General features: G+C 38.0%; 4 protein-coding genes across 13 annotated transcripts; 2 read left to right on the forward strand and 2 right to left on the reverse strand.

The window, feature by feature from the left end:
* Positions 1-6603: 6603 nt before the first annotated feature.
* On the reverse strand, positions 6604-19448 carry cyp19a1a (cytochrome P450, family 19, subfamily A, polypeptide 1a; the record flags this gene model as incomplete). Of its 4 annotated transcripts, none has more annotated exons than XM_079874649.1 (10): positions 6604-7649; positions 8496-8737; positions 9020-9182; positions 9283-9394; positions 9615-9729; positions 10824-11000; positions 11177-11331; positions 12272-12422; positions 13330-13527; positions 19377-19448. In XM_079874649.1, the coding sequence occupies 9 exons, from the start codon at positions 13502-13504 to the stop codon at positions 7416-7418; spliced, it is 1524 nt and encodes a 507-aa protein (XP_079730775.1). In that variant the 3' UTR covers positions 6604-7415. The 4 variants fall into 4 exon arrangements, with proteins under 4 accessions (XP_079730775.1, XP_079730774.1, XP_079730773.1 ...); XM_079874648.1 differs by having other exon boundaries at positions 11162-11331; XM_079874647.1 differs by lacking the exon at positions 19377-19448 and having other exon boundaries at positions 13330-13534.
* Positions 19449-23418: 3970 nt separating this feature from the next.
* On the forward strand, positions 23419-29400 carry gldn (gliomedin). The gene is made up of 10 exons (XM_079874942.1): positions 23419-24163; positions 24783-24834; positions 24941-24967; positions 25683-25781; positions 26518-26628; positions 26817-26945; positions 27702-27767; positions 27861-27986; positions 28230-28380; positions 28661-29400. The coding sequence occupies exons 1-10, from the start codon at positions 23711-23713 to the stop codon at positions 29124-29126; spliced, it is 1680 nt and encodes a 559-aa protein (XP_079731068.1). The 5' UTR covers positions 23419-23710; the 3' UTR covers positions 29127-29400.
* A 2831-nt stretch (positions 29401-32231) lies between these two features.
* On the reverse strand, positions 32232-103266 carry dmxl2 (Dmx-like 2). Of its 7 annotated transcripts, XM_079874935.1 has the most exons (46): positions 102846-103266; positions 89939-90064; positions 86209-86280; positions 85856-85934; positions 85318-85465; positions 84338-84404; positions 82762-82934; positions 81932-82109; positions 80596-80770; positions 79118-79321; positions 78719-78981; positions 76506-77205; positions 75597-75718; positions 75389-75478; positions 75161-75272; positions 74968-75087; positions 74363-74593; positions 72210-73877; positions 69280-69390; positions 68035-68204; positions 66473-66570; positions 66180-66345; positions 64665-64929; positions 62877-63637; positions 60064-60354; positions 59764-59955; positions 57490-57566; positions 57193-57323; positions 56141-56389; positions 54163-54213; positions 46876-47069; positions 46618-46751; positions 46249-46334; positions 45948-46149; positions 45723-45840; positions 43035-43100; positions 42503-42589; positions 41092-41213; positions 40870-41008; positions 37298-37358; positions 37092-37219; positions 36380-36457; positions 35970-36061; positions 35805-35857; positions 33619-33836; positions 32232-32511 (listed from the first exon to the last, which is right to left on the reverse strand). In XM_079874935.1, the coding sequence occupies exons 1-46, from the start codon at positions 102930-102932 to the stop codon at positions 32302-32304; spliced, it is 9165 nt and encodes a 3054-aa protein (XP_079731061.1). In that variant the 5' UTR covers positions 102933-103266; the 3' UTR covers positions 32232-32301. The 7 variants fall into 7 exon arrangements, with proteins under 7 accessions (XP_079731061.1, XP_079731064.1, XP_079731063.1 ...); XM_079874938.1 differs by lacking the exon at positions 54163-54213 and having other exon boundaries at positions 46876-47066; positions 57193-57320; XM_079874937.1 differs by lacking the exon at positions 54163-54213 and having other exon boundaries at positions 46876-47066.
* Positions 103267-127050: 23784 nt separating this feature from the next.
* LOC307160816 (uncharacterized protein) lies at positions 127051-131823 on the forward strand. Its single transcript, XM_079875076.1, has 7 exons — positions 127051-127117; positions 127199-127314; positions 129742-129809; positions 129894-130051; positions 130300-130359; positions 130441-130489; positions 131055-131823. Exons 2-7 carry the CDS (start codon positions 127292-127294, stop codon positions 131288-131290), a joined length of 594 nt encoding a protein of 197 aa, XP_079731202.1. The 5' UTR covers positions 127051-127117; positions 127199-127291; the 3' UTR covers positions 131291-131823.
* The last annotated feature ends 12356 nt before the right edge of the window (positions 131824-144179 follow it).

Genomic DNA, 144179 nt, shown 5'->3' on the forward strand with positions numbered 1-144179 from the left:
CCAAAGCCAGATCTGAAGTGAAATGTAACTTTGATGTGATCTCAGAGCTGGAAAAATGCCCACGATGAATGAAAGAGCTAATGGTTTTCTATTTCCTTCTGTCTCTCTGTGCCAGTAATTTTAATAAGAGGAAAAGATTTTGCTTTGATTAATGCAAAGCAAATGTCCTTGTTTGTCTTTGCCACAGAAGACAAATATATTAGGCTATAACGTTACTTTACTAAATGAAAATACTTTTATGGTGCTTTTTTTGGAGCTACGCATCCTTCGTTCCCCTTGTTATGAACAAGAGCAGCCTGGATATTTAATAAATTCTCCTTTTGTGTTCCACAAATGAAAGAACAAAATTAGGTTTTTTTTTGGGGGGGGGGGGGGGGGGGGGGTTGAACTATTTCTGCAGTCCAAACTTCTGTTTTACAAGAAACACTTGTAATGCTCAGAAAAGTTTTGGTGATACAGGAATCATCCTGCTTTCATTTCTCAGTTTTCATAATGAAACAGAGAGACAGAGATATTTCAGAAGACTCAAGGACTTGTGATATTCACCGATGCTGATGATCTCCATGGTAACCAGCGCTAATATTTCAGCATCAGCATGCTTCATCATCAGTACAGCACTATATTAAAGGGATAGTTCACTTTCAAATTAAATTTTGGTATGTTTTAGCTTACCTCAAGGCCATCCAAGATGTAGGTGTCTTTTTTTCCGCAGTAGTTTAAATTTTGATATTTTTAGGTCAAACCGTTCTTGTCTGTCACGGTCTCAAAGAGCATGCACAGAGTCCAAATTAAAACAATTCCCCATCGTCCAAATTAAACAATTCCCCATCGTACACATTGATGGCCTAAGACACAAAATGAGCGGTTTAACTCTTGTACACAGCCACGTCCAAGTGATCTGAGGGCGCGCGCGCATCCTGCTGTGTGACGTGTACGCAGACTGGTGCATAGACATATATACACTAGAATAGATGTCGCCTTGCCTACGGCATTCGTTCCAATGAACTGCCGTAGCCAAGGCGGAATCTAGTGTATATATGTCTATGCACCAGTCTGCGTACACGTCACACACCAGGATGCGCGCGCGCCCTCAGATCACTTGGACGTGGCTGTGTACAAGAGTTAAAAACGATATATATAAATACTGTTCGTTTTCTCACACAAACCGCTCGTTTCGTGTCTTAGGCCATCAATGTGTATGGAATTGTTTAATTTGGACGATGGGGAATTGTTTTAATTTGGACTCTGTGCATGCTCTTTGAGACAGTGACCACAGACCTGCATTATAGGACTGACAGACAAGAACGGTTTGACCTAAAAAATATCAAAATTGAAACTACTGCGGAAAAAAAGACACCTACATCTTGGATGCCCTTGAGGTAAGCTAAAACATACCAAAATTTCATTTCAAAGTGAACTATCCCTTTAATACAAAGAAGAGTCAATGGAGGGCTCTGCAAAAATGCATCTAAGTGCAGTGTGTGCTCGAATATATGTGTGTTATAAAATACTGTCTCTCTGTGTAATTCTGATACCTGAGGGCTTTTCTTCACACTCTCGGCACGTTACATCGCCTGCCACACATCACATTATGAAAACATCAATTACTGTCAGTACAAATGAAGATGTTTTCTCTTCCACAACAACTGCAACATTTCATGAAATGTTATTGTGTAAAGCAGTGTTTCCAAACCCTTTTCCTGGAGCCACACAAACATTATTTTAAAAATTGTCCTATTAAACACAGCAGCTAATCAACTCGTTAGTAGAGACTACAAGACCTAAAATGAATGACAAGGGAGTCATGATCAGACATCTAAAAAATGTGCACTGCAGGAACAGGTTTGGGCACCGAGCATCTTTGCCTCTTTCCATTAAAACAAATACACCAACAAACAACAAAAATACATACGGTCAGGGGCTTTTCAAGCCTTTCATCAGTACTGGCACAGGCCCCCATTAAAAACATGCCCCCATATTTTAATACTTTTTTGATCCTGTTATGGTTATATATGGATAAAAATTGTCTTTATGAGTCATTCACAAGCTACACGCACAAACATCTGCTTAATCACTAACACAAGAAGACATTTCCATGTTTTGTATCCTAAATCAGGCACTAAAATGTTCAAATGTTGACTTGTATCTTACGCAATTTTATATAGTTTATACGCTTTATGTACATAAATGAACCGTGATGATATTTAGACAGGGTTCTGAACCATGTTTTGTTTTTAGGCAGTTGAATATAACTTTTTTTTTTTTTTTTTTTTTGCTGCCTTAAATTTTTAAGTTCAATCAATTTGGATGTTTAAGTTATTTCAACTTAAATTATATTAAACTGACTTAAAAAATGAGTTGAAACTTGGGTCCCACTTTATATTAAGTGGCGTTAAGTACTATGTACTTACATAAAAAAATAAGTACAATGTACTTATTGTGTTCATGTTGTATTGTAAAACACTTTTGCTGCTATTGAGGTGTTATACGGGTAAGGTTGGGGACAGGTGTGGTGGATTGGGTAGGTTTAAGGTGTAAGGGAAGGGTCAACTGTGTAATTACAAATGTAATTACATAAATTAATTACAGCTGTAATTACATGCAGGAATTTTTAAAATGTAAGTACAATGTAAAAACATGTAGTTACACAATAAGTACATTGTATCAAATGATTAATTTCAATGTAAGTACATGTAAGTACATAGTACTTAAAGCCACTTAATATAAAGTGGGACCGAAACTTGTATAAATTGTGACTTATTTTGATGAGTTGTGTTGTCAAAACTTATTGATTACATCATTTTTTACAGTGTGCCACTCGTCAACAGGGGCTGTCACAGTTGCTAAGCGACAAGAACAGTCCTGTTTAACAAAGCTCAGTCCGATCTTCGCGACCTTGCCTTTAAAGTCTGAGTCCTTTGAAACATGCAGCCTTTAAATTGGGACACATCCTATGTATTTTATATTTCTATGGAGCGGAACAATTCTTTCTACGCACACCCCAGATAGCAACATAGTGTCGGCCCAGATCCGGGCCCCATCTGGTACATGTGGATTCAACACATGGTACATTAGGATGCAGTCTGAGGTCGTTCAACCTCTAATTACTGTCAACGTGTCATATTTTGTTGAAGAGTGGATGGCAGCAATGTTTCCTTGTGCTTTGTAAGGCAGAAGTTATTTTTTTTTAGTGCAGTCAGTTTTAGTTTTTCTGCTTATCTTATCGGAAAGTTTCTTCCTGTTAAACCAGATAATTCTGTTTTTCTTCTACTTAATTGTGATTGGTGTATGAGTGTGAAACTGATCTGGTCTGGTATATCAGAGATAGCAGGACATTTGTGGATTTTATCTCATCGTGGGATTTACTGCATTTTTAAATAGCCTAGACTTTTCAAGACATTATCTCTCTTATCATTTAATTTACCTTGAATTGGCAAAAGAAAACATCCTTTTGATATTTGACATGCTGGTCAACAAAAAGTTAGAGTGTCCCAGATAATGAAAAGGAAAATCTAGATGTAGGAATTCTTTGAAAGGTTCTCTTTGAATGCTAGTTTCATATGGTTTTGAAAAACCTTTACACCAAGTTTAAATTACTCTGAATGTAATAAAGTTATAACCTTATACTCTGACTACATGAGAGAGTACAAATCCTAATCATTATTTTCAAGTAAATACATATTTTTTAAAAACCTTAAAACACAAAAGCATAATGATTTTGGTGGTTGTAACGTATTCAATTTTACAACCTGAACCAACCTTTTCTTGCATAAAAAGGTCAAATTATCCGACATTTTAAGAAACTCTGGCCTTTTACAGACGATCATTAGAGTCCTCTTTTTATGTTTTTTTTCTCGCATGTTTCTGCATGTTGGTCGCACCACATGACTTAGATTTGGTGTTAAGTTTTTCAGTATAAACAGTGATTAATAACTCATTTTAATAATAAAAGATCCTTTAAATAGAACTTATCAGCTAATATAAATGCTGTGCGCATCAAAACTGCATACCATGACCTGGAAGTGCCATATTTGAATGTACACAAACGCAAATGAGATTTGCAAGCTGAGACAGAGGGGAAAATATGTTTTTTAGACTACAGAGCACTTGGAACACAGCAAATAAGCCATATATACTGCTTTTATGCTGCTTTTATGTGTTATGTTTACCATTTTGTGGAGTACTGCAGCAACCATTCCCACCCAGACAGCAACATAGTGTCGGCCCAGATCCGGGACAGATCTAGTACATGTGGATTCAACGCGCACCAGATCTGGGCCGACACTATGTTGCTGTCTGGGCATTCACTTTTATTGTATGGAAAAGAGCAGTGTGAGCATTCTAAGAATACCTGTTAATAATTACAGAACTGTTATGAAAATTTTCAAATTTTACTTAAAATAATGAGAAGAGGTAAACAGACCTGAGCTCTCTCTTTCTCTTTATTCATGTCTAGCTTTTGTGCAGCTCTAGAGGCATGAATATCTCAATGTGTCTGGTGATAAACGTCTTCCTGTTTCCTGGTTAGAGAGCATTGACATGGAGATCTCTGGATCAGACAGGTGTGTGTTTTGTTTGAGTGTAACAATGTGTATTTGTCTACAGTATCGTCTGGTTGCCACGAACACAGCTGTGCAGGTTACCACGGCAATACCGAGACATGCGTCATATTCATTTCCGTGTTCATCTAAGGGTCGGCCAGTGATTCTCACAGAAAACAATAAGCAGTGCAGATCCGGTCTTTCTGTATGAATGCTGTGCCTTAAGCAGCCTGATTATGATAATCAAAACAACCAATGTGAAATAATTCAATATGCATACCAAGTACTCCAAGGTAATTTTACATCTGCTCATGACATATTAAGCAGTGGTGTGTGTATGTGTATGTGTGTGTGTGTGTGTGTGGTGTCCATGCTCTCTATGTGTTGGCTGACGGCTTTATGGGCTCCATATGGAAGAAATGGCCCCTAAAAGCTAATGGACCCTGAGACCCTTATGCTGCCTGCCAGCTAAACACAGGAGCTGAATGGGGTCTGTTGAACATCTGTTTTGAGTTTAACTAGTTTTGAGTTCATTGAACTCATTTAAAACTCGACAGCTCTGAATTCATCTAATCATCTAAATCAAACAGTTGTGAAGTTCATGGATGATTTATTTACAGTACTACATGCAGCGCTCACAGTGTCTATGGTGTGACAATGCCCTCTGCTGGTGAGAATTACATTATGACCGCATACACAAAATACAGAGATTGGCTGAGGTGTTTTAGCACACAGGCTAATTAAACACATGCAGCACAATAATGCACCTTGATAATTTATCAAGTTATGAAAAACTCCCCTCCTAGTCCTAAGGCAACACAAATGTCTGTTTTGTACAATTTATCTACACACATAAATGTTATATTTTATTAAATATACAACATGTACTTCTTAAAATACTAATTTAAGTCTTCCTATATTCTCTACTAACTAACTATTAAGTGGTTAAAATGAAAAATGAAATCGATCTACATAATGAAAACGATTGCATAAAAAAATCTTGAGCTCAAACTTGACTTTTGTCCTCTATTTTAAAGTTACTGTACTCTGCCTTTGTATTGTCAGCAAAAAGTGAGAAGTCATGCCAAGGCAAAAGGCAGTAACTTCCACATTACCAATATTTGGTTGCTGATCACCATTTACAAAATCATAACACGTGTATAAAATCTAGTGATCATGGCATTTATTTTGTATGATTTAAACTTACTTATATAGCCATCTACTTATTGCTATCCTGTGCTTTGGTTGCATTCTTGATAGCATTATTAATACAGTAGACACGACAAAATACCTCCATAGCGGTAAAGATCGAGTATCTTCAGTTGGTACCGAGTAAGTTTGTTTTGAAATGCGTTTATCTTGTACAAAATGCCACAAAGCCACACTTGTGGTGTTCCCAGGCAAAAATAACTGGCCTAAAGCATATAAATCTCTCGGTATGCTGTATTATCACCAAAAATGGGATTCAATCTTTTTGTCAACTTGTTTTCTTTCAATTATCTTTTTACTGATTGTAGGCCTCATTTTTGACCGGGAACACCACAAGTGTGACTTTGTTCCATTTTGTACAAAATAAAAGCATTTCAAATCAAACTTCCTGGTTAAACATTAAAGCACACTATTAGTCTGGCTATCACCAGACCAAGCTCAATCAAATCGCCGGCAGATTAGGCCGGGTTTACCCAGTCTACACAGTGCAAATTCTTTCCATATTTTGTTGAATATTGACACAAGTAATGCTTTTTTTCCACTCAAAAGCTGAGGTGCATACAGGCTCAGTGGCCCACCATCAATCAGTTCCAGAAAGAAATACAAAACCTTTAATAATTGAAAGAAAACAAAAAGATGACAAAAAGACTGAATCCAATATTTGGTGATAATATTTTACAAGCTATTTTTAAAAGGCTGGTCATTTTTAACAAGGAGCACTATGTGTTACAGGGTTTTCAACACAGCAGAAGGTTTAAACGTTTTGCACTACCTTTCTTTAAACACAGTAATATTACATAAACTCTTTATAAAACAATTAATTACAATAACACCACTTGATAATACTTTTATTACACTTTATTAACAGTAAAAAAAAACCACAGTCTGAACCAGTAATTCACAGGATGAGACAATATCATACATTATTACGGAACGGGACATGGTGAAGGAAAAATGTGTGATAGGAAGAAATATTTGCCTATATGTCAATGCTTTTACGTTCTACCACAAATGTTTTGCATTCCCCCGAGAAACTGCGTTCGCTCGCAAAACTTTTGAGTTCATTGCGAGAACACAAAGTTACTCGGGTGAACGCAAAACTTTTGCGAGAGAACGCAAACGCGTTTAGCCTAACTACATTTCCTCCCATCTCATACTTTTTCTAGTGCCATGTCCCTTCAGGGTCTCCGTACATTATAACAATAATTACATTTACACCGCATACAAATTTAAACACAAGTATCTTAAAGACTGACAGCTAAAAGCAGTCGATAAATACATGGCACACTCTTCTTTAAAAATAAAGGATCTATTGGCATCTATTGTTCCATGAGGAACTTTTAACATTCATTGAATTTTTCCAATATACATTAGGTTGTTTATAATTAAAACCAAGACAGCAATATAGTGTCGGCCCAGATCCGGCCCACATCTGGTATGCGTGGAATCCACATGTACCAGATGTGGCCCGGATCTGGGCCAGCACTACGTTGCTGTCTGGGAAGGTTCTTTAGATTTTTTTTAAATGTTCTTCAAACTAAGAAAAAAAAAAAGTTTTTTTAAAGAACTGTTCACTGAAAGGTTCATTTGGGGAACCAAAAGTGGTACTTCCATGCCATTGCCTATTTTGTAAGAGTGTTTTAGAGCACATATGACGGAGGTGAATCAGAGAGTGTTTCTCAGGATGAGCTGCACGCTGAGGCTTGACGGCTCCTCCACCGGCTGCTGAGACAGGTTGTTGGTTTGCGGGATGCTTTCTACAGTACAGTCCTTCACAGGGCACACGGAGAAACGAGACAACAGCGTCACAAGAACGGACTTCATCATCACCATAGCGATGTGCTTTCCCACACACGACCGCGGGCCTGATCCGAACGGCTGAAAGAAACGACTCGGCACCTTTAGAGAGAGACAGAGAAAGGTATTACTTTGTTGGTGTTGACATGCTCACAACACATTATTTCGACTTTTTATATATCTTAATGTGCAACATAATAAATTAAATTTATTAAGAAAATGTATATAATGGCTACTAATAATATATATATATATATATAATTAGTAGGCATGTTTTATGCAATAAAATAAAAGCTTATTGTGTTATAAATTATTGTAAAAAGTCCTTACACCTTTTAGAAAAAAAAAATGGTAGCATCTATATTAAAGTTTTTTTTTAAATATATTTATATACTAAAATATTATTAATTATATTAACCTACAGTATACTTAGGTTACTACTTTTTACAGTGTATTAGTAATACTAGTCCAAATAATTTCCCTTAATTTATTATAATTTTAAAATAGTAACAATAGCTTTTATATTTATGGTATTTTAGTAAAAAAAAAAAAAAAAAACCTATAGCCTAATTACCATTTTTGTAAGGTTGTAAGAGAGATAAACATTGAATTTGTAGATTTTATACAACTGCTGTATAAAATGATGTTAATGAAACAATGCATTCGTTTTTAAAGTAGTAAACATTGATTGTTACAATTTACTACATATTTTATGAATTTTATATTAAGAAATCAAAGTTAAATAGCATTTAAATACTAGTGTTTGAATCATAAAGAAAAAATATTTAGAAAATAATACAATTAACATGGGATCTCCATTGAACAGTCTCAGAATCATTCTTATTTATTTATTTATTTATTTGAATGATGGCTAATAGTTTAGCATGAAAAATGTTTGTGAGAAATATTACAAGACAAGAAAGAGATTTTATAATAATAAAGACTCACGTTCTTCTGGAAGTTGTCGAGACTGAACTCATTCGGTTTAGGGAAGAAATCGGATCGGTGCATTCGACCCACGTTTAATATGATGTTTGTTCCTTTCTTCACTCTGTAGCCCTCGATGATATCATCGTCCAGCGCCCGGCGCATGGTGAAGTCCACGACCGGGTGGAACCGGAGAGACTCGTTAATAAAACTCTCCAGAATGTTTAACCTGGACAGATGTGAGTGCTGCAGGCTCCTACCAGCTACAAAACACAGTCACAACATCAGTTTGAAACAAACATTGACTACACAATCAAACGTGAAGAATTCATCCAAAACGGAACATTCTGTCATTTATTTACTTATTTTCATGTCATTCCAAACTCTGATAATCCCTACTTTCATGATACTTTAATGTTGTCTTTACTCAAGTCTGCATATTCTTATATGTACTAATTAGTACTGTTTTTTTTAAAGTATGCTAGAGTGTGCTTTTCACATGGGATGAAAGACAAAATGACTGTCTCTTGTGTGTGCGCTCAGACCTAAAACAGTTTCCATTTCCTGCAGGATCTTCAACTCGACGTCCGGATTCTGTTTGAGTAACAGCAACATGAAGAACAGACTGATAGAGAGAGTATCTGGAGCCGCGATCAACATCTCCAACACACACTGCCTGACGTTCTCAGTGCTCAGCTCTCCGTGGCTCTAAACACACATACACACACACACAGGTCAGTCATTCTTATATATGCTTCAGAGGTGTGTGTGTGTGTGTGTGTGTGTGATACTGGCATGTCAAATTCACCTGAGCGAATATTAACTCTGCTGTGAAGTCGAGCTGGTCGAGTTTTTCTGCATGTGTCAGCTGAACTTTCTTCTGCTCGATCAGAGCCGTGATGGCGTCCTGTAACTCCTGACTGAAATACACACAAACACACTATAAATAAATAAAAATTCACTTTACAATTCAGTCCTAAAAGAAGGAACTTCAAAACTGGATGCAGCATTTATGACAGTGTTCCTTACAAAAAAAGCACTGTGGTCGTACCAATATCATGGCTATCATATTCATATAGCATGGTATTTACATGCATTTACACACTTCTCCAAAACAAAATGGCACTATCATGAACTCACGCTTCTCTCTTGTGCTTCTTGTGCAGCCAGTCCAGTCTGAAGTACACATCAGGTTTGATTAATACTGTCTGCCAGGTGTCAAAATATTTCTGAATCTTCTGAAGCAGATCACGCTCTACAACACAGCAGCAAGACTCAAGCAGTTAAGCATGTTATTTAGTGAATCTTCAATGTATATCAGGTATTAAAAGCAATATTATGATCACAAACAATGCTCGTGCTTATACATGATCCTAGACAGCAACATAGTGTCGGCCCAGATCCGGGCCGCATCTGGTACATGTGGATTCAACGCGTACCAGATGTGGGCCGAATCTGGGCCGACACCATGTTTGCTGTCTGGGATTATGCCAATATACGCTGAACGTGATTTGGATTAACACATTTGTTCATTCAACATTCCAATCAACCAGTCAGATTTGAGGGACAAGTTTACAGTTTATGTCAAGTTTAGGCTTACAACCAGGGTTAGGTGCTTCTACATCAGTGTTATTCACTATCATTTCTCTCTGATTTTAGGGATAAGGGTTGGGTTTAGGGATATGGTTAGGACAACATTTTCAGACAAGAATGTTGCTCCAGGAACATGTCTTTCTACGCAAAATCACGGTGCCCGCCAAGATACATAGCATATAAAACCCAGACAGCAACATAGTGTCGGCCCAGATCCGGCCCACATCTGGTAGGCATGGAATCCACATGTACCAGATGTGGCCCGGATCTGGGCCGACACTATGTTGCTGTCTGGGAAGCGTTTCACTTTATTTTGATGGTCCACTTTAGACATTCTACTAACTATAAGTAACTTGTCATCTAACTCTCATTAGAGTATTAGTAGACTGTAGTAGAATAAGTTGATATGTAGTTGGAAAGTTACTTATAATTAGTACAATGCCTATAGTGGATCGTCTAAATAAAGTGTAACCTATAAAAGAAATACACTGTCATTCAAAACATTGGAGTAAGATTTCATTGTATGGACAAAAAAAACTTTGAGAAATTTTGTGTTCTGAAGCAGATTAAATGTCATAGAGGTTTGGAACTACATGAGTGAGTAAATGATGACAGATTATTTTTTTTATTTTTTTTGGGTGAACTATATCATTCTAAGTCAGACTTACAAATGGCATGGCATCATATAACAAAAGGTTTAAGTTCCTATACCTTTTTGAGCTGTTGTATGTTAGTGCAAGTGTTCTCAGGACTGACCATTGAGAGGGACTCCTAGAAACAGTCTGTTGGAAATGTCCACCACAATGCACCGCAGCAAGTTGAGAATGTCCACCTGTCCCCGAGCATCCGTCAGGTGAGACAGATCATCCAGGTGTGTGGTTGTGGAAGTGGTGCAAATCTCTAAAGTTCTCTGAAGCCCTGGACCTGTTAGAGCTGATACACACACATACACATGCTTAGCAAACACTGCTAAAATCCAGTGGAATGAAATTAGATATCTAAATTAATTGCAAAAGAGAAAATATTCAAGTATATCTGTGACACAGAGATGTCAAATTTGATCATGCAATTTAAAAAAATGTATGCACATTTACCAAAAGCATGCCCACCTTTAGCATAAAAGGTGCGGATTTTTTTCCAGAGCACCACATTTGAGTTGAATATGATGCCCTGTTCATGCATCCCAATACACTGCAGACCTAGTTTGCTCCCAAAGCGTGAGGTGTACAGAGATCTCCTCAACACATGACACACAGCAGATGACCTGTGACGCACACAGCATCAGAATAATACATTTATGCCACATTTGGGTTCATTTATCCTGGAATATTGTGTGATTGGTGCTGGTATGATCTGTCCTTTGTGAAAGAGACATTTCATTGTTTTGAATGTGCAATTGTGTACTTCAAAACTTAAAAGTATGTTTAAAAAACTGTACCTGCAAATATTAAAATATTAATGAAATACAAGGTGACTTAAGTACACTTAAAGAGAGTACACTTTGGTGACTATGTAATAATGTAAATTAAAAGTTTAACTTTAAAGTACATTTCAATCATTATGTTTTAATATTTGTTGTCATACTTTAAAATTGACTTATTATTATGTGTTGACTATCATGCTAAAGCACATGCAAAGTTCTTGATTATAATTTTATATATATTGTATTGGCATATTGTATATTTATATATATTGTATTGGCATGGTTTTATTTCAGTTAGCCTAATAGCTGGTTTGATTTGCATTGAGAGATGATCTTATGGAAAGTACCCCATGCCAATCTCTAGGTATGTTGAAGGCTATGTGATGATGTGGGGCTATTTTAATTCCAGAGGCCAAGGGAACTTTATCAGGATGCATAGTATCCTGGATCCATGAAGTAACTGGCCTTTAAAAATAAAAATCTGCCTGCCTCTATGGGAATTTAACATAGGGGTGTCCAAACTTATGCACCCTGTATTTTAAGGAAGAACATTTATTTATTTACGATACATTATTCATTCACAAAGAAAATTGGTGTCCTTAAAGGTTGGATTTTTCCTAATTTTTTTAATTAAGGCATTAAGTTCAATTTCCAAAAGATGATTTTTTATTCCTTTTTTTAGTCAACTTTAGCATGGGTGTCTAAACTTACAGTATGCATAGCACTGTATGCTAAAGTGTACTTCTTTTTCACAAGGGGTGATGTGTGTGTCAGGACTTACCTGCTCAAGATGAGAGTTTCCTCACCGTTGATCCAGACCCGCACAATGTCTCCATATTTGCTGTTGTAGTAGTTGCTGGCAGTCCCGATCCCAGACCAGATGAACCGACAGTAAGAGAGAAAAGGACCCAGACCCAGGAAGAAACAAGGACCTGAATAAAACACATTGCAGCAAACAAGTAATTAACATGATAACATGTGTCATGATATAATTCATCTAAATCAATGTCATGCAACAGAGTTTTTATGACCCCATTATAACATAACAATATGTGAAAAATACACCATTGTTCAATAAATAGTTAAATGTATTGCTAATGATTGTTTATAGTGGCATTTAGCAATTAGGTGCATTAATATTAAATGTGCTCACAGGTGTCTGTTTATAGTCATTTTACATTTGTGACCCTGGACCACATGGGTACATTTTTTGAAATTGAGTGTTATACATCATACGAAAGCTGAATAAATAAGCTTTCCATTGATGTATGGTTTGTTAGGACAATATTTGGCCGAGATACAACTATTTGTAAATCTGGAATCTGAGGGTGCAAAAAAAAACCCAACAAAACATTGAGAAAATCTCCTTTAAAGTTGTCCATTTATGTTCGCGATTGTGCAGCATTCTCTCACAAAAATAAATGTTTTATATATTTACCATAGGACATTTATAAAATATCTTCATGGAACATGATCTTTACTTAATATCCTAATGATTTTTGGCATAAAAGAAAAAGCGATAATTTTGACCCATACAATGTATTGTTGGCTATTGCCACAAATATACCCGTGCGACTTGTGACTGGTTTTGTGATCCAGGGTCACATTTATTATGAACATTTATTCAATCAGAATTTAGACCATCCGTTTTATAAATATACTTTACGTTACTACACTATTTACCCAAACCGTAAATAGCATAAATGATAAACACCACATGATAGGAGATGTAACCATTTAAAACGCCTCTTTCCCACAACCATCAGTTCAGAATGAAAATGAGTTCCAGAACATGCTGCAAAATAATAAAGGACAAAATTTCAAACAAACCCTACCGACCCGGCACATGAGATTTCTCTGGCCGATGGTGTCTGATGGCCAGCAGCAGGCAAAGTAACAGCAGCAGTAGTGTGGCCGTGGCTCCACGCACATTGTCTTGAGTCCCTTCAGTGCCATTATGGGCCCCTTCGACCAGAAAGTCAACCGCAGCCTCGCCAAGACGCACCGGCTTCATTCCACAGGGCTGGAGCAGTTCAGCTGCCATAAGAACAGATGGGAAATTACAGCCTCTTCAAGTCTAAAGCGCCACAACTGCAGACATACACTTTTATATCTGAGTGGTTGCATGGGATTGGATCAGGATAATTCAAAAGTCAAAATAAAAACTCAGCGTAACCTTGTGTGATCCTCGTGTCCTTGCGGTTTGAGTTTCCAAAACATTATCATGACACTCGAACCCTCAGCTGTGCCAAACTCATGTCTGAATTTTCATTAAGACATCAAAGACTTTAAGAGATATGAGACATCTGTGGCATGACCTTCAGTCATTCTACAGGCTACAAAAAGGGGCAAGCATACTTGGGGTTACTGACTCAAACAAACCCAATGCCCCTTTTCTTAGCAAACAAACGTACAATTGTCCAATGGTGGAAAATAAAACAGGATATCAATGGATGGGCACTTTTGTTCAGGAAGCAACCACTTCTACTGGTCATAACAAAAGAAGGACAAAAGATGTACGTTGAATGATCTTAACTTCATTGACTTAATCTTTTTTGTGATCAACTTTTTGTTGTCTTCAGACATAACAAAGTAACATCCATTCAAACAGACAGGGAAAAGGTGGAGCAACAGACATGGTATCAATAATTGAACAATCTGAAAGAAAAGGGGGGGAAAAGTTGATATGGTCATTCCTTTATATAATCCAATATGTTGGAAGAAAACCATTGCCATGCATCAATGGTACTAGGTTTAGCTTTGTTAATTTGTGCTGCTGTACATTCACAAGTCACTATTCCAAGGAGGCTATGAATCCAAAACATTTTTGCACACGTTCATTAGCTTAATATTAACACCTATTAACAGCCTATTTATTAATTCATTTATTCATTCACCTGGCTCTGGGCTGGTCATGGTATTTAAAAACACAATGTAAAGCCTTACCAACCATTCATATTTTTATCTTCAACAATCTCTTCATGTATTTCTTGTATTATGTCTTAAAGCATCACGATTATTTAGGAATTTTATGGCTTTCATTATTCAATTTAAAACAAAAACAAATTGTTACAGGGAACACAACAGCTATTTTGTGTCTTCAGTTTGCCCACTTTGTGTGTCTTTATCAGATTCAGAGACATTGTGAATTCACTGAACGCCCACTTTAATCGCTAAAGAATTTATGGAAATAAGCTGACATCTTAGTCAGAGCAGATGCACGCAGCATTCTGGCATTTTCTTTGTAAAGGGAGGGAAACTTTAATCAATCCCCCATAGTTCATGATTCCTTAATTTACTACTTCATTTTGCACATTCGTCCTCTCTTCTTCACACATTGAACTTCTCATCTACAGTCCCAAATACATGTTGATTTAACCCTGCCCCATCTGCTGTTTTTCCTCACTTGTTTTTTGATTCTTAGTTATGATGTAGAAGAATGCATGCAGGTCAATATTTCATGGCAGAAGCTTAATGGATGAACTTGATGTTGCTGGTTAAGGCCCAAAGAGGGGTATTTGTGAACCATTGTAGCCTTGAGCGAAAACTTCAGGTTACTCCAGAGGACTGAAGCTGTAATGTTGCTTTAAATGAGAAACCATTGGCTAAAAATCAATTAACTTACATTACAAGATTTTTATATTTTCTGAAGAAAATGTGAGTTCATCCATGCAAAACTTGTGTGTTGATTCTGTAAGAGCTCGCTAGAGTGTTCTGGGTGTAAGATATGCCCATGCTTAAGTTTCTATGGTCTTCTGGTCCCAAGATATAGCACTTTTCAAGTCTATGATTTTTTTCACCAAGTAATAGTAATATGTATCTCTTCTCATTGTTTTCATTATATATGATAGTTATTAGTTATATTTGTTTGTGTAGTGTATCAAATTATGTGACTACACGGAGGTGTACAGGGGGAATTTCTGTAGATGTCAGAATCTCAGGGTGGTCCTGGTAAAAACTCTGACCCTCTCATAAAGGAGGAGTCAACCCTTTTTGAACAGGCAACAACATCATACACTACGTATTTAGGGCTGGAATGTCTTTCTCGGAAAGAAACAAGAATTCTTTAATTCATTGGGGAACAAAGTGTCTGCACATTGAAAGCCACGTCACTTAAATATGTTGTCATTTCAATACAGCCTTTGTGGTCCTTGAGTTTCGCAGTTCTTCAAATAAGTTGTTTGTCCTCTGTGGCAAAACTGGGCAGGAAGCCAAAAGGAAAGGAATTGTGGGTACTGTCAACCATAAATGTATAGATCATTTATGTTGTTGGCTGGTGCTTTCTTACTAAGACATCCAAGAAACTGCTAATGATTGTGTTTGCGGAAACTGCATTTTGTGGTGAATATTAGTTACAACAGGTTAATTTTTCATGATTACGTCACACATGTCTGTAATGTCTTTCTTTATTGTCCATTCACTGAATTACTTCGGCAGCCCATCACCACACATGGCATCCTGAGGAGACTGTGTATTGATCTCTGGAAGGTTGTGTGTTCAGCTTAATGAAAGCAATGCTAGCCGCACGACTTCTGTGGGAGGATATTTGTTCGCTTTCTCATGAGGAGTGCCAAGTGACAGAGAATAACAGCAATGTTTGAGACACAACGCACAGCGAGAGAAGCCAAACCACTTCCCATTACTGAAGACAGTCTAGTGTCCACTCAACTGACCCCTTTTGAGGTCTGAGGGCCTGTTATATAAAAGTCTTGCATATATTGAAAGTATCTTTTTACAGTTTACATTGTTTAATAATTAATGTAAAAAAATCGTAATTTTAACGGTAAAAGACTGTAAAAATGCTACAGTGAAAAACTGTTAATTGGTTAACAGAAAGTTTCCGTACTATATACGGTAAATAACTGTGATAGATCTAATGGTACATTTAATGTAATTTTGCTGTAAAATACCGTTAAATTTACAGTTTTTGAAAGTGAAAAAGAACAAGTCATTGTATAATTTACAGTGAAAAACCGTAAATTGCCATTCCCACAATTCCCTGTGTGACACTTCACATTTCATGTATTTTTGTTGAAATAACTATGTTTCTTCATAGTTTTCTTCATTTTTTTCTAATCAGTTATGTACATTAGGGTTTTATGTTACATTTAATGTTGTTAAATTAATGTTTATTGCATTTTTAAAATTTCATGTGTTACCATGATGGTGTTTAATGTTTGTGTGAATGACACTATGCAGCTTCTATATATTAGTATTAATTTTCTTGTGGAAGAGCTGCTTGTGATGAGCATTGATTGATCATGTGACTCTCATCATTACTGTGATTGGTGGTTATCAGTGTGTTACAATGGTACAAATCAGATATTAATACTTCAATAGGATGGTAAATTCACATTATATCAGATAATAAAATACGGTTTATTACTGTAAATTTTAAGTTAAGTCCAATAACGTTGCTACCGTATTTTTGACGGAAAAGTTCTAGCAACCACAGCTGCCGGTTTTTTACCGTAAAAATCACGGTTGAATTTTTTACAGTGTGTACCAAAATTTGTACCAAATCCTTCAAAAAGTAAGCTGCTTTACTACAATCTGTGCCTAAATGGTACAACAAACCACATTAGACCACATGAGTACCAATACCACATCAGTAGAGCATGTCAAACAGTTGCACTAGATGTGATCACATCTAGATGCGCATGTCATGTTGAATTGGACATTTGAAAGCAATCTTGTCTCTAGTACAGCACAATTTAACTATATTGCCCTTAAGGAACATCCTCTCTATTCACGATGCTGTAAAGTCAGAAATAATATGTACCAATTATTTTAAAGACATAACTTGTAAAATATACAATTAGTTATAGGAGTCTCAAAATTATGTTTGAAAGATTTAGGGTACGTTTACAAGATAGCGATGTACTAAAAACGGAAAGGTTTTTCCTTTGCATTTTTCGCCGGACAGACGACAACGTTGTCAGAACGATCCCCGTTCACACGGATCCGCGAAAACTATTAAAAACGCTGTATTATGCATGCCAGGCCAGTTGTTGGCGATGTCACTTTGTAAAGAAACACGTCATGCGCGGCATGTCATGGTTTCCGAAATTCGCATTTTTGTAGTTTATACCAAAGCCCGTCTACGGAGAGCCTGCCCACTCCCTATTAAGCCCTATTGTACCGAATTTTGTTTGTAGTACCACCAGAGTTCCACTGGGGGCGATCGCCATGAGTGCAAAATGAATGGGAGTCAATGGGGCTAGACAGATAAATTTGTCTCTTTCACCCGATTGCCGTTGAGAAATCTCAGATCTGATTGTAGATTTTGCAAGTTCAACATGGGTTATAGGTCGAAAGTTGAATGAACGAGTACTTATGTCGTTTTGATTTCTTACAGGTTGAGTTGTTGCCCATAACACGCTAGCATTCTGCTAATGACATCAGCATTCAGACGTCATTGACATTTTGAAAGACTTTTTAAAGCAAATAAGTGACTCTAAAAAAATCTAACACCCAGCAATGTGTAATTTCTTTGCATCTCCTTTCGAATACAACATTCAAATTACTAGACAAAAAATTATATCCTGAGAAAAGTGGATTTTGAGGGGTATACCGCCATTGACCTCCATTCATTCTGCACTCGTCCTGTGAGCGCCCTCATATGGAATCAGAGTGGAACTGCAACCAGTTCAGAAGCCGGAAGTGTAGTGAGAGTGAAACTTCTCCCCATATTAGACATTCTCTGTTTATACGGAGACAATAAAATGGTTGCACTTTGAAACCCGTTTTCAAAAGTTTGTGTTTTCAGGCTCCAAAAACCAACACAGGCTCATTGGAATAATGTAGGCCTAGGCCTAACTGTGGCAACATTTTTGCAAAACACAAAAGACATACCAAGACGTGTAAGTATCCCGTAAAAGACGAGTCACGTTAAAAGAGCTAAAAGGTTAAAAAACAAGCTAAAATGCAATGATTATGAATGATTGCGTTTTTATGTCACATTTGCTTTTGTTAACACTATCGGGTAGGTCAGGGGCGCATCTACCCAGTGTCAGAGGGGGTAACGTTATGCAGCTACAATTTTATTTTTCGCTCCTCATCAGCATCACACTCTTTTTCTCTTTGTTTTTCTCTTACCCTGTCTCTTCCCCTCCTAAAGCTGAGCTTTGACTGATATAGGCTTTTCACGTTGGTCTGTCAGTGAAGAAAGTAAACATAGGGTCAACTGATAGGTTGATTTATGAATCATTTTCTCAGAAGCATTCATTTACTGAAAGCTACAAGGAAATCTAGGTAACTTAGTTTATTAAATTCATTCACAATATGTACACATTCATTATTGATCATATGCCTAATACAGGGCCGTAGACAGGGCTTTAATATCAAAGAGGTCCTAAATTTGAGGTTGTTAGGGAGTGACATTTTTTATTTCTCTGATATGTGCATTTCAAGATGTTTGAAGGGCAAATCAAGTATAAGAAATAGCTTTAAAACCATGTTAGCTGGCAGTAGATTATTTGCCCTCTCCTCATTTCCATCACTCTTTTTTATTTTCTCTCAGTCTCCTCATCTTGCCCCGTCTCTTCCCCTCCAAAAGCTGAGCTTTTTTTTATATATATAATTTACTGAAGGCTACAAATTGTATTATTAATTCTCAATATGTACACATTCATTATTAATCTTGTGCCTAACATGATGAAAACGGATTGTTAATTTTTCTTTACCTCACAATGACAGTAACGTTAACGTTACGTTAAACTAGCCTAACTATTACCACATGCGTCACGTTACATAGGCCTATTTTCAGTTCAAAATGGCGAAATTAGACAAAAGTTTATTAGTTTGCCTGATTATTTGTGTCATTCGTTTAACATTTATGACATAAAAAAACGGTCAAATATGAAATGTTTAGTTTAGCTACTTACATCTTATCTCGCACTTGACCGTAAACTGAAGCGTTGAAACGCTCTGCTAAAATCGCGCTCAGCAGGCAGCAGCTTCTGTGAATATAAAGCCCGCCTACTTTCATTTGATTGGTCATCTCAAATATTATGACATTGACGAGCATTGACAGACCAATGAGGCTCAGATAAACACACACACAAACCCATATTCTAGCCTGTTAAGTCTTCTAAAATGTTTTATAACATTGAGGAAAAACAGAAATGATTTAGAAACGCACAACAGCAGCTACATATAGAAAATACCAAATAGGCTATGGGTGTTTCTGCAACTACGGGCACTTTTAAGTCCCAGGAGTGAAATTTTTGATTTATGTTAAAATTTGTCATTTGATGTTTCATAAATATAAACGTAGTGTCAATACACACCTTGACATAAAAAATAATGAATAAATAATATGATTTAATGTAAAATTATGAAGCATTTATAGGTCCAAACACCATTTTTGCTCATGTCCCACACCCGTGGTTTCAATGTTGAGATACTTAAAATTAGCTAATTCTTTTACAATATGACATTATTTCAAATAGAATTGTTTAATATACAGATTAATTTACAGCATCTTAAAATTCTTTGTATTATTTACTGATCATTTTTATGATTTTTTTCTAAATGTGCCTGTCCCACACTTTTGAGTCCTTACCGCAACAATGAAAAAAAAAGATTTTTTTTATGAAATTTTATCGAACATAAACAAGTCTAGTTTCTATGGAAACAGAAATTATCACTTGAGCACATTGCTGACAGACTGGGCCACCACACTACCTCACTCACAAGATACCAAAAAATAAGGTAAACATCATCTTTTCTGCTCTAGTATTTATTGTGCGTCCTTACCATTCAGCTTAATAATTGTGTATTTTTGAACTACATTTTAAAAATAAATGTATATTACTGTTGAATTCATGTATATTAAGATGCTAAGAGTCAAAACTAATGTGGTAGGCCTTGCTAGCTGCCAATTAGCTAAAATATTAGCAAAAATGTCATTTCCGCAACATGTCTTTACCGCAGCAAATTTAGGTGTTTAAGACCTTGTGTTGTGGTAGAGACAAATTCAAGGTTTACTATATATTAAATTACAAATATTCAGTATGTTATTAGTACTTAAGTATATATTACTATATATATTAGTATATATATAAACATGCCCTTTTTTACATTAAAAAATGTCATTTTGTCCTTACCGACACAAGATGTCATTACCGCAGCACTGCTCTATTTTAATTTTTTTTTCACATTTTCATTTGCAAAAAAATATTTTTACACTTAAGTTGAGATGATTAACACATTGAAATGGCAACATCTGTCATAAAAAGTTAATTATGTTATCTTTTGTGTGTATGGAAACAATTGACATCTAAGCTTACTGTAAATTTTTTAGAAAAAAACATGAAATTCCCTATTTTGTATATATATTTTTTTATATCAGTATTTACAAAACTGCATCAAATTTGAAAAAGCTATTTAAATATATTAAATTTTTTATAAAGAAAAATGTATAAAATGAACGTTATTGTAACGTTGCGGTAAGGACACTTTTTAAGAAGATGACCAGAAAAACATAAAAAATAAACTTGTTCCAGATTAAAATCTTAATGACTACATTCTATTTTGTGTACATTTTTATATGTATTATAGACTGTGATGGTTAAAGTTGAAATTCATAGAGGTTGATTTTTTTTAAATTGGGATTGTCAAAAGTGCCCGTAGTTGCAGAAACACACACACACACATATATATATATATATATATATATATATATATATATATATATATATATATATATATATATATATATATATATATATATATATATTACCATCGCTTTGGCGCCCCCACCATGCCCCCACCCCTATGCGCCGCATATAGCGCAGTGCATACCCACTTTTTGCGCCACTGGGGTAGGTTAAGGGTTTAGTGCATAGACTGTAAAAAGGTTTAGTGTAGGTGTACGCTATTTTAAAATGGAGCATTAAGCTTTTAGCGCCACTCACCAGACAGTTCAATTCAGAACTGCAGTGATACATACAAACTCCAACATAAAAAAACACCATATTCACATTAATCTGTTCCGGAAAAAGACTAAACACGCTTTTAGCACCTCTTACATTTCACTTCGAAACTGTCACGAAACATGCACGACGCAACGTACATTTCCAAAACGTTGGAAACGTTTTACACAAGTTGTCGTGAAATGAACGACCAAAGCACATAAAAAGTTTTGGTTTCACTTTATTTTGATGTTCCCTTTAACACATTCTGTTGACTATAAGTAACATTGCACCTACATCTCTACTAACTCTCATTGGAGTCTTTGTAGAGTGTTAGTAGACTGATAGGGTTAGGATAAGTTGACATGTACATAGTTGCAAAGTTACTTACTGTATAGTCAGTAGAATGTCTGTTGGAGGAGCATCACAAGTTAGCAGACATTAAGCAGACAATCTACTAATACTCGAATGAGAGTTAGATGACATGTAGTTGCAAAGTTACTTAATCAACAAAATATTCAAAAGGGACAATCAAAATAAAGTGTTACCAAAGTTTTCTGTTTTTCGTTGATAACGGTGTTGTGTAAACGGCTCCTTATTTACACAAACTTCACAAACTTTCTTAAATCCAGAGATTAGTTACTCCTCATAAATGCTCAGTGTAGCAGCAACAACTTCATTCTGATTTATATAAAACTATGCACCATGACTGTCAAAAAATGTGAAGCAGCCAGCCAAAAAGACTATGTAATATGTACTTTTTTTAACATTTTTTTTAAAGTATTAAAACATATGCATTACCTTCAATTGCTGATAATAACTGCCTCATACTGTATATAAAACCTCTTTAAAGGGTTTGAATTATTTGAATGAGCAGTTGCCAATCAAAGAGTTGTTATAATTTCCAAATCATTGTGACTATTTGATGACCATATTTTAATAAGTGAAATATAACACTCTTGTAAAATAACTTGTCTGACCAAGATTAGCTAATAACATATATACGATTAAAGCCAATTATTCTCACAAGCCAGACTTCTGGCAACTTGCAGAGAAGTTTGTCTGAAGTTGTACCCAAGAAACTACTTAAAAGAATGACAGATAAACCTAACTGAACTGAAATGACCTCCACACTCCCTTCAGCGTAAGCACATGCTCAGCACAGTACAGACTCAACTCAGCACTGATACCTTGTTCCTGGCTTGCGTGATCACATAAAACCAACCGAGGAGCTTGTAGCCCAGCTTGTATGTTTTATTTGGCAATGACCTACAGCTGCAGGGCAGAGGACCACAAAACACAACAGACATCACGGCTTCATACAGCAGTGTACTGTATCAATGTTTATCAGAGGGAACTCTAATCTTTTAATGCACAAATCTTCTGGTTGTGCATAACAGGACTAGTGTACAACCAATACTGGCAATGCTTGCCATTTCCAATTATAGCAAGTGCGGATGTATTCCACATTCATTATATAACTACAGAAAGTGAAGACCGTCTCAGTGAGAGCGAGGTGCTAAGTGATATCAGATCAAAACTAGAGCTAAATCTACAGAAGTGGGTCATGCTGCGTGATATGGGCAATATAAGAATTGCACGCCAGACCTTAAACTCCAGAACCAGTCTGAGTTCCCTTAAGGGTCTCGGCTCCTTTAGCTTCTGACATTTACTCACTCTGACATGTTCATGAAATCACCTTGGAGCTGAATCACGTTTTTTTTTTTTTTGTCAGTAGTGTTTTGTCTATATTGTTCCATTGTCTCATATGGACATACTTTTTAGAGTTTGTCAGATAAAATGTTTAGTGCAATGTATAGGTTCTGGTGTTAAAAGTTTAGAAGCTTTGAATGGTTAAATAATAAAGCGTCCATAAAAACACTAAACATTTGGAGAGCATTTGGTCTTCATGGAATTTGAAATGTTTCAGGAAAGTGTTTACTGAAATCTTTCTGTGGCTCTCAGATTGTGTAGTTTTCTTCCACATCATTGGCTTTTGGTGTCGATTGTGGATTATGCTGGTCAGCCCACGGTCAGGCTGAAGAATGGACTCTACTGCATATAAATCAGGTGACTGCACAAGAGGGGGGTTCTTCTCCAGCGCATCAGGACGGCACAAAGCCCAGCAGCCCTCAGTCGCACATAGACTCGACTCGAAACAAGGACTCCGATTGTCTTATCGCATCCAAAGACTGCCTTTTTTTAGGGGAACATTCTGGACTTTCATAATTCAGCCTCATTTTTGAAAGTGCTTTGAAATTTTGCTTTGCAGGTTTTGAACACTTTTCGAATTTGAAGTCAGAATGCTGGATCCACTGGCAGAGCTGAGAAGAACCGGAGGCTTTAGGCAATGTGGAGGCCGGTTGTCCTGGCAGATACGTTGGGTCTTGTACAGCGTGTGCGTACTGACGGTGATGAACTGTGCCGGCCTGGTGTTTCTCCTGGTTCAGCAGAGAGAGTTGTGGGCTCATCTGACTGAGGTGGAGAAGCAGATGGTGGAGATCTCTCAGAGCTCGGTGGTGGAGTTCATGACACAGGTGAATGAAGACGAAGCAGAGTCTCAATACTCCAGAAACAAACGCAGCCGGCAGCATCGAGGGACACGACCCTTCGAGGAGCATGAGGGGAGTGTGGGAGAGGAAGTCTTGGGAGATTTCCAGTATAATTATCAGCAGCAGACGCATGGGCCGGTTTACCAGCGCAAAACAGAAGAGCAAGATGGAATGATGATGATGATGACATACTCCATGGTGCCAGTAAGAAGCTCATGCCGACATTATTTGTGTATATTATTTTCAAACATTTCTCCCACATTGCTTTCCATTTTTAAAGGGGTTCTTTAGGTTCTTTATTTCGCTACTTTAACTGTGTCTGGTTTAATTGTATTATGTCTGAATTCCCTGATATATGGAAATGTTTCTTATAACAAATAATAATGACAGTTATTATATATACATACATATTTAACATTTTATCATACACTATAACAAAAACATCCGTAGGAAAACAGAAAAGCCAGGACATTATCACAGTGCAACACAATGCAATTCATAATGCAAAATATGGGTAAAACACCTGTGAAAAATCAGTAGCCTACAGAAAATTCTCTCATATTAACACAGTACATTGTGCCCTATTCTTGCAGACTTTTCTTCGAGTTTAATGAAGAAATAATACATTATTTATCTGTTGTAGATAGCTTTTCGTTAATATATAAACAGCTTTGTCTTGTCTTCTATTCTATTCACAAATAAACTTGAGGTAAATGCTGTTTCGCTCCTTTAAATTGATGTTTTTAGATTCGCTTCAGTTGTTAGATGATTCTTCTAGATCATAAAGACTTGACTACAAATATAATATATATTTTTTAAACAGGTAAAGATTCTCCTGGACATTTGCAACAGTACTAAAGGAGTCTGTCTGACTGGTGAGCATTAGGATCTATTGCATAATTTTTATTTTCATTTATTTTTCTTATCTCCTGAATCTTTTGTCTTTAAGTTCACCGTTTGTTTTGTTTTTGGCTTCTACAGGGCCACCAGGACCACCAGGAATTCCAGGTAGGAAATGAACTTCTAATGTTATTTATATGCACTGTACAAAAAAAAAAAAAAAAAGTTATGACAACATATGCTTTTACATTGCTTTAACTCATCAAAATAAGATAAGCACTTTTCAGCAAAGTTATACAAGATTCAGCACATTTTTAAGCCAGTTTAATGTAATTTAAGTTGAAATAACTTAAAACGTCAAAGTTGATTGTACTTAAAAATTTAAGGCAGCAACTTTTTTTAATTTATTTTTTTACAGTGGTTATATTCTACCAGAAGGGGGGAAAAAATAGAAGAAAAAGAAATGCATATTACAACAAATATTGGATTTTGCATAAATTAAAGGCAGTACCATCTTTAAAATGTAATCTTTAAAATACAAATTTTGATCAATTTTGACTACATGTCAATTAAATCTCATTAGAGTATTAGTTTCTCATTAGACTGTTAGTTAAGGTTTAGGTGTTGGGGTCCGGGTTAGTAGAATAAGTTGACATCTAGTTGCAAATTTACTTATAGTCAGTAGAATGTCTGTTAGGGGAATAAAGTGTTAGCAGACAGTGTACTAATACTCTACTAATATTCTAATGGGAGTTAGTTAACATGTAGTTACAAAGTTACATGTTTCATAAGATTCATCTGGATACATCATTGAACCTACACATACGTATGTAGTATTCCAAATAATGTGTTCCTCAAATAATGTCATCTTTTGGAATTCTAGGCTTGCCGGGTGTGGATGGAATGTCGGGGTATAATGGAACAGATGGAATTCCAGGGTTGCCAGGAGAGCCTGGAGCACAGGGAAAACGAGGAAAACGAGGTCAGCTGTGCGCAAAAGAACATGGAAATCCATCATGCACATGAATGAATATAGTCTTCTAAAAAGGCCTTCTCAAAGAAAATGTCCTCCTTTCAAAGCTCTTTTCGAAAATTTGGCAGCTTTTATCATCCTCTCAGGAAGAGGACAGGGAAATTTATCCTGCTTCAGTCACACAGCAGGATTCAGAGATACTTAGATATCTCCCACTGAATAAAGCAGAGCTCATGATAACAGCTGACTGACTCCTCTGTTCAAGAGCACAACTGCCCACAGACTTTCTAGAAGTATCATTCAGCAAATCAATTACGAAGGAACTGAATGAAATTCTTTGTAACGTGTTGGAGAGAATACTGGAAAATATTTGAATACAGTTTAACGATGATTCCATGTGTTAAGTTTCACTTAGCAAGTAGCAAGTGATTGTTTATTGACAATTCATGCATCAGAATACAGTTCAACACACACAGAGATCAGCACTGCTTACCTGGGCTGCGTTTCCCAAAATCATCGTAAGCCTAAGTTGATCATAGAGACCATTGGTGGCAATTATTCTACGATCAACTTAAGCTTACGATGCTTTTGGGAAATCCAGCCCAGGCTAGTTGGATGTTACAAGCTGTTTGGAACCAACAACCACCCAGAACACCCTAGCAACCACCAAGAACACCACCTAGCAACCACTCACTTCAATTCATAAAATGTATCTTTTCTTTTGCTTCTTTGTACTTGTATGCAGGTCCTCCTGGTGAGAATGGGGAGCCTGGTGAGAAGGGAGAACAAGGATATCCTGGACCCCCAGGACCCCCTGGAGAACAGGGCGAACCTTCAAATGATGTCATTGTAGAGGGTAAAGACCAGTTTTATTTCTGTTTTTAAGCAATACGGTACAGTACAGCTAAAGACACAACGACATTTACAAAATGAACAGCACTTTGAGTGTAATTTTTCTATAAGAACTCCTGCCATCTATATAGATGTGCCTTTTTTGACACAACAATGTTGGTGTGATAAGTGAGCTTCTGCTTTAATTTGCAGGTCCACCTGGTCCAGTGGGGCCCCCTGGCCTCCCCGGTCCGCCCGGTCCTCCAGGTGCCCCCGGGCCTCAAGGGCCACCGAGACACAGGAGCCACAGGGCACATCTTCACACGGGGAAGGAGTCTGTGGGTGAGTGAAATGGGTCTGAAAATGACTAAACTGGTGAATTGTGCATATTCATATTTCTAAAAGAGGGCATTTCACCTTTCACCATTATTTTATTTTAAATTATGAAAAAGATATATTTAAATTGAAATACATTTGCAAACTACAATTGTAAATAGTATTTGTGCTCCATTATTTTTCTTAAATTCTTGGATTACAGTATTTAAAAAAAAACTGTAATACATTTTTTAAAAAGTATGGTAACACTTTAGATTAGGGAACACACATTCACTATTAACTAGCAGCTAATTAGCATAGCATATTACAAGCTTATTGGCTGTTTATTAGTACTAAAGAACATATTTAACACATTCTAGATCCCTTAATCCTACACAACCACTACAACAACTACCTTACTTACTATCAATGATTTATTGAGGGAAAACGTACATTTTCAATAATCAGTTTACTCATTTTCTTTATGCTTTATAAGTCTTTTTTCCTTTTTGATTTTGGGGTGAAACCAATAACCAACCATGACACCCTAGAAACCACCAAGAACGGCACCTAGCAACCAACCACCACTCACATTACTTCGGAAATTGTATCTTGACATTTATGTGATGTTTATTACATGACTTTAATGATACAATATATTTTGCCCTCTTGATTTTTGGGTGAAATTAGACCAAGGCATCCAAAATTGGATGACTCCCCCCACCCAACCATAAGATGCATGATAATATGTAATATTATATGTAATCTCTTTGTTTATTTTAGGTCACCTTAATTCAGTCCCAAATGATGATTCTATCAGCCAGAAAATGGCATCATGGAAGATAAACGGTACCAAATACAGCAAATTATTAGATGTTCTACGTTTTTACACTACTACGGCCTTTAATAAACTTTAGATCGGATTGTGTTTGTGTTCGGCAGACTGCGTTATAAAGTCGGTGCAGAACCCCAGACATCTGATGAAAATGAGTAGCACGTTTGGAGCGTGGATGATGGACACTGCCACTCACGATGATGAGAAGATTTGGGTAGCAGAACATTTCTCAGGTACTGAAGAAAGAACAAATACATAAACCCTGCATTTAAACTCTTGAAGAGCATGACCCCATTAACTTCCATGTGCAAGTTTTAACTGTTACCAGAATGTTTTAATCTCTGGAAAAAAAAAAAAGGACGAGAAAATGATCTGACATTGTGCACTAAATGCTGTCATACAGCATGCCTTGTATTGGACCTTGAACATTCCTTTGTTGCTCATTTCAAGTTCACGAATGCCATTTTTTTTTACAGGTCGTATCATAAAGCAGTACAACAGCATCGCAGCGTTCCAGAACAGCAGCAGTGAATCCATTGATGTCCGGAGGTTTTTCCAAGGTTGCGGCCACACTGTACATAACGGCTCCATATTCTACCACATCGCTGGAACTTACAATATTGCTAAGTATGTTTGAAGACAGCATGGGGAGATTTCCTTGATAATATCATAGTGAACAAGTGCTTTAATTGAGCTTTCTTTGGTTGCACAAACTTAGATGGAACACAAAATAAGAAAAATTGCAGAATGACCTAAGTGCTCTTTTCCATAATGAATCTTCCCCATCTGCCATAACTCTCAAACCTCAAAGCTTTGGAACAACATGAGACAGAAAGCATTTTCTTAAGTATATCTGTAATTTGCAATCCTCTTATAACTCATCCTGTCAATTCTCCAATAATTTTAGGTTTGACCTCCACACCAAGATCTTACACATGCTGAGCATTGACAACGCCCTCTATCACAATCGGTCCTACCTCCTTCAGAACTCAAAGACGTATTTCAAATTGGCAGCGGATGAGAACGGTATGTGGATCATATTCGCCTCCAGCATTGACGACAACATCATGGTGGCGCGACTGGATGAGAAGACGTTCTCCATCACCACTTACATCAACACCACCTATCCCAGGACCAAGGGCGGTAATGCGTTCATCGCCTGCGGGATCCTCTACGTCACGGATTCTAAAGACACAAAGGTGACGTACGCCTTTGACCTCCTGAAAGAGAAACCTGTTAGTGTCAGTTTGGATCTGAGGGCACCTGGAGGGGTTCTGTCCATGATCTCATACAATCCCAGAGACAAACATCTCTACATATGGGACAGCAGCTACGTCAAGTCATACCAAGTTCAGTTCTTCTCAGATGAGTAATCAAAACTGAGGGTGTGTTCACACTTGGCAGGTTTGGTTCGATTAGGACGAACTCGAATGGTGCGATTGCTTGGTTAATGCGGTTCATTTGAATGAGTGTGAACGCCATCCGAACCCTATTGAGCACCAAACAAGCAGACAAAGCCCCCTCAAAATTTTCGGTCCGCTTGCAAAGAACTCTGGTGCAGTTCGACTGAAATATGAACGCAACACAGACCAAAGACATCTAGACGAACCAAAAACATGATGTGATGTCACACAATGCATCCCTAAAACGGACGGAATGCTCAAGGTCATAGTCGCAATGTTGCCTACGGTTCGGGATAGGCGTCAGAACCGCCGTCTCCTTGCAGCAGATCTTCGTTTGTGTGTGATGGAGGAATTCCTCGTGCGGTTTTCAAGCTTTTGCACATTTCATAAGCAGTTCTCAGCTGGTAAAAATACCAAGATATGTACGCACATACAACTAGCGCATTTAGCCCATCATACAGTTTTGGATGTCCGGTACACAAAATATAAATCATAAAATAACTATGAGAACTCAACTACAAGTGTGAACACACCCGTAATTGCAATACTTTAGTGTTTTTTTTTTTTTTTTTATGTATATTTATAAGCAAATAATAATTAATGCTTCAGTTGGTACCCTTTTTTTTTTTTTTTTTTTTGAGTGGATAATAGATCAAGAATAAATGACTATTCTAGTGATACCTGTAAGATGTTCATGTATTTGGACACTTAAGCCATGCTTAAAACTTGGTCTCGTTGCATTAGAAATGTCAAACCAGCAAACAAACTTGTAAAGTGAGCTTGCGTCTCTTTCTTAAAAATAAATCACGCTTGGTTTGATAATTGTATCCTAATGTAATGATATTCAGGCATTTTAAAACGTGACTTGAGAATCCAAAAGCATTTTGGGGCTACTATATTTATAAAAAAATGTTGGTATAATTTTCACTTTTAAAAGTCACATTTTCCTTCTTTTTTGGCAAATATGCATTTTTAAGTGACTATTTATTAATTCATGCAACACAAGCAGAACTAATTTTTGTGCAAATTGTTTGCAAACCATAAATTGAAAGGTTTTACAAAAAGTTTACACAGAAATGAATTCTCCTCGTTTCATGAATGAGACCAAACGAGTGTAAATAATAAATGGAATTTTTATGTGCGTACTATGAATTTAGTAATTTCTCATATATAACCACTGCTGTGACATTTTATTTCAGAGCCTTACTTTCGGTAAGGATTTTCAAGTTGAAATCGTCAACATGATACAGTCTGTACTTATTTCTTCCTTAAAATGTCCTTTAAAAAAACAAAAAACACCAGCGGTAGCCAGTTTTTGAATGGGACATGGTCTGACGGTCAAATTCACCCTCCAAAACATCCTCACAAACCACCATTTTTACCATTATTTTGCTATTTTCTAGTGTTGCTTTATTATTATTTTTATTTGCTTTATAGCCATTCTGACGTCAGTTGGAATGTCATTTCAGTGGTGGAGTAGGTTTGGAGCAAGATTGCAAAAGACAAAAATGATATTTCTTTGGACATGCACTCATGAACCCTACATAAGATCAGGAACGTGCATTAAGTAAATAAGGTGTATTTTGATTTCATGTTGACTTCAAGTTGTGTTACACTGTTAGTATGTCTGAAACCAAATATATTTGCTAAATATTGTTTAACTTATATTGCATGCATATGTATCTACAAATGATTGGAAATCCTGAAATAAACCCTGAAACCTAAAGTGTTGAGTTGAAATAGTAAAAGTGAAATGGCTTAATTCAAATAAAAAGAATTTATTCAACTTACAAAGGTAAAACTTTGACCATGACAGAACTACCCGTTCCTTCGGAAATATCAACCAGTGTTTTTAGGGTTTGCATTTTTCACACACACACAGACAGATCAGGCTGTTCAATAAATACACATCAGACCATCGGTTGAACATTTAAAATACGTACAGTTGACATGGTGCCCAGCAAATCAGACAGAAACACAAATGTGATTTTAATAAACACCACATACATCAAACCAAATATACGACTATTCCAGCAGTTAAGATAAAATCAAAAAAAATAATAAACTAAAAGCATTATTGTGTTTGTACAAGCTATTGTTGTAGATCAATTTTATATTTATATATATTTATATATATATTAATTCATTTAAAACTATTTTCACTTTTTACTACTCGGCCACACACAGCCAGACATTCATTTGTAAATAACAGTTTCCTCTAATAGCGCTTTTACCACTTGTAACGCAAGATTGTTATTGTTTCCCCAGATCTGAGTGCAAATATTTAGAATAGATAAAACATGAAAAAATAAATACGTAAATAAATAAAACACAAGTGTGTTGCACTTTGTCCCAGACATCTAAAACAAACCTTACATTCCTAAAGTTAAATATAAATACAAGCATTTGTAAAAGAACAAACAAAACCAAAACCAAAAAAAGAGACATCAAGTAAAACAAAGCAAACAAACAAACAAATACGTTGTGCAAAAACGAAACGTTGTCTGTTAAAAGTGAGAATTTCAGGGCTTGAAAGATGAAGAGGTGAAACGCGTCATTTCCAGGAGCAAGCATCATCGTCGTCGTCGTCTCGCATGTAATGCTTAGCTGTTTGGCTGCTACGGAAACAAGCGTGTCAACAGCAGCATGTGTGCGCGTGGAAGGAGAGGGTGTGTGTGTCTCTGGGGCCGGGCCACCAGGGTACTGTGCCATTTTACACTCCGCAAATACATTAGCAGCCAAGGAGAAAACGTACAGTAAAAACTAAATCCAACAACTGGACTTACACTGATAGCAGAAGCACAGTGCTGGTATTTTAGATGCTAAAATGGCCACAAAATGAAGACACACACATACACACTTAAAAATGGAGCTTTGAGCACTTTCACGGAGCACGATCAATAACCTGGGAATGGAGTGCGATGACTCAAACGGCTCATGCATACGGCTTTCCTACAAACACATCATCCGGATCCGTCTCCGGGAATTACAGTACCTCGTGCGTGTTTTCCAGCGTCTTTCGTGAGGGGCGGGGGTGGTAAAGAGATTCTGCAGCGCGAAGATATTTGTTACCGGTTTACGATTCACAGCTAAGGAAACGAAGAGGTGCCGATGAAAGCGTTAGTGTTCTACGGCAGCTCCGGTGTTAGAGGATCTGGAAAATACTGGCCGGAATGTTGTAGCGGTCGGGGAGGACCCTCATCTTCAGGGTCCCGTCGGCTCCGCAGGTGAAGATCCGGTTACCCGGGCAGGTTTCGATCTTCATCACCCCAGCGCCGATGTTTCGGAATATGGACTGCTTAGCGTGCTCTGTGCTGAAGGAGTGCATGAGACCGTGACCCGCCAACTTCCAGACCTGAACCAGAACAGGAGGACGATTATTAGTAGTGATGTCACATAATACATGTTTCACTGAGATTTAAGTTTCCATGAGAATATACATTAAATAATAAAAACAACAGGTTAAGAAAAAATATAATGAATATGTAGTGCTTTAGCAACATGTCATTTATTTCTTGCCAACTAAAAAGTTTATGGATATTGAATGGCTTTCCTGAGGTGAATGTAACATTTCGTCACAGTGTTTACAAGCTGTTTTATTGACGTCTTTCAACGATTACCTGAAACATGATACATTTCGTTATGTTGTATGCATCTTTCAACATATCTTTTAATGTTCATTCATGTTTATTTTGTGCTATAACTAGTAGTAAAAAATAAGAGATGATCAGTTCAAGTGTGTTCCGTACCGCCGCTTTGCTTGAACTGAGGCAGCAATAGCATTCTGTCGTGGCACTTTAAATAGTGTCAAAACATTTATTGTTTAAAGTTCATTATAAACCTGACAGAATTTAAAGTTTAGACTTTGTTTCATATCAAAAGTAACAAAACACAAAGCTTATTGCGATTACTGGATGGAAGGCGCTACAAATAATGTCTAGTGAAGTTTTATTTACATGTGAACTGAAAACAGCATAGACTAAGAGATCTCAGTTCATCAAAATAAAGATATATTAAACAAATAAATCATATAGTCAACCCAGCCCTAGCATCCACACAGCTGACATGTTTACCCGTTGTAGCCTATCTGCTTTATCTGATTAAATGCCACCATTTCGGTCAATGGTTTCAGTCCTCCAAAACAATTCGATTGCATTGATACTGATACTGCATGATACGTTTGTCATTTGTATAGAGATAAAAGGTAGGCTATTGCTTGCTAGTTTGCGGTTTTCAGACACCCTACTGAAGATGACAGATGCTGAGGAGGAGGAGATCTCAGCACTGACTTGGGGAGAAACAAAACGGTCATTCAATTGGTCATTTGGCGATACTTTAAATTCAGTCTATTTTTTTGTTATCAATATAAAATGTGGCTGCTTTTTACGCTTTTAGCCTAAATATCCACATTGTGGCAACATGAGATGATTGAGGTAACGCGTGTCATTCTAGGAAAATATACCTTCATGTTCCCTTCAGCTGAGCCGGTGACGAAGAAGTCCTCAGTGGGATCCATGGCCAGTGCTTTGATGGCCGAATCATGTGCCTGGAATGTGTTGAGCAGCTGTCTCTGACGGATGTCAAAGATACAGACGAATCCCTTCCTGCCACCCGTGATGATCAGCTGCTGTTTAGGAGCATATTGAAGAACCGTTGCACCATTCTCATGGCACTGGAACGCTGGGTAGAAAAAAAAAATTGAATTGAATTTCTAAAATTGAAGACTATTTTTAAATTAGTACTGCATCTCAGATTCGTAAGCAAATAGGCTGCGGTACACGGTCAACTGCAAAAGAGGGTAACCACAAGAGTATATGTTGAATTAAGTTTAATTGTGTAACCAAAATACAAATAATATCCAGAATGTTTTTTTTTATGCACAATGATTCCAACTATATACAGTACTGTGCAAAAGTCTTAGGCATGTTAATATCCACACCCCAAAAATGTCCCCAAAAATGGTTTTAAGTCAGTTATTTATATCTTTTGCTGTAGTGTGTCAGTAGGAAATATCAGTTTACATTTCCAGACATTCTTTTTGCCATTAATTGTAATAATCCAGTGAGATTTGTGTATGCACAAGGAGTCTGACAGCAGCCAGGATGATCTGATCTCACCATCATCGAGTCCGTCTGTGATTACATGAAGAAACAGAAAAAACTGAGACAGACTAAATCCAGAAGAACTGCGAGAACGTCTCCGAGATGCTTGAAGAAACCTGCCTGTAAAGCTACCTGAAAAACTATGCCAAGTGTACCTGGACAAAAGCCATTTTAAACGCAAAGGGTCGTTACACCATATATTGATTTGGATTTGTTAATAGAAGTTAAATCATAAATAAATTCAATTTGTCATTTTATTTTTGAAAGCATTCTCACTTTACAGCATTTTAACACAAGTGCCAGTACTTTTCACAGTACTGTAGCTTTGCAGGAAGGATTTAGTCTGTCTCAGTTTTTTCTGTTTCTTCATGTAATCACAGACGGACTCGATGATGGTGAGATCAGATCATCCTGGCTGTTGTCAGACTCCTTGTGCATACACAAATCTCACTGGATTATTACAATTAATGGCAAAAAGAATGTTTGGAAATGTAAACTGATATTTCCTACTGACACACTACAGCAAAAGATATAAATAACTGACTTAAAGGAGAACTCCGGTCAATTTTAACATTGAGCTCATTTTTTTGTAAATTTGGAGTGCTGTCAGTACAGAGAACAACGACAAAAATCGGTGTTGCCTACACCGTGTTATCCTCTTTTTAAAATTTGCACCCTGTTGACTTCAATGGGGCAAGTTTTAAACCTGCTTTTAGCCTCTTAACATCCTTGATGTGTCATTACAAGTGCACAGGTCATTTGAGTGATTCCTTCGGGGTGAATGCGGGTTAATCTGACTGCAGTAGATGTGAAAGATATGAATAAAAATGATGTTTATTAAGCCAGCGCACATATCTGTATTTACATCCTGTTTTCGGTCGAAGGCCACAGTAGTCGATTGTCGAGTTCACGCGCGTGATCATAGGTACTAAACTTATGCGCGTGAACTCGACAATTGATTACTGTGGCCTTCGACCGAAAACAGGAAGAAAATACAGGTATGTGCGCTGGCTTAATAAACATAATTTTTATTCATATCTTTCACATCTACTGCAGTCAGATTCACCGTGTGTTCACTCTGAAGGAATCACTCACATGACCTGTGCACTTGTCAAGGATGTTAAGAGGCTAAAAGCAGGTTTAAAACTTGCCCCATTGAAGTCAACAGGGTGCAAATTTTAAAAAGAGGATAACACGGTGTAGGCAACACCGATTTTTGTCGTTGTTCTCTGTACTGACAGCACTCCACATTTACAAAAAAATGAGCTCAATGTTAAAATTGACCGGAGTTCTCCTTTAAAACCATTTTTGGGGACATTTTTGGGGTGGGGATATTAACATGCCTAAGACTTTTGCACAGTACTGTATATATATATATATATATATATATATATATATATATATATATATATATATAGAATAGAATACAATTAAACAGAATTGGAAAAAAAAAAACTTTCTTTTTCTTTCTTTCTGAGAACCACTTTCTCAATCTTATTCAACATTTTTTTTAAAACGTCTTTCCTAAAAAAATCTGTGAACTCACCGTGTATCATAGAGTTACTTGGAGAGATCAGAGTGTCCCATAAACAAACATTCCTGTGGAGAAAGGGAAACATTTCCTTAAAACGTAATATACAGTCTATTTATATATATTTCTATTATATACAGTCTCTTTCAGTATGACACTAAGATAAATCTTTTAACTGACCTGCCATCGTTGGACTGTCCCGCTGTGGCGATCAGACTGGAGGATGTAATGAAGGCAAAATCACAGCAGTTTTTACTGTGGCACTGCCAGCTCTGAGACAGACACACACAGATGATTATTACTTCACACATAAACTATCAAACCAATGACTACTTATTAGTAAAGTTAGTTTCGGGAAAAGTTCAGGTGACACATGCTTTGTTATTATACAGTATCTAATTCAAAGACTCTGTTAAGTGTGGTCTTAATGTCACAATATTTGCATGCCTCTGTATAAAATATAGCCATTTATAAAATAAACTGATTCTAGACATTTACAAGGTAATTATTTAACACGTTGAAGGCAGACTTTAGATGTTAGTGACCGTCGGTAATAGAAGGCGTGTGTGATACAAAGACAAGGCTCTTACCAAATACGGTTTGGGGTTTGCGGAGGTCTGATTGACTTGCCAGAGGCTCAAAAAGCCCTCACCATCTGCAACGCCACACTGCACAGACAGAAAGAATGGAGGCATTTAAGAGTGCAGACAGTATTTTAAGCTGCGTATTACATAATGATTCAAATGCAGTACAGAAGGAACAACAGGACGCCTTTTCCTCTCGTTACATAACACCGCACAGACATATTCATTCTATTCAATGAAAAAAACAGCACATAAATGAGCCTGGAAATTATTATACAATACATAAGTAACAGTTACCAGCGGTCAATATTTTTGCTATGCATTTTCAATAAATGCTGTGTAAAATACGCATTTAAATGTATTATTGGTTATCAATTAATTGTATCATAAGTTTATATATTTAAAATTCTTAACATGCAATACATTTTTTATTGTGTAATTATTTTTAAAAAGTACTTATAATTACATATGAAGTTTTATTAATAAGATTATTTAATAAGAAAAAAAAAAAGTAGAAGAATGGTTTTGGAATCGGATCGTGAGGTGCCTTAAGATTCCCACCTCTACTATACAATGTTTTATTGCTTGTCTTTGTTGAATAATACAGAAGATAAAGAGCTTAAAAAATAATCACATATTAAATCGCAGTATTGGTCAAAAAGATCGGAATTCAATTATTTTCCAAAATCGTTCAGCCCTATAATGGACGCTTCAATACCTTGTTGCCCTGTGAGTTGAAATAGAGGCGTGTGACCCGAGCGTTACCGGCCTGTCTGAAACAGATCAGCTGCTGTGGACGATTCCACTCAAACATCCTCACACTGCCGTCCTGAGCTCCCGTCATATCTGCAAACATCACAAAGAAGTCAACTGGAGTTTCATCAAAACCCTACAGTGTTTGTGTGTGAAATAAGAGACACTTACAGTACTGATAGATGGGATGAGACGTCATTCTCTTCACGTTATTCAGGTTCCTCTTCATGATCTGACAGAAATGACACACACAGTTAAACACAGCAGAGATTCTCTCAAACACACACACAAAACACAATTTATTCATATTTTACAGTACAATTCACAATACTATGTAGTCTGATTTAGCAAATGATTTGTTTGTATAGTTCATTTCAAATGAACCATAAATGAATGAATAAATAAATTCATAAATTACAGTGTCATTAGCATCTGACACCATCCCTGTTCCATATACCACCATGATAGTCTTTGTGCAAGGCATTCAAATGACTGTTTTTGTGTTAGATCTTTGTTAATAGTTTGTATGAATTACACATTCAAAATGATAACGCATTCAATTCCGATAACTGTTTGACTACTTGAATTGATCAGTAGCATGTAGGGCTTGCTACTACAGTTTGAAAGTAGTTTCCCCATGTTGATTGTGTCATCTTTATCAACTGTGAATGAGAACAGATTGGAGGCTGATGACGCAGGTCTGTACCTTGGGCCGCTCGGACTGTCTGCGGTTTACTCCACCACCTCCAAACGCTCTTATCAGCTCAATACAGACTCATCAAGAGCTCTGTTGAGACCACGACTCACTGTTTGTATCAGCAGAACTGCTGATAACAGCCAAAAGAAAACACTCAGTAGCCGCTCTTCATCTGTGGTTGGAGATCTGTGGGAATGTGACCGGCATGAACCTGCTTCAGTGTGCGCGTATGTACAGTGGGGCCCAAAATCTGAGACGACTAGTAAAAATACTTGTTTTTCTAATATAATACAAACTTTTACATTACAAATTATATTCTTTGCTTAAAGCGTAACTCTCGCCAAAATGCAACCTAGGGTCTTTTTGTGAATCTTAAACTTTAGTTTAAAAGCATAATTAGAATGGAAACGCCACTTTTAAGTTTGACCATATTTTAGTTTTCGGTCAAATTGCCTTTTGAATGGGAGTGCTAGGGGCACGATCAAAATCTCTATTTTTAAAACACTAAGAAGGCTCGACACAACATGAAACTTTGCTCGAAGTATCACCAGGGGATCTACACATGAACTCGAGCATTGAGAACATTGTGTACACAAAGTTTACTAAAAATAAAGATTTTGAACAACTCACTGTAGCTGTGTCCACCGGCATTTTGACAGTCAAAAACAGTTGATCTCCGAATGCAACGTAACAGGGAGGAAAGTACAGATGGAAAGCTCCTAAAGCTTATAAATTCACAGATAATTTGTTTTTTTGTCGTTAGTGAAAATCAATATTGACCTTGTATTTGAAATAGGATCCTCATATAAGAAACAATACAAAAATTCAGTTAGTTCATTCGCAGAGATCGACTATTTTTGACTGACAAAATGCCGGCGGATGGAAACAACAACAGCTACAGTGAGTTGTTCAAAATCTTTCTTTTTAGTAAACTTTGTGTACACAAACAATGCTCTCAATGCTGGAGTTCATGTGTAGAGCCCCTGGTGATACTTCGCGCAAAGTTTCATGTTGTGTCGAGCCTTTTTAGTGTTTTAAAAATAGCGATTTTTGATGCTAGCATAGTCGTGCCATTCAAAAGGCAATTTGACTGAAACCGAAAATACGGTCAAACATAAAAGTGGCGTTTCCATTCTAATTATGCTTTTAAATGAAAGTTTGCCTCGGGGAGATTAACAAAAAGACCCTAGGTTGCATTTTGGCGAGAGTTACGCTTTAACTACTTGAGTGAATAGTTAAATTGATAAAAAGAACATGAATTCATTTCAGTATTTGGTTTGCTTCATTTTGGTTTCCAGTACCGAAACCAGGGGATCATGTTCTCCAGCATGAATTAAGAACCTTTTGAAGAGCATCTTATGCTTCAGTACAAACAAGAAAATTTGACCTTCTGTACAAAAGATGTCCACAGATGTACAAATAAACTAAAATAGCCTAGAAATGTAATTTTTTCTTCATTTTATAAAATATAAATTTAAAATGTCTTTCGTTTTAAAGGGGCTAAGTAACCATTTTCATGTATTAATTGCTTTTTTATTGTCAATGTGTGAACAGCTTGTAACAAAACTCCCCCAGACCTTCCCCAACTCCCTAGGTTGCCAATGAAAGCCTGTAGACTGATTTTTATGTTAAGGACTCGGGCCGGTTTTGCCGGGAAAATCAAAAGGATGTGACGTTTACGTGCGCTCCCGAGAGCCTCTTTCCGTTCTGTGATGCATAAAACGAATGCTTAATACAATATTCAGGATAATGCCGAAAGAGCCATTCTGTACTATAATGTCAATGTGTCATGCAAAGAAAATGGATTAATTCTAGATCTGAAGTCCATAGTCTAAAATATACTGTAAAGTTACACTGTTATGAAAGTTTGATTGTAATGACCTCATCTGTTGACATGATGCTGGTGAATTGCAGAGCTCATGTACTGTATGTTGCTACAAAGGTAGTATATTGCTGAAATAGTAATAGTATATTAATATTAGTATATTGCTGCAAACTTCTTTTTACTTTACGAAGAACTCCTTGAATCGCGTTCAGTCTCTTGTAGGTTACGTGTGCACTGTGCACGAGTGTGAACACGAAAAAATAAGTTGCTGGCTGCAATTCACTTAACGGCCACCAGTGTCAGCAATGACAAGGGTTTCAGAATTCTACATACAGCCTCCTTAAATTTTTCTAAATCTTAAAATGCTCTTTATTTACAGATTTAGTAAAAATATCTAGCCTGGGTTTCCCCATGCTGCCTTGAGCGCAGCGCGATTTTATTCACGCTGCTAGGCAGCCTGGATACCATGGACCAGATTTTCCCCTCAAAAAGGGAACCAATCACAGAACGGGGAGGGAGCAGCAAGACGATGACGACGTCAATGCGACACACCGAAGCAGTTTGTTTATAGCTATGGATCCAACATGGAATCAGACGCGAAGTTACCTTTCGATGCAGCCTTAGATAGTGTTCTAAGTAGTTTAGAACGCAAGTTTATTTCGTCTTCTTCCTCGTCGAATTTCTGTCGCTCTACATACGTCATCTGGTATAATTGAAACGACTGGCTATGAGCTACGTACAGGCGCATTTGATAGACATTAGTAGCGGCCAATAAACGGCTCTGGGCATTCGTAAACCACGCCGAGAAAATGAACGTGGTTCCCAGACCACGTCTCAATGAGAAGGCTAAAAAATATCCTCAATGAGATCTGAAACTTAACATAATAATGTTCCAGTAAGTATTCAAATATTTTCTTTTTGTTTGTCAGAATTGTGTTTGTTTGTTAGCGTGTGCCAGCTTCCAAGGATATTTCATAGCAAAAATCAAGTTAAAATGTAATAGTTATTTTCATTACAAATCGATGTAAGATTTTTCTGGTTAGACAGGCCTGGGAAATAAAATTGGGTTTAAAGATTGATTTAGATAGTTTAGATAGGAAGAATGCCCTTGGAACATGCACGTTCTACATGTATATAATAAAGGATCTTCATTTTCCATTCTCCAATTTGTTAACTTTCTTTAATGCAGTTTATTTACAGACAGGAAACAGTCTAACATACCACACTGGCACCCATGCTGGTCTGCCCACTGCCCAACCAGGGCATGGAGGAGGACGCTGCCATCTGTTGGGGGGCAAAGGGACCGGCGCTGGCCTGGGCGATGTTGGTGTGAGATGAGCGGTAATCCACATCATCAGAGCTATAAAGAGAAAACAAGATGCTCATAGCAATCCTTTCAAAGCTGTCAGCTGAATGTTCCAAACACACAGACAGGTGACAAACCTGCGAGACTCCTTGTCAAATTCTTCTCCGATCCAGGTGTATGGCTGAGCTGCGAGCAGCGTGGACACGTCCACTTCCTGGACATCATGAGTGGACGCCAGCACTATTTCATTAGTGTTAGCCTGAGATAAGAACACAAACACAAGTTAAATGGGATGTTAAAACATGATTTTTATATTGATCTTTTGAAAGAGTTTGTTGTAGCATGCAGCAACACAAAAAAATGCATTGTTGAGAGAAGAGAAAAAAACAAGTCGCATCAGTTTATGTCGCATTTTATCACATTCAGAAATACAGTTCCTGTCAAAAGTTTGAAACATTAATTTTTTTTAATGTTTTCGAAAGAAGTCTCTTATGCTCACCAAGCCTTTATTTGATCAAAATCCAGTAAACATTAATATTGCAAAATATGACTACAAATTAGTAAAATAACTGTTTTCTATTTGAATATATTTTAAAATGTAATTTATTCCTATGATGGAAACGACTCTGCAAAAAAGACGGTCCCCCCTTCAGTCCCCCTTTGTACTTGCATTTAAATTAATCATTTGATATAATGCACTTATTGTGAATGTGTACGTACGTTTTTTACATTGTACTTGGATTTAAAAAAAATCTCTGCATGTAAGTACAGCTGTAATTTCTGTAATTACACCTTAACCCACCATTAAACCTAACCATACCACCAAACCTGCCCTAACCTTACACATTCCCCACCTTAACAGCAGCAAAATTGTTTTGCAATAAATTATGAACACAATAAGAACACCTAAAATAAAGTATGATCAAAGATTCAACGTGTAGTAGTCCACTGGAAAATATTGGAATATTATCATGGAAACCTAGTTGAGCAGCTCACAAAACAAAATACAAATCCGACATAAGACTTATTTATGGGCTCACATTCGGCACTCATTTATAGTGGAAACAAGGCTTTTTTACTTCACTAGTGCCCCAATATCCCCAATAAAAAAAATAGTTGAGCTACATGCACATGCATTTGGAGTCCTCCACATGCGGTTTGAGTAAATAATTATGAACTAATCAACAATGAAAACTGTTTTCACAACAGTTAGCTTATTAACATATGGCTGCCCACATTTACATATCAACATCTATTAAGTATTCAGCAACTTGGTCTGCTCCGATCAACAACTGCCAGTTAATAACAGTTGTGTTAAAGTTACATTAGCAAAAACAGTGTGATGACTTCTAAAAGTCTGAGAGAAAGCAGTCAAAGGTCACGAAAAAGTGAATTTCAACCTTTATTGTGTGGAAAATTAATATTAAAAGTGGACATTAAAAGTAAAAAAAAAAAAAAAGAAAAAAAAAACAAAAAAAAAAAAAAAAACTTCCAAATGTCTAGAACAGACTCTGTCTATAATAGAACTAGAGATCGAAATTTCCTAACCTTGTTAATGGCAAATGCCATGATGATGTCAGATTCTTTATGGATGATTTTGGCTTTGCCTCCAGGGTAACCCATATCAGCCTCCACCTGTAACATAGCACACACACATATATAAACACACACTCAAATTAGTCTGTTCTGCTGCTCTGCTGTTTTTCTAATATTTTCCCAATCACATCCACACACACACACACAGCAGCAGTAGCAGGAAGTTTGCTGACATGCAGATGAGACCATGTACACACCTCCACAGAAGGCAAAACATGAATTAATCGCTGTTATTGCTTGATCTTCAAAAAAGGTGTCTGGAGCAGAATCCGTCTGATAAACCACTTTCGGTGCCGTCGGTGGTTAGTGAGGAAGAGCAGTGCTGAGCCAGACGAGTTAGGGAACGTGAGGAAAGAGACGAACGTGTGTGTGTGTGTGTGTGTGTGTGTGTGAGAGTGAGGTCACAGAAGGTTAACAGAGGACAGAAGCTTAAAGCTTTAAGAGGGTTTCACAGAGAGACGAGTCCCATTCTGTGTCTCAGTACCTTGTTGGTTTTGCGAGCTCCAGTAATGCCGTTTTGTATGAGGTGGTCCACATGATCATCTAAAGACTACACAATACACACCACAACACACACAAACATTAACAAACACACACGGGGCACAGCACAAAAACACATGCACGAGTGATAGACAGATGGAGAAAAAACAAATGAAATAATAAAGAGCAAAATGAATCTCATTTGGAGCTTCGTCAGAGAGATGGTTTTGAGATAACATGCACATTCCCTCCAGTGTCTGTGTCAGTACTTACCCTCAACATATAAGATGGCTACTTTCTAAAGGTCTATATTTTTTTTATTATACCACATGATAAACATCTTGATTCAAAAAAAAAAAAAATCTCTTGAAGGTCCTCTATACCTTTAATGACAATTAAATCTTCTAATCTTCATACTTCTAAAGAAATATTGTCTTTTTAATGATTTTATGCAGGCCTCACCCTCTATATTACATAATTCTGGCAACAGCTGTATTTAAAGCTGTGTTTAACCCTCATTCTACAGGGTGATCTGCCACAGCCATATCACCCTGTAGCCCAAGACTGGTTTCCCACTGAAGCTAAGCAGGGCTGAGCCTGGTCAGTACCTGGATGGGAGACCTCCTGGGAAAACTAGGTTGCTGCTGGAAGAGGTGTTAGTGAGGCCAGTAGAGGTGCTCACCCTGTGGTCTGTGTGGGTCCTAACGCCCCAGTAAACGTGACGGGGACACTATACTGACAAAGCGCACCGTCCTTCGGATTGGACGTTAAACCGAGGTCCTGACTCTCTGTGGTCATTAAAAATCCCAGGATGTCCTTCGGAAAAAGAGTAGGAGGTTTAACCCCGGCATCCTGGCCAAACTTGCCCATTGGCCTCTATCCATTATGGCCTCCTAATCATCCCCATATACACTGATAGGCTTCAAGGTCTCCTCTCCACCAATAAGCTGGTGTGTGGTGGACTATCTGGCCCAATATGGCTGCCGTCGCATCATCCAGGTGGATGCTGCACATTGGTGGTGGTTGAGGAGATTCCCCCTTCCATATGTTCCAGAAAAGCGCTATATAAATGTAACAAATTATTCTGGCCCCATCCCTTTCATTACCCAACTCCTACATTGCCCCACCCCTGTTGCGGTTTGGCAGCACCTATTCAATTCCTTCACTCTGGTCCCACTTATTGCATTACATCTCATCTATCCCAGCACAATTTGTTGTCTAAAGGTGAAGGCACTGTTGTTCTACAAATTTTCACAGGAGAAATCCAGTAATTTCAATTGGAATTCAATTAGACCTTTTTGGTCACAAAATTTTGCTAATGTGACCACATCTTCAACCACTTTCATTGCATCACAATGGCTTCACTCCTCATCTTTACTCCTGCTTTATTCCCACCCTTTTGCTACCTAACTCTGGCCCACCTCACTCCACTCACCATTCTTCACCTGGTTCCACCCCTTTAACTACCTCACTTAAAGGGATAATCCCCTTAAAGGTGAAAATTAGCCCATGATTTACTCACCCTGAAGCCATTCTAGGGTATATGACATTCTTCTTTCAGACGAATACAATCAGAGTTATATAAAAAATGTCCGGGCTCTTCCAAGCTTCATAATGGCAGTAGATAGCTGCATGTCTTTGGAAGTCCATCAAAGCGCATCTTTTGATGATTAATGATCTATTGAGCTAGTTATTTTAGTCGATAATGTTTTAAATATGGATATTTTTCTTACACGATCGCATCGCTTCACTTCAGAAGCCCTTTATTAACCCCCGGGAGAGCCGTGTCGAGCACTTTAATAATGAATAGATGAGCTTTGGTGGACTTCCAAAGACATACAGCCACCCACTGCCATTATGAAGCTTGGAAGAGCCAGGACATTTTTTAATATAACTCCGATTGTATTCGTTTGAAAGAAGAATGTCATATACACCTAGGATGGCTTCAGGGTGAGTAAATCATGGGCTAATTAAAATTTTTGGGTGAACTATCCCTTTAAGGGCCTTTCGCACCGGGTAGTTCTAGAAACTTAGTTTTAGGAACTAGCCACCAGGGTGATTCCCCGAGAACTAATGGTTCCCTTAGGAACATTTTCCTGGTTGCATTCACACCGCCAGTAGGAACTCTGAAGTGACGACACACTTGTTGTTGTGACTTTTATTTTGACGGCATGGAGAACGCCAGCCAAAGCCTGAGCAAACAAACAGTGCTCGCATTCTCCATGTTCATTAGTTTACGATCTGTCTAAACAAAGTTGTGTTGGATTTTCTCCTCAGTGTAAAGGTTAAAAGTCCCATCTATCACTGTTTTCCATGTTCGTAGAGTTTCTGGAGTAAATATTTAAAAAAATGGCGGGTGCTGGTGTTTCGCATGCGTTCGGCCAATCAGCATACACTAACGTCCCTGGTAGTTCCTATAGTGCTGGTTTAGACCCTACTCTGAAGTAGGAGCTAAATTAGTTCCTCCAAAAGGAGTTCCTAGAACTAAAATCGTTCCTAGTTCCTGCGGTGCGAACACGCCAAATACGGTTACTTCCACTAGTAGTTTTAGGAACTATGAAAAAGTTCCTCTGTTGCTGAAGCCCCTTTAGTGTTTTGGTTTATATCTCACTCTATGACTGGCCCTGCCCCTTTAAATATCCACCCTATTTATTCATCAGTGTGTGGTCGCACCCCTGTGTTCTGTAGTTACCTCACTCTGCTTCCTTTTCTTAGTGAAGATGTATCGAATCAAAGTCTCCTGAAGCACCTCCTGTTTGACCAGGAAATGCCACAGGCGGCGAGCAGGGAAGGAGAGATGGTGCTTTGACCTGAAGAGAAAAAAAAAAAGCATGAACATTTGTTCACACATTTGCATAATTATTTAAATATTCTGTAATTCTTTGGTGTAATTGAGCGATTTGGCGCAAGCACTCACTTAAACGGTGTGTTCTCTGGCTCTAGCATGGCTTTGTGTCGAAGTATAGCTGGCCCGCCGCCTGCACTCAGGTCTGTCGGGTAGGTGTTGATGTAGTTTGGTGGAGGGCCGTCAAATTTGTTAATCTTATCCAGAAGAATCTGTTCCCAGTTTTCCAGTGTCTTCAGCACAGCATTGGCCAGAGGAGATGTCACTGGCAACTCTAAGACAACACAAGGGAGGTGCAGGAAATAGAAGGAATAGGAATAGGCTTTCTGCCAGTTTGCATGTTAGTAAGAGTACGTTTCTACTACTCCAGTACCTGTAAAGTCCAGTCCTGTCAGGGGCAGGAACGTCTTGACATTGTTAAGGGCAAGTTTGACCATCACTAAGCGGATCAGAGACCAACTGCAAAAACACAAACAAACAATCATCCTTCAGTCAACAAACTGACAGGATATACACATCCTGAGCAGTGTCTTTAGCAGTGCTAATTATTTTAATGAATGAATGCAATTAATTTTGTCATTAACACATATTGTCATATTTCATTCATTTCTTTATCCACTGTTTATCCGTGTGTTTTGTTCATTCATTTCAGTTTACAAAATGCATCACAGTGTTTAATTTAGTTCTACTTCTCCCTGTTACAGCCTTGCTTAACTCTCAGTTTGATGTGTTATAATCTCACCTGTAGGAGTTTGGATCGGAGTGTTCTGTCATCTGTGTGTCAGAGAGGAAGGCGTCATCATCATCCTCGTTGTCACTAGCACCGCTCTCATCTGAATCGTACAGCGCCCCGCTGTCAGAGAGAGGAAGGAAAGGCTGGAGGAAACACACAAAGAAAGCAATGAGACACTCTGACACATGCTTTCTAGATTCATAAACTGAAAAAATACTAAAAAAAGAGATTTGCATCAGTGTAAATAATTAGTTGTCGCGGTCTCACTTTGGCCACAAAGTAATCCCACATGCTGAGCTCAGGTGGGATGAACTTCTCCTTATAGGTGGGCCGCTCTACAGGGACGGGTGGAGGTGTGGCTGGAGTCTCTTTAACGGGACGTCCAGGAACAAGCATGCGCATGTTAAACCTGCGTCGCTGTCGGTCCACGTCCTCAGCAGGAGGGGTCGGTGGAGGGACTGCTGAAGGACAGAGAAAAACAGAGAGTGAGAGGCCCATTCACTACCTACAGTATATAGCAGGAAAAGGAGAAAGAGGTATGTTTGGAATGGCATACAACCTACTGCTTCAGAAAGAAAGTAGTATGCAGTATGTGTACTATTCACAGTATGTGCAATACAACAGTACACAGAGAACAGAATACTGAATCTCACAACGCATCAAATTTCTGTCATAATTTACTCTACCTCAAGTTGTTTCAAACCTGTATGAATTTCTTTCTTCTGCTTAACACAAAAGAAGATATTTTATAGAATGTCGGTTACCAAACAGTTGATGTACCCCACTGACTTCTACAATAGGAAATAAAAATACTGTGGAAGTCAATGGGGTACATCAACTGTTTGGTTACCAACATTCTTCAAAATATCTTCTTTTGTGTTCAGCAGAAAAAGAAAAATCATACAGGTTTGAAACCACTTGAGGTAGAGTAAATGATGACAGAATTTTTTTATTTTGAAGTGAACTATTCCTTTAATACAATGCACTCAAATTGACCAATTGAGCAATTTTAACCGCAATCTCTTTCTTGACAAAATTTGATTAAAAAATGCCAAATAATATCATTTTATTCCCAAAATGCCAGGGACTCACTGCTAGAGAGGTAAAAAAAAAAAGGGAAAAGTCAGGGTAATAGGCTAATGCACTCAATTTGAAATTGAAAACTGAAAGAGAAGACAGAGAAACTGAAGAATCCTATCTGAACACACACTGATTCTAAAATGAGAGCAGATGGTCATGATTAAGCACATCTACTGAACAGAGGTGGTTCATTACAGATGTTAGTCTTCACAGTAGGTCGTGCAGCTGGTTCATGGGTAATAAAGCTGAGAGGGTCCCTGTGATCTGACGGAGAGTACGAAGTGATATCAAACTGCTCACACACATACACACAACACAAACAACAATCAAGAAAACAAACCTTCCCTGTTATCCCGTTTCACTTCATCAGGTACAACTAAATATAACAAACACAATACTGCAGTATTTATTATAAATGAATAATCCAAGCACATCCTTTTTTTTAATTCTTTCAATCTTTAATCAAAATAACTTGAATTCAGGTGTTCCAATTACTTCCATGTACAAAGTTGTATAAAATCAAGCACCCAGGCATGCAGACTGCTTCTACAAACATTTGTGAAAGAATGGGTCGCTCTCAGGAGCTCAGTGAATTCAAACATGGTGCCGTGATAGGTTGCCAGCTGTGCAAGTCCATTCGTGAAATTTCCATCCAAGCCTTACATCACTAAGTGCAATGCAAAGCGTCGGATGCAGTGGTGTAAAGCACGCCACCACTGGACTCTAGATCAGTGGAGACGTGTTCTCTGGAGTGACGAATCACGCTCCTCTGTCTGGCAATCTGCTGACGAGTCTGGGTTTGGTGGTTGCCAGGAGAACGGTACTTGCCTGACTGCATTGTGCCAAGTGTAAAGTTTGGTGTAGGGGGGGATTATGGTGTTGGGATGCTTCAGCATACCAAGACATTTTGGACAATTTCATGCTCCCAACTTTGTGGGAACCGTTTGGGGATGGCCTCTTCCTGTTCCAACATTACTGCGCACCAGTGCACAAAGCAAGGTCCATAAAGACATGGATGAGCGAGTTTGGTGTGGAGGAAGTCGCCTGGCCTGCACAGAGTCCTGACCTCAACCCGATAGAACACCTTTGGGATGAATTAGAGCGGAGACTGCGAGCCAGGCCTTCTCGTCCAACATCAGTGCCTGACCTCACAAATGCACTTCTAGAAGAATGGTCAAAATTTCCCATAAACACACTCCTAAACCTTCTGGAAAGCCTTCCCAGAACAGTTGAAGCTGTTATAGCTGCAAAGGATGGGTCAACTCCATATTAAACACTACAGATTAAGAATGGGATGTCATTAAAGTTCATGTGCATGTAAAGGCAGACATTCCAAAACTTTTGGCAATATAGTGTATGTTTATGTTCAAAAATCTATTTGGTGGAACCGAACACATGATGAGAATAATTTGATTATTGTCAAAAAATGTGATTTTTAAAAGTGAAAAACTGAAAAAGAACCAGTTTAGTTCCTAATAGTGATTAAGATTGTGGTGTTTCAGATCACTTTGTATTATCATTGATGAGGTGGGGGATATAACAAACCAAACACAGAAACACACATAACTAAAAGCTTTCATTTTCAAACAGAGTTTTGAAATGCTGCTTACAGTATACATGAAGTCTAGTATCTCATCTCTTCAGGTGTCTGGTGTATAAAGACCCTCTCTATCTCTGTATTAATGCGTCTTCTTTTGAGCTGAAAGGCATTTCATTAGCATTTAAAGCACATTTTGATTCTGATAGTGTGGAATGTTCATCTCAAATGTAAAGGAGGACACATCTGAAGAGAAGAATCGCCTCATAACATCATCCTTCAAAAGTCGTGTTCAAAGAGAAATTCCTGCAGTAAGAGTCTGTGAGTGTGAGTGGGGGTTTATTTTGGAACAAAGAGCTGATATGAAAAAACAGACAGATTAAATTTACTGTGGTGTTGATCAAAGGATCTGCTCTTTGAGCACTGCCAGAGAACACCTTGACAAAATGCCACGAGCCGACAAGTATGAAAACAAAACCCTTAATCACTGTTTTTTTTTTGTTTTGTTTTTTTGTTTTATGAATGTGGTCCTTTACTGTCACACCTAAGGCACTTTCAAGTCAAGTTTAGAAAAGCTAGATTTTGGAAATAACGACAACTAAAGGGACCATTTTCATCACTTAATAACATTTTCCGTGAAATTTATTTAAAAGTTAGCCATTAAAATGTTAATTCCAGCAAAAAAATTAAATAATTTAGATATTCCTTGTTCTTACTTTCCGGCCATTAGAATTTTGAAGCCTTAAGAGCTCTACATGTAAATGACATCTATTATGATTGGCTAACCTCTTTGTATGTGAAATGACAACGCCCTCACCAAGTTGCTGAATAGCCATTGTATGTTAATGTGGACGATCCTACGTAAAAGAGCTCATGGTTGTGATGGTGTGTAAACCATGACGATTACCGAACAAACCATTTTTGCAGCTTAATTTCAGTAGTCTAGATGGACTGGGGGAAAGCTTACAGTTACAACAGCAATAACATGTCTACCAGTGTTGTTATTGTTAACTAAAAATAAATTTGATAAAAAATAGATGAAAAACAAAAAAAAAATAATATTTAAAAATTTAAATAAAAATGAATCAAAGCTATAGAAATAAATGAAATGACTACGTTCTTAAACTAAAACTAAAATGAAAATTGAAAATATAAAAATAAAAGTGAAGCACAAAAAAGGCATAATGAGTCATGCAAGCATGGCTAGGAATATTAGACCAACTGCCGCGTTTCCATTAAAGATTCGCGCAAAACTTTTGCGATTTTTTCTAAATATCGATAAAAAACTATTGCGAAATGACGGTGTTTCCATTAACTGATGTTGTGCGACTAAAACGTCATTTTTTCCTCTCGCGATAAGTCATTCCAAAAATCATGGCAACTGACGTTGGTAAGTGTATATATATATCACAGCCACCGCACTGGCCATTATTATTATTAAATGGAAGGAAACGTAGGCGTGTTATCCAAGCATTAATGGAAAGACCCTTATACTGTGTCTGTGAGCGGCACATATGAAGTGTTTCTGGGTTTTTCTCACTCATTTCTGCTCCGAGGTCTTGATTGTGGCATTTCTTTGAGGTTTAGAATCCAGTATTTCTGTCATTCTTTTGTCTTTTATGAATTCAATAAAGAACTCCGTCTCGTATTCTGTCCAAACACACACTGCGTCATCTACGTCAGGTGACCTGTAAATGCGCAAAAACCATTTCCATTGCAGTTTTGCAAAATATTTCTTTTTCGAATTGCCTGAAAAACCACCTCATGCGAGCGTAAAAACTTTTTTTACGAGTTTTTGCGAAATTGACGTGTTTCCATTGGACGAATTTTAAATTTTCAATTTCAATTTTCGCAATTTGAAGGGTAATGGAAACGCGGCTATCGAGTAATCAAAGACTCTTTTTTGATTAGGCAAAACGGCTTTAATTGCTTATCACTTTCAGCCAATGGGTGGGTTGTTACCAAAGTTCTGTTGTGTGGTCAGTGCGAGGCGACAATAGCCGCGTTTCCATTACCCTTCAAAGTGCGCAAATTGAAATTGCGAATTGAAAATACGCTCAATGGAAACACGTCAATTTCGCAAAAACTCCCATTTATCGCAAAAAAGAAAAACCCAGAAACACCTCATATGTGCCGCTCATAAGGGTCTTTCCTTGCCATTAATGCTTGGATAACACGCCTACGTTTCCTTCCATTAATAATAATAACGTCTAGTGCGGTACGTGGCTGTGATATATATATATATAAACTTACCAACGTCCGTTGCCATGATTTTTGGAATGACTTATCGCGAGAGGAAAAAATGACGTTTTAGTCGCATAACATCGGTTAATGGAAATGCCGTCATTTCGCAATAGTTTTTTGTCGATATTTAGAAAAAAAAAAATCGCAAAAGTTTTGCGCAAATCTTTAATGGAAATGCGCCTAATGACAAAGTTTGGTGTCAATATGTCAAAGCATTGCAAGGTTACAGCCTCAGAATCAGCTTGGCATTGTGCCATCAATTTAGTTAATTCAAGAACAGTTTGGTAAATCAAAAATCAGTTAATAATATTAATACATTTTTGTAGACATGGCCTCACAATGATCTGAGCTGATTTTTGTAAAAATCAGACCAATGGTCTAGCAGCAGTCTGAAAAAATAGATTTTTAAGAAAATTAAAAATGACTATGGCATAAATGGTATCATTGTTCTCAGTATGACTCAAGGAATCTATAAACTTCCTTGAGTCCTAAAGTTTCATTAAAGGTGCTGTATGTAACTTTTTCACTCTACTAAAGCATAAAAATACCACATGTTTGCAGATATTTAGGCTTGCTACGATAGTCGGTGTTGATGGTGTTCAGAAGCAACACCGGTCACATCACTTGCCCATCGAGGCACCACCCCCCACCGTCGATTTGCTTTTTTTTCTTCTTTTTTTATCATTTAGTTCAGTTAGAGAACAGACACTACAATTAAAAAACTTAACGTGTCTGCTTAATAAATCGTGAGCTGAACGAAAGTCGCAGCACAGTTCAGCAGCAGGAGTCAGATTTCATTTATCATGAGAGCGAGGAACTGACTGATAAGGAGGAGGAATATTTGGTTTCAAAGTGAAATGTAAAAGCGCCTATTTAAGCGAATTTGTCATTGTACTGTATTGTTGTTGTGTTTTTCATTAAGAATAATAGGCTAATGAACTCACCATTCAAGCAATTTGCCCCCGAATTGGCGCCAATTTGAAAGCGAAACTAAAATGCGCACGGCCACACAAGCATTCATAACGGTGTGTGTCCACAGATGCGGAGCGAGCAGAACAGAGCGAGCGTTTTCAGTTCATTCCTATACATAGGAATTAATTGAAAACGCTCACTCTGCTCCGCACCATTATGAATACCTGTGCGGAGGTGCGCATTTTAATTTCGCGTTCAAATTAGCGTTTTAAAATCCCCTGCTTATTACTGGTGTTGTCACACGTCGATTAACCGGTGGGAAAATATCCTCACCGTCACATGCCTACAGATATTTAGGAAACATGCTGAGTTAACATTATCATTTCTCTGAAAAACACTTCTACAGCCAGTTATTTTACTTGTTGGAATTTCTTTTCTTGTTTTGGTCTGTGTGATCTCGCCCACTGCCAGTTCACCCAATAGTATTTCGACACCCCGGGATGCCAACTGGCAGGAAACACAGCGTATTGCAGCCAGCAAACAAACTGGGTCAGAGATTGCAGATTCTACCCAACCTAAAAAGCCTCGGTATTCATCTAAAAATCTCTATGAACGAGAGCATATTAAAATGCGGATAAATCAACTCATCAACTTACTCGTGAGTCTCCTCGACTTTCATTGTCAATTGCGCTTGTTCCTGTTGCGTGTGCTCAAACTGGCAACCCGCGTGAGCATCGAGTCTGAGGAGGAGGGGGCGGGGAAACAACGATCTCCGATATTTAGAGTTTGGATTGCAGTACCTAATTCGGCCACTAACTGTAATTCTTACAGACTGCACCTTTGAAAAGCTATTAACATTTTTGTAAATGTAATTTTTGTAATTTTTCAATTGTCATTTTTGAAACTTAATCAAAACGTTTCGAGTACTTTTTTATGCTCAAACAGCAACATTACAGACTAACTAAAGTTGAAAAAGTGAAAAAGCATCAGAGACATCCATAAAACTCAAACTTATCACATTCGATGGCGCGTTCATCAGTCAAATCTTAATTAACCGACAGGAGCTTTTACACAGACAAGCATTTGAGTCATGCCCAGACCACACAATGTTCAGCTCTGATGGAAGACAAGAGACTGAATCTGAAACCTTCACATGACACCTCATTTCTCAATCTCTGTAAATTAACGAAACAACACATGAAAACACAGCACACACACACATACACACACACACACACACAAGACATGCTTGTGTGCAGCACAGAGCGGTTGTTTCGCATTGTATGACGTGAAAGACAACTAGCTGCCCAGTCCGGTTCACACAGCAGGGGTTTGTAGAGAATGCTTTTGTGAGTATGAGTTACAGGTATGAGTTCAGTGACAGAATGCGGTTGTCACTCCTGTAAATAACTAAACTGTGCGTGAATGCAACCATAAGGAGAACACTCAAATACAATACTCACAACCATATTCTATTGCTGTCTGAACATAGTATCTGTAAAAAGAATTATTTCAGTGCATTACTATTAGGAAGAGCACAGAAAATCCTGTTTTCCATGCGTAATCAATTTGGTTCCTCTATTAAGGTCTCATCAGTTCAGACTGGGAAAGAACAGAACAAACTCTTTGAATGTTGACCTCAGACAGCTGGTGTGCACCTGAGCCTGAGGCACTCACCATATCCCTACACACACACACACACACGTCCACATCTAGACTGGAGTTTAAAACAGGCTAAAAGGCTAAACAGTGAGACAGGTTGAGGGAGACAGTGTGTGTACCTGAATTATTGTCAGACTGGAGCTCTGCCTGCCTGTTTGACTCCACATTGGCTGTGATGGTCACACAAACATACACACACACACGAGATGATGAGATGAAAATGACACAAAAAAGCAGAATATGCACACAAACACAAAAAGGCTGGATGAAAGCACACACATAACAAACTAAAAATAATAAAGTAACAAACAATGAAATATAATATGAGAAAAAACAAACATCACCGCAATCACACATAGCACCTCTCCACACACTAACAGGCTGACACACATGTCAGGTTGGTACACATATTGGTAACATTTTAAAATAAGCTCCCATCAGTTAATGCATTAAAGGGTTAGTTCACCCTAAATGTGTTGTTCTAATGCAGTTTTTCCTTCTTTCTTTTTCGAACCACAAATAAAAATCCCACTTGTGCTCGTTCATATAAATGGCAGTTAATAATAACCAGCATCAAGTTTAAAAAAACAAACAAAAAAAAACATGCAAAAGTATTACAGAACGGTCCCATTCGACATCTGTCGTATATTCCACAGAGATATATTCCATATTGTTCTGGGGGTGAATGATAGGGTTTGATGAAAAAAAAAAACTTAAATTGAATGTATTATTTAACAAAAATCCTGATCTTAGCTGTTGGTCTTCTGTGCACGACTGCACGTTCATGTAATGAGACTATTAGAGCTGCAGTTCTTACCCAGAAAAAACACACAAGTTGTTGAGAAATCAAGACGAATAAAAACGCGACTGAAATACAATCCATGTACTACTATCTTCTCTGAGGTGAATACATCTGTCGTGTTTGTCGCAGCAAGAAGTAATCGTGTTCACAATTGTCATTCTGACTGTCATCTGACAACTGTTGTTCGAGTGAAGGAAGTACAGATCCTTTTGTGATTTCTAGGCATTGTATATTACGTCGCATTTTTATTAATCTATATTTGCAAGTTGGGCGTGAATTGTGGCACTAATAGAGTCTCATGAACGTGCACAGAAGACCAACGGCCAAGGTCAGGATTTTCGTTAAAAAAAATACGTAAAATTTCCCACCAAACACTTGGAATATATGACGTGTCACATGATACCATTCTGTGATAATTTGCCATCTTTTTTCCCCCTCCCATTATATGGACAACCGAGTGAACTATTCCTATTCCTATTTTACAGTGAATTATTCCTTTAACTTACAATAACTAACAATGGGCAATATATTTGTTACTGTATTTAGAAATCTTTCTTAACATTAGTTTATAAAAATACAACTGTTCATTGTTAGGTCATGTTAGTTCAGGTCCATTAAAAAATATTAACAGACAATATTAACTTTTGATTTTAATAATGTATAAGTAAATGTTCAAATTAACATGAACTAAGATAAATAAATGCTTTAGAAGTAGTTTTCATTGTTAGTTCATGTTAACTAATGTAGTTAACTAATGTTTACAAATGGAAACTTGTAGTAAAATGTTACCAATCAATTATTCACTGGATTTTCATGTGCCGATTTATAAAAACTGGAACTGCATCATTCATATCTCATTTCCTGTTCGTGTGTGGATGAAGTTCCTCTGAGCTCTTACTCACAGCTCTCTGGCTGTGCTGTTTCCACGGTGAAGTCACCGTGGTTACCAGCCTCAGTCTGAGGCGTAGTTTGGTGGACGGTCAGGGTAGGGGGATCAGAATCTGTGACCTTTACAACCTCTGACCCCTCGGACCCTGCTGCCTTGAGAGCAGCTGACAAGGGAGGAAATCTTATTATCAACTGGAGGACCCAGAGATAATTAAAAAAAAATACATGGAACCAAAAACAGTGCATGTCTGAACATACATTTTTTTAAAACTCTAACATAAAAATATTTCAAAATGCCACTAAACTTCTGACAAAAGTTGTATGTAAAATACCTATTGTGGACTTTTCTTACAGATGTGACGGGACACCACATCACCAAACACCTCTGGCAGGGGCAGAAAACTCACCTGGAGTGATTTCAGGTGGCCGCTTGGGTTTGACGATGAGTTTGGCTCCGCCCCCAAACACGGCAGCCCACATGCGGTTATTGAGGGGGTGAGCGGCCAGCCGGAAGAGCTCGTTTCCAGAGTGTGTGCCGAGACCATGAATCAGCAGACTGAGATACACGGCCACCACAGCCTCGCATAACATGACGTTCAGATGCACGTGATCATCACCCTGAGCACACGCCAACAGACTGATCAGAGACGACACACCTGGGAAAGAGAAAACATACGCATTGAGTGTCTATTCACCCATCCGTCTATATATATATGTGTGTGTGTGTGTGTGTGTGTGTGTGTGTGTATGTATGCATGAATGTATGTAACTTTAATTCCAAAATAAACAAATAACAAAACGAAAGTAAAGCGGCAGCCCCTCATGGACGACTGCTGCACAATCATAATCTATCTATCTATCTATCTATCTATCTATCTATCTATCTATCTATCTATCTATCTATCTATCTATCTATCTATCTATCTATCTATCTATCTATCTATCTATATATGTGTGTGTGTGTGTGTCATCTATCATCCATTCATTCATTAATTTGTCCCTCCATCTGTCTGTCTATCTATCTGCTTACCCATCTAATATCTCCATCTTACCATTCATTTATCCATCATGTATCTGACTATACATTTTTCCATCTATACACTTACTGTATTTATTATTATAATTTAACGTCCATAACGTGAAATAGGATATTTAGTGGTTCAAAATATCCTATCCTATAATAATAATAAAAAAAAAAACATTTTGATTTAATTAAAAGGTGGGCATCGTCTACCAACATAGAATCAGATCTGGATAACAGTTTGCATTGTGCCAATATTATTGGTTAATATTATTTTTACCACCAGTCTGAACTTTATTAAGGGACTTTATTAAGAAAGTAAATAGGGTAAGTATCTTTACAGATGTTACTTTCCTCTCCACACAGAATGACTCATTACTAGATAAGGATTCTATTTCTCCATATGTGTTCCATGCAGTGTGATCTGATGTTTGTTACCTGGCCACTGTGCAGGGGCAGAGGTGGGTGTTGCATGTTCCTCGATGCTCTCGGTGCGAAGTCTACGCCTGTCGCTCAGTAACAGCCCCTGATACACCATCCCAGTATACTGATTGGCCTCCGACTGGCTGCTGAATACACACACATCAGCAGAAGGGCATGAGTCAGTAACAGTGTGTGTAAGAGTTAACAGAATGGAACGCTGTTTATAGTAGTCAGACAATCAAAGCTGGTACAACATCTTCACAAGCGTTTAAAGGTGAACAACCAGTGAGTTTATCAGTAGTGTGCTTGTACCTGTAGCTGTGGCTGTCACACAGAGATTGGTAGATACAAGCCGATAGAGAAGCAGCGAGAGTGTGTAAAGCACTCACCTGAAATACACATGCACATATTAGTAGAAGCACACAGAGATTACGTCTACATTTTCCGGATACATTTGAAAAATGCGTTTTAGTTTCAAAACGCTCTCAGTCTACACTAGCATTTTTCCAAAAGTAGCTTGTCCACACTGAAACATCGGAAAACGTTTAAATCATCTTACTGTGCATGCGTAAAATGAAATAAAAGCTCGCTGAGATGATACAGAGAGACCATACGTAATAAGTAGGGATGTCCCGATCAGGTTTTTTTGCCCTCGACTCCGAGTCCGAGTCATTTGATTTTGAGTATCTACCGATACCGAGTCCCGATCCGATACTTCTATAATACATAAAAAAAGAATAAAGAAGAGCGAAAAAACAGATCCAGGATGTTCCTTATTTTTTTATTAATTCACCTTATTTTAACATTCAACAACTCTTACAAACAGAGCACTTCTGTGAGGTAGCTTGAACAAGCATTTATGTAATAAATAACATAAATTCTTCACTTTTGCAGGGCTTGAATTTCGGTGCGGGAATGCGGGGATTGTGCATAATTTAAACCATTCCCGCAAGGTTAGCTTTTATAGTGCAAGAAATTCCCGCACAAATATATTTGCTTCATCTCAGAGCAAATGATTAAAAAAAATGCACAGATGCGAGAAAAAATGTGTCAAACTGTCTTTTATTTTCGAATTGAATTCTCTGTCTTCCGCTGAGCCCTGGCTGTAGACAGATCATTTGTTTCACGCTATCAATCCAGTGGTCTGCGTTGCGCTGATCTTATTCACACTATCGAGTGTAGGTGCAGCATTTTATCATTTTGAGTCATACTGAGCTGTTTGTGAAGAAATTATCCACTTCCAAATTATGTAATTTTAATCTGAAACATTAAGAAACTGAAACATTAAAAACCATTTTGCTCTTTATGGTGTGCGAGTGATAGAGCACGGCAGCAACGAACCAACTGATCAGCTTACAGCGTAACAACATTGAATGTTCAGCCGAACAGCTGATCATAGCTGTACAGGGCTCCTTATTATTTTTCATCTCCATAAATATATCTAGTAGTAAAGCTAATACAAAGGCTAGAAATCTATTAATCTTTTGCTGATACTTCCTTGTCATCATGGGGAGCGCAGTTCATGGTTGCATAGCAACGACAGACGCCAAAGAGAGCAAGCGCTTGTGGAAAGAAGGAGACAGCGGCGCGCCCGCGCTTTCACTTGTTTTTCACTTGGTTTTACACATCATACGTCTCTGCAACAAAGTGATGTCATGCCGCACACGTTGCTGTTTCTGTGTGGAGTCAAAAGGGTCTAACTCTGTGCCACCGCATAACTATAGATGTGTTAAAAAAATAATGAGAATATATATACATATCCGAGTCCTGATCGGGAGGTAACGTCCGATTCCGATCGAGTCTGAAACCACGTGATCGGGCCCGATTTCTGATCACGTGATCGGATCTGGACATCCCTAGTAATAAGTTTCTCACGCTACTCAATATCCCAGAAGCCTATTTACTTGTGCGTCATAGTCACTCAACTGGTTTAAGCAAACGGCCAGTTTTTCCGCAGGACAGCAATTGCGAGGACATTTTCTGTCGTAATTATTTGTGCCACTGCTAAATTGGTATTGTTCACTTGTCCTTAATAATGATTGAAACCTATATTATTTAGGCTAGTTGTTCTTCCTGTGGTATATTTTTTTTAAACCATTCCTTGTGTAATTGTTCTTTAGGCTGCTGATTTTGTTCATGGTATTCAGATGCAAATATATGTTTCGCAAAAAGACAGAATAAATATTTTTTATATCTAAATGTTTAATTTTTTCTTTACCTTATTGGAATCGAAACTGAAAATCAATAAGAATTGGAATCAATAAGCAGAATCAGAATCGCTAAAATTCAAACAATACCCAATCTTGCAATCTATGGTTACAATATGTGTCGCATGACAAAAACACGCCTCATGGTTTTCAAATACCTCCATTTTCACAGTCCACACTACAATGCAAAAACGGCATTTTCAAATTGTATCCACTTGAAAGAGCATCTTTAAAAGCTGTTTTTCAGACGCGGTCTCAGAGTGTACGGAAGGCCAAAACAGAGAGAAAAAAATACATTTTCAAATGTATCCGGATTCATGTAAATGTAGTAACAGTCTTCATACAGTTTCTAATCTGTGTGTTTTTGTGTGTGTCTCACCCGGTCGTCCATTATGTCTGGGTGTGGCGGAGCCTCCATCTGGACAACGGTGTAGAGGATGTCATGTATGTGGTTTCCGAGGTGCAGGACTGGGTTGGCGATGACGGTTTTGGTGGGGGCGATGCTGGCCGACAGCAGGGGCAGAGTGGTGGGGAGGGGGAGTGGCGACTGAAGCTGCTTCACTGTCATTTCCTGAGGATACACAACCAGCCAGTTATATGGGAACACACTCAATCAACCAAACAGTTGCATCAGAGCACAATATAAATCAATCAACATGTTGGGAATGGAAGGACACACTTGTTGCGATTCCTGCAGCAGGAAGAGCAGTTCCATTCTGACAGACGTCACTCCTCCACCCTTGGCCCCATGCAGACTGCAGTAACTGAGGAAGACTCTGAGCAGAGCCTGATTCTTCCTCAGCCAGGCTTTCCTCCGCTCTGCATGCAGCTGCTTGGCTTGCAGACGCCGTCGCTCCATCTGGTGACGTTCATACGCGCCTGCTTCACCACGGATTAGTGAGTCTTCCAGGTCAAGAGATCCATCTCCACCCCATTTCTCCAGCTGACCTCCGGACGTTTTCCCCTCAACCTGACATATAAGAATATCGAAAAACAAATAAGACCAATCTATTGAATACATTTAATAATATTTTGCTGGAAATATACAATTAATCAACATCAAGAATTTTGATGTACTTCTAAGCAATTCAGTTTCATAAACACTGTCAATACACTTGCTTCGTGTTCACCTGCATATTTTAATTGCTTCTTGAAGTTAACCTTCAGAGGATAATTTTAACCTCATGATTCAGTTGTTTTGAACTGCTTGTTTCAAAGAATCACTCACAATATGATTCATCATTTGGGTTATCAGAGCAGACTTCTTACTTTGGTATTTTATATTCTTTAAAATGTAAAGATGTATGCATTTAAACATTGCTGATTTTTACTTTATATTGTTACTTTACACATAAATCAATTACAGTTTTTCTCGATTGCTTAAACACTATAACCAGGCATTTGAACTAAAATTTCAAAACCATAACGCCATTTATCAAAAAGCACACCCATTTCACTAAACTATAAACACTATTCCCTGTTTTGACACATGAGTCAGATTTGTTGAACTGTCACTGCAAAACTCTACACACAAATCCCTTCATTTCTCATTGCTTAGACCATGTTGTCATTTAGAAAGCACTAGCATTCAATATTGTTCACTCAAGTCAGCACAGCTTCAGCTCAGTTAGCACACAATTACCCAAGTGGAAACACTAAGAGTCAAAATTTAACACACATCAATCAGAACCTTCAATAGATATATAAAAGGGCCCAAATCAGTTTATTGTGTTTTGGAACAATGGATCCAGAAAGACATGAAGGAAGAGGGATAAGAATGAGGAGGAGGAAGGGCAAGGACAAGAAGACAAGCAGTCTCAGATGAAATTCAAGCCACTCTAGTTGCCCATGTCTTTATCAATGGTATGACTATGAGGGAGGCTGGGCTACGAGTAAGGCCAAATTTGAGTCGCTTTACCGTCGCCTCGAGAACCTTCAGGGAGGAGTGGTGGCAAACAAAATTCTATCACTGAATAAGAGACAAACATTTCCAATAGTCTTTGATGAGGTTTATTTTCTTGCAAGAAAAGGCCAGCAGTCGTACAGTCAGACAGTGTGGCTGCAGAGTGTGACAGTGAAGGGAGGGCATCTTGACTCCCAGAATGTTATCTTTCTAGGTATTTCAACCATATGTGGAACATTCTTAGACGGGTCCATCATATTGTCTCCTTGAGTGGAGGCCCTCCTGTTACGTCCCAACACTCTTTACCATTCAAATACGATTCGAATTCCATATTAGAATATGGTTTGTGTGTGTTCTTTTACTGTCATATGTTGGTCACACACATCTTACTGTAAGTAAATATAAAAAAAAAATTTAGAGGAGAGAGTAAAAAAAAAAAAAAGTAAAAAAAAGAGTAAAACAGGGGAAAAAAATGTTTTTGTGTGCGTGTGTTTCCTGTGTATGAATAAAAATGTGCCAATGTATCCACTGGTTGTGTCTTTTGTGTTCATCATGTGAAAAGGTTTGTGAGGGGGGGAACCACAAGCAACATAACTTACCAGTTTTGGAAATGTTGTTTTGAATTTATTGCACCAGTGTCTTAGACTATGTTGTAGTGTGTGTGATTTTGAGGGCTTGTGTGTCCTGTCTGAGGGCAAAGTTTGGTTTTTCAGCAAGAGTGAATGGTTTTGAGTGTAGAGCTTCATTTTGACCTGAAAATAGGATGTTTGGGGAATTGGGTGAGACGTTATGGATTTGTGTTTATAGTTTTGAGAATACGAGGCATAGTTTCAAGAAATGTGTTTAAGCAATCGAGAAAAACTGTAATAAATTATTATTCCTTGTGTTCATTTACTGAAAATAAATGAATGTGGAAATTATTATATTGCGTAATTTTTTTTAAAAAGCCAATAAAAAACCTGATGAAACCGAAGTAGCGACTGATCATTCCTTCCATATTGTGAATTACATCCAATTTTTTTTTGGTGACATGGTTCTATGCATCAGTTGTTGATTGGATTTTGAGGTGTAGGCGTTGCACCCAAAGGTAATGGCAGATGAACGCAATCTTTTAGGGGAGGGGTTTAAATGGACTAAGTTATTGGTGAAATCCTGTATAGTACGTCACCATTTTTGAAGGAAAGTCTAGTTATGACATTGATTAAACATTAGACACATAAAAAAAAGAAAGGAAACATATGGATGGATAAATTGTTCGCAATAAGATCTATAACATGCATTTAGAAAAAAGAAGATATATTTTCATTATAATAAATACTTATAATAAATATAAGAACTAAAAATGAATATACTGTACACTGAATACTGTCAAAGAGCTGAATAGTATTGAGATTGACCACTCTCACGTTCACCACATGCATTGGATTTTGTGTGAAGTGAAGAACCATTGTATTTAATTATCAGGTTCAGAGACAATCTCAATATTGCTCAATCTCAATGTTGTTCATCTTTAGATTTTTGGTTCATCAAAATCCCAGTAAAGGTTCAATCTGAGATTAAAATCTTGCAAAGAGATGACGAGCACCAACCTTATAGTTGCAGATGTGGTGCACGGCCTCAATCTCTTTCTCAAGCCAGTTGTAGAGCTGAAAACGCAGTTTGCCACCGTCCACCTCGTATCCTGTCGCCAGTGTCCGCAGCTCTGTCATGAGAATCTTCAAACAGGCTCGGAACTTGAGCTGTTCGGCGATCACGTCCACCTCCGACTCGGCCTTTGAGTCTTCACGCTGCAGGGCTGCTGATTTGGATGGCTTTTTGGCCTCTTCATCTTCCTCTTCTGCCTTTTTCATGGTCAACCCACCATCTTCATCCTCATCTTCCTCCTTATTATCTTCCCAGTCCAACTGTAGACTCTCATCCTCCATTTTAACCAATGGTTGACTCCAGTCCAGCCCAGAGTCGGCTCCCCAGGCCTGGCTGGGGATGGCAGGAGCTCCCCAGTCAAGTTCTAAAGCCTTTCCTCCATTCTCCTGTGGTTGGGCGGCACTGATGTTAGCCACAGATGAGCCCTTACTCAGAGAAGATGGTTTCTTAGTGACTTTGGGGATTTTGGATAAGACCTCAAGAGCCAGGAGAGGGCAGCCCACCTTAAAGTGAGCATTAGCGGTGGTGAAGAAGAGCTTTCGCTCTATCAAATTGATTTCGTCTGCACTGTTGCGTTCTGATGTTATACCAACTGCAGTCACAAACCCCTCAGGTTTGGCGAAGTGCCGGCGAACGATCAGAGGGTGTGCGCGCAAGTAGTTATAGAAACTAAATACGACAGGATTGCATGATTTCACCAGCACATCTGAAAGAAAGAGAAATGGTTCTGTCTCAAATAGTCATTTGCAACATTTTTTTTAGTGTGCTGCTGACAGTCCAACAGTTAGCAAACTAAAGCACAGTATGTTAAACCTGGGTCGCTCCCCCTTTAAAGCACTGCCTTTGACTAGTTGACCTTCCTACACCATCCCAAATACGTTATTGAAAAGCTAACATACAGTAAACAGTGTACAGTTAGACTAAAATAGAGGAAGTGTTGTTTGCTGTGATTATTACTCTACATTTTTAAGTACTTATTGGTAGCTATCATATTGTTTTATTAACCCTATAAAGCATACTGTATCATATTTGATATGCAGATTTTAAAGGTCTCTAAATTATCAACATGATCAAAACTTCTACATGCTTTGTCATCTGATTGACAATTTATACTTTTTTTTTTGGCAAGTAAAAGGCGTTTTACATAGAAATCATGACTTTTTTGTTAAGAAATCTTTGATTTTTAAGAAGTAAACATAAGAATGAATTGTATCCATACATCACCTGTAAAAATCATGTTAAAATGAGAGTAGCAAATATGATTTGAGACTTTTGAGGAATTCTTTCAATCATCATTGTATTGCGTTGCATTATATGTTTTTTACCCCACAATAAATACTACAGAGCTTTGATCATAAAAATATTAAGTTTAGATATAGAGTGACAACTGATTTATATGCATTTATGTAAAAAGTCCACTATACTGTTAAAAAGATCTGATTGATTTACATTAATATCTATTAGAATTTCATTATATTTTTTTGCCTAAATAAATATTAGCAATTACACCAAACTGCATATTTATGCTCAGTTTGGTGTTTTTTTCCTCGAGTATGAGCTCCATATTCTCGTATTACACTATATGAGCCGTAAAATCCTGATGTATCAAATACAATACTCAACAAAAAACAAATATCCAAACCTTTTCTCTTTATTCTTTTTGTCTACAGGATCGATAAACTGTTAGATTTTTCAGACCATTATTTCATATGTCAGGCTTTACAGGGACTCACCAGGGTTCTCATTATCCTCTTTATGAATTTGTTCCAGCAGTGTGTCCAGGGCTCTGGTGTAGTCCTTCATGATCCAGTACGCAATGCTCCTCAGGAACGGGTCAGGGTGCAGTTTGGTACAGGAAAACCCGCTTCCATCTCTGTTGCAGCCGAGAACCTTCTCGTACAGGATACCCTGACAGGTGGAGGAACTCTCGTAATCAGCCTCGTAAAGACGAGAAACAATCATCGCAAGCTGGATGTCCTCCATTTTCTCCAGACAAACCTACCAGAAAGATGGATCAACTTGTCAACATGTCAAAAGATTGGTGAAAGACAATGGTAAAATGGTAAGATTTTTTGGTTCCCAATTCATGTAAAGTGTCTTTAACTAGTACAATGTACTAACATTCCAATTAATCATTTGATACAATGCACTTATTGCGTACATGTTTTCCCATTGCACTTATATTTAAAAATACAGCTGTTACATCTGTAATTAATTTCTGTAATTACATCTATATATTACATTTTGACCTTTTTCTTACACCCTAACCCACCCTTAAACCCAACCATACCACCAAACCCATCCCTAACTTTACCCATCCCCAACCTCAGTAGCAGCAAAAGGCTTTTGCAATACAAGTACAGTGCACCAAACAATTATTTATTTTTATTATAAATAGTACATAGTAGTTAAAGACACCTAATATAAAGTGTGACCATTGTGACACTTCATTCACATCGTTATTGCATTGTGACTTTATTTTAATCATAAGTAAGCATATTTTGACCTAAAATTCTCACTGTAATGTAAAAATAAAAGACTCAAATAATTAAATATTATTTAAAAGGGTAAACCATTTATACACTATTGGTGTATTTGTAATGCCTTTAAAACATGCTGATTAAAAAATGTCATTGTAATTTTATATTAAATGAACATCTAAAGAGAATCACAATAAAATAATAATACAAATAACAACAATTTCTTTAAAACTCAGATGTAAAATGTCCGGACAGAATTTGATGGGTAAACGTGCTTAACTGTCATGAAAATAATTACTCGTTTTCCCATTTTAAAATGGTAACAAAATATGACCCAGACATATTGATTTAGGAACATTAGTGATTTTACAGACCATTTTTCATTAATCTGTTCAAAACGTAAATAGATTATAGATGGACTAAAAACAGAAGCAAAGCTAATTTATATTCCTAATCTAACTCCACATGTCCCATTTTTACAACCAATGCAATATTTCATGAGTGGTGCTATCATTGTTTTGACTGTTTGCTGTCAGACATCCAGCCCAAGGTAAACTAAAGTTGTCATGTGTCCATCAAGGGAGTTTATCAGTGATGTTTAGACTAAACCAAACCACTCAGGGCTGTTATATCACACTCCACTCTTCACAGACGACCACACACTCTATGATGTCACAAAACCAAAACAAAAGCAGCAGACTCCAACACACGGCTTCTATATTCTCCTAGGAGTGCATTTCGGCGCGATTAAAATAGGATGGTGCAGACCTCAATGGCGTCTTTCAGTGAGCCAGCGAGCAGGAAAAACGCAGCCGACTGCTCAAAGCGCTGTTTTCCCAGGAGAGAAAAGGCATTCTTTAAAGCTGCCTTCCTCCAGCGGTCCTCCTTGAAGTTATGGCTGAAAAACTGGGTCATCTTCTCATCGTGTTGAGACCTACACAGAAATCAATATAGAAATATACAAGCCGGATATTTCACAGCTGCTTCAAGCTGTATGCGGCTCTTTGCATCAAGAGAATAACAATGCATATGAGATGCATGAGTAAGTGAGTTTAAAGTACCTGAAGAGACCCCAGAGAACGGCCTTCTTCTTCATGGCCAGATAGAAGAGAGCTGCATCTAGCGGATCATTATTCCTCTGAAATGCTGCTTTGGCTACCTAATGCAAAGTGGACAGGCAGAGATTGTTTTTAAAATCATATTTATAAACTGTAATATCACCAATGCCATACATTAGAGATGTCAATTTATACAAAATCCCATGATCGATTGTCATTTAAATTAACGATAAATTAATCGATTAATCGTTAGCTTTAATACTGCAATAAGCGTCTAATGCAGTGGTATATAACCAACATGACAGGGTGTGCAAATGCTGCTCAAAACGCCACGGTCCTCAGCAAATGAAGGAGAAGGTTTTTTAGTCTAACTAAAGGGCATGTTGGATTGTAAAATGAGTCTATGTGATTGATCATTTAATTAAATTAGTAGAGCGTTGCAACGCTAAGGTCATGGGTTCGAGTCCCAGGGAAAGCAAGAACTGATAAGAATGTAAATGTGTACTTTGAAATGCAATGTAAGTCTCTTTGGATAAAAGCGTCTGCCAAATGCATAAAATGTAAATTAAATGAAAATCAAATAAACTGCAAAAATGTATCTGATTAACTGAATTGCAGTGAAATTTTCCTGAAGTGAATTAAAGCAAAGTGACAAAATTAAACAACTGAAATTTCAACTGAACTGAGCTAAAATGATCTGAACTGAAGCGTAAACATATTTAATTGCACTGATATCAACTAAATTGAATTTAACTGAATTAAAGAGAACTGCAATTTCCAAAGAACAAAAAAAATGAACTAACTAAAGTGAAGTAAAATTAATTGAAATTAGATTAACTGAACTGAAATTTCAACTGAACTAAAATGATCTGAACTGAAGTAAACATGTATTGAACTGTACTATTAACAGAAATGAATTTAACTGAATTACAGAGGACAAAAAATTAAACTGAACTGAACTAATGAACTGCAATTAGATTAACCAAATTGCAGTGAAATTTTATTGAACTGAATTAAATTGAAGTACAATAAAATTAAACTGAACTGAAATTTCAAAAGAACAAAGAAAATTAACTAACTAAAGTCAAGTTAAACTAACTAAAGTGAAGCTAAAATATTTGAAATGAAGTGAAAAACTGAACAGATATTGAAATGATTAGAAATGGAATCAAATTTGAACTGAACTTAAATGAAATTAGCTGAACTGAATGCAAGCAAAATTTATACTGAATTAGAACAGAATGCAATTTAAAGGAGAGTAAAAAATGTTTAAAAAAAATGCGGTAATGTAGTTTCTGGAACAACATTCCTATCAGCCAATAATAGTCCTATAACTTTATATACACTACTACTTTCCTGGAGACCCAATCATACAAATTACAAATGTCTCCCATATCTGGCACATCCATTTCATGTCTTGATTTTGAAGACATCGAAAATGTGTACTGCTGGGGGGCTTTCAGGAAGAGGATTGAGAATTACTGGTTTCTATAGATATGTTGATCCAGAAACATCTTTTGTGTAAATAATGTTGTGTATGCGCAAGTGTGTTTGTGTGGTCTCACCTTCTCCACCGTCCGCCTCAGCGTGTTAATGTTTCTGACCCACCATCCGACGCCCACCGCCCTGAGCTCTGACCACTGCGGATCTCCTCTCTGCATGGCAGGAATCATGTTCAACATCTCCTCCTCAGCTTCGGAGTGGAACGCCCACGCAAAGTGACAAGTGGACACTCCTGGACGCACAAACTCAGTATAAAAAGCCAATTCACCCAAGACCAAAACAAAGATATACATCAGGCTCCTTTACAACAGGTGAATGCTGAATGCAGCACTCAGGACAAGCAAGCAAGTTAAAACTAATCTAAATTTATCAGCATGACTCGGAATTTGAAAACTGTTCTACAATAGAAAACCACAAGAAGTATTACGGCTGTCAAGTTAAATCTTTAACATATGAGATTAATTAAATATTCTATATATCATATAATCTTTCTTTTCAACCATTTTATTCTCCACGTTCTCCTGATTTCTAAATATTGAAATATCCTAAACCAGTGAATATCAACCTTTTTGACTTCAAAGCCCCCCATTGATGCATTCAAATATTGTTGTGGACAATCTAATATTTTATATAGCAGCACATTACAGAAATAATTAAAAAAGAAAGGATTTTAAGGTAAAGTCTGCAAAATATTTTAGTTTTTTATGCGTGAGACAGGTAAGCAATGTTGCAAGAAGAACCCAGTCCAATGTTTTTTTTATTCATATATGCGTACATATAACAAGTGGGGGCTAGTCTGGGATTTGAACCCGGGACTTCTCACATATATATTAAATATAGTTTCAAAAGATTATTTGCTCCACATCAATCTTCAGTGAGTCCATATTCCTTTACAGGTGTCAGTTAAATACAAGTGTTAAACATTGTTCAATAGTTACTGAACAGAATCAACATGGAACTGACTTGAGCTGAGTAAGGACACTATTGGCTTCTGTAAACCTGCTTTATACCTCAATTAAATTTGTTTCATACTTAATGAACATACATTGACACAGGTATTGAAATGAATTGAATCAAAACTGCACTAAATTGAGTTGAATTTTACAACATTAACACATTTTTTTGTGTATTCATGTGAATCTGCTTTGAAACAATCTGTATTGTATGAAGCACTATATCAATGTGACTTGATTGCCTTCGCTAGAAAAGCTTTAGCGCCACCTTATCTGAGGAAACCACTTACCACTGCATGTGCAAATGTGAGTGTGATGTGTGTGTATATGTTTATGTAGGTGAGTGTGTGTTACCCTGATGCAGTAGCTGTATCCTGTAGAGAGGAGGCAGGGAGTTCAGCAGACAGGTATGTAATCTCATGGCCAACAGGTAACGTAGACCACATTCATCTAGAGCTTCTCCACCTGCAGAAACACACATTTACTAAAACATAACCCTAAGAAACCTTGTTGCTTTTTAACTTCTATTTCCTTTTCTGCAAGGTGATTCCACTGCTTTGGAGGTACAATCAAACCTTCTGTTTTGAAAGTGTGCCATGTGATCGTCACTCTCAGTCATATAGGTCTGTGATCAAAGAATGTTAATTAAGTTCAGAGCACACACAATCCTGAACATATTCCAGACTTTGATCTGAATCACTTCATGATGACTTTGATCACACCTGATCCAATTAAACATTTAACAGTACAAAAAAATCCAGCACATCAAAACTCAGAGACTAGGCCTAATTAAAAACGTTTCCTCTAGGAGGAAATTGAGGCTTGAACTTTGTAATTCATCAGCAACCCAATTTTATGTGAATTAAAACTAAACTATAAACACACACACGTGCCGTGCCGTATGATTTATCCTACTGTCCCTGAACCTTTCTCCTTGCATTTTGGCTCTAGCAAGCACTGGAACACTGTGTTAAGGTTTAGTACTAAAGAGACTAAATAAAAAAAGATCTGAGCTATAGGTAACATGGATAAAGCCTGATAGGTTCAATGTTGACAATAAATAATAATATCAAGGTTTTTATAAAAAAGTTTTATTATGGTTCTCTTCATGTACTTGGTAAACCCCACTGACATATTAGACAGTTAGCCAACACAAGAATTATATCACATTCACAAGATACTCATGTATATTATCAGAGACAAATGTTTTAATCTAACTGTAAAGATTGTTAGTTTATTCATTTAATATTTAAATGTATTTACCTGAACATTTGAATATGACAATATAACATATTGATCTTAAACACAGTTTCTATTTTAAACTTTATGTTCTTTGATATTTGATATTTGTGGCTTATACTTAGCCTGGTAATACCAAACTCTGCTACTTCGCTTTGCTTCGTAGACAGAGTCTGGCATGGCATAATTGAAAAGCGTTTTCTTTCTCGTGGGGGGGCGCTTGTCTGAAGTTTAAGCAATGTCATAAGCAATGTCATGATTGAACCAATCATTGGTTACCCGTAAGCCAATCACATAACGTTTGGTTATGGCGTGTGTTATGCGCATGCTCAGCCGCATCTAACTTCCACTGTAAACACATGTATGATGCGAAAACAAAACCATCGAGCGAAATACCGGAGTGAACATGGCTGTGAACGACTTTTGCAGATTATGTGAAGTAAATCTACGCATCCACGGTACAATCAGCGTCTACGTCACGGCTCTCAGCCCGCCCTCTGTTCGTTGATTGGCCGGCTGTTTTCAGGCCGGAGGAAAACGGAAAGCTATTACGCTGTCTCAGACTGAGTACAGAAGCGAAATGAAATTGAGCGGAAGTAAGAAGTCTGACGTAGTCAGGCTAGCTTATACTGCCAGTCAAAGGAGAAAGATGCTAATTGGCTGCCAGCTGGTGTATTGGCTAAATCTTCCAGCAGAGGGTGACCATGGAACTAAGACCTTAGGACATAGTGCTATGTATAAATTGTGTCTTTGATACCACAGTCACCACTGTTGTGTACCTTAAAATACATTATAACTTTTTAAAACTGCCAAAAAAACATGAGTTTAAGTGTCTCAGCACTTTTATACAACTAAATAAGTTGAAAGATAGCTGCCAAATGGCTATATCTTTAGTTGTTTATCTGATAAATCTGCCAATCATGGGTTATTGAACGAAGATACGACTACCCACAAGGATTTGATTCATAATGTATGGCTGTTGATGTGCTTTGTTCACGTCATGCTACAATTACCATAATAGAGTGCTGCAGGGATATTTTTTTCTTGGCGTTAATTGTCGTTAACTGCTGTCGTTAATTCTAGGGACGAGGCTTCTAAATCGTGAATTTTTAGGGGTGTGATATTCAAATGACAATTGTTTTCAGCTGCCACATTTATCAACGTACGATGGGATTGGCAGCATACGAATGTTTCATAAATCACACGTGAACCCTGTCGTAAGATGATTTCTGGGCTTGTATCTACATTAGATTGATAAATGAGGCCCACTTTTACTGTTTCAAAATTCAGAAAAGTTGTCTTCAAGGTGTGTGAAAATTATCATGATTAAAAAAAAAAAACTTTTGTTAGTCACAGAGCTTACATCCTGCAATAATCCAAAAGCCAATGGAAAAATCCTATTAGGATTTTGTTGAGGGAACCAGGGTGATGCTAACTTCCGTGTTGGCCAATAATACCCACTACAAAATGACAGTAAATTGTAGTTAGTTATGAGAAAACGTGAATAGCTCAAGAGTAGAATCTGCAGGTTGATATCTTGGAAATCAAGTGGACATCCTGACATTATTTACTGTTTGGCAAAGTTTAGCTTCAAATCTATTCAAACACACCTGAAAAATCAAACCAAAGTCCTCAGGGTTACTAGAATATTACAGGTGTATGTGTTTGATCAGGATTGGAGCCAAACTCTGCAGGGAAGTCCCACCCCTGCTGTAGTGTTTAAAATTAAAGTTTTTAATATTTAATTTTCACAAACAAGTATAAAGTAAGCCAATCGTAAGTTGATTCCTTTGAAAAGTGTAAACACTACGGTTCTGTGGAACTAGCAAAACAATGGTTTGTTCGAGCATCCAGAAAAGCCCCCCAAAAAAGCAACACTGGCTCAACCAATGACTCTGAGATGGGATTTGTTTGATTGGCCAATAAGAGATGTGGGGACTGTTTGGGAAACCTGTGGACCAGTCATTTTTTTCTCAATTTAGTGACACTAGCTGCACAGAAATTACAATCTTTAGTTTTAAAGTTGGTACGAAGAGTAAACTCACCAGCGTACTGCTTATCCGTGGGTCCAGCAACTTCAGCACTAGTGGTCGCCACAGTATCGGCAAGAGCCACAAGGAACATCTGCTCGAGGCGTGTGAGTCCTGGCAGGCTGGAGTGCATAAGATGTGAAGACAGCACCTGTGCGTGTTCAGGGCCAAAGTATGTGGGTCCGTACTGTGAAAGGTTAATAACACGAGACTTCTTCTCTGTTTTCTCTGCAGCAAAGCTCACAAAATCATCGGTGGTGACAGCCGGCACCTGAAACAAATCCGAATACTGATCCTCTGACTGTTTCTGCATCTCATGTTCTGCCCCTTTTCCCACTTCCTCTCCTGCCTTATAAGATGTGTCCTGGTCTGCGGACAGCAGGGCATATAGCGGAAGCGGGGGGATGGAGTTGATTTCAGTGTAATCTCGGCCACTGTCTCGGCCAGCAACGATAATGTCTTTCGCTGTGCTACCCGTCACGCTGATGGTTCGAGATAAGTGCCTCCTTGCACCACCTTCACCTGCCTCTACATCCCTCACCACTGCAACTTCTCCAGCAATGCACTTGACTAGGTGCGCCAAGATAGCCTTGGCTCGACGTACCCTTCCAAGGTCCATAAGCTCTAGCAGCTGGGATGGATGGTATTGCGGGAGAGTGGGCGACAATGCATGGGCTGCCTCAAACAAGCCGCCATCTTGAATTACCGCTGGGGGGCGGAAAGCATCGTCGATTCCCGCACTGCCCTCGAAGACACTCTTAGATCGCGCTCTGCCCTCATTTGAAACGGATATAGTGCGACCTCCAACACCCTCTGGGGATAAGATGCTGTTGTCCTCCCAGTCGCACGGTTTCTCATCCTGCCTCCACTGCGCGTAAACCTGCATCTCACAGTCCATGCCCACCACCAGGATGCCATCACGCACCCAGGATAGGGACACTGGCAGGGATGGGGTGCCGTCCACGGAAGAGACAACGTTTACAGATCTCAGCAGCACCCAACGAGAGCGAATTCCTTGTTTTATGCTTCCCCCTAGAGGCAGAGTGACTGCCATGCCATCCTTCACTCTTGTCTGCTCGGTGACAACCCCTGAGATACGACCATACATAAGGATGTTGGATCCTACCCCAACAGTCAGGATGTGGGACCCATCTTCTTTAGACAGCCAGTCCAGATGCACAAAGTGCTTGATATTGGGGCTGTCTTTGGTTACAAACAGATCCGACTTGCTATAGACAACCAAATTGCTATCGACACTAACACGTGGATCTAGGGTTTTCACGGGTTTGCTAAAATCATCAAGGTGAATCGTTTGTTCTAGGACCCACTCCGAGCCGCCCGTCGACTCACACTCATAGATTGATACAAGCATGGAGAAGTCCTGAGACATATCACCTTCACTGCCAGGCAAAATCTGTTTGAACGACACTGCAAGTCTTCCTGTGTAGGAGCAACTGACCGCGACAGGTCGGCCCGCAACACACACAGAGCTGTCGTTGTCATCTTCCTCTTTCAAGAGGCTCCAGTGCTCCCACCGATATGAATGTGTGTCTTCGGGGCCTGGTGCTGATAAGTCCATGTCTACCCTACAGTGCCAGAACCTGACACGTCCATCAGAACAGGTGGTCACAATCAGGTATGGAGCCAAACAAACAGGGTAGATAGACGAGGAGCTCAAGTGGCCTTTGAAAAGAACAACAAGCAGAGCAAAAATGTGAATAAAGCACAGTAAATGTAAAGTTTAATTAACTTCCATAATTCAGTGCAAATGTCCATTTCAAGGATTCCATTTTATGTTAATGGAAGTCCCAAAGTGCAATTTTGCATGGAAAGTATGTTGTTTTACATAAAATATTTTAAATGATTGATCGGAGCTGAAAATGAATTAACCCTTGAGTTGTTTCAACACATGTACATTGGATATCAAAATGTTGCACCCCTAAATAAATTAATAATACTATATATATTTTTCAAATATTGTATATTCTTACTTGAGATGAAAACATAGTGACAGAAAATATTTTATTCTACATAAGGGTACTTATTCACTTTATCCTGATAACCCCCCTATCACCATATATCTCTGAATAGGACATTTATACAATGGCATCAATAAACCTGACCCAATTCTAGGCTGTTACAATGTATACATGAATATATGATCATACCAGCAGAGGGTGTAGCTCTGATAAGCTCCACCCCTGATGGCAGATCTAGCCGCTGACTGTAGACTAGTTTAGAGCTCAGGATGAGTTTGCTGGCTGACTGCAAGTTGGCGGAAGAGGAGGACCGGGGCAGCGGACTATGACCCGGAGTGATATCAGGAGATGAGTCAGCATTGCTCTGACTCAAAGGAACCGTCAGCTGGTTTTGGAAAACGTGGTCATTTACTGGCTCTTCTGTAAGGACACACACACACAAAAAAAAAAAAAAATTGTAAAATGTTACAATAATCAATAAAAACACCAATTTTCAAACCACATGATATATAGAATGCATTTCAATTAAGAGTGAAAAGTGAAAATTAGAGACATACAGATAAACAGAAAGCTATTTATACAGTACAATACACAGTACAGATGTACATTATTGATGTCCAATGGGTAAACTAAGGTATCATTTCATTGTAAACAATTTCCATCTCTGAAAAGGAAATTAGTCATTAGAGGAAGTATGAGTTCTCCATTCATGAGACTCCCTTCACAGTTTCCCCTCATAAGCTGTCTGCTCACAGCTGTGTCATCATTTCATAAATAACCTACACCATACGCACCCACACAAGCCTGCACCGAGCGCAGATGAAGATGCCACATCTGTAATACTGAGTTCCGATTTGCATCCTTCTCAATCACCACCAGGAAGAACTTCTCTGAGAAAGGAGGGGGCTGGTACTCTAGAACAAAGATAACCCAAATGAAATGTTCTGTAAAAATCAGACTTCAAAAGCTAAAGAATGATTTTTGTACCTTCTGCAGAGGGAAAGCTAGTAATGTTGAAATCTGGAATGTTTTCATGTGGTTTGTATCCTAAAATAAAATCCTCATGGAATACGTGGAGCAGCTGAGTGTTTGAGCCACACTAGGAGACAGCATACACACAACATGTCATTTTCGAATAGTAACAAATTAGTCACACAATGTCAATCTTACAAACAAAACCTTGCGTATGCACACACAAACAGATGTAGACCCCACCTGGTTGGTAATGACATCCAGCTCGATGATGCAGCCGGGTCGGGCAGTGGACTGCTGACTCACAATGTTGAACACTTCACCCACCAGTTTCTAAACACAAAACCAACCATCAGAAATAACAATCAGATCAACTCAAATTACATTTATTATGCATTACTTGGCAGATAAGCACATTATTTTGATAAAATCTTGTCTTAGAAGCTCTTACAGAGGTTTCTGGATCAGAGAGTTCATCCAGTAGTTTGCGGGCATCCACCACAGCCTGATACAGACGCAGGTTTTTACCATCAGACGCCACAAAGCACGCACTTGCTGAGTTACAGTACGTACCTGGCGTAAACACAAACATTTTTTATTAAGCCCAACAGACCAGCAATGCAATAAAAAACAACTATTTAAATGGTTGAAATGGCAATACTACACAGTTTCTGGGCAGCTGCTAGAGCACTGCTAGGTAGTGTTTTGGGTGGTTGTTGGGTCTTTTGCTAGACAGTTAATGGGTGTTCGCTATGACATTGCTAGGTAGTTTCTATGGTGCTCTGGGTGGTTGCTAGGCAGTTTTTTTAGTTGATATGGCATACTGTAGCTAGGCAGATCAGGGAGTTCTGTGTTTCTAGGGTGTTGCAATTTTGTTATAGTGGCTAGGGCATTTTTACAGTTTCTGGTGGTTGCTAGGATGTTGCCATGGTGATTTGTGTGGTGGCTAAGGTAGGCAGTGTCTAGGGTGTTCTGGGTAGTTGTTAGGGTGGTTCATAAGGTACTATGTATAGTTATAAGGGAATTGCTTGTGTGGTTATTTGGGTGCTACTAAGCAGTTACGAGAGTGTTCTGGATGGTTGCAAGGACATTATTAGGGTATTCTGCTTTATAATTTGTCAGACGAAAATTGATTCCTCTGATCATTTACAAAAGTAATACCATGCCTGTGATAAAAACAATTACAACTTTAGGGAACATTAATGCCCATAGCACTGTGCAGATACAGATCAAAGTTTAGGGGTTTGTTTAAAACAGTCTCCAGTAATCACTCCCTATAAGCAATAGTAATGTATACCAAACAAAACTTTGATTTGAGTTTTGGAGGTTGGTATAAGAGCAGCTGTAGTGTTACACTCACCGAGCACTGAGCTAGGGATTAGTGTTGGCAGCCAGGCCACATTGGAGAATGCGGATGTGTGGAGAGAGTTGATTCGTGCAAGCTCGGACACACCCCCAGTGCAGGACAGTGGGCCAATGTGATCGACTCTCCAGAGGATCAGCTCACTATAGATCGCGTTCGGGTCGTGGAACGTACGTGTGGCTGCATTTCGCAGTTGTTTACGAGGAACGCCTCTCATTGGCCTGGTGGGTTGTAGAGCCACGTCCCCAATCTGATCTCCATCAATACTTCCAGAGGACGGAGTTAACAGTGCATTGTGATGTGACGATGTTAACAGCAAAGGAAGGACCGTGTGACAAGCCAAATCATTGAGATGGAAACGGTGTCCGCAGTAACGGAACTTGTGCGAAACTGTGAGCACGTTTGAAAAGGCAGACTTCTCTGCAAAGGTCACAGCCCATTGGTTGAGTGAGCCATCAACGTGTTTGGACACCATCATGACGGCAGGGCCGATGACAGCAGCAAGAGAGTGTCCGAGACCACCAAGCCCCGCAGACGCAGAGGCGCTCTGAGGAACCCGCTGCTCACTTCGCTTCTCCTCCAGAGCACTGCAGCTCTCTTGGTCCATAAACGTACATGCGTACATCATGATGTTCTTACTGAGGGAGTTAGCATCGCCCGTGGGGAACGCCACTGGGATACGAGAGGAGAACGACACCTGAAAGAGAAAATTAATAGATTTGATTTAGTTTATCAGGGTAATTATTAGTGGTTGGCCAATATGAGTTTTTTAATGGCTGTTACCAACATCTAGTAAGTATAGGGTGGCTGATATTTATGAATGAATACTTATTGACTCATACCTCATACTAATTGAAAATCTTTTTTTTTTTTATTCATTGACAAGGTATGAAGATTTATAGTGGAAAAAATATATATACTTTGGATAAGCACATGTAATATATGAATTAATTATAACCAGGGTTTGAAATTAACACCCGCCTACCCGCCAAATGCGGGTAAAAATTAACTTTGGCGGGTAACACTGTCAAATCACTAGCCAATTTGGCGTGTTACTACGTTTACTCGCTTTGCTGGGGAAGTTTGTGTAAGCCAAATCTGCACGGATTTAGCGCAAATACGCAACTCGTGAGTCATCATGATATATTAAATACAGCGTATTGCGCAGAATCTCCGCATTTCTGGCTTACTTGAACACACACGTCACTAAGCAACAAATAACGGCGTGCTTGTTCACTTGCATTGAAGTAATAGCGAATATATATAATATATATATATAAAATATATAAAAGCTGTAACGTATTTAATCTGGTTAATTTCTTCTTCTTTTTTTGGCTAGTAGAAGTTAGTAGCCAAATTGGCCAGTGGGTGAAAAAGTTCATTTCAAACCCTGATTATAACCGATAATAAATACGGGTGGCTGTTTGCTAATGAGCTCATGGTCGGGATGACATAACTAGTACATTTTTGGAGGGCTGAAATCATTGACAGAAACAGTGACATTTAATTAACACTTTTCCAATGGCACGTTTTGACTGTCAGTGTCTATTTCGTTCATTTCGATGAAACGAGATCTTTTAGTTTATGCTGTGCTCGGTTTATACGTGAACAAAACGTCATTAAAGATTATTTCTAGCACACCTACCATTCGATAAACACAATAAGGTTTGTGCCCTATTATTAAACAAATACATGAATATGAAAAAGTCTGAGCATTCAAAATTCTGTTGAAATTAATAACAATAAATGAAGAGTTCAGATGCAAAAACCTCTAAGTGCCATCTGAAATTTTCTTCTAGAATGATCATTTTTATCAAGCTTGTTTATTTAAGTTCAGTAATTTCACTTAAATGGCAATTAATAGGTAATTTTCATTGGCATTTTAGTGAAATTACTGAACTTATATATACAAGCTTCATAAAAATGATCATTCTAGAAGAAAATTTCAGATGGCACTTAGAGGCTTTTGCATCTGAACTCTTCAAATATTGTCTTGACACTCTTTAATGTGGCGTGAAAGAATGCTGTTGCTGCTTCAGTTCAAGCAGCAGCACAGATCACACGTGAACCGATCATCTCTTCCTCTATCACTAGTTACAGCACAAAATGAAGTGTAGTTATATTTCAAAAATGAATTGAAGTAGAAACAATTATATCATATCATATATCATATTTCAGTGCATCACTAGTCATAACCATGAGTGTCTTACCTGAACCTGTCTGAAGATGCCAGGTATGAACTCATCCAGGTACTTGACGTGCCAGACGAGGAAGGATCCGTCGTGTGGGTGAATGGTGAAGAGCATGTCTGGGCTCTTGTTCCACTCTAGAATGAGAGTCTCCAGCTTCCGTTCCAGCAAAACGGAGGGCAGAGGAACACTGCTGCTTGAACCTGGAGAAGAGGCCTTGGTGCTTCCCTCCTGATCTCCCTCCTCATGTTCTGACGAACCCTTATCAGACATCTCATCAAGATCTAACAAAAACACAAAGATCACATAATACAATATTAAATATGCAAAAGTAACTAAGCTATGACCCCATGAATTTAGCCGACGTCTGTTATCTTAAGGCTAATCTATATGCTAAAAGGTTTATTCATAAGGCAGTACCGAAGTCAAACTTGGGAGCTCCCTCCTGCTCAAAGTCCTCAGTGGCTTGTTCCAGGTGCTGCTCGGAGAATTTGCGCAGCTGCTGCATGAAAAGGTCCATGGAGGTGGTGAAGCTCAGATCTTTATTATTCAGCCAGTGAACCACAAACCCTCCGCTGACATCCTCGGAGAAAAGGCCCGATCCAGCCAGCGCTGCAGGGATATCTAATGCCAGAGAAAAAGATCAGCTGCTCTCCATGTGCGTGTATTTATTTATTTTTTTTTCAATAAATGAAAGAATGAATGAATGTTTAGTTTTTATAAAGCCTATAAAAAGTCTACTCTTTCATATTTGATACGCAAAATTTTAAGGCCTCTAAATTATCAACATGATTAAAATGTTACTGAAAAACCTCTTGTATACAATCTACAACATGCCTTCTGCCCTCTGATTAATATTTGTTTTTAGCAAATAAAATGCCTTTTAGTTTTTAGGGTTTTTAGTTTATGATTTGCACGTTTTTAAGCCTTGCCAATTTAAATCTTTAAGCGCAAGAAGACAAAAGAGAACTCGATTCGGTACTCCCAGAGTTCTCCTCTTCTTCTTGCGCTTGAACAGACATATTGACACAAAATTATGTCAAAGTCTTGGCGAGCATGCTCAGTAAACATGTAAGCGCTTATGTCGCTTATGTCTTAAGTGAATTTATGAGAAATAAAACCTGTGTGTCAGTATATTGGATCAGTGCATTCGGTCTTAAAGTGACAGCAGCCTAATGAACCTGCTGGCTCCCATGTCATTAATGTTAATCAAACAACAAAAGACAGAGAAATTCACTCACTGCCCTTTACTCAATAACTTTATTTATCAATATTTAATTCATACAGTGAAGACTATACAGTGTTATTTTGCATTTGATTACTTTATTCAATTTTTGTACCTGAAAATAACTGTTTATTTCATTTGTATGTCTGGTCTATTGCATTTATTTGTGCTATTGCTCATAATTTGATTATTTGTTCTTATTTTATTACTGACTTGTCTTTAACAATATTTGAAATGTATATCTGTTAGGCTAGTAGGCTAGTTAGGCTAGTAGTTTTTGGTGTCATAACCTTAAGTAACATGGGTCAAAAACAACAAAAATATTAGGCCTATTTTATTTTATTTATTTATTTATTTACTTACTTTTTGTGGTCGGGTCAGTGAAAACAGTAGCAGGGCAAGAAAAAATTTGAACCACTGGCATTGAGTCCTGTATATATGGTATTACATATATATATTTGTCAAAATGTTCAATAAATGTAAAAAAAAAAAGAAAAAAAGATTTTCAGACTATTATTTAATATGTCTTTACAGGGTTAAGCCATTTGGTTTAAGAGGACAGAGGACATGTCCTCATAAACCATGTTTACTGTGTAATCTCCATGCAATTATACACAATTGTTTCTTCATAAACCATAAATACAAGCCCAAGTATGTGTGTGTGTATGTGCACCTGTGTTGGGATTGATGCTGGCAGAGATGTGGAAGTGGCAGAGGGCATTGGCGTGGTGCGAGATGTGGCGGTGGGTTTCGTGGGACCCCAGCTGGCTGGGCAGCAGCTCAGTGTGGGCCACCAGGGCGGACGATCTTCTGCGGCCCCTGCGCAGGTGCTTGAGGTGGTGGATAGACTGAATGGAGACAGATCATTTTTCACAATCACAATTCACGTACAGCAGGCCGATATGAAATTGAGCAGTATTCTCAGCTTCAGTAAACACACTTCATCATGTGTGATTAAATTCATTCTGAAGATTTCCCCACAAAATGAGTGCAGAAAATGCAGATTCCATCTGGGTCTACAAGATGGCACATGGAGACAGGTGAGTGTGTGTATGTATTTTTGTGTGTGTGTGTGTGTGTGTGTGTGTGTTGAAGATGCAATATTAATTCAAATACATTAAAGGTGTCACAAACTCGCACACTATACTGTCTAGACTTCTCAAGCACCATTAAATTATTGCACAGTATTTCACCTAAAACTGAAAATTTCATCATTATTTCCTTCAAGTTGTTCCAAGCCCAGATTATTTAATTTTCTTCTAAGGCAATGTTATGTAATTAAAATTAAATTAAGGACAAGAAAAGCACCATAATAGTATGCATATAATTCATGCATTATATTCCACGTCTTATAAAGCCAAGTCTGTCATTTGCTAGATGTGTGTGAAGAAGAGCAGACCAAAATTCAAAGAAAGCTTCCCCTCTGCCATAGCTTTGAAACAATTTGAAGCTAGGTAGTTTGATATTACTATTGGTTGGTTGTATTCAACCTAATATCACACATAATATGGATTTGTTAAGACGTGAGGGTGAGAAAATGATGACAGAATTTAGATTTTTAGTTAAACTATCCCTTTAAAAATCATCAGACTCTTTGCAGCAAAAAAATATTTAGGACACAAGTACTGATTGTTAGTGTTTGGTTTACATGGAGACAAAAGTCTACAGTTTTCACACATCCTACTGAAGATGGCAACTGGAGGAGGAGATCTGTTGCAAAGAAATCATTCAATCCTTCTGAATAACGGCAATATAATTAAATAAAATGACCTTTTTATCTAACCAGATATGATTTGATGCATTTACAACGCAAACCCAATCAACAATGTGATTATTATACCAAATTGCAGGTGTGTGGTGTACATATAATTAGCAAGGAGTAGTTCATTAACAAGTAAACCAGCTAACGTGCCAAGAGTGTTATTCTTTATTATGCATTGACACTGATTCTTCAGCCCTACATCATTTTATTATGTGTTGTTTGAGCATGTGCATTTCTGCATGCTGACCTCCAGAGCGTGCTGTATCTTGTCTTTCTGAGCGACGTTTGGCAGAGTGGTGCTGATACTGGTGCTGTTCTCTGAGATCTGCCCCCCCAACAGACTGTCCTCAGGCAAGAGGGTCTCACTCCACAGACGACAGATGCCATCCGCACAGGACGTCAGCAGCACGTTACACACAGAGCCCCTACGACATACACACACAATGAGAAATGCACACTCATGGGTGGAATTCACAGTGTGAGTTAAGTGTGGGTGCCAACTAAAATCTCAGCAGTGTTTTTTGCACTACTAAATGTGCAGCGCCTCGGCGAAAGACATTATATTGTACTTGCTGGAGTCTGAACTACATGAAATGAGATGTAGGGTGAAAAAAAAAAATCGATACAGCTTAGTATCGCAATATTTTGCGTGGGGATATTGTATGGATGCACAGACGCCAAGTATCAGTGTTTTCAGGGAGTGAATTTCGGCTTGCGATTGCGAGTATTGTGCATAATTTTACCCTAAGCTCTGCTCAGTCCATGTTTATGTGTTAATTAAATGTGTTAATTTGACACAGAAATGCAAGCCAGCTGGGAAATGCGATGCAACTAAACTTCCACTTGAGATTAGAAAGACTCAAAGAAGCTGTCTATATAATGCCATTTCTACACTGTATGCTGTTAATGGCAAATGTATGCATTTACCTGTAACAACAATATAAATATGATTCAGCACATAATTACATTTCATAACTGAATACGGTCACCTTTGACTTGTTCATTAGGATGTTAGTAAGTAATATTTTCATTAGGATGTTAGTAATTCATTAGGATGTTAGTAAGTGTCTGACATACTTGGGCATGTATTTACTGGTTTTCCTCCAGGAGAAGCCTGTGACCGTACGTGGATGGGCCAGATACACGAATGAGAAATGAACCGTTGAGACCTTTTTATCAGTCACGTCTGGCATCACCACTGCAGACTTCCATCCTGTGGTGGGATACCACACCTTCAGCAAGCAGTCATCCTGAGCGTGAGGGAGAGAAGTGGTTTTTCCATCAGAAATGGAAGTTACTTTTCTTCTTAAGGGTATGAATCAAACCAACATTAGGATCAGTGAGTAACTAACAACAAGGCCAAAAGTATACTTCTTTTTTCTGTTTTTGGCTCTGGCTGGTGGACAGTCTGCACAACATAATTATCATCATCAGACCAAAGATATCTACATACAGTTACATTTTTGTGTCCGTTTGGACTACAGTGCATGTGCGAGTAATTCGTCCACTACATCAGTGAGATCCACAAATGTGTGAGACACGGGACGTCTAGGCCGTAACGTCACCATGAAATCAAAATTGATTCAACAAAATTGATATGACAATTCATAGTTTTTCTATGGAATGTTGCAGTATTAATTATACATAACGGAGAGGAAGGGAAATCAACGTGATAAGTATGTGTTTGTACTGTGCCTAGTGGGGATGTCTACTTTATCCCAAAAACATTTTCCCCATTTCCCATTCATGGGAAGGATTTGTTACTATTTTTACCACAAAAACTCCTTGAATCCAGTCAAATTGTGTGTGTGTGTGTGTGTGTGTATTCCAATTTCAAGTGTGACAAAACTGACAAGATCTTGTACCACACATGAATTTGGGTCAAAATGACCCGAGGAGAGGATGACGTTAAGTAGACATCCTACTTGCACTAACATTTTCCAGTAGCATTACAATAGCTCAGCTGTTTTAAAATGGTGTATCTTTACTAGTAAAACATAATTATTCCGACAGGCGTAGCATGTCACACTCTCCTTTATTCAGTTAATCTCAATTAGCGAAGTCCAATTTAGGGAATCAATTCATTTGGCTAGTATTAATGAACTGGTAAAAAAAAAAAAAAAAACACCACATTTCTTAAGTAAAATTTTGTACCTTTTAGTGAAAGTTTTTGTTAAATCCTTGTTTCAGCATAGTTTTTTATAGCATTTCATCATTTTAGTAGTTGTATGTCAATTTATCTGTTCAAATGCGGTTTAATACTTGCACCTTTTTTAACTTGATATCCAGGATTCCATTACAGATAAATACTGGTATGATAATGATATTAGTCCCTTAAATAGCTTAAATATAGTTAGCTACATTTTGCTAATAGCTTAGTGTAGTTTAAAGCTACTAGTTTAAAACTGTACCCTGATTGTAGTTTAACTAGTTGGAACCCATAGCTTCCAATGCTACTCATATAAATTAGCTTTCCAATACTGATAGGGCTCTATCTTTATATATGTACAAAAGAATGTCTTATTTTACACATTATAAGGGTAAACATTTCTGTAAGGGATAGGTCTAGGTTTTAAAAAATAATAATTAGCATAATTTAAGAACAACTGAAGTCCACCATGGATCCACCACGATATAGAACATGACTAGGTACCTTTCCAGCTGTGGCGAAGTATTCTCCATCTGGAGACCATTGAGTGATGTGAACGGCAGCAGCAGTCCTGAGACAAAAAAACACATACAGATGGAAGTAATTTACATGCGCAAATTTCTGTGCACTTGGTGAGGCAAATATTTAAACGTCCTCTAAATTGGTGTTTGTTTTGAAGGCCCACATTAGACCTGCACGTTCATGTTCAGGGGCCGTAAACAAAGAACGTGTTTTATCATTCCACTGCACTACTTTTCCATTGTTATTCTATGTAACATGGGCTAAATGGACATGCTTGACCGCTTGGCTCACGTCTCATGTCTTTTGCAGCATCTCCCAATGGCCCTGACTATAACCATACGTTTTTTTAAATCGAAACTCTTAAGATAATAGAGGAATCCACACCACATCAATAATGATGATTTCACAGATTAGACAAAATAGATCAATTTTATGATTGGCTAGGCAGTTGACATTTGTAATAAGTAACAGTGCTCCTGCCAAGTTACTGAATATGTACTGATATGTAAAGGTAGCCACCATATGCTAATAAGCTAATTGTTATGATTTTTCAAATCACGATGATTTCTCAATTTAGACAGGGGAAGAAACTTTTAAGTTAATATTTCAATAATTTAACACATTTGCATGTCCATGGTTCTCTGATGTATGTAGCTAAAAAAAAAAAAATTGTTTTTATTTTAAAAATATTTATTTATTTTAAATTGACATTATGACTTAATTAATTATTAGCTTTTCATCAATTTATGAGCAGTCCCCTCACAAAAACCCCTGCCTACAGTTTGCCTACATATTCCTACATGACACTTTTATTTAAGAGGAGCAAAATAATTCTTTTCCATCATGTGACCCTTTTAAAAACATTAATTCATCAAATGTGCTTTAACGTTCAGTAAATCAGACAAGCGTCATTAAAGATTTAGTATGCAGACAGACGTGTGTATAAGTTATGGTGCACTCACTTGCACTGCCAGACACACTTCCAATCATTGAGTATGAGCTCATGAGCTCTGTCATCATTCAGCTGACATTCCTCTTCCTCGATCAGCGTGTCACTAGTAGGAGGAGCCCACAGCTGCAAACGCTCAGTCGCCGCCAAGATACGATTGCCTACAGGACAAACATATGTAATAATTACACATACATATTTGTGTACCACCAATTTGTGTTCTATAATATTGTTACACTTACACTTATCATTACTATTTTCCCCTCATTTTTCAATAATAGTGAAGTCAAAATGATAAAATAACACAAATGAAAATATGGGAATTATGTATATAACAAACAATGTCTGCCTCATTCAAATCTCAATAGAAGCATCACGATTTTAAGATGCATGAATCCAGAGGTTGCACTTAAGTCAGAGAAAAATATCTTCTCAATTTAGTATTTAATTAAGGGGGTCCAAACAGAGTAAAAAACAAATGCAAATGGCAAAAAGGGCACTGGTGAAAATATTTAGTTCATCCATTAACAAAGTGTATATTTTACACCAACCTTGGGGGTCCCAGGCAAGATTGTAGGTTATAGCACTGAGGAAGAACTGACCAGTCTTTTGCCATTGGTAATTCAGTTGCTTTAAAAACACAACAACAGAAAAGATCAGCTGCACTGAGTGCTTTATTAGGAAATAAATGTAACAAATATTCATTTAAAAAACAAAAACAACTACATTACTGTTTACACAAAAATATTTAAATGTCAATAAAGATATCTTAGTAAAATATGACTAATTAGAATCAGTAAAGTGCTCTCAGGGAAATAGAGAAAGCATATATATTTGGGTATATCACTAAAGATTCATGATTATCATATGATCTATGATCAACTGTCCTCCAGTGGAAACTCACCTTGTGACGTTTGTTTGGGTTGGAAGCAATTGGTTCGAAAATACAAACAGTATTTCCGTAAGACGCAGCAATCTAAAAAAATAAATTGCCATTATTATACAAGAGCACCATTGGCAAAGATAAATAACTGGATGTATGTTATCCATGTTCAAACTATGTCAGGTGTGAGTTGTGGCATGTCAGATCCACAATAATGTCTACTCATCAATGACAGATGCCAGTGTCTAGAGGGTGGATGAAGACACATATATTTTAAATGTTTTGTTACATTTCTCTCTTCTATTCCAGCTTTTAAATCAATTTGCAAGTTGATTTCCCCAAACGTGTAAACGCTGCTCCTCACTGAAGCCTCACCTTCTTTCTTTGTGTATGCCTTTTGAGCAGGCATTATGCTAATATTTCATAATGTGACATAGAAGTTTGAGGAAGTAACAGGTCTGAAGCATGGTCTGGTCTGAAGGAATAAAAATCCCTTTGTGGGAAACTATGAGCTTTATACTGTAACTTTGCAAATCTTATACATGCACAAACAGATACTGTACATTAAACATTAAAACATTAAAATGAAACATTAAAAATCATCATATGACATTTAATTACAGCAATTGATATATACAGTATGTACAACCAATGACTTTATATATAGAAACACGGTACACTCGTATTACTATGAATGGGAGAAAGTGTAACGCGTAATATGGGAGAATAAGTCCCGCCTTCTAAATAAAAGAACCAATCGCCGATTGGTGAAGTTATCGCATCACTGCAGCTGCCGTTAGAAGCTCCAGTTCCTATAGAAACAGTCATGTTCTGAGACGCGCTAAGGACTGCGCATTAGCTTGATTCGAGAGTTTAGAAACAAAATTTATGAGACAGCTATTGTCAGATTTCATTGGAGATTCCAAATATGAAATTGAATTGTGAGCTTGGTGAACAGTTTGGGAGAATTTGATGTTTCCCTATTCAAAGAGATAGGAGCTGCACTTGCATGCCCAAAAGGCGTTTCAAAGATGGCCGCCGAGTAAAATGACTTGTCTTAAAGGGACTTTGGTACAAAAACACTGCACTTGAATGAACAAGTCCACAACATTTACTCAAAATCCACTCAAAAATACAGGAAAACATAAACAGTTAATTATCCAATAACATGTTTGTTAGCAGATTTTGAAATACAAGGGAAAATATGGCCAAATCAACTAAACCTGATATTTTGGTTTAGTAATGTTTACTCTGGTCGTCATCATCACTGGTAATGTGCACTCAGTTTAAGTGTTTGGTACTGTGCATTTTGCGTTTAAGTACTATAATTTAAATGTGTTACAGAAGTATTTCTTTACAATAGCATTGTGTATTTTTTTTTTAACTTATATTTGAGGAATATTTTTCAAGATGTTGGTTGTATTTAAGTGTATTTACAATGTCAGCTTCACATGCTATTACATGGCAGATCCAGATTCAATATTCAACAAACAATACAATAAAAACAATTTTTTTAATAAAATTCTACTTTGAATAAAGACCTAACTATTCTGCATAAATAACTCAATTAAAGATTATTTAAATGTACTTGTGAAGGTTTTTTCAAAATAAGTTCTTTAACTTATAAGTTCTGCATATATGACACATTGTATACAAATTCATCATGTTTGGATTTAATATTTTTTAAGAATATGCTGTAATATTCCACACTATTTTCAGGAATATGTACAGTAGTAATTAAAATAGTAAAATAAAATTATACAGCAGCACTGCTCATGTTACTGTCTCACTTAGTCATGTGACGGTATCAAATTTTCATGTTGCGATAATTCCTGAAGCTTTTATCACAGTATACAGTTTTATCACTATATTGAAATAAGTTGCAAAAAAAATTGTCGTCATACTATAACAGGTTTAATAACTTTTTTTGTAACCAAAAGACCTGAACATTTAAATACAATAAAGCAATACACAAAAATGTATAGTTTTTCAAAGTGCCCACGATAACAGTATCGTACATGTTCATTATTGTGATATACAGTCATGGCCAAAATTGATGGCACCCCTGATAAATATGATAAAAAATGGCTGTAAAAAATAAATCTGCATTGTTTATCCTTTTGATCTTTCCTTCAAAAAATTCGCAAAAATCTAACCTTTCATTGAAGTAAAAGAATTGAAAGTGGGGGGTAAATCACATTATGAAATAAATGTTTTTCTCCAAAACACGCTGGCCATAATTGTTGGCACCCCTAGAATTTTTTATGAGAAAAATATCTCTGAAGTATATTCCCATTAATATTTACATTTTTAAGCACACCAGGGTGACTAGGAACATGAAATTGTCCAGCTATGACTTCTTGTTTCACAGGAGTTTAAATATGAGGAAACACAAAGGCCAAATTCCCTTAATCATCCTTCACAATGAGTAAAACCAAAGAATATAGTTCTGATGCGCAGCAAAAGATTGTTGAGCTTCACAAAATAGAAAGTGGCTGTAAGAAAATATCTAAAGAATTGAAAATCCCCATTTTGACCATCAGGGCAATAATTAAGAAGTTATAATCAACTAAAGATGTTACGAATCTGCCAGGAAGCGGACGTGTGTCTATATTGTCTTAATGGATGGTGAGGAGGAAAGTTTGAGTGGCCAAAGACTCTCCAAGGATCACAGATGGAGAATTGCAGAGATTAGTTGAGTCTTGGGGGTCAGAAAGCCTAAAAAAAAAATTTATCAAACAACCCCTACATCACCACATGTTGTTTGGGAGGGTTTCAAGAAAAACCATCCTCACTCCTCCAAAAGTAAACTCCAGCATATTCAGTGGTCAGACACGACTGGATCTTCAAAAGGGACTGGATTCTGTGGTCAGATGAAACAAAAAAAAGGCTTTTTGGCAGCAAACCCACCAGATGTGTTTGGTGCAAACAGGGATAAAAAGTACCCCATGCCTACGGTTAAATATACTGCTGGATCTTATATGTTGTGGGCCTATTTATTTGCTGGAGGTCCTGGACATCTTGTTCAGATAAATGGTATTATGGATTCTAGCAAATACAAACAGATAAAAAATCAAAACCTGACGGCCTCTGCTAGAAATCTTATAATGGGCCATGGTTGGATCTTCCATCAGGACAACGGTCCAAAACAAACATCAAAATCAACACAAAAATGGGTAACTGAGCACAAAATGAAGCTTCTGCCATGACCGTCCCAGTCCCCTGACCTGATGAGTGGAGTGAACTGAAGAGAAGAAGCACCAACATGAACTTGTGAATCTGAAGGATCTGGAGAGATTCTGTATGGAGGAATGGTCTCTGATCTCTTGTCAGGTGTTCTCCAAACTCATCAGGCATTATAGGAGAAGACTCAGAGCTGTTATCTTGGCAAAAGGAGGTTGCAAAAAGTATTTAATAACAGGGTGCCAACAATTGTGGCCGGCGTGTTTTGGAGAAAAACATTTATTTCATAATGTGATTTACCCCCCACTTTCAGTTCTTTTACTTCAATGAAAGGTTAGATTTTTGTGAATTTTTTTAAGGAAAGATCAAAAGGATAAACAATGCAGATTTATTTTTTACAGCCATTTTTTATCATATTTATCAGGGGTGCCATCAATTTTGGCCATGACTGTATCGTCTTACCGAATACAGGCACATTATGGATTGCTTTTGTTATAGTATTCCTCATTTGTTCAGTGCTTTAGATTAAATGTCTTCTATAAGCATGAGAAATATAGTATGGTCTTACCCGGCCAAGCTGCTGAGAGCACTCCACACAGCCCACCTGGATGTTTCCATTCTGAGCTCCAGGAATAATCTGAACACACTCAAAATCACTTGCGAGGATCACGATATCACAGCCTGAGCCATATGCCTAAAGAAACAGAAATCACACAGTTAAAAGTTTGTCATTTTTCAAAACTTATTTAACACCTTAATACAGGTTCCCAGAAGCCAAGCAAAACAACGGTCTTACTTCTTCAACTAGACATTCAAATTATACTTCTACATGCATGCAATTACATTTAGAGATTATTTGATCTGTGAGACCATTTCCTGTAAAGGCCCCGATATAGTCACAGCGAAGTCCTTTTTCATTCTTCACATTGGGTAAAAAGGAAGTTGGAAATACGTGAGCAGCGGTACACTGTTAGCGAACATCCGACATCACCCACGCTCTTGAAAGCGACGTTTAGATGAATGTGTTAATTATGTTCTGCGCGCTTTCGTATCAATAACAAAATAAACACATAACAAAAATGACAGCGATGAGAAAAGAGAAGATAAGCATCTGATCATAGTGATGGATGTTTGCACGAGCTCTACAATTCAGCATCCACTTAAGTCACGTCACGTTTATTTTTATACCACTATATACAATAGATTGTTTAAAAGCAAACAGTTTTACAGTATTAAACATGAAAAGACAGTGTCAGCATCTCTTCCTATTAGAATTACAACTTCATTTTCTATAAAGTGGCTCTTCAGTGTGCTCATATTTTTAATCGCAGATGTCCAACCTCGAGGGACTGAACAAAAGAAATGGACCAGAAACATGTCCATGTCAGCCTCAGAGCCACACCTACCTATTACATAATAGTTTGGCAAGCGGTTTCGAACTCTCGAAACAAACACAAAATTAACTTTTGATTTGGTTAGAGATGATGTCGCACCAGTTTGTTCTTCGATTTCGCTTGAAGTAGCCTATATTGTGGCATTAAGACTACCAACAATGGAAGATTGACATGATTATATACAGTACCTGTCAAAATTTTGGAAACATAACATTTTTTATATGTTTTTGAAAGAAGTCTCTTTATTTAGTCGAAAATACAGTACAATTTGTAATATTGTGAAATATTATTACAATTTAAAAGAATTGTTTTCTATTTTAATCAATTTGAAAATGTAATTTACTCCTGTGATGACAGCTGAATTTTCAGCATCATTACACCACTTCTTTAAAAAAATAATAATAATTGAACTTTAAAACTAAAATAAACATTTCCAACCTTTTGAAGGGTACTGTAAATGATGACAGAATTTTGTTTTAACCTTTAGGCATGCATTGCATTGAACGAAAAGCATTGATTATGTCTAATAAACAAAGGGGGACAAACAAACTATTTCAGCTGAGGTCTCCAAGCTTGTATATACGGTAAAGAACTATACTTTTTTTAAAAGAAATTCATACTATTATTCAGCGAGGATGCATTTAATTAATCAAAAGTGACAGCAAAGACTTTTACATTGTTACGGCAAAACTAATGTTTTCAGGATTGATAATAATAAGAAACATTTTGCTGTCATTTTAATCTAAGAAATGCAAGCTTGGTGAGCATAAGAGACATCTTTCAATTAAAAAATAAATAAAAAATAGATCCATCCCCAAATGGCTGGGTGGAACCATAAAATTCCTTCCTTATTTTGTAGTTGTATAATCATTATTATGTCACTTTCAAGTTTTGACGTTTCTACATTGGATGTGGTTCAAGTGAAACTGCTTTGGCAACACAAATGTAGCAATGCGTGTCATAACAAAACTGAGAGAGAGAGTTCCGAGTCAGAAAGGTCACAGTCACACACACATTTACATTCATAATTACACCATCTAAACACAATGTGTTGTGACAATTTAAAATGTTGTGGTAAAAATACAAAAATTACAGGGTTAAACACCACCATGAGTGTAATGCTCTACATAGAGTAGGGAAGTACAGATCCAGTACAGACACAGTGTCCTTCTCTCTAAACAGATGTGCCCATTTGATGATCTAAATATGCTTACTGATGCATGCCTTTTTTTCTGGGTTACAGTTCCTCCTGGAGTTGATCTACTGCACATGCTCAGTTCAGCATTTTTGGTTATGTTTGGAAAAGCACAGTACTACTCATACTGTTACTGCAGTCTGAAAAAGTGTTCTACGCATTAAATATCTGGATGGTCTGCTACAAGTGCCAACAGCAGTGTTGTTTTAGTTTTATTGAGATACTATTGTAGTCTATATTAATATTTTTCATTAGTTTTTATTTTTAATGTTCATTTTACTTAAAGTTTTAGTAATTCTGTTGTGTGTTTTTTGACATTTTTATTAGTGTTTGTTTTATTTAAATACACAGTTTTCATACATGTTTTAGTTATTTTAGTACATCAAGTTAAACTGAAAAAATATAAATCTAGTCTTGGCAACCAGATGAAAAAAGAATTTTATAACTTTTTTATTGGTTTTATTTAACTATAATAACCATGCAACATAGTAGCACACTGCACTAAATGCAGTGACCCACAATGCAATATGCTCGACATTCTATGTCTAATGTGACAATGTGTTTACAATAAGTTTGAGTATCGTTTGAATTTCAACGATTCCGATTCTGCTCATCGATTCCTAATTTCGATTCCAATAAGGTAAAAAAAAAAAAAAGTAACATATAATTCACTTTTATTCTAGGTCTCATTGAAAATATAGGAAAATAGGAATGTTTGCATATGTTTTAAAAAAATACCATAGCAAAAACAACTAATATAAATTTAAAGCATTATTAAAGATAAGTAAACGGTAATTAAAAAAGGACAAATAAACAAATTAGCAAACGCACAAATATACAACTGAAAGATCTGAAGATTTTCAGGTATAGATACTGTAAATCTAATGTAAAATAACACTGCACTTTATAAATAAAATACACATTACAAATACAGATACAAAAGTTATTCAGTCAAGAGCAACGAGTGAATTTTCTTTTTGCCTTTTGCTGTTTGATAAACGTTATTATTGAGACAGCAGCAAGAATATTAGGCTGCTGTCACTTTAAGAGCTGCACAGATCCAATATACTGCTATGCATTTTTTTAACTATTTACGTTCACTTAAAGGGGTCATGAACTGAGAAATCAAATTTTCCTTGAGCTTTTGACATACAGTATAAGAGGTCATCATACTATAAGAATATCCTGTACATTTCAGTTGCAATTTTGGCACAGACTTTTACGATATGGACTCGACAATAATGCAAGTATGCAAAGTATATTACAAGTATGTTGCATGTAAGTAACTGTTAATTCTAATGCCTGATCTGTGACCAGTGATTTCTTATATGTAATGATGCATGTTCAGTCAGATATTCTTTATCTGTGTCTGTAAATCAAACCAGTGAGTAAACTGTTAACTTCACACCGTTTTTCTTAGTAGGATGAAAATAATCTGTTATTTAAACTGTGGTTAAATTATATATAGAACGCGATCAAAGAACGCTTCCTTTTCAATCGATAGAGCTGTCAATCAAACTGCGTGAGATTATCAGTGACTGAGTTCTGGACTGCAACAAACTCCCGTAATAATCAACAAATCTCTTATTTACATTGTGTTTGTACTATTAGTTATGATGAAGGCATTTGTTAGTGTGTAGAAATCGAGTTGCAATCAACATGCCTGTGATTGGCTACAATGCTCATCACTGCCACCTTTCATGCCACGATCTAAACATAATGCTATAATCAACACTTTCCACGATTAATTAACCTTGAGAGCATTCTAAAGTAAAAGTAATAACTTTAGAAGTAGTAAGTAGTAAAAGCATTCTAAAAGTTTTCAAGAGAGTTAAACATTTAATACTTTCTTTTAAAAGCTATTTCACATTCAAAAGATGTTAGCTAATCACAGCAGCGGGCGTTTACACTGAAGTCTCACAGCAGACACGCTCCTTAAACCAGCTTAATCAGCAGCCATATCACCCTGTAGCCCAAGACTGGTTGCCCACTGAAGCTAAGCAGGGCTGAGCCTGGTTAGAACCTGGATGGGAGACCTCCTGGGAAAACCAGGTTGCTGCTGGAAGAGGAGTTAGTGAGGCCAGTAGAGGTGCTCACCCTGTGGTCTGTGTGGTTCCTAATGCCCCAGTAACATGACGGGGACACTATACTGACAAAGAGCAGCGTCCTTCGGATGAGACGTTAAACCGAGGTCCTGACTCTCTGTGGTCATTAAAAATCCCAGGATGTCCTTCGGAAAAAGAGTAGGGGTTTAACCCCGGCATCCTGGCCAAACTTGCCCATTGGCCTCTATCCATCATAGCCTCCTAATCATCCCCATATACACTGATAGGCTTCAAGGTCTCCTCTCCACCAATAAGTGTGTGGTGGACTATCTGGCCCAATATGGCTGCCGTCGCATCATCCAGATGGATGCTGCACATTGGTGGTGGTTGAGGAGAATCCCCCTTCCATGTAAAGCACTTTGAGTACCTAGAAAAGCGCTATATAAATGTAACAAATTATTATTATTATTTAAAACAGAGCATTCAAATCAGAGGGCTAAAATCAGGGTAAGAAAAATGCCTTTTATTGCTAAATTATGATTTTTTTTTAATGTAAAAATCATACTAAGTGCACCACAGGAAACATTATAAAACAATGCAGTTCATGACCCATTTAAGACATAATCGACTATGTTTACGAGAACATTTTGACATATTTTTGATTGTATTTGTCCGTTCAAGTGCAAAAAGAGAACTCAGTTCAGTATCGTCCACTACAGTGGGTGCTACTCAATAATAAAATTGATGCTTCCTCGTTTCCTTGCTCCTCAGTCCTCCATCGTCTGACCTGGAAACCGATCAAAGAAAGCCATCTTGAAAGACAACTCAATTCTCTAATTGCACCGCGAGGAGGCGAGGAGTGAGGAAGCTTCCAGATGAGCAATGAGCGAAGATGCACAGCTGTATCCTATGCATAGAAGTCTTTCTTGTTGAGAAACCTGACCCATAAATGCTCTTTCCCCTTTACATCTGTCACAATAATTTGAATTTATGATTTTCCTTTGCATATTATTCCTTTGCATATTTCAACAGGGCATCTTGCGTTATTATTTATAAAGAATTTTTGAAATAACCAAACTTCACCAACATAAGGGCAGATCCTTTGAGCACAGCAGATGATGCTTTGAAGTGACGCTCGAATGATCAAGAATATTCAAATATACATAAGCTTTCCTTCAATTCCTCCATCCTCATTTTATTTCCTTGAAGCCTTCCCTCGCATCCTAAGGGGGGGGGGGGGGAGCTGAGACGCAAGAAAAGGAAGCAAGGATGCACAAATTAGAAATTAGAAGCACCCAGTATAAGAGGCGGCGCACGTTTTGAATGTGTGTGCAGCACACAAAACAGCACGCGGGTCTTCTTGCGTTTGAATGGTTTAAAGTCATATTAAAATCCACACAAAGGAATCGATAACAGGAATCAAAATTGTAATTTTATAACAAGTATCCAAAATCCTGACCTTAAATATCTGATTCCAGAATTGGAATCCATTTTGGATTCCCATCCCTACTTTTTAATAAACTGTTCAAAGGCTCAAACTGCAAAATAACATTTTAGATGATAATGGGACATACTCACTAACGTAACAAGGTCATGTGACCAAATTTTATTTAAAAATAAAACTAGGCCTATGTGTACTATAATGTATATTCTATGCAGTAGTAAGCAGTACATAATTGGTACATTGTAAACACACATGCAGACACACAGGTTGCCACAAGCCATTAATCAGTCCAGACTGAAAAGCCGAATGCTGCACCTGTTGTTCTGAGCTGTGTGTGTGTGTGTGTGTGTGTGTGTGTGCATGTGCTCATCCTCTCTATGACTTATTAATGGGAAGAGAGCACAGAGGTACTGAAAGCAAACAAGCTCAAAATGAGCTTTACATATTCCCATTATAGACACGACTGAGCAAACACACGCAGCAGTATGAGGTGTGTGTGCACAGAAAACAGAGAAACCCTTATAATATGAACAACATATAGCCTAATTCCATTTCACAGAACATTCTTAAGAATAAAATTCTTCTTAACCGCTTTTTTCTTATTATTTTCTAAGAAAAAGGATACAAATATTTTGTATTCCCAAACACTTTGTTCTTAAGACAAAATTTAAGAAGTATATAGTGCTGCGACACTGCAGCTCGTGTCGTATTCAGCAGAGCAGAGTCTTTCAGTTTATAACTGTAGTGTCCATTGTCCAACTGAAAAAAAGCAAAATGACAGAGGGGGCGGTGCCATGGTGGGAAGTAATGTAATGGGTGTATGGCCGAACACAGTGTAACACCACCTACCGCAGCATTCCTGCTAAAATAAACTAATCTCAACACAGTTGAACTTAACTCATTTGAACTTAATCTAAGCTCAAATCAGCTAGGCTGAACTCAAACTGACTGAACCAAAGACTATACAAAGACAGTTTACTCCTATTACTTATGAATGGGAGGAGCTACAATTGCAATATGGCAGAATGCAACCCGCCTTATAAGTAAAAGAGCCAATCACTGATTGATTTAGTAAGTCAATGCAGCTGCCATTAGAAGCTCCAGTTCCCATAGAAACCTGAGACTCGGTTATGACTGCATATGCGCATTGGCTCGTCTAGCCTGAAATTATTATTTTTTATTTGTGCATAAGAAACAAAATGTATGGGACAGTTCATGTCAGATTTCATTGCTGATTTGAATGTTATTTAATTTTGGGTTCGGCAAGCAGTTTTTGAGATTTAAGGATTCCCCCTCTCAAATAGATAGGACTTGGTCTTGGATGCCCGAAATAGCTGCCCAGAGGCGAAGCAAATATGGCCGCCGAGTGAACAGACTTTCCTTAAAAGGGACTTTAATAGAACTCAATTAGCTGATTACAAATGAATTGAACAGAATATAGTAGAAAACACTAGAAAAACCACTAGGAAACATAACCAAACCATGTGACAAATATGTGTACCTGTATCATTCCAGACAATGTGTGTGTGTGTTCAGTGCGGTAAAATATCACTCAGACACTGTGAGACTGAACACGACTAGAGCAAGACATCATTCATCAATCTGAGAGGACATGATCCTCTGGGAGAAGACAAATCGACTCATCCTGCCCGATTCGGCTCTGCATGCCTGTCAGCATTCCTGATCCGACATGTGTGCAGTGATTGTAATACCCTTCAGAGCTCAAGACTAGTCCAACCGAACGCTTTAATCTCATAAAGGGCTATTCCACAGTACGTTAACAGCTACTGACAAACATTAGTAGCACTGTTTAAATACTAAAAGACCTTCATTTGTAAAGTATCAGCTTTAATACACCGTATACTGAACTCAGACGGCTCAGTCAACAAACAAGAGCAGATCAACTAATAAACAAACATCATCTATTCAACTTTACCATGTTTGAAATATGAAGCTTGTATTTTTGTAAAGCATTTAAAATGAATATTTCAGTTAAAAAAAAATCTACTTTTGTGGTGGGACTGCCTTTCTTCTTTTGGTTATACACTACCAACAAAATTCCCGTAGTTACTATTTGCTCTAGGTACTTTATGGTGAAACAACCACTTGTCTCTTCCTGGTATCAACAAGACAGGTTTAAGTTTATGTTTTACCGAAAGTAAAAGTGAAAGACTTTGTACAGACTGGTTTGGTAAGTAGTTTTATCAAACCAATCTCATGCAAAATAATGTGTAAGCACTTTGGTTATACTTTAAAACAGTGTGACAGTTGTGATATATAACACTGAGGCACAAATTATTTCTAACTTTATCTAAGGTAATCGACATTAGGCCACATTTGCTGTCCATTAACAATACGCTGAAAATAATCTGGAATATTCCTTTAACCTAGTTGTTTAGAGATTTCAACCATTAGCCTATCTATGGATCAAAGGGAGAACAAACCTACTGATGTGCATTGATCAATGTTTATATGCGAATAAAAGCTTAAATTAAATCGGTTCATCATATAAAGTCTTTAGAAGACTTGGAATTAAACCGCTCAATTCATATGGTTGATGTTTAGTATGTCTTTTTGAACTTTTTGAAGCATTTTATCAATGCAGAAATCTCTCACGTTTTATTCAAAATATCTTCATTTGTGATTCGAAGATGAACAAAAGTCCTATGGTTTTGGATGACATGAGGGGGAGTAAATAATGACAGAATATTCATTTTCAACTATCCCTTAAAAAATCCCATAGAAAACCACAGTCAACATCATGTCAACATCTATGCAAGCTGTTTGTCTAAAAAAACCCGGAAGCACGGCAGCTTGTTATGCTATGCGTCATAAGCGCAGTGATAAACATCAGCTCATGTGTACTGGCAGACATGAGCCATATTTACATTTTTCAAACATATCCAGGGCTCCAGAATAACATTTGAAAGCAAGTTCTACAGCGCCAGCACCTGATTTGGTAGCACTAAAGTGCAGAGGGGTATTATTATGCATTACGTTTTGTCTATTGGAAATGCACATTTGACTAACTTAAAGGGGTCATCGGATGCACATTTTCCACAAGTTGGTATGATTCTTTAGGGTCTTCATGTAAAGTTTGTAACATACTTTGGTTAAAATTCCTCAATGGTTGTGTAAAACAACACCCTTTTTACCTCCTCAAAAACAGCTTTGTTCACAGCGACCCGTTTCGGTGCATGTCTCTTTAAATGGTAATGAGCAACTGCTCACCCCACCCCTCTCTTCCATGTCACACAAGACACATAAAGTTCTGCCTTGGCAGACAATATAATAACGGCTGAGGGCGGAAATATGCTAATATGGGAAATTATGCTAATACAGGGCAGTCCGTCAGCGGTCGTGGGCGGAGCATGAGCAATATGACATCATATTGCTCAGAAAATCCAAACGGCTTGATTATTGAGAGTGTTTAGACTTTTTGAGGATCTTTTTTTTTTTTTATTGTATGGTGGTTGTGTCCACACACTGCAAAGACACATTTATATGCAAACACCGTATAAAAGTGAATTTTGCATCCGATGACCCCTTTAAGTTGACTTATTGATTTCCCGTGTGATGAAGCTAGTTGGTTAAATGAAGTCCATGTGCCACCTACAGGCCTGCTAGGTGGGTGTAGGCTGTTAAAGAAGACGCGATATGTGAAATTAACTTATATATATATATATATATAAAATATTATATATATATATAAATGTATACTGTATTGAAGTTCATTTCACATATCGCGTCTTTTTTAATTAATTAATCGTGATTATCAGTTTACGGTTCAAACGAGTAGCTCTGTTTCATCACTTAATGTTTCTCAAATGCAACAGCAATGGCAGCGCTTATCAGTTAGGCAAATTGTTAGTGGCACCAGCACGACCTCTAACAAAATTCAGGGGGGAAAAAGGTCGCAAAATAACCATTTAGTCTCAGTCTAGAGCCCTGATATCTGAATGTTGCAATTGTTGATGAAATCTTATTCCAGTGAGGTTTCAGCACTCAAATAAAACCCAAAGGCATAGAAATCCTCTAGTGCTATGATCCACCCTTGGCTCATGCTGGTTAATGATCCCAGCAGGCCTCAGGATGAGGCGTCTGCAGGAGTGGAAGTGTGTGTCAGCCTTGAGTATGGCGTGAGTGTAAGATATTCAGACACAAACGCTGGGCTGCATTTTCATGCCATGTCTAATGACAACTGGCATTCCTACACAAACACACACTACGGTCCACCACTCCACAAGCCCAAAACAAACCGCTCCTCCTTGCAAAACAGCAAAAGATAATGAAAAGATAAAATATGTTCCTTCTTTGACACCCTGTGAGTTTACCATATCATGTGCAAGCCTCACGCTGTGGTTGGTAAGCAGGAAGCCAAATAGTTCAAAAGGCTTGACACCCGAAAAGTGAGACTGACAACTCTCACAAACCCAGTGCTGAGCCTTTTTATCTACTCAATGCTTTACTCCTCTGCTACGATAATGTATTCAAAATATTTTAATTTGAGAATATTTCTTGATAAAAACTGGCATCATGATTCATTAATTAAATGAATCACAATTAATGGAATACTAAAGTTTGGAAAACTTAAGATTTTTCAAAGAAGTCTCTTATGCTCACCAAGGAGGATCCCTTTATTTGATGAATAATGCAGTAAAAAACAATAATATAGTGAAATATTATAACAATTTAAAAGGAGTGTTTTGGTATTTTAATATATATTTAAAATGTTAGTTATTCCTGTGATAGAAGGATATTTAGCAGCCTTTTTGGAAACTGAGATACACTAGCATTCCATACTTTTATTCAACAAGGCAAAAAGATTTATATTTTACAAAAGATTTATATTTCAAATAAATGCTCATTTGAATTTTATTCAACAAAAAAATCATGAAAAAGAATTAGCAATGTACAGTTTCCAACTAATTAAGCAGCAATAAAGAACCATAATTAATAACTGAGCACCAAATCAGCATATTGGAATGGTTTCTGAAGGATCATGTGACATTGAAGACTGGAGTAATGATGCTGGAAATTCAGCTTTGCTGTCACAGGAATAAATTATACTTCACAATATAAATGTAAGTCCTTAAATATCGTAATAATATTTCACAATATTAGGCTAATGTTTTTACTGTATTTTTAAATACAGTAAAAAATAATTGCAGCCTTGAGTATAAGAACATATTTTCAAAATCTTAACCAGTGTGTAAATAATTGATATTAATTCAATAAAGGTACATTTATCTTAGGCCATATAACTGCTAACCATCTCTAAAAAAATTATTCTGACAAAAAGTTATGATAATTTTGAAAAGTATTAGTTTAAATGTAAAAATATTAAGTAATTGCACAATGTTTTCTCCAAATAGCATGTCAGATCACATGATATGAACTTCCTATTTAGACCAGTGTTTCTCAAAAAGGGGCCTTCAATCAGTAAACATCTGATAGAGCTACAAGATGAAATTCATATTATTTAGGCTATTAAATTTATAAATGATTTATATTAAAACAATTTAACTCGAAATCAAAATGTAAACTGAAATCACAAAATAAATTGTGTTAATTTAATTAGGGATACACGATATATCGGCATCGGCTGATGTTAACTTTTGATGTTATCGTTATTGGCCAGATAAGAAAATTTGGCCAATATATTAAAGCGATTTTTTTTTTTTTTTAATTGCTTGAAATATGATTCGAATCACATTTTAAAAAAAGGAAAATACAGATAACGTCATATAGGCTACATAAAATTATAATGAGAACATTATAATTGTGTGTTTGGGAAACGGCCTTAAATGGTGAGACTTTTGTTTTTGTAATCAGGCTCTTAAAAATTAGGCTATATAAAAATTTGGATTTAGATTTATTGGCCAATATATAATCGGTTATCTGCTTTCAAATATAAAGAATTATTGGTTATCGGCCAAAATTTTCATACCGGTGCATCCCTAAATTTAATTCATCAATATTTCCAGTTTCTGTTCCTTAAAAAAAAACAAAAAAAAAAACAGTTTTGTCATCATTACATTTTTGAATATTGCTTTGGACAACAAGGGACCTTTGAACAAAAAAAGTAAAAAAAAAAAAAAGGTTTCACACAACAGGAATTTCCCAGCACCTATAATTGCCCAAACACAGCTATTGCGAAAGCTAATGACAATCGTTTCCCAGGAGATACTGATCTCCTGAACTGTCCAAACTGACCTAATCATGTGGAAGCATGTGTGTGTGTACTTTCTGATGGAGAAGCTGTGTTAAACCACAGAGATATGTTCAGATTGAATTGCAGGTTTCAGTTCTTGTGTCTTCTCTGTGGAAGCCGCTGACTGACAAATCAAAAAGTCCACATCAGACCAACCTTTCCTTAAAACGACATTTCAAAAAACACAATCGTCTTCTGATCTACGCCATATTTGACAGCAGATATTGAGCAGCTGCAGTAATATTCCAGCACTGATCACTGCAGTCTTCACGATGAGCTCAAAAGATCGAAATGGCGAGATAGGAGTGCTGCCAAACAAGCTTGCTGAATCACATTTCCGCATGTTTTATAGTTTTAATGCCAAACAAGCAAACAGCCTGATCGGGCTCCATCAGGCATCCTCCTATAAGCACCATAATATAGCTAATATAAACATGCAATGCATGTCATGCAATCATTCTCTTGTGCATATTTTTTGTGTGTGTCTAAGTTCACTACACATTTATGCAACATTTTTTGTTGTACAAATGCAAATAAAGGCAATGAACTGAGTAAACATTCTTAATGCAGGACTAATTCATTGATAGTGCACATCATGCAGTGATTGCGTCTTTACATTAGAGTCGCCTGTCAACTGTACTCTCTGACGTCACTGTGTGCACAGCTGATGGGCTCAACATCCAGGCACAATGGCAGTGTCTCATAACCTACTAAGCAGCCTGGACAACATCCATAGACAGCATTCTGGGCATCACAATCGTCCGATGCTGTCTAGGTACTAGGCGGCTGACTAACTAGTGCCAACGAATATCATCACCCTTTGCTGCTATGCATCATCATCATCACCATCATCATGAGTGAGCATTGCAACCAGATATAAACATGCATTGCATGTCATGCAATCGTGCATGTTAGAGTTTGAATAGATAAGAGACACACTGCAGGTGTGCGTGTGCGTGTTACTGATCTGCAGGGACACACACACCGCAGATAACCTTGAGGATGACAGATGGCACACTGAACTCATACACGCATCATGAGAATGATGATGATGGTGATGATGATGATGATGGTGGTGGTGGTGGTGGTGGTGCCCACAGGCTGCATGCACACGCGTCACGCTTGATCATCGATCACGCACAAGCGTAAAATAACGCACCGCGTAGGTTTATTTCTCACCCACCGTGAACGGGACGTCGTGGACGCTTCCCACGGAGTAGCAGCAGTCCCCTGGGTTAACGGCCCCCGTCAGCACCTGGTGCAGATGCATTTTTGTTGATCACGCTGATGTTAAATTATTTACAGCAGCGACGCTTCTCCGCCCGCTAGGTTTCTCTCCATCTAGACCGGGAATCCCATCCGCCCGCGTCCGGCCTGGCAGCCGCTCATTCGTCTCTAAACACCCCGTGCGTTTAAACACACACGGGCTCTGCTGAAATAAGTGTCCCGCTGTCCACTTTCCTGCATAGAACGGTTAAAATCGCTCGTGTCGCGTAGCTGTCAACATTAACGAGCGGATTATACGTTTCTCCTCCCGCTGCTGCTGCTGAAACTGGAGCGCGCGGCACGATCACCGCATCGGCGCTCGTGCTCCTCGTGCGCGCGACCCCACGCCAGCGAGAGTATAGATGTACAGCAACCAGAGTCTACAGAGTTTCATAAACATTACACTTGAATTGGTATTGTTAGGATTTGTATAATAATAATAATAGTGATAATAATAATTGTTTCAAAAGCAAAATATATATATTAAAAAAGTTATCTCTTTTCTACAGCTCCCTAGTTCACAAACAGTCTCATTGTTGTTGATGTATGTGCTTGGATGGTTTCACATATTATATTAAAGAGGATAATAGAGAGAGTGCACATTGTGTTTATGGGCGTTTACTATTTTACAAGCGTGAGACCGTTGAGGAAAACACTAAATTAACTCTCATTGTAGTGTGGCCATAAATAATTTTCACGTAAATGTTTAAAACTGTTTATACTCATTATATTGGAACAATTGCGGACGAAACACAAACGCTGTGATTTTATGACATTAATTATTGTAAATTTGGATGTCAACTATGTCGTTCTACTGTGTCTACATCTAGGGCATTTAAAGCGCTTCCATGTTTTCGTGGCGCGCGCACGAGCGTGACGCGTCTGATGCACGCGGTCATTGATCGGTGAGCTGCGAGGGTGAGGGAAATTAAATGCGGGGGTGTTCGGTGGGTCCTGTTCAATACAGATCACACAGAGCCCAGGTAAATAATAAAGAAACTGAGTTATTATGTATGATTTCACACAGTCCTGGATGAATTAAGGCCACATTCACACTCAGCGCTACAATTGATCACGCACAGGGAATCCCAACACCCCTGCACGCGCCGGTTTGGTGTGTTCTGAAAACAGGTTACATGACATTCATAACATTACATGAAGTTCATAATGTTATATAACATTTGCACAATTGACAGTCATGGTATGACATTCATAACATGACAAGACAATAACATTAAATATAATATATAGAAAAAGGCATTCACAAAATATTATATAATATTACAAACATCGACTTAGTCATATGGCATTCTTTACATTAAATGACATTCATGATAATACCAGTCACAACATCATATGACATTTGTAACATTGTGACATCAAAACATGATAAAACAATAATATTAAATGAAACTCATAATAATGTGTCATTTATAAAACTACATAACACCACTTGGCTCAAATCATAGCAAACATTACATGACTTTCATAACAGTGCATGGCATTCATACATTCATAGCATAGCATGACATTCATTACTGTACATGACATGGAATTTATGGCATGATAAATTACATGCATAATAATACATGCCATTTGTAATATTGCATGACATTCAACATTAATAACATTAAATGACTCATCATGATGAAATGTAGGCCTATAACGTTATTCTTAACGCTAAATGGCATTCATAATACATGCCATTCACAACATTTCATGACATTTGTAACATTAAATTACATTCTCACTAATTCATGACATAACATTACATGACATTCACAATAATGCATGATATTAATAAGATTACATGACTTGGTACACAGCATTCACAGTCACAAGACATTAAAAATAATACTCTGCATGATACTGCATCCTTTATCAATTATTTATTTAAGATTTTAAGATATGCCTGAGAACTATAACAATAAATGTGTCATTTTGAAGCTGATTTTCATATTGTACAATGCAACATCAGTGACTAAGCACGTATTAATGGAAACCGCCTATGATCTGTGCATTGTGTAAATGTCCATATGCACCAACAGGAAAACACCTGCAGCGAAGAGAAGAGCTTGTCACACACATTTGCTCAGTCTGACTGATTCAGTGACCGGCGGGGGCTCATGATCATGTGGTCTCTGTGTCCCAGATAGTGTGTGCAGAGGTCACTCACGGACAAAACATCCTCTCCCGTGAATTCCACTTCACAAACAGCTACTATTGAAACCTTATCTGGGTTGAACATTGACTTGTGGGATGTGCTGGAAGTTTTGAATGAATCTTTGTCATTTCAAGAATGTGGCTTAGCTTGATAGTGCATCACATGGGCGTCGATTTTAATCACCACCGCAGAGTATTTATAATGTGTGAAAATGCCTCTTTTTCTGTCTTCCTGCATGTTTACAAGAAAGCTCATGCACACGAGTGTTATACAGTATATGATCACCGGAATGACACTGAGAGGAAGTGACAGTCGTGCTATAGCCAACAGCAAAGATCACCCTTGGTTCCTTTGACACAGGGGATTCCTCTACACACTTACAAACACACATTTAGCCATAGTATTAGTGTTTCAGTAGCCTCTCTATTTCGCCTCTCATTTTGAATTATGCTTTATCCAATATCCATTGCTGGTAAATGCTATGTTGCACTCCAGGCTGTGTTTAAAAAAGCATAGTTTCTTCTTAAGATGAGTCTTCAGAGAGCTGCTGAGATGCAGAACATCAGTTTACTATGGAACTTTCACAGTACTGTGTTTAAATGAATGGCTGACATCTGTGTGACTACCTACGTTATTTTTTAAATGATCATATAAGAGACATGTATGGAAGCTTGTTTCCGCCACAAAATAAAACATTTTAAAAGATAATTGCGACTTTTTATCTCACAATTGCGAGTTTACATCTCGAAATTCTGACTTTATTTCTCAGAATTGCGAGATATAAAGTCAGAATTGCGTGAAATAAAGTCGCAATTGCGTGTTATAAAGTCAAAACGGCGAGATATAAAGTCAGAATTGCGTGTTATAAAGTCAGAATTCTGACTTTTTTTCTCGCAACTGCGACTTTATATCACGCAATTCTGACTTTATAACACATAATTGCGAGTTTATATCTCGCAATTCTGACATCTTTTCTCACAATTGTGAGATATAAAATATGGAAGCTTGTTTCCGCCACAGAATAAAACATTTTAAGAGATAATTGCGACTTTTTATCTCACAATTGCGAGTTTACATCTCGCAATTCTGACATTATTTCTCAGAATTTCGAGATATAAAGTCAGAATTGCGTAAAATAAAGTCGCAATTGCGTGTTATAAAGTCAGAATTGCGAGATATAAAGTCAGAATTGCGTGAAATAAAGTCGCAATTGCGTGTTAAGTCAGAATTGAGTGAAATAAAGTCGCAATTGCGTCTTATAAAGTCAGAATTCTGACTTTTTTTCTCACAATTGCGACTTTATATCATGCAATTCTGACTTTATATCTCCCAACTGCGACTTTATTTCTCAGAATTGCGACTTTATTTCTCAGAATTGCGACTTTATATCTCGCAATTGCGACTTTATTTTTTCAGAATTGCGACTTTATATCTCGCAATTGTGACTTTATATCTCGCAATTTTGAGAAAAAAAGTCAGAATTGTGAGATAAAAAGTCGCAATTATTATTTATTTATTTATTATTCAGTGGCGGAAACAAGCTTCCATATAGGCTACATGTGCATGGAATAAATAAATTATGTTTAAAAACAATTGTTTAAAAACGAAAAAACTTTTTGAATTTAACTATTTTTCCCTCACAATCGTTTATGGGTCAAATTTGGGATGCAAATTTTAGTTTGAATCTATTTGATAAAAACAACAACAATCATTTAAAATATGATTCATATAGAAATTAAATACACATATGATAAACATGTTTTACATTTCAGAATTGAAATTTCATGAATTAAAATTATATATATATATATATATATATATATATATATATATATATATATATATATATTCAGTATATATAATATATAAATAAAAAAAAATTCTGGCAAAAATATATTTTAAATATATGTTATAGACAACAAATTAAGTTTTTCTTTAAATGCAACATATAGGCTAAATGTATTTTCTTGGTTTAAATGTACGGAGGGCAAAACATATTTTAGATACTTTTAAATATATACAGTATATATATATATATATATATATATATATATATATATATATATATATATATATATATATATATATAATGTCATGTAGCCTAATGTTATGTCATGACTTAGTGAGAATGTAATTTAATGTGTCATGAAATGTTGTGAATGGAATGTATCATGAATATAATTTAGTATTAAGAATAACGTGACATGTCTGTTAGTGTTATAGGCCTATATTTTATCATAAATCATTTAATGTTATGAATTTGGTTTAAAATATTAGTTTAAAACAATTTCACAAAAAGTCAGTGCGGTATAAAAGGTCAGAGGGCTTTCTTCGGGTATTATAAGGTCCATGATAATCATATTGTCTGAAAATAATATTGTCATTTGACAGGTTTTTTTCCAAGTATTTTGTTGAAAACAAAGTATGAATACAAACATCAGATTTCTAAGAATCTGCTAAAAGTTTAGATTTTTACTAGATCTAAAAAAAAAAAAAAAGAATCATAATTGTTAACATTTGTCACTGACCCTCATCTTTTAAAATGCAAGCAGTTGGCAAAGTATGATTACTTGAAGATGTTATATTCCTTTTCTAAACTCTCATGAGCTGAGCTCCTTTTTCTGCCAGCCGAGGTCATCTCACTAAAGCCGTGAATGAACTTTGTCAAATATCACGGATACTGTGATTAACTCTAGTCTGATTTAATCTCTTACAGTTGGTTTTTGGACACTCGTCTTCACTAAACTCACCTGATCTGACCTTAACACAACCTCAGAGATGAGGCAGTTGGGTGTGGTTTGTGCGTTCCTCTATAGTGGACTAGTTGTCGGGTTGATGAATAGCCTACTGTGAAGCACATTTTAATGCTATTTGATGACATAGCTATCACACATCTGCTCTCAGTCTGTTTCTGAGCTTGGTTCCCACCACTCACTTCCCTCTGCAGGTCTATTCTGATGCTAACCCCAGTTTCAGTCAACAGCTTTCAAAATAACTCAGTTGTTGGTCAATATTATTTTTCTTTGCCCGTGTGACATCTATCAGTAAAGTAATTTCAGAGGAGGAGAGAGTTATTCAATTTTGATGACAGTTTTTTATAATTCCTCTTCAGAATATGATGCATTTATACAATTTCATGTTAACATTAGGTTCAGTGGATTGTGAATGCAGAGCATGCAGTATTCAGTTATGGAATAATAATCATGTCAGAACCAATTATTCCTCTTCTTCCCAAATAGGCCTACAGGTAGCCTAGTCATCGGCTCATTAATTTTAATATCGCTGTTTTTGTTTATTTGTTTCAACATTTGAATGAGATTTTTGTGCATGTTTGATGTTTAAATGTTTGAAGCTCTTGATGTCTGAATTCCTTTGTTTGAGTTGTACTGACATTGGGTAGGGTATTTTTCTTTTATGCTTTTAATGTTAAACGCTCAGGGAATGAGGCGGGAATCGGTGTTGTGACGAATTTTACTGTAACTCCCGCTGACCTGACATCTGCACGACCGCATGGAAGATGTGTTTGCTAGCGCCACCCAACGGACAGCACGGGCGAACAGCGTGCACTTGGGCGGGGCTAAACATGTTACTTCGCCCACAGTTGACCTCATTGGTTAGTGGCAAAGTAATGACGCTGGCAATGATATTACGATGATATACATTTGAATAAATAACTAAAAAAGCACTGGAGCATGTTAGACATTTGCAAGGTGGTTTGACACTGTGCATGGCTAAATCTACTGGGCCTTTCTCAGCACCAGTTCTGGTGCCATGGCAAGTTTGTAGAGCTGATGCTTAGTTGATTTTTAACCAATAAATGTATCTGTGTAAATGTGTTTAATGTTTACCATTTCAGTATTCACTGTGCCCTGTGACTTAAGGTTTTGATTTTACAGAGGTGAGTGAAATGGCAAAGGCAAACCCCCATATTTTAAAAAAAGTAACCAACTCAAAAAGCTTTAAAAGCTATAATGCTTATAGCTTTTCTTCTCTTGAGCTTGTGAGAACATTTTAATTACATTATTTAAAAGAATTATATTACATACCGGCACTACTTTTCATTACAGGTCTGAAAGAGTTAAAAATTCTGTTTTGTTTTAGCCGTTAGAGTGTGCATCAATCTGCACTTCGGATTCTGACCGGAAACAGTGAGTAGACCATCCGGGTCTCTTTGGAACACTCATCTCAACATACTACGATTTGGGATTCTATTACATTCTATTTCAATCGGACAATTGCTCGTCAGGTATGACTGAGTTCACGACACTTCTCATCCCATGACAGTTAAGCTAAAAAAAGAAAAGAAAAATGGCGTTTGAAAGTTGTGGTTGGTGGTCAGTTTGTGTGTAAATGTTAGTTTTTGACCAACGTTTTACACTTCTGATGTAATTTCTAGCGAGAAATTATTATTGTAGTAATTAAATATTCACTAGTTTTCACCAAAGCTCCCTCTGTTTTGCTGTATATCATTAAACTGTTATGCTGCCTCAGAGATAGCCTGGGTGCCAGCCCGAACCCCGCCCACAACATTTTTTGGTCGGGAAGTTCGGTCTGGACTCGATCCATTGAGGAGTAATTATGCTCGGCTCCTAGAAGGCCGAGCCAATCAAATTGCCAGGGCGGGCTTTAATCGATGATGGACAGATGGTCTGCGGTTATGTCACCAAAGAGCGCTTGATTTGAATTAGTTTACAACAAAGACGACTGCAGCTGGAGAATTGAGATTTCACGAGTTCACACTTACAAATAAGTCAGATAGAATAAATGCGTAGGCTATATGAGATGTCACGAGTTCACACAAATAAGTAAGACAGAATAAATGCGTATATGACGTGCTGTCCGAGGAGAGGGCTGTGGGCTCGGTAGCCATACTCCCCCCGTGTTCCTGGTTGTGAGAGAACAAGACAAGAGTGAGGATTCGGGGTGGTGGAGGGACCGAGGGATGCTGAAAAACTGTCAAGGAGTGTTAGGTAAGTTGACAGAGTGAATATGCTTCCTCGGTAACGTTAGACATGGTATTGTTTGATGACAAGTTTATATTGGATTGATTATTTGTACGTGCTCCTCCCGAACTTTGTTTATGAAACATCATGTGTAGATTCCGCCATCGCGTCTGTTATAGAAGATATCGACAGTGCATTCATTTTAAAAGAGGAACAGAGAGCCGCGCCCGCGACATTTTGTTGGTTGAAAATATGAATGAAGAACATGCGTCATTTACTCCGTTGCTCTGATTGGTTGTAGGTCTATCCAATTGAGTGCAGAGTTTTTTTTTTCCTAGTTCGGTTGAGACACGCCCCATAATCAAATCTCTATGGAGTGGTATCAGACTCACATTCTGACTAGAATATGAGTATGACGAAGTCAGGCTACCTCAGAGAAGAAGTCTGTCCGAAATCAGTTTAGTGAGGTACCAACACAAACGCTGCCTGCAGAGTCATTGCCTGATAGGGCAGCGAGGCTACAAGTCAGCCGCCTAAGTTTTCGGACACAGCCAGTGAACAAAACGTTAAAGGGGGGGTACAATGGTGTTTCATGTATTCAGAGTTGTTTACAGTGTTAAAGAGATGGATTCTCATGCTAAACATGGCCAAAGTTTTTAAAAAATATTTTGGACGAATAACGGAGAATTTCTGTGCCGAAAATCTTACTTCCGGGTTGCTACAAGTTTCGGCTGTTTTTTTTTTCGACCGTGGATCTAATGACGTAGACCAGAGTGGAACTCCTTATATGAGCATTTCTCCCGGAAAAGCGCGGCCGCGCACACGTCAACCAGAGGAGAGCGAGACCGCGCACATCAACGCGCTTCAACAGGAAATCATCGGCAGCGCTGCATAGTGTCTCCAAAGTGTGTTTTTGGATGTGAGGGAAAGCTTACCAAAGAACCCAGCGTTAGGAACAGTGGATGCTGTTTGTTCCCTGCATTTCGACGATGAATGTTTTATAAACAAAGCCCAGATCGGCGGATTCTCTCTATGGCTCTGGCTTCGCCCACACGGCCCGCCTCCAGACGCTCGGTTTTTTCCGGAAAGACTCGGTACAGCCTATCTTTTCTGTTATAAATATAATAAAACTAAAGACTTTTTGGAGATATGAAGGATGCAATACTACTCTATAGGTACTCAAGATTAACAGGAGATTGAGTGAAAATGAGCATTTCACCCCCCCTTTAAGCTTTCGTCAATGAGCCACCAACCCTTGTATCTCCAAATAATAAAATAAAACCATCTCTGGTGGGATATGATTTCAAATCTAGCTTGCTATTGCTAGCCTCTACAAAATTGCATAAATAAATAAATAAAATGTAAGGAAAGCTATTCCACTCAAAGATTACTTATTTCTGTAAACTTTGTTTATGTACTATTATAAGATAGTATGTAAAATGCTGCAGTATTACCATAAAGAGGTCAAACAAACTATAAATCAAGTATACTTAAGGCCCGTTCACACCAGGGACAATCGAACTATAACGATAACTATCAAAAAAATGCTGCTAAAAATCATTCTAAATATAAAAGAACAGCTGAGTCCACACCCCAATTATAACTGTAACGGCACAGAGAAATTACATTGGAATCACTTTCAATACTAAACCACCAGTTTCAAGGCTTTAGCCTCAGACTAAAACGCAAGTTTGAGCTGTTTTAACTGAAAGCAACTTGCTCTGACATATCTTAAAATATGTCAGTGCCATTGTTTTGTATCAAGATGCACACCTGGGGCCTGTACCATGAAGCCGGATTAGGTGGCTAGCCAGCTATGTTTCAGCTTAGTTTCCGCCAACCCTGGGTTTTAGGTACTATGAAAGTAGCTCGGCTTTAATCTGTGTTCGTTGCCATGGTATCTTACGCTGCACGGCTAACCTGCTCCGGGGCAGGTTATGTTCTGGATTCGAGATCTCAGACTGAAGTTTGACCAATCAGCTGAGAGCAAAGAAACAAATAGGTGACGTAACTTATTCCAAGTGTCTGTTGCAATGACTTCACCTTTTCTTCCAAATCCGGTGGACATCTCAGCGCAAATTGTTTGACGAGCACTTCGTAGAGAAAGAATTTTTAGCCAGACAAAATCCCCTTGCCTTTCCTAAAAGTTACTTGTATGAAAGATACAGATTTTCCGCGGAAGGAATGTCTTATCTTTGAGAACCTCTTGAGCCGCACATAAAGAATTTAACACGTCGAATTCATGCACTTACTGTTCCGCAAATATTGCGTTGCGTTTTTTTTTTGTTTTTTTTTGCAAGTGGTACATTCTTGCACGGTGGGTGACGCACAGAAGCTATGGGAAAACACGGTTTGTCAAACCATTCGTAAGGTGGTCCTCGCTCTGCAGGAGTACATGAAAAGTTTCATTAATAGTGCTCCCCGGACATTTATTGACATGCATGTCCATAAAAGAGGGCTTTTATAAAATTGCCAGTAAGATATATTGATATATATATATATTTTTTAAGCAAATTTCACAAGTGTATACAATATAATACATGTTAAGAATTATTTTGAATTTTTTTTTTTATTCTTCTTCTGTTAATCTTTTGATAGGATTCCCAAGTCATTGCATGTATGCAGTCTATTGCTCCAATCTCCACTGCTAGGGGAACATGAGGCAGATTATGTTAATAGGAAGTCCTATCACAGCCATAATGTTCAGGTAGAGATGATGTGAATATGTGAGATGATTATTTTCTGTGAGATGAATCTTTAAATTAATAGTAACATTAACAGATATAACAATGATTTACTAAACATTTCGTCTGCAGATGACTTGTGGTCATGAACATATATGATCAAGTTTGGATGCCAAATGGCCTGGCTCCAGTGCTTGTCTCACGAATTTGCCGTGAGTCTGTGTTGTGTCAGCACTTTGAGGAAAGCAAGTTAAATTTGGTACAATACAAAACACTGTTAATTTGAACTGAGCTAGAAAAACCTACACAATAACCCCCTATCATGACCCTCAGACAGGGCCACAGCACCACTTCAATGTGGCCCTCAGTAAAACCAGAGTGAAGATAGAGATGACCTTTGGCCTCCTAAAGGCAAGTTTCAACTGTGTTCGGCGCTTAAGAGTCACCAGAGCGGGCATCACAGATAGTGGCTGCATGTGCCATTCTGCACAATATAGCCACCAGTAGAAAGGAGCGAGAAACACCACAAAACCAGCTTCTCCCCGATGACACTGACCCGATCACACTTGACCACCCAGCTGGTGCAGACGTAGATGCAATCACCATACAATATTACACTTAATAAAAGTTTTATTGGTTTTGTGGGATGGGAGGGAGAAAGAGAGCAAGAGAAAGTTGCATTAATATATATTCATACTAAAGTGTTACTTGGTTAAATAAGTTATACTAATATATATATACATACTGAGATCAGTTTTATCCAGCTGTTTGATTTTGTTTGGAGCCTCCTCAGCTCACAGTCAGCTCCTTTAGTGTGCAGTCTAGTTCGAGTCTCCTTTTGTACAGGGCCCTGACTGAGTCTGTTTCCACCTGAAACATAATTCCACCACAAACATGATCATTACAAGTTTTCTGGAGGCTCATCAAAATCACAAAAAGTTCCTTGACTTCCTACAAACACAGGACTGACTGTAATTTATGTCAAGGGTTTTAAATCCTTACACATTTCTTCTGAAGCCCATTGAGGTAGAGGCCTCAGTTTCTGGGGCAGGTTGTGAAAAATCCTACAATAAAAGAGATGTGTAAGGGCCAGTCCCTTTATGCCACACATTCAAATGTTTTCCATAATAAAAAGCCCAGTGCATTCACATCAGCAACTGTCTGAGAACACACAGACAGAGTGTCTTCATCATTTCCTCCACCCTAATAAATAAAAATAGGCCAATGTAAAGCATAACTGTTGTAAAGCAGGTTATGTTTGGTGTTCTGTCTGCTGCATACTGACCTCTGTGTGGGAGACTGTGTGTGTGCTGGCTTCAACAGGGACACTGTATTTCCCTCTACTGCAGAACATACAGTCAGCCATATTTAAAACTTAAAAAAGAAGTAATGTATTGCACACGTACCCAGTGTTACTTGCTTAGAGGAGCCAGCACCAGGGTCAGATTGTAGCACCTGTAATCCCATCCATAATCGTCCGTCCCTTATTGCCTACTCAGAGCCAACTACTCTGCCACAGTGTATTCTGGTTTTCTGAATTTAATTCTTTTTCTGTTTTCTGCAAACAAGTGTTTGTGATAAAATGTTCACAAAAATAATAAAAGGTTGTGGTAAATACTCACCACTTTGAATTATATTTTTTATATTTTGTCTTTATCTGCTGCCAAGAACATTTGGAGTTGGGGTTGCATCTAAAAATCAATGAATATTAATTTTTCTTAGTACCGGTAGGCTACATGCACATTTTTATATATTATGAAAATAGGCTATAGGCTATATTACACGTATAGGCTACACATACATACATCATTTTACATAAATATAGAACGTATTTGTTTAACTTACACATTAACAATCAGCAATCTTTCTCCAACAGTCTTCTCTTGCTTTGGCAGCAGAGACCGTATTGTTTCGAGCTTGAAATACATATTTAAATTCATCGTAATTATGAATGATTATCTCTTGCTCATCCGCGGAAAAATCGCGACCCGCGATTGGTTGTTCAGTGTCGACGTCACTCTTTTATGTGCACGAGCGCGTGGAGTAATCATAGCTTGAGGATCAAAGCCTGAGTTGACAGAGAAAGTTGATGAGCTGCATCATGGTACCAATAAAGCCTGATTGCATCGGTTTGGTTTTGTCAACTCAAAACTTATCCTGTAACCCCGAGTTTGTTCAGCTACCTTCATGGTACAGGCCCCTGGGGCTCGTTCTTCGTACGTCGCTAACTCAGTTAGCTGGATTTGATTGTTGACGATTTGGCATGATCTTGGATCGTTTGGTTCTTCGAAGCTCATCCTGGACTTGCTGTCATAGCAACACATGCGCAAGCTCAAACCTGCTCGGGAGCAGGCTTATTTCATGTAAACAGGATTAGATCCCGGCTTCATAAGCGGAGCTGATGCGGGAAGTCCAGCGCAGCGCGATAGTGCACTTTCTGAGATGTTTTTTTTTCTTTCTCGTGACTCGTGAGATTGTCGTTTACATTATTAAATTGTTGGAAACGCACATTTATTTTCGACTTGTCGGAGTCTGGCTTTAAATACAGCACAAACTGTTTGCATTGCCCTAAGATTATTTGCGAGTGGCTCTTTCCTTTACACTATTGGAGATGCGGAGAAGTTGATGGAAAGTGCTCTGTCGTGTCATTTGGAGTTTACCTGGCGCTTTTAGGTTTAAAAAACAGTTTTTTTTTTTTTTTTTTTTTGGCATTTCCAAGCCACTTTAGACCCAATGTTGTAAAGCAGTTTTTTTTAAAGCAAATTTTTTTTTAGGCTATCATCATTTTTTATGAAGATCATACAATCATGACCATGCTGATTACAGTATGTCACTCAGGCTTCACTAACGTGATTGGTACCATAGACTATAGGCTGCCATCAAGGCCTCAATGAAGGGGATTATGTGAACAGAAAGGGGGTTCACAATGTAAATGTGCAGCCCAGTTACAATTGGGATTCTTAATATTCCAGATTAATAATATTATATCAAATAAAAAAAAAGGCAGTTGACAAATCTTCCATAATCACAAATGTGAAAGCAAAAAGGTCAGGATCTGTGCATGACTTAAGAATTTTCAGAGATTCACATTCCTGCACATTATTTGAAAGTGGTAAGGAAAGTTCCACAATTAAATATCAAGCTCACTGTATTACATACACTTATTGATCCTAACAGAACTGCATTTTTCATAGGTGATTATGACATGTTCCTGCAGACAGGTGTTTTATGACCCCATTCCCTGACCCAAACCAGTTACAATGCAGCTCTAGCCAGGACGGCACACAATGAAATGAACTTCAGCTAACTAAAGGGAAGATTTCAGTGTCTGAAAAGTCTGAGGGTTGCACACCTGACAGGGCCTGTGACATTGCTACATGTGCCATATTACACAACATTGCCAAAAAAAAAAAAAAAAAAATCATTAAATGTTTAATAAAAGACAAATATGCTTAGTTCCTTGAGTTTTATTTCAATTGTTCTTTGAAAAGAAAAGCCAGTGGTCAAGTGCCTGCAACAAGATATTAGACACATGCCTCATGCAACAAATAAAAAGGAAAAGTTGGCTATACACTGCCCACCTGTAGGCCTATGTCTCCTCTGTCTGTGCAGACTCTTCTGTAGGCCTTTCTGTAGATGTGGAATCCTGCAACTTATATTGCAGCCATAAAGCATACAAGTATAAATTAAGTAAAGTTATTTATGCACTTGCAGGTAGGCTAGTTCCTCCATATGACAGTTATCTGAGAGGGTTTATTCACTGTCCAGTGCAATGGAAACAAATGGACATTACAAAGTCTTATACTTTCTTTCCTTTGGAAAGTTAGAGAATGTCCACTTACTACACATATTTCAGCCACCACTTTCTTGGGAACAGATACAAGTGTTGGTGTATTATGTAAAAGTGCACAAAAGAGGAAAACACAATGTCATTACAATGAACTACACTCGGGAAAATGTGATCAATAACTCATGGCAAAATATTTTTACATTAATATAAGTTTATCAGTTTTCACTTTCACAAGTCAAAGCAATTCATCATTACTTTTAATGCGACCTTCATTTAATGCAGCAATATTTGTACAATTATTTTACAGTGTAGGCTACTAAGATCTTTTCTTTTTTTCAGCCTTTTTCTTGGTTGCTTTTATAAACAGACAACCATTTATTTAACAGTGCCTTTTATAGAAGAGAAGAGACTATAATATAACTAAAAATTACCATTAGGCTATGTAGAATATTTTTGTACTTCACTTTTATTTGTTCCCATGTTCTAGTGTGGTGACTCTGACATTACAATGAACAAAGTAGCCTAATTATGCAATTATTAAAATACAAAAAAGGCTAATAAGTGATAAAAACATCTAACATGGCCACTTCTAACAGATTTAAATTGTCTGCTACTTTTTGCCAGCCCTCTCTCTTGGCTTTTGCAGACTTTGATGTGTTCCCTGGCGTTTTGATTAAACATTAAAATTCCGAATAAACTTCGACTATCTTGCTCTGTTGAGGAGAAAAACTGTGCGCGCTCTTTGGCCACACTGAACAGCCAATAGCAGCGTTGCTGATCAATGTTTCTACGATCGATACATATCCCCTTTTAAGCCAGCGCATGAACGCGCAGTTATCTCAGATAACTCAATCCAGCGATACTAATCATAAACAACAGGTGAGTTCGAAGAACCCAATTAGCCGGATCATGATTAGCACGATGATATCATCTTGGATGTGTCATTTGATCTCGGATGTAATAAGCAACGTACGAAGAACAAGCCCCAGTAATGTTTTTAAGGCACATTTATAAAAGCTACTTAAATGTCCTAATTGAACTAAGGCCTAATCCTGCCTAATCTAAGCCCTGTCTGTGAAACCAAGCCAAAAAGCAAGGACAGAAATCTCTTAGTTTAATTAATAATATTTTCATTTGTATTTCGAAGATGAAGACAAATAAACATGAGGGTGAGTAATTGATGACAGAATTTCTTTTTTTGGGGTGAATCCTTTTTCTCGTATTTTTCTGATAAGAAATAGACCCCAGTAATCTCAACAATATTTCAACAAATTTGCCAAAATATCAAAGTGTGCAATCACAAGAAGACATAAATCCTAACGATCCAAGGTATACATATTCATTTCATCTAACTCTTGGTCAACAAATGTCTCGTTTGAGTGGAGTGACAGGATATTTAGGAGAAATATCAGAGAGCATTCTGATGCTTAAATTAAAACACAACTCTGAGCATTAAACATTTCCCCTGACAGTTGTGTTTGGACATGTTTATGGTTTATGGTTTTCTTTTATTGTGTGTTTACCTCGCTTCCATCCTCAGATCCCTCGTCCTGATCTTACCACAGAGCCCGGATTCGCCTTTCGCATTCCAGACGTGTTCTATATCACGTCCCTCTGTGTGTGTTTGCTGCCTATTGAGTTGTTTTCTAATTTAGAAGATTTATTTCCTGCCCTCTCACCTGCTCATCTGTCATAAACAGAACAAAACAGAATCATCCCTCCTCCCTGTGGTGAAATTAGATCAGTGCCGTTACCCAGGGACAGAAACGAGGATAACCCTGCTCTCATAACTCTCATCAATTCACAGGTCACATCCGCCTGATAAAGAAGAGCAATAATATGAGCACTTGCTCTTTCTCTTGCTTGCTTTTCGTTTTAGAAATGCTTCGGTGGAAATAGATTTACAGGCTAATTCATACCCCTCAGTGTAAACTACTCAAGGGTGATAAACGCTGCTAGAGAGTACAATAAACTAGTTTGAACACTAACTGCATGTTTTAGCTGCTATTTCCCACCAACCTGAATTATTTACAGGTTTTAATCAAACCTGCTGGTGCCACTGGATTAGAACCATATGTCTCTTCACAGACATACAAAGAGATACAATAATTCATTGCTCTGCTCCAAAACCTTAATCGTAGATGTGTATGTAAATGCTTTTACAAACATCAAAAAATTATGTATATCCATAATATATAATGTAAATATAAATTTAAACAGAATTTTGGCCAAAAAAAAAAAAAAAAAAGGCAATGTTGAATGTGTAATTTGTGGTGGATTTGGTTTGACACACTCTGTGTTTGATTGTTTGATTAAGTTGACTTATGTGTCGGACTGATCATCTGTTGATTGCTCATGCCTGTGTCTTGTATGAGTGTTCAGTAAAAAAGGATGCACAGCACTCAGTCACAGTCTCATGGTGTGTTATTAAATATAGTGATAAGACACAGATAAACATAAAAGGATACTAGAACACAACATGGTGTCAGAAGTGACAGTGGAGTGAGTACCGCAAACAGTTTTGTTGACACGAACTGATTAGCGCGCCAGCTTAAATTTATATGTAACGGCAGACGGACATTGAACAGTTCAAGCCACCTTCGCCACTAGTGCTAACAGGCAATAACGGAAAATTGTTAAAAAGTTAGCGGAAAATTGGTGTAGATAGGAGCAGCGTTTTCAGCTGTACATGACTGCGACGGCGGCGAGTGCCAAACAAGAGCGAGTTAAAATTGCTATTTTACCATTGGAGAAGAGGCGTTGGAAGTGTATAATACACTCACCATCCATCTTGTTGATGAAGAAAATAGCATTCCAAGACGACTGCAGCCCACAAAAAAACGTTGTGTTTGAGAGGCATCAGTTCTGGTCTCATCCCATGGCAGATGGCATTACGTGGACAGATTCATCACAGAGCTGAAATAAAAAAGCAAAGACTGTGAGTTTGGCCCAGGTGAGAATGACATGCTTAGAGACAAGCTGGTGTTTAGCATAACAAACCCTTCTCTCAAAGAAAGATTAATTTGTGAAAATGACTTGTCATTACACAGAGCTATTGAGGGCAACTGAGTTAGCCAAAACACAGATAGAGGCAATGCAAAATGCCGCTGCTGTCCAAGACCCTCAAGTAAATGCTATAGAAAAAGCGATACAACAGAGAAAACCTGGTGCAAGGAGCAAACGTTGTAAGAAACCAGCAACACGAAACTGTCACAGATGTGGAAAGAGTCATGAGCCACGGCAATACCCAGCCTTCGGAGCAGTATGTCATAAGTGCGGCAAAGGTAACCACTTTGCCAAGGTATGCCACGCAGCTAGTTGCAACGATAGCAGAGCAAAGACAGTGCATAGCATAATGAATGAAATAGATTCCATGTACATTGGCACTTTAAGACACGCACAAGTGCACAAGATGGAACAGATAAAGGACACTGCGTGGTACACCACAGCTACCATCCGTGGCATAGAGATAAGATTCAAACTAGACACAGGTGCAGAGGCAAATGTGCTACCTCTGTCCATTGTCCAGAAGATCCCTGGTCCAGTTAAGCCACAGCCTACACCAACAGTGTTAATAGCATTTGGGGGAACGCGCTCCACCCCAAAAGGTGTTGTGTCACTGAAATGCAAGACCCACAAAGCCACAGCCACATTACAGTTATGTGTCCAATCAATCAGACATGCCGATCCTGGGCAGAGCAGCATGTGAGGAGCTGCAGCTAGTGAAAAGGATTGAGCTGCTGGCAAAAAAGTCGGTGTCATCCTGGTCAAGATGCATCCATCAGTCTTCACTGGGTTAGGTGAGTTCCCAGGAGTCGGTGATCCATGGATGCAGAAATATTCCACTGTCTGTTCGCGACAAGCTGAAAGAAACACTTCAAGATCTTGTGCATAGAGGTGTTATATCCCCTGTAATGGAGCCCACTGAATGGGTAAACAGCCTTGTTATCACAGAGAAGAAAAATGGTACACTGAGGGTATGTTTGGATCCTCGTGAGCTGAATGAAGCCATAAAACGCCAGCACTATTCCATTCCCACTCCTGAAGATGTGTGCAGTAACCTGGCTGGAAAGTCTATCTTCACCATTCTCGATAAAAAAGACGGTTACTGGCAGATCAAGTTGGACGAACCGTCCTCAAAACTATGCACTTTCAACTCCCATTCGGGATCAAGTCAGCGAGTGAGGTGTTCCAGCAGAAAAACTGCGAGACATTTGGTGACATACAAGGAGTACACATCATTTCCGATGACATGATCATCGCAGCCTCATCAGAGCAAGAGCATGATGAAATCCTTAGTAAGGTCATTGAGAGAGCAAAAACAGCCAACGTGAGATTTAACAGCGATAAGATCCAGTTCAATGTCAATACTGTGACATACATAGGACACATCATCACACCGGATGGCCTGCGACCTCATGATGTAAAAGTGAAGGCGATCATCGAAATGCCACCCCCAGAGGATAAGCAAGGCCTGCAACGTCACTCACAGCACCTCTAAGACAATTGCTGAGGAAGGATGTTGTATGGCAGTGGAATCCACATCATAGCTCTGCTTTAGTGAGCTTGAAGTCTGCTCTCACATGATCACCTGTGCTAAGGTTCTATGATCACAAAAAAAAAACACTAACAATACAGGCTGACTCATCGAAAGATGGCTTGGGATCCTGTTTTCTGCAAGAAGGACACCATATGTGTTATGCATCACGAAAAAGTCATCTTAGAAAAGCTACACATAGCTCACCAAGGTATCCAGAGAACAAAGGCCAAAGCAAGAAAATCTCTCTACTGGCCTGGAATGGCACTAGACATAGTACACTAGATGATGGTGGAGAAATGTGCGCCGCATGCCAACAACTCCAGCCATTACATCAAAAAGAGCCACTCATCACACATGACGTTCTAGAACTCCCGTGGATGAAGGTTGGAGCAGATATCTTCGAGCTGAGAGGTCAGTCTTATCTATTGCTAGTGGACTATTTGACAAAATATCCAGAGGTACTTAATTTACCCGACAAATCAGCATACTCGGTAATATAAAAGATGAACGTTTTTTATCCCGAAAGAATTAGTGAGTGACAACATACTATTTGCCAGCTACGAGATGAAGTCCTTTTTGGCATCATGGGACTTTAAGCTCACATTCTTCAGTCCAGGATACCCTCAGTCCAATGGACTTGCTGAAAAGAGCAATAAAGACTGTTAAACATGCATTGAAGAAAGCGATCCAAACTGGCACAGACCCACATCTTGTGCTGCTGTCACTAAGAAATACACCAGTGACAGGCCTGAATGAATCTCCTGCACAAATGCTGATGGGCAGAGTCCTGCAGAGCACACTCCGATGCTATAGTGCTGTGCTTCAACAGTCAACCCCACATCATATACACAAAAGACTGGAGGATTTGCAATCTCGAATGCGGCATCAGTACAACCGTAATGCCAAGACACTACCTGAGCTGGTTCCAGGATCCACAGTACATATGCAGACGAGACGTGGATGGGAGCCTGCAGTGGTGGTTCACAAGAGAGATGAACCTCGGCCTTATACAGTGCAAACGCCAGCAGGAAAGACATTCAGGAGAAATAGACGCCACTTGAGAAAGGTGCAAGAGTCTGTGCAAAGGTGTTGATCCTGATGAGTACTTACTTCCTACTTCCACTCAGGCACCACAACCAACAGACCAATCACCTGAGAATTCTCCGGTGAGAGTGGATGCTCAGCCAACATGCCATACTAGAAGTGGTAGACAATACGGCCAACTAGATATAATGATTATGTTGTGGACATCAAAAAAGAGAAAAAAAGAAAGAAAAGAAAAATCAGTAACAGAAGACACAAAGTATTCTCAAAGTAATTTGATTGGACTATTGATGTTTACAGTGAACGTTTAGAAGTAAATATGTGGTATGGTGTTTGAATAGTTAAATTAGTCAAATATTTAATTAAAGTTACTGTTTGATAGATTTGAATATTTACATGGGGATATTTGAGTGAACCAGTCTGAATGTAAATATTAAATCGTAGTTTTGTTAAAAAAGGGGGATGTGGTGGATTTGGTTTGACACACTCTGTGTTTGATTAAGTTGACTTATGTGTCGGACTGATCATCTGTTGATTGCTCATGCCTGTGTCTTGTATGAGAGTTCAGTAAAAAAGGATGCACAGCACTCAGTCACATGGTGTGTTATAGTGATAAGACACAGATAAACATAAAAGGACACTAGAACACAACATAATTCATGAAGAAGACATTCTCAGTATGCATTACAAAAAATCCTCCAATATGGTAGATGGAGTCAAGAAAAATGTAAGTAGGCCTACACTTATTTTACTTTATTGTGATAAAGGTTAATCTGATTGAAAACACATTATTCACTCACTAAGTGTTGGCACTCATTACAGTATATTGTCATTAGCTTAGCAAAATGCTAACATTTGACTGCATCCGAAATGGCATTCTGTATAGTAGGTACTATATTTGCTTTGAAACTTACTTAAAGTTTTATATAGTATTAATGGGTGTAGTATGAATGACATTTAGACGAAGTACTACATTGGTCATTGTCATGTGACCCATCAGTTGCATCACATCACTGCCATTCACAAATCCTCTCCTGTGGCATCATGGGATAGTAAACTGTCCATCGGATACATACTTCTGAATCTTACCTGTTTTATGAATACTATGAATTCGGACATTTTTCTCAGCTCACTTAGGCCTACTGTTTTTCACATACTATATAGTATGGAAGTATGCATATTCAGACTCAGGGTCTATGAAGCGCAACCATAGACATAATAGAGAGTAGATTCCACGTTGGCTGCTGGGCGCAAGAAATGCGGCCGCCATCTTGGACCGGTCATACTCCTAGTTGCGTAGCAGCAGAAGAAACAAGATGCCAGAGCACTGTGCAGCATATTCCTGCTCAAATCTCAAATTTTCACTAGTAAGATTTAACATTACCGTACTATTGGTTGTATTTTGTGAATAGAATATTACCAGAGAGTTGAGAAGGAGCAAGGATCTTTGACATTAACCAGCTAACGTTAGCTAGGCTATGTTTACTGCACTGGCCGGTGTTCACCCAGCTATGAACTGAGACTTGATAAGTCATAGGCTATTCCATAACACTGACTTAGATTACAACTGACACAAGAATGCTGCTATTGTAGAAATAAAACAAATATTACTGGTATAACATTGGGCAGCGAATTTTACACAAGTGGCACAGACTGTATTATCGGTCTTGGGCAGTCTCTACTTGTAGCTTAGCTGGTAACCTAGAAAGGGAGCATGGGGAATAAGCTCTGCAAAACAGTCCTCTTTCAGGGGTTTTAGCTCATGGAAAGCTTTCGTGTGTGTGTGTGTGTGTGTGTGTGTGTGTGTGTGTTGGGAGGGGGGCTGCTAAATGTCAAGGGCTGGGAGGAGATGGATGCAGAAGAACGTGGTAGTTCAGTGTGTGTGACAGAGAGAGACAATATAAAAAGCGTTAGTCCATTTTTTTCACATGAATTTTCATGAATTTTCCAGGTAAAATAAAAAGTTGTATAAGGAAGCACATCGTACTTTTGGAATCAACAACAACAACAACAACAACAACAACAACAAAAGACTACACCATACAGATCAATTTGTAAACATGTGATGTTCCAAACAACCTAGAAATGAAATTTGAAACATCCAACCAAAACATTTTTGAATATATACAATCAAAAAAAAAAGAAAAAAAAAGATGAGTCACAGATTCTTTGGCATTGCCACAAATTTCACATAAGTTTCAATATTCAAATGGAAACGTTCAAGCAACTCTTTACAGGGTAAATTCTGTGTACAATTTTATTGGATAGGCTACCTCTCTAATTTTATTATTAATAAAAAACATATTTGTTATTGACCATACTCTTTTCCAGTTAATATTTTCATATTTAGTAGACCAAAACACTGTTGAACAAGGCAAATTGTTTGTTTTTAAAATATTTCTAATGTATTTGTTACTGCATTTATCTATTAATATATTAATATCCACAATAAATATTGTATCACTACAAAAACTGGTTTGACGATCAACATTGAATCCAGGACATAATAGTGATACAACTCTGCCAGGGATTGCATGAAAAATAATAGCATATTCTTTTGGCCTCACAGGAATCATACATTTATTGAGAAATTCAGAATATGTTAAAAGTAAACCTTGTTCATTAAGCAACTGATTAACAGTAAGAATTCTATTGTCGTACCATGTCTGATTAAAGATTGACTTTTTTTTGTACAAGATATCTTTGTTATTCCATATAAAGTATCGATGCGGAGAAAAGTTATGTTAGATTAATTGCCAAGCCAGCAGTGCCTGCTTATGAAAGTTTGCCAGTTTAACTGGGATTTTTTCAACTGAGAAATTACATTTTTAATAAATCCGATTATCCATTTTATCTTAAACACATTATTGAGATCTGTAAAATTTAAAACTTCAAGGCCGCCAAAGTCTCTATTATTATTTAGAATATCTTTCCGTAAATAGTGTATTTTATTCCTCCAAATAAAACATAAAGAATCTTATCTAATTCCCTGACAACATTATTTGGAACATCTGCTGACATACAGTAGATATATAAACATACATTGAGATCCCTTCTGCTTTTGAAAGTAGAAAACGTCCATTTAGGGACAGATCTCTCATAAGCCACATATTGGCCCTCATTTATCAATCTTGCGTAGAAACGGGCGTATATATTGGCGTAAGATTATGCTTACACTCTTCTCATCGCCTGATTTATGAAGCTGTGCGTACCTTTGAAATTCTGGTGTACGCAATACCTGCCCTTGATAAATGCCGCGGCTGAAATCGATCGTCATTAGAATAACACGCCCCTATATATTCAAGTCTCCGCTCCCCCCACGCCCTCATTTTACGCCATGGACACACGGAAGACGGCAAAGAAGAGAAACTTCTTTGAGAAAGAGAAAGCGAAACCAGGGAAGTGGAAAGAAACAAAATTGATTTCTAGATTTTTATTATTAATGACGCTTATTGTTATTTAGAAGAAGAATGTCGTTATTATTATTATTTGTATTATTATTATTATTTAAAATAAGAAGAATGACATTTTTATTATTTTGTCAGTCTGAATTATTTTTTTGGTCATTGAAAGCCTTTCATTACTAAACCCAGTCCGTGCACATCTGCCGGGCCTAACCCTGGCCTAACCATCGTTTCAAAGAATAGTAACGGCGAGCGCGTCGAGTATAAACGCCTCGTCCGTTTGGGGAGGTGCACGCGCAGTCTGCGGAGACTCGCGCTGCGGAGCCAGGCGAAAATATAAACAAGGCTTGAAACTTCAGGTAAAGCGCACAGGTAAAGCGCACAGGCTCGCAACATAAGGAATACATATGCCTACAAATCAAATGCTTTGGTAAATTCACACAAATTAAACATTGAAGTCCATGTTGCACAAAAATAAACACTTAAGTTTATAATTACTATGTTGTTGTTGTTTTTACAGTGGGTCATAATATATTATATCTTTTAGTTTGTCAGTGCGTTTTGTGGTGTTAGGAATTGTTTTTCTGCGCATTCCCGCACTCAAAACGTGCGTACACCACCTCCTGAGCTGGCGTAGGATTTGAGCGTGCCGTACGCCAACGTCCATATTGATAAATCTCAAAGTCACCGTGGTTTTGGGTGTACGCCAGGTGTATGCTGGAAATTTGGTGTACGCACTTTTGATAAATGAGGGCCATTGAATCTGTTTTTAATTTTCTCAGTAATAGGCTCAAAATTTAACCGGCTTCTTTGATTCAAATCTTAACACACCACAATCTTTAAGAGAGAATAAAGTGGACATATTTTTATTCATCTTTAATCCAGAGATTGCAGAAAATGTTCCAATACATTTAATAACTTCATCCAATTTGTCACTGTTTTTGACAAAAATTGTAGTATCATCCTCTAATTGGCTAAGTTTAATCTCTTTTCCAAACTGAAATTCCTTGAAAACTTGCTTTTTTGATATGAGCAGCCATGATCTGAGTAACCAATGTGAAGAGAAAAGATGATATAGGACACCCTTGTCTTATCCCACGGCCCATATCAAATCTCTGACAGGTACCTGAGATATTTGGACTGAACTATTCTAACCATTATAAAGCGTACAAATTGCTTTTTGAAAAAAAATTACCAAAACCAAAGAAATCAATAACTCTGAACATAAACAAATGTTCAATAGTGTCAAACGCTTTGTAGAAATCAATAAATAATATAAAAGAATAATCTGGGATAATCAATTAAATCTAAAATTAGTCTAATATTATTTCCAATATAATGGCCTTTCAAAAAAACTGACTGCTCTTCATCAATTATTGTATTTAGATTTTTCTTAAGTCTTTTTGCAAAAATGAAAGAAAATATTTTAGTATCATTATTTAACAAACTAATTGGTCTCCACATTTCTAAGAACAATTTATCTTTGTTAGGCTTGGGTATAAGTGTAATATTTTTATTGTTTTATTTTTTTTTATATAAAACTCCCCTGTCAAGCCATCATTCCCAGGATAACTTCTTGTCAGCTGCCAAATTCATCCAAGGCCAAGAAAACCCCACAAAGTAAGATCTTTTATCAAGTGTTCTGGAGTGACAAACTGTTTGGGACTTTTTCTGACTGTCTTTCTGTTTTTATTTCCGCAGATAAGGTGTTCATTCACTGCACTGAGGGTGTCAGCTACGGCGCTAGTCTTTTTCTGGCATACCTCATGATCCACCATCACATGATAGTGGAGGATGCCATTGATTATCTCATACAGGTAAGATACATCAAGCCCGACATAGACTTCCTGAAGCAGCTGGCAATCCTCAATGAGGAACTTGTGCACAATACAGCTACAAATATTGAAGGGAAAACAATAACTGGATATACAAGCAGGCAGCCAAAATACTGCAAAAAAATGTGCTCAGATTAGATTTTTAAATCTGCACAGATCAGATTTTTAAAAAGTGCAATAACTGCACCCCGAGCGTCCATGGCAGCATTCTGCTCATCCAGACTCGATGGCACAGCAGATTACTTTTTATAACCAGAGCACAGATTAAAAAAAAAAAAATTGATTAGATAAAAAAAAGCTTGACAAGCTATTTTCAAAATACATAAAATACTTTTTGCCAGTCAACCTCCTTATCTGGGTATTGATTTTGTGCATCAACTAGTTCAGACATTCACTAGCTCAGCAAAATACAAAAACATTTTTGTACAAAAATACAAAAATAATCATCTCAAATGTATTTAAATGCAAATATTTGATTTTTTCCAAAGGCTTTAAAATACAAAATACAAAATAGTATTTTGTATTTTAAATACATGTATCTGAAATACTGCCCATCTCTGCCCGTAACTTAGGTTATTCACCCAGAATTCAAATTAAACGAGGAATCTGACAGGGATGCCCTATTTCACCATTACTTTTTAATCTTGCAGTCGAATTAATGTCTCTATTCATAAAAAATTGAGTAGCTAGTCATAGACATTCATAGGACCTTAACTAGCCAATTTGCAGACGACACTCTCATATTCCTTAAAAATAAAGACGTGCTTAGTTATTAGTAAAATATATATCTTTTCAAAGGCATCAGGTCTAACCCTAAAGTTTCAAAAGAATTAATGGCTATCCATAATTGTGATTTAGAAGAGGGCATTCCAGTGAAAAACGAGGTTAAGTACCGAGGGGTTATGATTACCAAAGATGTTGAATATTCAAATCTGGACTCTAAAATAGAAAGTATGATTAAGTTATCTCGAGACCATATGGTCCATACAAGCGTGCCGCACAAGTGCTGAAAAGTGAAGCCTAAGTGCCTCGATTGCTCCCCGGTGGCTGGTCCCAGTAAAAAAAAAATCCCCATAAAGCCCGCCTCCCCATGAAGTCTAATGGTGGAATGGTACAATCAAATGATGGAAACTAAACAATCAAATTACACTTCAAATACATTTTTTTTCAAAGATGTTTTCTGTCATTTTAGGTAGTTTTTATCGCACTGATTTAAGTTTAAGTGTTCGTTTTTTTTAAATAAGTTTGGTCTTAGTTAGTTATTTGATGCAATAAAAACGGGAATGTGATGTCGTGATTGACAGCTGTGATTGACAGCTTCTCTAAACGATTTAGTCACTGAGGCACCAACGGAATTTTTGGGGGGATTTTCGGGAGGAGATTGGAGCTTCTACTTTAATTTCTACATGTCCATAACTGTTTATTTCACACAGTAAATTTTGTATGTGGGAGTGAGTGCGCGACCTTGATATCGCGGCTTTACTTCCTGCTCACTACTACGCAGATGCAGGTCCCAAATCCGCGCAAGATGTCAGCGCCATGTTAGGACTTTGGCAGCTTCACTTTTCACCAATGGAAGAGAGTGAAGGGGCGTCGTCCATCTTTTTTTTCAGTCTATGGGTCCATATGGTTAAAGAATATGAACATGGAGGCTTGAGAGCCATTGATTTTGAATCTCTTCATTCAAAATAAAATGGCTGAAAGAGTGTTTAATAAAATCACACTTGATATGGTACCATATTCCCAATAATAAAATAAAATAATATTGGTGGCCTTGAATTTGTGTTGAGATGTGGTCTTGATATCTGTAAAATTCCTTTTAAGTTATCTAATCTTCATAAATGTCACGGGTGGTTGCAGGAAGGATGACAAGGATATATTTCGAAAACAAGGTTTAATGGTAATCAAACACAGGACAGCAGAACAGGGGTCTGTTCTTCGTACGTTGCTTAAAACATCCGAGATCAAATGAGACATCCAAGATGATATCATCGGCCTAATCATGATGTGGCTATTTAGGTTCTTCGGACACACCTGCCGGATATGATTAGTATAGCTGGATTGAGTTATCTGAGATAATTGCGTGTTCATTCGCTGGTTTAAAAGGGGATATGTATCGATAGTAGAAACATTGATCAGCAACGCTGCTATTGGCTACTCACCATGGCCAAAGAGCGCGCTCAGTTTTTCTCCGCAGCAGAGCAAGAGTTATTGCTTGAAGGTTATGCTGAATTTTAAAGCTTAATTAAAACGCCAGGGAACACCTCAAAGTGTGCAAAAGCCAGGAGAGTGGGCTGGCAAAAAGTAGCAGACAAATTAAATGCGTAAGTGCTCACCATGTTATGGTTCTATCACTTATTACAGTATATATTCTTGTATTTTAATAATTTCATAATTGCTTAATGTCAGAGCCACCTCAGGACCCACTAGAACATGGGAACAAGTAAAAGTGAAGTACAAGAATATTCTTCAAAATGGTAATCTTTTCTACTTATACTGTTCTTAGTCTCGTTTACAAAAAAAAAAAAAAAAAAAAAGATGTGTTTGTCTGTTTATAACAGCAACCAAGAAAAAGTCTGAGCAGAAAAAAACAGGTGGTCCTGGCCCTTGGGTTAAATGTGAACCGACCCATTCACATTTAACATCCCTGGGCATCCCTGGGGGCAGATCTTCCTTAGACCAAAAGCCAAGAACAGTACCAGCAACACCTTCATTACTGGTAAATGAGTTTTAAATTCTCTTGCTACACTGTAAAATAATTAGTTGCTGCATTAAATTAAGTTGGACTATAATCCAAATGGCTGGTACAGTCATTTCAACTGTTAAATATTGAGTAGTGATCAATTGCTTTGACTTGTGAAGGTGAAAACTGCTGAACTTAATGTAAAAATATTTTGCCATGAGTTATTGATCACATTTTTTCCTAGTGTAGTATGTAATGCCATTGTGTTTTCCTCTTTTGTGCAGTTTTACACAATACCAACACTTTTAACTGTTCCCAAGAAAATGGTGGCTGAAATATGTGCAGTAAGTGGACTTTTTCTAATTTTACATCAAAAGGGAAGAAAGTGCAACACTTTGTAATACCCATTTGTTTCCATTACACAGGACAGTGAAAAAAACCCTCTCAGATTACTGTCCTTTGGAGGAAGTACTTGTAAGTGCATAAATAACTTTACTTCATTTATAGTTGTGTACATATTATTTCTGACTGCAATATGAGTTGCAGGAGGAAAGGCCTACAGCACAAAGTGATACAGAGGTGGGCAGTGTAGTACTTTTCCTTTTTATTTTTGTTGCATGAGGCTTGTGTTGACAATTTTATTTATTTTTTTTATTCTTAATTTATCTGTACCCTATTGACGGAGTCTGCAACAGAAAATTGAGTATTTTGACCTGAAAAAACATAAATTAAGGGGAGAAATAGAACTTGACACCTTAAAGAAAAAACTGGCTCTAGAGATTGAGTTGCTTCAAAAGGAACTTCAGAGTAAGTGCTAATACACTATTTCACACAGAGTGCTGACCTTGCATAACAATATCTCTTATTGCAGGCAAAAGATGACTATCACTGGCTTTTCTTGACAAAGAATAATTGAAAAAAATCAAGGAACTAAGCATATTGTCTTTTCTTTTATTAATTTAATGAAGGTTTTTGTTTGTTTTTTTGTAAAAAAAAAAAAAAAATCAATAATGGTGTTCCACAATTCTGTCCCGTGCAGCTCTGCCACTAGGTTGGTCCAAGTGCACTGGCTGGAGGTCATCATCAGGCTGCACCTCCACCACAGGGGTCCTCTTTCTGATGGTGGCAGTGTTGTGGAGTATGGCACATGCAACAATAATGTCACAGGCCCTGTCAGGTGCAAAAGCCAAAAGCCTTAGTCTGGCTTTTATTGTAGCCAGCCTAAGGCACACCTGTGCAATAATCATGCTGTCTAAGAAGCAACTTGATATTTGATATGCCACACCTGTGAGGTGGATGGATTATCTCGGCAAAGGAGAAGAGCTCACTAACACAGATTTAGTCAGATTTGTGAACAATATTTGAGAGAAATAGGCCTTTTGTGTACATAGAAAAAGTCTTAGATCTTTGAGTTCATCTCTTGAAAAATGGGGTCAAAAACAAAAGTGTTGCGTTTAGAATTCTGTTCAGTGTGTGTGTGTGTGTGTGTTTGAATAACAAGCTTGTCTCACTTTTGTGCATCCTTAGTGCTTCGATGTTCCGTGATTTCATCCACCACACAATTTCCGACACTGTTTGACATTTAGATTTCCCACCCAAATGAAAAGAAATACAGTGCATAAAAGTTACTGTGACTGTAGCATGTAAATATTTAATAAGGCAAGCAGTGTTTCTTTGCAATGGCACCAAAATGAGGGATTTATGTTATGTTCAATCCCTTTTGGGGATTTTTTGAGTTGGGAAGTTGTAATTACATCCTCAGGTACATTAAAAAGATTTTGGTCTGAGTAAGAGGGTGCTGTACCTTTAAAAAACAACAACAAAAAAAAAAACCCCGGCAAGATGGGGTTTAAAGAGACAATAATTTGAGGTTAAACAGTGTGAAAAGCCCAAGAAATGTACCACAACATTTTGTTTTTGAGGATGAAAATGCAGTGTCCTACCTCATTAAGAGTTATCAGCCTTGTCTTTCGACTCGTAAAGGTAAAAAAAAATTTCTTGTGACAGTCACAGTCAATTTTAAACTAAAAGTTCCTAAAAAACAGAAAGCAAAACAAAAGTTTAAAAGTTGAAAGGATGTGTATAGTTTTTTTTTAATGATGATTAAAATCGAGAACTACAGTTCAACAGTGTGTACTCTGATTGGTGAATTGCTCTTCTGGATTATGGGTATTGTAGTTTTTCATCAAGAATTTCTTCAAATTTCTTCCTGAACCCTATACTGTTATTGTGAATTGTTGCCTATAAAGAGCATTTCAAAGCAGTCACTTGAAAGGCTTCATGTCAACAGATGGCAGAACATTGCTAGTTTCTTAGCAGACTACACGCAGTCTTGCATGTCTCTGTATGGATTTGGCCTTATGCCTTCAGCCGCTGAGATCTCCTACTGTATATGACAGCCCCTCTGACAGGTTTGTGGATTAGAGTTCCAACAGAGCTCAGTGTTCTGTCATAACACTTGCTTTTGCTAATTAATGGGAGCTGCATTTTATAGTCGGCTTGAAATATGACCTAAAATGACTGTAATTGATTTTGTAGATACAAAGACACACGCTGCTATGACAATCTGAGAGCAAAGACCACCTGTGTGCAGTCTAACTATGCTGCAATTTGAACCTTGCTCATCTAAGATTAAAGTCCTCTGCCAAATGTCAAGAAACAAATCGTTCCTTTGCTCTTTGGACCACTCTGACATTCAAGGCAATAAAGCACTTTGAAATGCAAGACAACTAATTGTTAAGGCCAAAGTAGGCTATACAAATTTTTTTTTTTTTTTTTTACACTTTAGCACAGTTGTACGCATAACCTTTCAAAGTATACGCTACTCCATTTAAGGTGTACCTTCACATACAGTGGTTGACACATGCACGTTATAACAATTTGCACTCCTTCACTTTAGCGTCTTCATAGCCCTGATACATCTTTTGCATAGATATTTTCACCCCTGTCAACAGAATGTTTTAACCTTGCATAGTGTTTGGGCACTCTTTAGGCTCAAGTAATCTTTTAGGCTAGTGTGTACAAATGAGTTTCTAACCTCCCCGCATAATCTCTCATCCATGTAGAACAGCTGTTGTAGCGTGCACAAGTTTCTGTCTCTTCCGTTTATTCATTTTTTTATTTGACTACCTTGTGAATCAATGGCCCTGGGTCACTTGATTGTACTGCATTCCACAACTGGTCCCCGCACTGTGTCGTAATTTCCGTCATCATGAGGGTCCGTGGGCGTCCACACACACTGTTCGCAAGCAGCCCAATTTTGTGTGTGTGTGTGTGTAGGTAGTAGGTACTGTGCTGATTAAAAAAATTGTGTCACAAGCTCTCTATGCTTACCTTAGCGCAGGCTACGTGTCAAAAGTCTACTTTTGACTTTATATTAAAAAAAACTGCATGCCACATTTCTGCATGCATCAAAATGCATTATAATATAATGGGTCCTATTGTAACGATCTAAGCACATGGTCTAAAGCGCATGGTGCAAGCGCACTTAGGGCATGTCCAGATCCACTTTTGCTAGTTTAACAACGGGAAAAATGGTTGGCGTGCCCAGCGCATGGTCTAAAAGGGTTTTCTCTATTCTCTTAATGAGTAATGGGTGTGTTTTGGGCGTAACGTGAAATCAACCATTCAGAGTCTCATCTCCCATTCCCTTTAAAAGCCATTTGTGCTCGTGCAATGGCGGATTCGCTATTTACATGGCGGAAATTGCAAGTGGAAAAACTGAACGCTTCTTCAGAGAGGAAACGGATCTGCTTGTGCGCTTTAACCTCGCGCACGAGCAGATCCGTTTGCTCTCTGGAGAAGCATTCAGTTTTTCTGCTTGCAAATTCCGCTATGTAAATAGCGAATCCGCCATTGCACGAGCATGTGCAATACCATCTACGGGACAAAGTGTACGCACGTTGTGGACCCGCCTATAGGCGCATATTACTAACACGCTCTTTAAATAACAAAAAAAATATTGCGCCATTAACTTTAAACAAGGTTTCAGTTGGTCAATGGCGCAGTCTATTTAAGTTGCCTTAAAATAGCAACGCGCCAACAATGCACCTGAACACACCTTGTTTTCAGACCAGCACGCCCATGGGCACACAAATGGGTGCAAATGCATTTGCTATTTAAACAACGTGGCGCAGGACGTAAAAATTATATCTGCGTCAGGCTGAAACTATAGCAAAAAATACTTGCCTGCCGCGCTGCCTTGCGCCAGGTGTATGATAGGGCTCAATGTTCTACTTCAAATGCGAAGAATGGAAAATCTAAATATTTTGTTCTGTTCAGGCCGTGACACACCAAGCCAATGTAAAAGAACAAAAACTAACCTAGGTTTTATTATAGTAAAAAGGTAGTAACCATGTTTTTTGGCGGATTGATTGGCAGTTGTATAACCACAGTTTTACTACAAATACCATGGTTAAACTATGGTTAGTGTTGCAAAATCTCGGTTAATTTTTGTAAGCAGTGTCGGCTGCGTCTGGGCCAAAAAGATGTACTTGAACACAACAAGTCTTTTCGACTTGAAGCGACGCTGCACAGATCGATTGGTGTATGACATTCGAATTCGAAAGCATACGGAGCCATCTGTTCTCTAATCGCTCTCACAGTACTTTGATGTCATACACTGATCGGTCTGTGCAGCGCTGCTTTGACTTCGCTCGCTTTCATTCTCGTACACTGACTTGTTTGCTAAACTAAACAGCCAATCAGAGTGATTTCTCTCACCAACGGCCCCAATGCCGATTCAACATGCTGAATCGGACGAACTGCCACCCGACTAGAACCGACAAGTGGAACACACCGCAAAAAACAGACGCTCACTGACGGCTCGATGTTACTAACCCTTTCTCACACAAAACTCTCATACATTATGGCTTTGGAAGACTCAGGATATAGTGGAATTTAACCCTTAAATGCATTTATATCTAACACGGATGGATCTCTAGCCTACCTGTCTCGATAATATTAAACTCTCCTGATATTAAAGTAACAATTACTGAAGAATAAAATAAAGCATATTTTGTAACCTTTTGGAGTTCGTAAGGGTTCAGTTTGAGCAGATGTATAAATAGCATCATCACTGTCCTCGTCAGAGCTCATTTCCCAGGACAGTCTGGCTCATATTCGCAATCTCAAACATATTCTCAAAACTATAATTTTCAACATCTTCACAATCAATATTTTGATCGCTGACAGCTGACAGTGACACTTATATTTGATTGTGTTCATATTGCTCTACAGTAAATCACTGAGCCATTTCAAGTTTTGCTGATGATACTTTTTTCTGCCTGCGGTAACTATGAGGGAAACGTCACTTCTTCATTGTGTATCAGACATTGCCACTTTGTGGAATAAAGGTGGACTTATTCAGTCAGCAAAGATTCAAATATTGTTGTGCAGAAAAAATATACTGTCACACAAATCGGGTCATTAGCGTCCTTAAACAATGTTTTACAAAAAAGATTCCTGGATCAACCTCTTTGTTGATCCTGGAATAACATTGCAATCCACCAGTCAGATTTGAGGGACAAGTTTACAGTTTATGTCAAGTTTAGCCTTACAACCAGGGTAAGCTGCTTCTACGTCAGTGTTATTCACCTATCATTCCCTCTGGTTTTAGGTCACAAAGTATGTTGATCCAGGAACATTTCTTACTTGCCAAAATCACGGTGACCATACACAATAAGTGCATTTTACCAAAATAGTCATTTAAATGTTAGTTCATAGTAGTTAAAGACACTTAATATAACGTAAAACCCATGTTTCTTTTTTCAGCTTTTATGACACACAATAAACATTAAGTTGGAAGTTGTCAATTTGCAGGGTGTCTGACCTAGTTCTGTTTAAAAGCACCAGTTCTGAGTGAGCCGACTGTTAAGAGCCGCTGAAAATGGAGTGAGATGTCTTATATTTTATTTATGTCTCTCTGTTGGGCACTGACACATTTTAAACTGCAGAACCTTCAGCCCTCTGATGTATTGCGCTCAAAGAAATATCTTCTGCATGACAGTATTATTACTTTGTCAATTTTCATTGACAACACATTTGTGTATGGAACCAAATGTCTAAACTTGTATTCAAAACCTGTTTCATACATTCTCCCACAGTTACAGACATATGTCTCCATGTACTATTGTTATAATGAAGACAGTCATATCTCAAAGTAATGAACTGATCCTTGACTGTCTCATAGATTGCTTTGTTCTCTATGTGCCACCAGGGGGTGCAATGACACCATTTATCACAAACTCTCAGAGAGTCAGTGGTAAACAAGCAGCCTAATGAATTTGTTTATATAAAATGGAATGATTAAAAAACGTAGTTGAATGTCTTTTGCGATTTTTAAATGTTGTCAATAACTGCTCACTGTTGTTTATTAACTTTCTCGTTTTGATGAATGATCAGTGTGTTGATGAACATTTAGTTGTTTATGAATGCTCAGTTGATTTATAAATGATCAGTGTGTTTAATGAATGTTCCATGTTATGGATTTTATAGTGTGCGTTGTCTGAAAGTCCAACAGAGGAAAGTTGGCCAATGCCCACTGTAGAGACCTCAGACTGTCTATCAACGCAATCTGTACATTTACACAGCCTTGAGATTTAATTATAAGAAAGCCTGTTGTCCAGAGCATTACACACACACACACACACACACACACACACACCTACGATGGGTTTCCATGTTTTATGGGGACTTTCCATAGACATAATGATTTTTATACTGTACAAACTGTATTCTATCCCCTTACACTAACCCTACTCATAAACCTACCATCACAGAAAACTTTAGATTTTCAAAAAATATCACTTAGTATGATTTATATGCTCTTTTCGTCATGCGGACCATTTTGTCGCCCCTTAATGTAGGGTTTGCCACGCCCCACACACATGAAAAAATGAACCTGCCAAATGCTACTGTGCATTTCTTCCCCTTAGAAATGTTGTTCCCCTTACAAATCTCTCTCTCTCTCTCTCTCTCTCTCTCTCTCTCTCTCTCTCTCTCTCTCTCTCTCTCTCTCTCTCTCTCTCTGGGAGTTTGCAGTGAGAGAGTGGTTGGGGAGGGGGTGAAGGCTGAGTGGTGGATTTTCACCAATTTTTTTTTTTCCATTTCATCTTATTTCTGCATGGTTTGTTAAGTGTTTATTTTTGCTGTTAAGGCGAGTTTTTGCGCTGAGGCGCTGTCCTTGCGCAATGGATATCTCTGTTTTTTTTTTGTTTTTTTTAAATGGTGATACGATATCTCTGTACTTTCTAGTTTTTCTGTTTGGATAAAGAAAATCGGTATTTATTAAAAAAAAAAAAAAAGTTATTTCACATCCTGCCCAATGATATCCTACAAACAATGTTGATATTGAAGGATATGGAAACAAATATAGTGAATATTATGTAGGCTATGCAATATTATGTGCAAAAAGGTGGTTAAAATCACATTACATTTTATATGATACAAATAATGCTTTTGTTTTTAAGTTGACTAAAGGCTAAACTAAAAATGAAAATAAAAACAAAAGCACAAACTAATTATATTGGTCTGCATTTGATTACACCATTATAATGGTCACTTTCATAAAAATCTACTTGTAGGTTTAAAATTCCACATATTGCACATTTATTGTCTCCAACAACAAATATTTTAGCAATATGTATATTTTAGTCAGAATTATTGCGCTACTATAGTATAGAATATATTGTGCTCCGTCTGTTTGGCGCGCATGTGCGCGGCGCCGGCGATGCTCATTCACGGAAGCTTGAATTTTAGCGGAGATTCACTTGCAGAAGGCTCATCCTCTCCTGACAGTGAAATGGACATATTTGTTTGACTTTCTAACATTTACAGATGGATAATATACCTGTGAAATGTAAGTTAAGTACTGAGGAAAGCACCACATCTCAAATGCATTAAACAGCGCAAGTATTTATCTGTCAGTCATCAACTGACAGGGCAAAACATCTGACAGGGCAAGCTGCTTTAAACTTGTTAACTATATCTTACCAGTTATTTTGAAGCCCTTAATATAACATGTTTAGGACGAATTGTACTATGTACTTTCACTGCAGCAGCTCACACTGCGTCCTCTGCTATTTTTCAGATGTGCTCGTATCAAACTACTGTATCGATATAAATGGTATTGCCTCATTCCATATCGCTTCAAAAAAATATTTCATATAAACTTGATATACCGCCCAGCCCTAGAGTACCTGTTGATTTGGTAATGGTGGAGGATGTGCTTGTTGCAACAGCGTCTGCCTCTCGCATCAATAAGGCTGTTCGGGTCTTTTTGAAAGCGCAGAATCTTGTTAATCAAATACTTGAAACTGGCCTTATTGTAAATGACCATTTAGTGCGTCACTCCACTCTTTACAGCTTTTTCTAAAATTACGATTTCAAATGTGCCGCCGGTCTGACGAGTTGGAGCGTAAGTAGGTTCGTTGCGCTAGTCCGTTCAAAACGATCTCTCTAGGGTAATGTCTTTTAGGAGACAAGTTAACATGATTTTGGATTCTCAGGAGCGAACGCTGGATATATCCTTTCGTGTTCAATATGAAGGAAAAAAAAATTGGTTTACGCAACAACTGGCAATACGAAGTGTTTTGAATGCGGTGATGTTGGGCATAAAAGGCATACTTGCCCGCATAAAGAATGTGAAATTGAAGGATCAGAGATTGTTGTCACTTCTGAACTTGTGCATACCCAAGGAGTTGAGATTGAGGGTCCTCCTGAGGTAAGAGTTTCAGAAGTTCGTGTATCTGCTTCTGAAAATACTCTAACAAATAGCGAAGTAATTTATTTATTTTTTACCACATCTGATCTTAGTAATTATGCGGTTGTTAATATGAATGGAGAAATTGCTGAAACACTGAATGTTGAAAACATCTATGTCTATGGATTGTACCAAGTACTAGTGGTATTCAGTCTAGCGTTTGTAGTGTAGAGCGTGTGGTGGAGAACAAGTAGATGGATTTGAGCTGCAACAAAGAATGCAATAAAGGTGGCATGGATGAAACATTGTCTGACGAGACTGCATCTATACATGGCATTGATTTATGTTCACAGGAATATTTTCTGTGTAGTGGTGAGGTGAACTCTCAAGAGTTCTTACAAGATGATTCCTTATTGTATACTTTAGAAGCCATATCACCCTGTAGCCCAAGACTGGTTGCCCACTGAAGCTAAGCAGGGTTGAGCCTGGTTAGAACCTGGATGGGAGACCTCCTGGGAAAACTAGGTCGCTGCTGGAAGATTTGTTAGTGAGGCCAGTAACTAACTGAGGTGCTCACCCTGTGGTCTGTGTGGGTCCTAATGCCCCAGTATAGTGATGGGGACACTATACTGTAACAAGTACCATCCTTCGGATGAGATGTTAAACAGAGGTCCTGACACTCTGTTGTCATTGAAAATCCCATGGCACTTCTCGTAAAGAGTAGGAGTGTTTGTTCTGGCCAAATTCCCTCCATTGGCCCTTACCAATCATGGCCTCCTAATAATCCCCATCCTTTGAATCGGCTTTATCACTCTCTCTCCTCTCCAGCTATAGCTGGTGTGTGGTGAGCTCACCGCTGTACTATGGCTGCTGTCATATCATCCAAGTGGATGCTGCACACTGGTGGTGGTTGAGGAGAGACCCCTGATATATGATTGTAAAGCCCTTTAGGTGTTAAAAGCGCTTTATAAATGCTTCATTCATTCATTCATAGAAAAGATTAATGCTTTACTGGATGATAATTTTGGGAAGCAAGTTTATAAGATAGATTTTTTTCCAGAAGTTTGTGAAGTCAGTTTCTGCACATCAAATGAATGTGGGTTTTGAGATCCTAATGCCTCGTTTCCACTGAGCAGTCCGGTACGGTACGGGACAGTACGGTACGGTTCGGGTCTGTTAACCATGATCTGGCTAGCGTTTCCACTGCCAACAGTAGCCTACCCTTACTTGATAGGCGTGGTGTTTCGATCAACGTCATTTTCGCTCGAAGAAGAACATAGTAAACTACAATGGATGACATGCAGCAGATCTTGTTCTTGCTCCTCGACATGTTTGTCACAAGAAGACAAGCGCTGACATTAGGCTTTTCTCAATATCAAGTACGCAAAGTTTGTACACGCCATGTGCGACTCCTACATGCAAATGGTACAGCGCGTTCTTAAAGCGTCGCTCTGCTACTCCGGTTATCTCTGTTAACTTGCTCTGTACATTTTAAGCAACAATAAAACGAAATCTGTTATAAAACACCACTCTGCCTCTTTTCGTTTTCATTTAAATAAATTAAACATTATAGGGACACAAATGTGGTTCATGCGGAACGCATATTGATTATTCACTGCACGTTATAGGCTACGTTATTCTATTTATAACAAAACGAAATTTAAAACACAACCCTAACGTTGCCTCTTTTCGTTTAAATAAAAAAAAATTAAACATATTCCAGGCAATATATGCGTTTGTACAAATGTTGCAATAAACATCAGTGATAATCTTGTAATAAAAAAATGACAAGAAACCATATTTCTTTTTGTAAAATTTCAGTTTTATCAATAATAGCCTATATAAAAGTTTAAGTAAAAGGTACAAGAAGCTATACAATAAGAAATAAAGCAAACAATTCAGTCAAATATCCAAATGCAGCGCTCTAGTCTAACATTACAAGTAAAGTTAAATACAAATAGCCTATGAAACTAAACTTAGCCCTCAGCCAAAACGATTGACAGGGAACTCATTATATATTCACGAGAGCAAAGATCGCCCGTTAGGTCTACACAAGACGAATTATATCTCATGTTTAACCACTACCGTCGGAGTAAGCGACGAACGTCAGAAGATTAGCCGACGAAAGGCTCATCCAGCCGGGAAACATGAGCGCCGAGCCCCGCTGAAAGCCTGGATCTCACAACCGGGGGAAAAAAATAATCATTTTTATAAATAAACCACAGATTTGAGCTTTAAACAACTACATTCTCGCCTGAAAAACTCTTAAAATTACATTTAGTGATACAGTAACAGTAGTAGGCTATTATATTAAACTGTATATTAAAAAATGGCGCTTCTTATGTTGTCATTCCCCTTGTAGCACGCGCAAGTGACGGCTCTCTGTCAACCAATCAACGTCCTGCAGTGAGTCTAGCTCCACCTTTTAGTACCGTTCCACTGTGCTAGGTACCCCAATGGAAGGGTACCTAAAAAGTGGTACGGTACGGTTCGGCATTTTGGTACCATTCACAACTTTTGATAGTGGAAACGCAAATAAATGCGTACCGTTCCGTACCGTACCGTACCGTACTGCTCAGTGGAAACGAGGCATAAGTGAAAAGAAAAGGTTTCGTTTAAAAAAACAAACATGTAACGCCAATGAGAACATTTAGAAAAGTGGAAAAAATGTGAACATTAAAAGCTGTGATTTAGCTGACCAATTTCATGCATCATGTGGTGTCTCTTTTTGTAATGCTGGTTCTATTCGTTTTTCTCCTTTCCCTCTTAAACTTACATATGGACGTTTTAAGACTAGGTTCTCTTAATATAAATAGGGTTAGGGATATGCACAAACGTGCATTAGTATCTGAAATAATACAGCAGAAAAAATTAAGCCGTTTCTGCGCTTTGTGTTTTATGGGTCGAGCATATCAGTACAAAGTCCTACCCTTCGGACTGTCCCTGTCTCCCCGCGTCTTCATGAAAGTTGCGGAGGCGGTCCTTGTTCCCATGAAGGAACACGGCGTTCGCATTCTCAACTATCTCACAGGGACCTGGTGCTCAGTCACCTCAGCTAGTTGGTGCTTTGTGTCAACTGGGAAAAGAACAAACTCGCCCCCATGCAGAGGGTCTCTTTGCTCGGTATGGAGTTGGATTCAGTCGAACAGACAGCACGTCTCACAGAGGAACGTGCTCGGTCGGTGCTGAACTGCTTGAATATGTTCAAAGACAGGACGGCAGTCCCACTGAAATTCTTTCAGATGGCTCCTGGGCCATATGGAGGCCACAACGGCTGTGACACCTCTCTGCTTGCTTCATATGAGACCGCTTCAGCACTGGTTCACATCCCGCGAGACCCACCGGGTGACAATCACACCGGCATGCCATCAAACCTTCAGCCCGTGGTCAGACCCTTCGTTTCTTCGGGTGGGAGTGCCCCTGGAATTGAGCCATCTAAAAAGGCCACTACAGGGCAAAGATGTACTTGTCCGAATAGACAACACTGCGACCGTGGTGTACATCAACGTACGACAAGGTGGTCTACGCTCCCGTTGCACATCGGAGCTCGCCCGCCATCTTCTCCTCTGGAGTCAGAAGCATCTGAGGTCGCTTCGGGCCATTCATGTCCCCGGGCTGCTCAACTGTATGGCCGATGAGCTATCACAAGCTGTGCTCCCGGGAGAGTGGCGACTCCACCCCCAAGTGGTCCAGCTGATCTGCCATAGTTTCGGAGCCGCACAGGTAGACCTGTATGCCTCTCCAGAAACCACCCACTGCCAGTTGTTTTACTCCCTGACTTTAAAAATATGCGTTTTCCCCTGTGAGCCTACTTGCACATACAATGTGCAAAGTCAGGGAGGACGAGAAGCAGGTCTTGCTAGTTGCGCCCTACTGGCCCAATCAGACCTGGTTCCCAGAACTCATGCTCCTCACGACAGCCCCTCCCTGGTGTATTCCTCTGAGGAAGGACCTTCTTTCTCAGAGACGGGGCACCCAATGGCACCCGCACCCAGACCTCTGAAAACTCCATGTCTGGTCCCTGAACAAGAAGCGGTTCTAGGTGACTTATCCCCAGAGGTACTTAACACCATCACTTTGGCACGAGCACCGTCTACGAGACACGCATACGCCTTGAAATTGAACCTGTTTGTCGAGTGGTGTTCCTCTCGCCGAGAGGATCCCCGAAGATGTTCGATCAGTGTCTTGCTTTCCTTCCTGCAGCACGGATTGGAGCAAAGGCTGTCTCCCTCCACCCTCAAAGTTTATGCTGCCACTATTTATGCATATCATGACCCCATAGGAGGCCTGGCTATGTGCCCAAGGTTCCTACCACTCCCTTCAGGGACCAGGTGGTGAAACTGCAAGCGCTACGCTCTGTCCTGTCTGCGCTCTGTGACGGTATGTAGACAGAACTCAAAGCTTCAGGACCTCAGACCAGCTCTTTGTCTGTTATGGAGGCCAGCTGAAGGGAAAGGCTGTCTCCAAGCAGAGGATGGCCCACTGGATATTGGATGACATTGCCTTGGCCTACGAAGCACAAGGTGTGCCTTGCCCGCTCAGGCTACATGCTCACTCCACGAGAGGCATTGCATCCTCCTGGGCGCTGGCACGTGGCACCTCACTAACAGATATTTGTAGAGCTGCGGGCTGGGCGACACCCAACATGTTCGCTACGTTCTATAGCCTACGTGTAGAGCCAGTAGAAGGTAGGACTCAACAGGTGGAAGCACCGTCTCTTGTCGGCTTGCTATGCCTACAGTTGTGCTCATATCTCCAGAGCGTAAAACCTGTTGAGTCTTTCGAAAGCCTCGGCAGCCAGATTTTGCGGAGCGCCAGGCCTATAGCCCGCTGAATCCTTGAGAACCGGGTCTAGGGTGGGTGCCATATGTGTGACCCTGCGGGGATCCCATATGTTGCTTTTTTCCACGGTTGCTCCTAAACGGAAGCCTGTGTCTTTCCCTTGGGAGAACCTATCTCTTAGGAGATTGGTGTTACCCCAGTAATTTTATATGCAAACAACCCCACGAGGTTAGTCCATATGTTATCTCCACATGACACCTTCGGGAAAGGATATGGCTTACGCAGCATTCCTTTTCCAGTGGGAAGGGCACGCTTTTCCAGTGTTATCCAATAGTCTCACTGAGTCAGAACAGCAGTAAGAACTTCTCTGTGTAAGCCCTGTCCCATCAGGTAAGAGGGAGTAGGAGGTTTACACAGGGCGCTGGATGGGGTCAGCAGCTGTGGTGCTTTGGTAGGGGATTCCTTTTCGTCGGTCATCCGACGTAACGTTGAGGGAACAGTCTCGGTTACGTATGTAACCCTCGTTCCCTGAAAGACGGAACTGAGACGTTATGTCACGCATCGCCAGGTCACCGCGATGCAGCACAGCTGTTGCAATTATCGCATGCCAATGTGCATTAGCTCGTTTTAGTTTCACTCTAAGTAGATTGGCCTCTCTAGCGATATTCTTATTCGTCGTTC

The sequence above is a fragment of the Squalius cephalus genome (genome assembly GCF_949319135.1).
Source record: "Squalius cephalus genome assembly, chromosome: 6".
In the NCBI taxonomy this organism is placed as follows: Eukaryota; Metazoa; Chordata; class Actinopteri; order Cypriniformes; family Leuciscidae; genus Squalius; species Squalius cephalus.

Coding starts and splice junctions, on each gene's coding strand:
- dmxl2 (XM_079874935.1), bottom strand. CDS start 102,932: ATGCATCTGCACCAGGTGCTGACGGGGGCCGTTAACCCAGGGGACTGC. Junction 82,935..84,337: donor ACTTCGCCACAGCTGGAAAG/GTACCTAGTCAT, acceptor CCTCACGCTCAG/GATGACTGCTTGCTGAAGGT. Junction 60,355..62,876: donor ACCACATCTGCAACTATAAG/GTTGGTGCTCGT, acceptor CTTATATGTCAG/GTTGAGGGGAAAACGTCCGG.
- LOC307160816 (XM_079875076.1), top strand. CDS start 127,292: ATGCCATTGATTATCTCATACAG. Junction 129,810..129,893: donor CAAGAATATTCTTCAAAATG/GTAATCTTTTCT, acceptor TGTTTATAACAG/CAACCAAGAAAAAGTCTGAG. Junction 130,052..130,299: donor CAGCAACACCTTCATTACTG/GTAAATGAGTTT, acceptor TCTTTTGTGCAG/TTTTACACAATACCAACACT.
- gldn (XM_079874942.1), top strand. CDS start 23,711: ATGCTGGATCCACTGGCAGAGCTGAGAAGAACCGGAGGCTTTAGGCAA. Junction 24,164..24,782: donor TGACATACTCCATGGTGCCA/GTAAGAAGCTCA, acceptor TTTTTTAAACAG/GTAAAGATTCTCCTGGACAT. Junction 27,768..27,860: donor GGCATCATGGAAGATAAACG/GTACCAAATACA, acceptor TGTGTTCGGCAG/ACTGCGTTATAAAGTCGGTG.